Source organism: Neolamprologus brichardi, chromosome 1 (genome assembly GCF_056152115.1).
Source record: "Neolamprologus brichardi isolate AB-2024 chromosome 1, ASM5615211v1, whole genome shotgun sequence".
Lineage (NCBI taxonomy): Eukaryota > Metazoa > Chordata > Actinopteri > Cichliformes > Cichlidae > Neolamprologus > Neolamprologus brichardi.
In genome coordinates this window covers 45,253,138-45,380,937 of record NC_142104.1, presented here as the reverse complement: position 1 = coordinate 45,380,937, position 127,800 = coordinate 45,253,138, and the positions used below count along the sequence as shown (strand labels likewise).

Here is a 127,800-nt window from a genome sequence, read left to right as displayed (position 1 = left end):
TTATTCAAACTGATTTTGTGGCTTCTCTTAGTTTAGCATCAGGTTTATAATCTTGCTAACTAGTTAGTGTTAGCCTAGCGTTGCTGCTGTGGCTGGGCTCATGTTACTTAAAAATTAACACCACAGCCATATAAAAATATATCTGTGAAATTTTCTGTTGATTGTTTGAAGTAAAAAAGTGAGATAAGAGCCCAGACAAAATTCTTCGGGAGGTGCAGCCGTTAGGGGTGGGGTGTGGGGGGTATTTTCAATCCATAGCCATAACTAACTAACTAACTAACTAACTAACTAACTAACTAATTATATATATCATGTTTAACCTGAGTAGCAAAAGACCGCAGGGGGTTGAAAACAATAAGCCAGGAGTTAGCTGTGCTCGCGGACTCTATTGAGCCTTGACCTCCCGGTCAGCTATTGCGCTGGTGGATAACAGAGCTCTCCGAAAACCTGGAAGCACTTCTGCAAATATGTGATATTTTGATAAATTAAGTCGATATTTGAGCATTACACAGCTACATTCTCGCCTGAAAATATCTGAAAAGGTTATTTTGTGACCCAGAAAGGGTAGTCTGGGGAAAAGGAGGATGGTGGTCATTGGAGCCTGTGCATACTTGTAAACGCAGCAATGGTGGAGGAGCGCGGCTAAAAAACTTATTACTTTTTCTGGGTCACAAAATAAACTTTTAAGATATTTTCAGGCGAGAATGTAGCTGTGTAAAGTTCAAATATCTGTTCGATTTATCAAGACATTACATATTTGCAAAAATGCTCCGACGTTTTTGGAGACATTTTTTTCATGCTTTGTGGCAGCTTTTGAACATCTGTGGCATCTATTAATGTCAAATCTAGCCTTTATTTAACAACATAAGCAAACTCTATGTTACAATGATTGTACAGCCATTAAGGATCAAATCAGTTTCTGAAAAATGTTCTGCTTTTTCTCCCTCTGCTTGCTTCTTACTGTCTTTGAGGCTCAGGACCAGCACTCCTGTTGTTGGACAGATTTACATCAGTTAGTATTTTGGTTTTCCAATATATTAGCAACTGTCAGTGACATTTATATTAATCAGGCCGAACTTTAATCATACTTTAGATCAGCCTGTTTTACTTATTGTTTTCTTTGTGCTTTGGTTTGGGGAAGTTGTTTCTGTACTGATCTTTTCCTGTCTTCTGTTATTAGACTTGAGATATGACTGCACTATGCTGTTGCTGGTGACTCCAGTTAGTTCTACAAGACATGCTGTGTAAGTAAACAAACAACAACAGTTTGGTCTGCATTTCTTGAAAGATCACATCCCCCAAACTTAATTTAGAGGGTCTACACTGTATATAGTGAAGTCTGCAAGTTTTCTAACAGCAAAATTTGTTTTGTTCCCAAATCATTTTGCACATCATTAGAATGAAAGTTATTGGCCATGTTTGCATAGCCCTTTTTAAAATGATGCTTTCATGACATTATTGTGTGTTGGGTGGTGGTCAGGGCTATCCAGACTGGCAATTGGGACATTGAATGTCACCTCTCCGGTGGGGAGGGAGCCTGAGATTGTCTAAATTGGAGTCTGTTTTATACCAAATGCAGAAAAAATGTTTTAAGAAAGCAATTAAGTTCATGTTCCAAAAAATATGATTGTTTGCTTGCAGGAAACCAGGAGAGATGAGTCCTACATCACAGATGGTGTGGTCAGTGAAGATGGCCGCCTGCAGGTTCAACCCACATCCACTGCCACTGTACTTAAGGGAAGTTAAAGACTTTCTTCTGCACCTACATTTGGATCACCTCCAAATGTGTTGTTTAAATCAGAGACTGCACTTGTGACAGAACAACAAATATTTTATTTTGATTATATAAGTAAGTACAAAACAAACTTGAGGTAGGCCTAAACTTATTTTCAGAATAATTAAATCTGAGACTTTGTTTCATTGTGAGATTATAACAGTGATGGCAATATAATTGTTTGTTGTTCAGCAGAACAGTGTCCAATATGTTGGCTGTTATACTTTTTTGCATTTGAAAATAAAAGTTGGGCTTATTTTAACATCATTACAAAAAGTGTTGTTAATTATTTTTTTAACATTTTCAGTTTACCACAAATTGTTTTTTCATTTAGTTTAACTTGAAATGTTTGTCAGTAAGTAAACAATTAGTATTGTACAGTCAGAAATATCAAGTTATATTAACACTGCAGACTTGAAATGTATAAGTTGTCCTAACAGTCATCTTAAGTAAGCTTTACTTAGTTTTTTTGAGGCAACGAGTTTTTTTTGAGTTCTGGGAACTAACAAAACTGTACAGTGTACTCAAAATTAGTAAGTTGCCCTAACTCGGTCATCTTACGTAAACTTGATCCAATTTTCTTGAGTTCTGGGAACAAATGAGCTTGTACAGAGTACCCAAAACAAATAAGTTGTCCTAATTTAGTCATTTTTACCTAAGCTTTACTCAATTTTTTGGAGGCAACGAGTTTCCTCAATTTTTTTGAGTTCTGGGAACTAATTAGATTTTACAGTGTACTAATGCTATGTCACCATCTGCTACTGAGTGTGTTGGCTTTTCAAATACCCTCTCTCTGGATGTATATAGTTACAAACTGTATCTATCTCTACACATGTTGGGTCTAAACTCGGACCTGTCCAAGTTTAGACTAAGTTTAGACAACAGCAATCGATCGTTTCACTTGCAAGGGAGGCCTCGTTGATGTCTACCACGAAATGACCCCAAATCCGGCCTCCTCTCGCTGCCTTTTATTGAGAAACAGTTCACACAAAACACATCACAGCAAAGAAACACCCACGTGGTTCTAAGACAAGGCATTGTATGTATATGTGTGAACTTCTGTATCTAAGTAATAATAATAAAAATGGATTGGATTTATATAGCGCTTTTAAAAGCACCTAAAGTGCTTTACAATGCCACTATTCATTCACTCTCACATTCAAACACTGGTGGAGGCAGCTACAGTTGTAGCCACAGCTGCCCTGGGGTCGCCCATCAAGTAAGAATGTGTGTGTGTGTAGGGGGACTTCCTGCTGACCAAAGGGTCGTAAATACAGGAAGCTTACATGAAAAAGCACAAGGATGTGTCTGTAATAAAAGACTACAGCCCCCACCCAGAACCTCGAGAATCTGGAGAGGAGGACAGTGGAATTCCTTTCATCCCACAGTTAAACAATGTAGAGATGGATGGTAAGCATAAAAATGACAACATTTAACAATTCACTCTAAGAACATGTTTCTTTGTTTGTGTGTTTTATTTTTTCCTTTTCTTTCTCTCCTTTTTCATACCTGTGTGAAGGAAAAGTACTTGAAGTGATGGCGGTCATCCAGACTACTGTACATATATGAGTCTTAGAACAAAGGAAGCCATCAATTACTGTATTTACATTTACATTTTACATTTTATTTTATGCATAACTTCAGTAAACACTTAAATTAAAAAAAAATGATATGGCAACATGAGATTTGGTTGGTTAGGAAGAGGAGGAAGTTTTAGGAGTGACAGAGAGAGAGAAAGAAAGGCAGCAGAAAAAGACAGCGAGTTTTGAGATTTGACGTTTAGCGTGTTTGGAGTGTGTAGTTAATGTGTCGTCTTGTGTAGTTAGTGTGTAGTGTTGTGGATAGTTTTGTGTTGTGTGCCAGGTGTTAGGTGACTGCTGTCTCCAGGTAAAAAACAGGATGAGTGATACACCTGCTGCTGTCAGACCTGCAGGCTGTGCAGGTATCAGGCTGTGATGTTCTCCTTTACAGTGGACAGAAATTTTTGTAGTGGCACAAATAATTTGTGTGGCATCTTATTGAATGCAGAACAGCTGATTGTTATGTAAATAGTTTGTTATTTAAAAAAAAGGGTAAAAGGTAAATGGATGCAAATAACTTTGTTGTTTCAATTCAATTCAATTCAATTCAATTCAATTTTATTTATATAGCGCCAAATCACAACAAAAGTCGCCTCAAGGCGCTTCATAGATACAGAGAAAAACCCAACAATCATATGACCCCCTATGAGCAAGCAGTTTGGCGACAGTGGGAAGGAAAAACTCCCTTTTAACAGGAAGAAACCTCCGGCAGAACCAGGCTCAGGGAGGGGCGGCCATCTGCTGCGACCAGTTGGGGTGAGAGAAGGAAGACAGGATAAAAGACATGCTGTGGAAGAGAGACAGAGGTTAATAACAGATATGATTCAACACAGAGAGGTCTGTTAATACATAGAGAGCGAGAAAAGTGACTGGAAAGGAAAAATTCAATGCATCATGGGAATCCCCGGCAGCCTACATCTATTGCAGCATAACTAAGGGAGGATTCAGGGTCACCTGGTCCAGCCCAAACTATATGCTTTAGCAAAAAGGAAAGTTTTAAGCCTAATCTTAAAAGTAGAGATAGTGTCTGTCTCCCGAATCCAAACTGGAAGCTGGTTCCACAGAAGAGGGGCCTGAAAACTGAAGGCTCTCCCTCCCATTCTACTTTTAAATACTCTAGGAACAACAAGTAGGCCTGCAGAGCGGGAGCGAAGTGCTCTAATAGGGTGATATGGTACTACAAGGTCATTAAGATAAGATGGGGCCTGATTATTTAAGACCTTGTATGTGAGCAGCAGGATTTTGAATTCAATTCTGGATTTAACAGGAAGCCAATGAAGGGAGGCCAAAACAGGAGAAATATGCTCTCTCTTTCTAGTCCCTGTCAGTACTCTTGCTGCAGCATTTTGGATTAGCTGAAGGCTTTTCAGTGAGTTTTTTGGACATCCTGATAATAATGAATTGCAGTAGTCCAGCCTGGAAGTAATAAATGCATGAACTAGTTTTTCAGCGTCACTCTGAGACAGGATATTTCTAATTTTAGAGATGTTGCGCAAATGGAAGAACGCAGTCTTACATATTTGTTTAATATGTGCGTTGAAGGACATGTCCTGGTCAAAAATGACTCCAAGGTTCCTCACAGTGTTACTGGAGGCCAAGGTAATGCCATCCAGAGTAAGAATCTGGTTAGATACCATATTTCTAAGCTTTTCAGCGCCGAGTACAATGACCTCAGTTTTATCTGAATTAAGAAGCAGAAAGTTAGTGGCCATCCAGGTCTTTATGTCTTTAAGACATTCCTGCAGTTTAACTAATTGGTGTGTGTTATCTGGCTTCATGGACAGATAGAGCTGGGTGTCATCTGCATAGCAGTGAAAATGTATGCTATGTCTTCTAATGATGCTGCCTAGGGGAAGCATGTATAATGTAAACAGAATTGGTCCTAGCACTGAACCCTGTGGAACTCCATAATTAACCTCAGTGTGTGAAGAGGACTCTCCATTTACATGCACAAATTGGAGTCTATTAGATAGATATGATACAAACCACTGCAGTGCAGTACCTGTAATACCTACAGCATGTTCTAATTGCTCTAATAGGATATTATGGTCAACAGTATCGAATGCTGCACTAAGGTCTAGAAGGACAAGCACAGAGATGAGTCCACTGTCAGAGGCCATAAGAAGATCATTTGTAACCTTCACTAAAGCTGTTTCTGTGCTGTGATGAACTCTGAAACCTGACTGAAACTCTTCAAATAAACCATTCCTCTGCAGATGATCTGTTAGCTGTTTGACAACTACTCTTTCAAGGATTTTTGATATGAAAGGAAGGTTGGAGATTGGCCTATAATTAGCTAAGACTGCTGGGTCTAGAGATGGCTTTTTGAGTAAAGGTTTAACTGCAGCCACCTTGAAGGCCTGTGGTACATAGCCGATTATTAGAGATAGGTTGATCATATTTAAGATCGAAGAATTAATTAATGGCAGGACTTCTTTGAGCAGTTTTGTAGGAATGGGGTCTAAAAGACACGTTGATGGTTTGGAGGAAGTAATTATTGAAGTTAACTCAGAAAGATCAATTGGAGAAAAAGAGTCTAACTTAACATCAATGGTACTAAGAGTAGCTGTAGATAATATTACATCTATGGGATGATTATTGGTATTTTTTTCTCTAATGATAAAAATTTTATTTGTGAAGAAGTTCATGAAGTCATTACTAGTTAACGTTAAAGGGATGGTTGGCTCAAAAGAGCTCTGACTTTTTGTCAGCCTGGCTACAGTGCTGAAGAGAAACCTGGGGTTGTTCTTATTTTCTTCAATCAGTGATGAGTAGTAAGCTGTTCTGGCTTTGCGGAGGGCTTTCTTATAAAGCAACAAACTATTTCTCCAGGCTAAATGATGATCCTCTAAATTTGTGACACGCCATTTCCTCTCCAGATTACGAGTCATCTGCTTTAGGGTACGTGTTTGAGAACTATACCACGGAGTCAGGTACTTCTGATTAGAGACCTTAGTTTTCACTGGAGCTACAGTATCCAGAGTCGTACGTAGTGAGGAGGTGAAATTATTAACAAGATAATCGACCTCTGTTGGGGTAGCGTTCAGATAGCTGCTCTGCTCTGTGTTGGTACAGGGCATTGACGATGATAACAGTGGCTGGATTATATTCTTAAACTTAGTTACAGCGCTTTCAGAAAGACATCTACTTTGATAAAGTCCACTCTCCACTGCTGTGTAATCAATTATTGTAAATGTAAATGTTATCAGGAAATGATCAGACAGGAGAGGGTTTTCAGGAGACACTGTTAAATGTTCAGTTTCTATGCCATATGTTAAAACAAGATCTAGAGTGTGATTAAAGTGGTGGGTGGGTTCTTTTACATTTTGAGAGAAACCAATTGAGTCTAATAACAGATTAAATGCCATGTTGAGGCTGTCATTTTTAGCATCTACATGGATGTTAAAATCACCCACAATAATTATTTTATCTGAGCTCAGAACTAAATTAGATATAAAGTCTGAGAAATCAGACAGAAACTCTGTGTAAGGCCCAGGTGGACGATAGATGATAACAAGTAAGACTGGTTTCTGAGTTTCACAGCTGGGGTGGACAATGTTAAGCATCAGGCTTTCAAATGAATTAAAAGTCTGTCTTGGTCTTTCATTAATTAATAGACTGGTGTGAAAAAATTGCTGCCACACCTCCCCCTCGGCCTGTGCTTCGAGGTTTCTGGTAGTTAGAAAGACTCGGGGGTGTTGATTTTTTAAACTAACATAATCATCCTGCTGCAACCAGGTTTCTGTAAGGCAGAGTAAATCGATTTGTTGATCAATTATTAAGTCATGTACTAATAGAGACTTGGAGGAGAGAGACCTAATATTTAATAATCCACATTTCACTGTTTTACTCTTTGGTTCAGATGTGGATACTGTATTGTTCTTTCTTTGTGATTGTTTATGTTTAAGTTGTTTGTTGCTGGTTTTTAGTTTGTTTTTTGTCTTTTTGGAAGCTGACACAGTCTCTTTGGAGATGGGTTTTTGGGGGGGGGGGGGGGGTAGCAGGAGGAGAGAAGCTGCAGAGAGGCGTGTAAGACTGCAACTCTGCTTCCTGGTCCCAACTCTGGATAGTCATATTTTGGGGGGTTTAATAAATTTGTCCATATTTCTAGAAATGAGAGCTGCTCCATCCAAAGTGGGATGGATGCCGTCTCTCCTAACAAGACCAGGTTTCCTCCAGAAGGTTTGCCAATTATCTATGAAGCCCACATCGTTTCTGGGACACCACTCAGACAGCCAGCAATTTAAGGAGAACATGCAGCTTAACATGTCACTCCTGGTCTGATTGGGGAGGGGACCAGAGAAAACTACAGAGTCCGACATTGTTTTGGCAAAGTTGCACACCGATTCAATATTGATTTTAGTGACCTCCGATTGGCGTAACCGGGTGTCATTACTGCCGACGTGAATTATGATTTTACTGAATTTACGTTTACCCTTAGCCAGCAGTTTTAAATTTCCTTCAATGTCGCCTGCTCTGGCCCCTGGAAGACAATTGACTATGGTTGCCGGTGTCTCTAGCTTCACATGTCTGAGAACAGAATCACCAATTACCAGAGTTTGACCCCCACCGGGTGTGTCACCGAGTGGGGAAAAACGGTTAGACAAATGAACGCGTTGGTGGTGTACCTGGGGCTTCTTTTTAGGACTATGCTTCCTCCTCACCGTTACCCAGCCGCCCTCTTTCCGCAGCTGCTTGGGATCTGCCGGGGAACAGCTAGCGGGGCCTACGCTATCTTCGGCTGCACCAGCTACAGGGGCCTGGCTGGCTAAGGGTGAGTTAAGGGTGCGAAGCCGAGTCTCCAGTTCAGTAATCCTGGCCTCCAGAGCTGCAAATATGCTACATTTGTTACAGATATCATTACTGCTAAAGGAGGCCGAGGAGTAACTAAACATCTGACACAATGAGCAAGAAAATGCAGGAGGGACAGGTGAAGTAGCCATGGTGCTAACGAGTCGGCTACGAGCTAAGCTAGCGAAACAGTACAGAGACAGTGAGTGAATACTTTGGCTATAAATTAGGTAGTGAGTACACAGAAAGTGTGTTTCGGATGAAGCACGTGAAGATTATACTATGAAAAAAGAATGTATTTAAAAGTTGTTAATTAAACTGCTAAGCAAATAAGCTACTCAGAAACACCACTGTGTTTGAGCAGGAACAGGAAGTGATACTATACCACAGAGCGAGCGAACACCAAGTGACAGCGCCACCGACAGGAACAACAATGGCCGAGAACACAGATCCACAGATTGCAAAACTTGTGCGTATGATTTTACAATTGACAATTTATATTTGCATTTAAAGTTATGAAATATGATTCAATAAACATGTTTGTGGTTGTTATAGTAAAAAACTTTTTTCTACTCAAATTTTGTTTTTTGTCTGATTTTAGATCAATTGTGTTAATACAGTATCTCAAAATGAAAACATAACTGTAAATTCAGACACGTGAGGTTGTGCTAAAAACAATGATACCAAACAAGGCAAAGTAAATAGTTTTTAAAGGTGAAATGTAGAGGAAACATCAAAGGTAGTTAAAAATGAACAATTATAACATGGACCCCAGAGGGTTAAACATTTTTTTAAAGTAATGCAATAGTTACATAGTTAGTGCAATAGAATCTTGTAACTCATTTGCTTACTCAGTTACCTTTAAGAAGAAGTAACTACAATTAATTACTTTTTCAATTTTCAAGTTTTATTGTCATATACAGATAAACAATGTAGCCACATTTATCCATAATGAAATTTTTTTGGCTCGTGCTCCTCAGCTTTATATGAGCATATACAGTGAGATGCAAAAGTTTGGGCAACCTTGATAATAGTCATTATTTTACTGTATAAATTGTTGGTTGTTACAATAAAAATGTCAGTTAAATATATCATATAGGAGACACACACAGTGATATTTGAGAAGTGAAATGAAGTTTACTGGATTTACAGAAAGTGTGCAATAATTGTTTAAACAAAATCAGGCAGGTGCATAAATTTGGGCTCCACAAAAAAATAAATGAAATCAATATTTAGTAGATCCGCCTTTTGCAGAAATTACAGCCTCTAAACGCTTCCTGTAGGTTCCACTGAGAGTCTGGATTGTGTTTGAAGGTATTTTGGACCATTCCTCTTTACAAAACATCTCTAGTTCATTCAGGTTTGATGGCGTCCAAGCATGGACAGCTCTCTTTAACTCACACCACAGATGTTCAATAATATTCAGGTCTGGACTGAGATGGCCGTTCCAGAACGTTGTACTTGTTCCTCTGCATGAATGTCTTAGTGGATTTTGAGCAGTGTTTCGGGTCATTGTCTTGTTGAAAGATCCAGCCCCGGCGCAGCTTCAGCTTTGTCACTGATTCCTGGACATTGGCCTCCAGAATCTGTTGATACTGAGTGGAATCCATGTGTCCATCAACTTTGACAAGATTCCCAGTCCCTGCACTGGCCACACAGCCCCACAGCATGATGGAACCACCACCATATGTTACTGTAGGTAGCAGGTGTTTTTCTTGGAATGCTGTGTTCTTTTTCCTCCATGCATAACGCCCCTTGTTATGCCCAAATAATTCAATTTTAGTTTCATCAGTCCACAGCAACTTATTCCAGAATGAAGCTGGCTTGTCCAAATGTGCTTTAGCAAACCTCAAACGGCTCTGTTTGTGCTGTGGGCGGAGCAAAGACTTCCTCTGCATCACTCTCGCATACAGCATCTTCTTGTGTAAAGTGCGCCAAATGGTTGAACAATGCACAGTGACTCCATCTGCTGCAAGATGATGTTGTAGGTCTTTGGTGCTGGTCTGTGAGTTGACTCTGACTGTTCTCACCATTCGTTGCTTCTGTCTATCCGAGATTTTTCTTGGTCTGTCACTTCAAGCCTTAAGTTGTAATCAATAAAATGACAAAAGTGCCCAAATTTATGCACCTGCCTGATTTTGTTTAAACAATTATTGCACACTTTCTGTAAATCCAATAAACTTCATTTCACTTCTCAAATATCACTGTGTGTGTCTCCTATATGATATATTTAACTGACATTTTTTATTGTAACAACCAACAATTTATACAGGAAAATAATGACTATTAACAAGGTTGCTCAAACTTTTGCATCCCACTGTAGAGAGTGTGCAGTTATATTGAGAAGAGAATAACAGAAATTAGCAGTGGTAGTAATAATAATAATAACAATAAAAGGAGAGGGGGGAAAAGTATTAAATATTAGAGAATTTGGTTGGTATTTACATTTAAGACAAGTTAGTATTTACAAGTTTGTGCAAGAGTATTTGTAGGGTTGTACAAAGTTGTGCAATGAGCATTTAAGTAGCATTTGTTGAAGTGACAGTGTGCAGTCCTGTAATTGTAGTGCGTGTGTAGTGGTGTGTATGCAATGTCAGCAGTTCAAAAGTCTGATGGCTTGTGGGTAAAAACTGTCCCTGTGTCTGGTGGTGCAGGTCTGAATGCTCCTGAACTGCAGACGGCAGGAGTGTGAAAAGTCTGTGGCTGGGGTGGCTGGGATTGGAGAGGATCCGCTGTGTCTTCCTCATGCAGCACTGTCAGTAGAGATCCGGCATGGCTGGCAGTTCAGTCCTGGTGCCGTGCTGATCTCACCACCCTCTGCAGAGCTTTGCGGTCCAGAGCATTACAACTGCTGTACCAAGTGGTGATGCAGCCAGTCAGAATACTTTCAATGGGGCATCGATAGAAGTTTGTTTCTGGGGTTCATGCCGAATCTTCTCAGGCGCCACAGGAAGAAGAGCCGCTGTCTTGCTGCTTTTGTGATCACACCAACATGGTGTGACCAGCTGACTCTCTCCACCTCTGCTCCTTCGATGTGGATAGGGGTGTAGCCTCCTCTCTGCAGTCTCCTGTAATCCACGATGAGCTCCTGGGTTTTGCTGACGTTAAGAAGCAGGTTGTTGTCACGGCTCCATGATGTCAGGGCTCTCACCTCTGCCCTGTATGCCGTCTCATCTCCATCAGAAATGCAGCCAATGATGGTGGTGTCGTCTGCAAATTTGATGATGGTGTTTGAGCTGTGTGTTGCTGTACAGTCGTGGGTGAACAGGGTGTACAGCAGGGCGATGTGTGCTCAAAGTAACTTGCCCAACACTGGTCATTACTAGTTAACGTTAAAGGGATGGTTGGCTCAAAAGAGCTCTGACTGTTTGTCAGCCTGGCTACAGTGCTGAAGAGAAACCTGGGGTTGTTCTTATTTTCTTCAATCAGTGATTAATAGTAAGATGTTCTGGCTTTGCGGAGGGCTTTCTTATAAAGCAACAAACTATTTCTCCAGGCTAAATGATGATCCTCTAAATTTGTGACACGCCATTTCCTCTCCAGCTTACGAGTCATCTGCTTTAGGCTACGTGTTTGAGAATTATACCACGGAGTCAGGTACTTCTGATTTGAGACCTTAGTTTTCACAGGAGCTACAGTATCCAGAGTCGTACGTAGTGAGGAGGTAAAATTATTAACAAGATGATCGACCTCTGTTGGGGTAGCGTTCAGATAGCTGCTCTGCTCTGTGTTGGTACAGGGCATTGACAATGATAACAGTGGGTGGATTATATTCTTAAACTTAGTTACAGCGCTTTCAGAAAGACGTCTACTGTGATAACGTCTACTCTCCACTGCTGTGTAATCAATTATTGTAAATGTAAATGTTATCAGGAAATGATCAGACAGGAGAGGGTTTTCAGGAAACACTGTTAAATGTTCAGTTTCTATGCCATATGTTAAAACAAGATCTAGAGTGTGATTAAAGTGGTGGGTGGGTTCTTTTACATTTTGAGAGAAACCCATTGAGTCTAATAACAGATTAAATGCCATGTTGAGGCTGTCATTTTTAGCATCTACATGGATGTTAAAATCACCCACAATAATTATTTTATCTGAGCTCAGAACTAAATCAGATAAAAAGTCTGACAAATCAGACAGAAACTCTGTGTAAGGCCCAGGTGGACGATAGATGATAACAAGTAAGACTGGTTTCTGAGTTTTACAGCTGCCGTGGACAAGGCTAAGCATCAGGCTTTCAAATGAATTAAAAGTCTGTCTTTGTTTTTCGTTGATTAGTACACCACGTTCCAAATTATTACGCAAGTTCTGTTTAAGTGTCATAAAGATTAAATAAGTTGTTTTTCCAATTAAACCCATGGATGGAATTGTGTCTCAGGGCTCTTTGGATGACTGAAATCAATCTCAGACACCTTTGATCATTTGTTTGTCAGGTGAGCCCAATTAAAGGAAAAACTACTGAAGAAGGATGTTCCACATTATTAAGCAATATAGGAAGGAAAAATCATCTCTCTACTGCTGAAAAGTGTGAAATAGTTGAATGCCTTGGACATGTAATGAAAACCTTAGATATTTCACGAAAATGTTATGACCATACTGTTAAGAGATTTGTGGCTGAGTCAGAGCACACATGGGTTCATGCAGATAAAGGCACAATGATGAAGGTTTCTGCCAGACAAATACATCAGATTAAGAGAGCAGCTGCTAAAAGGCCATTACAAAGCAGCAAACACATATTTGAAGCTGCTGGTGCCTCTGGAGCACTGCAAACATCAAGCTGTAGGATCCTCCAGAGACTTGCTGTTATGCATAAACCTTCTATTTGGCCACCCCTAACCAACGCTCACAAGCAGAAACGGCTGCAGTGGGCCCAGAACTACATGAAGACTAATTTTCACACAGTCTTGGTCACTGATGAGCAGTGTTGGGACTAGCGCGTTATTAAGTAACACGTTACAGTAACGTTATTATTGTGGTAACGAGCACGGTAACTAGTTATTATGCCAAAATCAGGAACACGTTAATTGTTACTGGGATTTAGATAGGCTCGTTATTCGTTACTTCGTGTGGTGGCATCGCGGAGCTTCCACAGATTCAGTAACATTAGCATGTGGTGGAGGCAGCAGGTGGATGAGGGAAAGGGGACGCAGAAGGAAAAGAGACCCGAGGCGGCCGCCGATCCGAGCGTCAGGTGAACTGAACTTCAGGTAAGAAGTTATCACCTGCAGTCTATCTGGGTCAGATATGAACTAAGTTTAGGTGGAGTTTATTTTCGTTGTGCTGACTTTTTCGTACTGTGTGCTAGCTAGCATGACGGGGTTTCTATACAGCTGGGTGGGTGCTATGATGTTACTGATGTTGAACTTTATTTTGTTCATAAGGTTAATTATTAGAGTTGCCAACCGTCCCGTAAAAAACAGAATCGTCTCGTATTCAGAGAAAATATTACGCGTTTCGTATTGAGGTGAAAAGGAAGAGTTTGTCCCGTACTTCAGCTACAATGAAAAAGACACAAAGCTGGAGTTATTCTGTCTTTATGCTTTCAGCTGTTTCTTCTTCTCTCATTCTCTCCCCTCTCTCTCCCATTTCTACTTCAATCATGAAACTGATCAATGATCAGCTGATCGGCTTTTCTCTCTTGTTTGTTTATCGCCCACTTTGTGCCAGAAAGAGGAAACCAGCGGATGTCGCGTTAAACAACAGCAGCACGTTTAAGCTTGATCAGCTGTTGTCAGCTGTTGTTCTAGTATCAGCTGATGTTTGCTGGAGTCACAGCTGTAAAGCTGCTGGTCATGATGTCGGTTCGGTTATCTGGTGAGAGGGAAACATGAAGATGAAACCAGGAGATGTCCTTACTGAATCATCAGAGCTGAACAGGTGATGGAGAAACAGGTTTACCTTTTAGGTGACATGAATGAGTTGAAGTTATGAACTGTTTCTGAGAGACAAATAACACCAGGATCCTTTTCTATGTAGCTGACAGCTGGTAACTGTGCAGGTGCGGGTCTAGCAAAGTTTTGCCAGGGGGGCAGGTAGGGCATTAACAGGGAAAAGGGGGCAAAAAGAAATACTTTTCTTTCTTATTCTCATTTAAAATGTCTCGCTTTTATTAAATAATTATCTGAGTCTTACAACAAACGATTGATAGATTGATACATATATACCATCAGAACAGTGTACATCACTGTCACAACAGCATTTGTTTTCATTCAAAGGCTTTATGATTTTTCCTATAATGGCGGGCCGGTCTCTAGTCAAAATGCCCGGGCCAATTTTCTGTCCCAGTCCAGCCCTGTATGCAGCTCATCTGCAGTCTGGTGTTACCTACATCTTCCTACTCAAAAGGCAGAATTTCCGAGTTCTGAGTACAATCAAAGCACCACAACTGCAGTTTTTGTGTTGGATGTAAAAAGCGCACATGGCGCTGTGACGTAGGCTAGAATCATGGCAGTGGTCAACGACGGTCCAGGCGTGGGATTTCTCTTGCGGAAATGTGCACATTATTTGTTCCCTTCTATTGGTAGGTGGCACAGTGCACTTGTGGCAAGTAAGCAAGCTAGAAGACTGGCAGTGCTGGGTATCCAGTTACGGAAGCAAGACATTAACAAGAGAATTCTGAGTAAAACCAAAGTTACTTTCCCTAGTAACTAGTTACTTTGAAAGTAACGAGTAACTTGAAGTAACTGAGTTACTTTTGATAGAACTAACTAGTAATGTAACTAAGTTACTAATTTAAAGTAACTTACCCAACACTGCTGATGAGTGCAGTGCAACCATGGATGGTCCAGATGGATGCAGTGGTGGAAGGTTGGTGGACAGCCATCATGTCCCATCAATGCTTTGTCGTCAGCATGGAGGCGGTGGAGTCATGTTTTGAGCTGGAATCATGGGGAGCGAGCTGGTCGGCCCCTTTAGGGTCCCTGAAGGTGTGAAAATGACCTCTGCAAAGTATGTGGAGTTTCTGACTGGCCACTTTCTTCCATGGTAGAAAGAGAAGAGCTGTGCCTTCTGCAACACAATCATCTTCATGCAAGACAATGCACCATTTCATGCTACAAGGAATACCTCTGCATCATTGGCTGCTATCGGCATAAAAGGAGAGGAACTCATGGTGTGGTCCCCATTCTTCCCTGACTTCAATCCTATTGAGAACCTTTGGAGCATGCTCAAGCAAAAGAATATGAGGGTGGGAGGCAGTTCACATCCAAACAGCAGCTCTGGGAGGTTATTCTGACATCCTCCAAAGACATTCAAGTAGAAACTTTCCAAAAACTTACAAGTTCCATGGATGAAAAAATTGTAAAGCTGCTATCAAATATGGGGTCCTATGTTAATATGTCTCTTGACCTGTTAAGATGTTTTTGATTGAAATAGTTTTTGATGCCAGTGAAATTGATCTACTAATGCTGCAAATTCAACAAATGACCATTTTCAATTTTTCACACCCGCCTACCAGTGTAGGCGGGTGTGAAAAATTGCTGCCACACCTCCCCCTCGGCCTGTGCTTCGAGGTTTCTGGTAGTTAGAAAGACTCGGGGGTGTTGCTTTTTTAAACTAACATAATCATCCTGCTGCAACCAGGTTTCTGTAAGGCAGAGTAAATCGATTTGTTGATCAATTATTAAGTCATGTACTAATAGAGACTTGGAGGAGAGAGACCTAATATTTAATAATCCACATTTCACTGTTTTACTCTTTGGTTCAGATGTGGATACTGTATTGTTCTTTCTTTGTGATTGTTTATGTTTAAGTTGTTTGTTGCTGGTTTTTAGTTTGTTTTTTGTCTTTTTGGAAGCTGACACAGTCTCTATGGAGATGGGTTTTTGGGGGGGTAGCAGGATGAGAGAAGCTGCAGAGAGGCGTGTAAGACTGCAACTCTGCTTCCTGGTCCCAACTCTGGATAGTCATGTTTTGAGGGGTTTAATAAATTTGTCCATATTTCTAGAAATGAGAGCTGCTCCATCCAAAGTGGGATGGATGCCGTCTCTCCTAACAAGACCAGGTTTCCTCCAGAAGGTTTGCCAATTATCTATGAAGCCCACATCGTTTCTCGGACACCACTCAGACAGCCAGCAATTTAAGGAGAACATGCAGCTTAACATGTCACTCCTGGTCTGATTGGGGAGGGGACCAGAGAAAACTACAGAGTCCGACATTGTTTTGGCAAAGTTACACACCGATTCAATATTGATTTTAGTGACCTCCGATTGGCATAACCGGGTGTCATTACTGCCAACGTGAATTATGATTTTACTGAATTTACGTTTACCCTTAGCCAGCAGTTTTAAATTTCCTTCAATGTCGCCTGCTCTGGCCCCTGAAAGACAATTGACTATGGTTGCCAGTGTCTCTAGCTTCACATGTCTGAGAACAGAATCACCAATTACCAGAGTTTGACCCCCGGCAGGTGTGTCGCCGAGTGGGAAAAAACGGTTAGACACATGAACAGGTTGGTGGCGGCTTCTTTTTAAGACTATGCTTCCTCTTTAGAGCTGCAAATATGCTACATTTGTTACAAGTATCGCTACCGCTAAAGGAGGCTGAGGAGTAACTAAACATTTGACACAATGAGCAGGAAAGTGCAGGAGGGACAGGTGAAGAGGCCATGGTGCCAGCGCGTCGGCTACAAGCTAAGCAAATCTATTGAAGATTATACTACGAAAAAATAAGGTATCTAAAAGTTTTTAATTAAATTGCTATGCTGATAAGCTACTCAAAAACACCACTGTGTTTGAGCAGGAACAGGAAGTGATACTCTACCGCAGAGAGAGCGAACACCAAGTGACAGCGCCACCAAGAGTCAGGGAAGTCAATTAGAGGCCTTATAAGAAACAACTGCGTTTCACTACCACACGGAAGCATTTGGTATTCTTTTCCTGACCAAGGTGGCCGAGAGCGTTAGGTGGCTAAGCAGCAGAGCGGTTTGATTTCTGCAGGAAAGCTGCTCATTTTAGTATTGCCCTGTGGTAAGTGGGACGCGTTTGCTATAACGTGGCATATAGTAGGGTGGACCTTGATGACTGCTTCCCTCTGTTTTGTTATAGGATCATGCCACACTGCTGCTGTCTTGTTGTAGCCTTGTTGTTATTTTACAATCATTTATGTACTGGCCTTGACTGGCTCCTTGTTTTATGGTCTTTTTACTCTGAATTGTTTGTTGTATTTTAATCATGCTTTCATAAGGAATTGTATCTTAGCTACCTGGGGGGCTCTTCAACTGGTGGGGGAGGTTGTTACATTTTGCAGGAGGTCTCCTCTCTCCAGGAACTCACTCTGCAGGTGGGGGAGATATAGGAGAGGTGGAGGATAGTGGTGGGCGGATCGATCCAAATATCGATAGTATCAATCCCAAGTCGGGATCGGTATCGGGTCGATACTAGCCTGGTTAGATCGATTCTTTACTTTGAGTTCTGCTTGTTTGCTATGCTGTGCCTTTGGCAAAAACGAAACAGCCAGGTCGCTGGACTCGCCACTGCTGTGTCAGCGGAGAGCAGGCACACTCCCCCCCCCAATCTTTCGGTGACGACACTTTTGGGGTTATTGAGTTGTTTACATATTAATTATATTTTTACCAATTGTTTTTGTTGTTGAGAATTTTAATTGTCATTTTTGTATTATAATTTATCAACAGTATTTGTTTTAATTTGTTTACTGGTTTGCATGCACTTAAGATTAAAAAAAAAAAAAAAAAAAAAAGATCGCCACCACAGCAGACCCGATGGCATTTTCATGCTTCGCAGCATCATTTATTCTTACAATAATCACACGGTTGCTGTAACAGTACATTCAACAGCTGCAGCTCTCGCGCTGGCAGCCGTACACATCACCACCACGCAGAGTGTGTTCTGCGACACCGATCGCCCGCTTCACCCCACCCCGCGAGCAGGCGAGGGAATCGGCCCGGACCATCGGAGCCCCATGCCCCGGCCCACTCTGGCGGTCGCCCGCGCCTCCAGCGGCCTGATGGCCACCCATATGGCAAGCAGCGGCGGTGCAGCAGGAGTGGAAGTGAGCCAGGGCTCAGAGGCAGCTGAGCAGACGGCTGCATGCCGAAGCGGACAGCATGCCGCCCTCAGGCAGGACCCCCGCGCACCTCCATCTCCAGCTCGGCAGGTCCCGCTGGCGCGCCAGCCTCCGGCTCAACCCGAACCACGCGCTGTCCACCCTTACAGTGATCACCCGGTTGCTGTAACAGTAGCCTACATTCAACAGCTGCAGCCCTCCTGCTGCCAGCTGTACACATCAACACCAAAAAGAACAACAGCACAAGCAGCGCACAGGTTTTAAGCCGGTGAGGCATCATTGTAGATGCAGTGCCTCCTCTCGCTGCCTTTTATTGAGAAACAGTTCACACAAAACACATCACAGCAAAGCAACGCCCACGTGGTTCTAAGACAAGGCATTGTATGTATATGTGTGAACTTCTGTAAGAATGTGTGTGTGTGTGTGTCATGGGGGTGCGTTTGTGTGACCTCCTGCTGACCAAAAGGGTCATAAAAGCAGTAAGCTTACAACACAACAAACAGATCTTTCAGATAGGATGTATCTACAATAAAACCTCCCCCAGCACAGAGTGGTTGGAAAGGTGGTCAGGATCAAAGGAATGGCTTTGATCCTACTGCTTGAACTAAGACTGTACAAATTTAAGAAACACAATGGCAACATTCAACAATTAGACTTAACAGTTGGCAACATGAACACCGCCTCCTCCTAGGAGAAGGTACGATGGAAGTAGGTCCTGCTAAAGCTGAGGCTGGCATGGCATTGAAAGAGGGAACTGGTCGAGGTAGAGGAAATAAAGCGCTTGTCTGCTGCTGCAGCGACATTAGCGTGGAGACAGATGAGAGACTGTATGTAGCCAGCAGGGCTGGGGTGATTCAACCCGCATGCTGGGCAGCTGCTGCTGTGGCGATGATTGCAAAGTAGAGGAGATCGTGGTTGTAACAAAGTTCTTTGACTCTTTGGTAAACAGTCCAAGAACCTTGGGTTGGCCGTGGCTATCTGGGCCAGCTGAGCCCAAATAGACTCCTGCTTCCCTGCACAGGAAATCATTCAGAGTCCGCGAAGTTGCATAACACAAACAGAAAACTCAAAAAAGTTACTAAAATAAATATCCGCTGGGTCCAACATGGTCAGGTCGTTCTCTCACAGACAGGCAGAAGCTGACTGTGTGGAGTGGAGAATATAGGACCCAAATGCAGACAAAAGAAAGTCATTTATTAAAGGTTGGATTTAAACATACAAAACAAGGGACAAAGGCAAAAAAATATTTATAAAACACCCGCAAAAAAACAACCACGGGTCCACCAGTGGTGATGGAGCAGGTCCGGAGGCCAACCATAGACCAAGGTTAAACATTAAAAAACATGAAACATCTTGACATGAAAAACCAGAAACAACAGACAACCTGACAAAGACTGAATGAAAACACAAAGACTAAATACAGGAGGTGATCAGAGGAAGGGGAAACAGCTGATTAAAATGAACATACGACGTCACAGAGAAAAGTAAAACTAAACACAATAAATATGGGACACCAGACCACTTCAAAATAAAACAGGAAACATATTGAGATACAGAAACAACATGAGCTTGACAACATAGCACACGCAGACATAAAACACATGAAGGGCGAGGGAGACTTAAACACAGGGGAACTATAACAGGGCAACATAGGCAAAATAGAAATTAACTTAGATAATAAACTTAAACATAAACGTCAAAATATATTAAAACTTAAAATGCTGGGTTAAATGACCCAGGATTGTGACACAACTACAGCCTTCCCTGGACATAATACATTTCCCTCTCTCCAGGCAGTCTATCCCTCAAGCTCAGGTCCTCTACCATAGGTCTGGGAGCTTGAGGGTCCCGTGTAGTATCCTGCACTCTTCTGGACATAGATCTTCGATTTTGTTCCTCGAATCTGCTGGAGCCACTCGCCGAGCTTGGGAATCACCTTACCTAGTGCTCCGATTACCAGTGGGACTACTGTTACCTTCACCCTCCACATCTTCTCCAGCTCTTCTCTGAGCCCTTGGTATTTCTCAATTTTCCAGTGTTCCTTCTTTCTGATGTTGCTGTCATTCGGGACCGCTACATCTATCACTACGGCCGTCTTCTTCTGTTTGTCTACCACCACTATGTCCGGTTGGTTAGCCACCACCATTTTGTCTGTCTGTATCTGGAAGTCCCACAGGATCTTTCATTCTCCACCACCCTTGGTGGTTCCATGATGGTTCCTCCTCTGAGCTACTAGTTGTTTCGCTGTCAATGTAGATGTTGGGTATTAAAGATTCCATAGGTCCCTCACCCTATTCATGTAACAGTTAGTCATGTATCAGTCATCGCTGATACACCATCAATTATTGTCTTTGTTACTATCAGCTATAAAAATGGCAAATCCAGTCAGAAGAGTGGTAGAATTAGTGTCAAATCAAAACTCTGCCATCACCACTGAGTAAACCATTTTTCCCCATTCTTATTTATACACTGTACAGACTGAAGGTGTCCTGTAGCATCAGACACCAAGACGTTGGTAGCAGATTTAAGCACTTTTAAGTATTGGAATTTGGACGATTGGATTTGCATAGAAAGACCTGTTTTTTCCAACATCCCACAGATGCTCTATGAAATTAATGTCTTTCCAACCACTTTGTCTATAAAGCTTCATGGGATACAAAAGGCCTACCTTTATCAATGTCCCTACATGGTCAATATTTCCGCTTCCAACACCTCACTTGCTGGATAAAAAAAAGAAAGGAAAGAAAAATAGATGGTGATGAAGAAGAAATACTCTATTAATCCCAGTACGATCTGATATCCTTGTCTCAGTGTTGTTCCCACATCATCATAATAAATGTTGTTCCAGGTTCAACATTGCAAGTGACCAATCACATTGTTGTGACGTCATACTTTTGCAAGCCAAGCGATTCATTCATTCATGAAATTCCAATGTTGCAAGAACAATATGTATAATGCTTACCGTTTATTAAAGAACAGTATCCTGAAATGCAAAGAGTTCAAATTGATGGATCGGCAGACAAAGGCGGTTTCTTGCAAGTTAAGTAGATTTTATTTTTTTAAGGCACTTTTTTCCGAAGTCGCAAAAGTATGACGTCACAACAATGTGATTGGTCACTTGCAATGCTGAACCTGGAACAACATTTATTATGATGATGTGGGAACAACACCGACACATTGTACTACTTTAACGAAAAAACTAATTGGTTTTTAATGTTGTGGCCGACTGGTGTATTGTGAGAAATGCAATGCTGAATGTAATACTTGAGAACACCTGGAACTAGGGCAGGGCAATATGGCCAAAAATATTTATCACAATATAATTTAAAAATTTGCGATAACGATATAACTGACGATATTATTAATGCAAGACAAAATACTTTACTCCACAAATTTATTAGTCCAAAAAAACCCATCAATTTATTTTCATTTAAACAAGCAGCTGTTTTTTATGTGCATTAAAGCTATATAAAAATTTAAGAGTGCAAATGCTAATTCCTTGCTGACAGTTTAACCAAAAGACATTTCCAGTGGAAATGGGCTGACATATCCTGAGCCTAACCATGTATAATATCCACAAAAGTTAAAAAGAGGTGCTTTGCAACATGAAACTGGCACGCAGGATTATAAGGCGCATTAAGCGAAATTTTAAACTCAAGGCTATCAGTCACGCAGTAGAACATGGGAATTGAGCAGCTGCGAGAGAATTTAAAACAGTCAGATAAGTCTAACTTTATTCAACTCATTCTTCTTGCTTCCTCCACTTCTGTACCATTGATTCATTAATACTGAATTCTCTCGCAGCTGCTCTATTCCCATGTTCTACTGCGTGACTGATAGCCTTGAGTTTAAAATCCGCTTCATAAGCATGTCTCTTAACAGGTGCCATTTTGGAGTCCTTACACACACACAATACTGTAATATTATGCTGAAGCACAGTATGTATTACTGTGAGGCTCCTGACTACAGCAGCTGTAATGCTCTGACAAGCGGTGGGGCTTTGTAGCTTACCAAAGTCATACAAAAACATTCTTTGATAGATTTTTGAGCACCGTGTGCCACATAAAACTGAAGTTGCATTTCTACAAACCAATTCTGGTTCATCTGTTTCATTCAATGATCCGCTTTTGCGTGTTTTACTCATAATCTATAGCAATATTTCATTTTCTTATCATTGCCTAACATTGTACCGGTATTATCATGAAACGTATAATATGGCCCAGCCCTACCTGGAGCAATACTGATCTATTAGTCAAGGAAACGAACTGCAGCCCATATAAATGTGGGTCTGCAGGGTCTACCGACTGCATTTGGTAAAAACACCTCAAATCAAAAGTCCTAAAAAGGAGGAATACTGATTGCGCAAAACATTTGGCACAAGTTTATTTTTTTTAACTTAGCAAACTTAACATATTCATTTTTTCTTGATTTTATTTTTCAAAAATTTCAGTGTAGTTAATAAAACTAAAACATGCCTGACAAAATATTCTCCTCTATATCCGATTATCTGCAGAAACAAGAGTAAAACAGCATCATGTGCTTTGAGACAATAAGTCAAAAGAAAAAAAACATTTTTACAATTATGAATGTTTCCTCCTCATATCACTCAAAAGGGAACTCCAGAGGAGAAGGAATTACACAAGTACAACAACATGTCATCACCAATTTCTTTGACTTTTTTCTTTTCTTTTTTTTTTTTTTTTAAATAAGGCACACACTAGCACTCACATACAACATCATCTAAAGAGATTAGCTGCTTTTCCACAAAAAACATAACAAAACCAAATAAGAGAGGCACTGGAAAAATTGCTCCATCGTACAGTCAATAAAAACAAACTAGAGACTCTTATTAAACTGAATTGTTTTTTAATTGAGTGGTTATTTTACTTATTCTAGAAAAATAGATTTTCTTTTGCTTGTAATAAATTTTAACATTCAAAAATGCTCAGAGGCAACCTTTCTAGTGCCTATTTTGGCAGCACATAGGACATAGGAAACAACAAAACCTTTTGGGCAATCAACGTCAACTACAAGGTCAAATGTGAAATTGGAAGCACCAGTGAAGCGCAGTAGACAAGGACTGGACGATGAGCTGTGACGCCACACCAACATGCTAGGGCAAACAGGAAGAGATCTAGAAAAACAAAGAAAATAATACACAACAGGGAGACAAACCTTGGTTACACAGTAATGGAACACAGACAGGAGATAGAAAAGAAACTGACAATAATCACATTTATCATGGTGCTTTACTAAAGTCTAAAAACTCAGTAGCCATTTTCAGGGACAGAGTGAGGATGATGAGCATGCTACTAGAAACTGAGGTGGATGACAACAGCAGATTCACACATATAGAACAGCTATAAATGTGGTGCCAGCACAAAATCAGTGACAACATGCAAACAAACACAGCTAATCATGTAAGGAGACCAGAGGGTGTTACGGCGGTAGTACCTTTTTAAGCCTCATCTTTAACATTTTAGTACCTGATGTAACATGCTGCACACATCTTCTCTTAAAATCAACTGGAAAGTGGAACTGATGATTTTCAACATTTATTTAAGTGCATCTGAAAATCTGCATCACTTTAAAAACTTAGAACAAATGTTTGTTGAGACAGTTAGTAGTGGTGGGCGAATCGATCCAAATATCGATTGTATCGATGCCAAGTTGGCATCCGTATCGGATTGATACTGGCCTGGTGAGATCGATTCTTTACTTTAAGTTCTGCTTGTTTGCAATGCTGTGGTTTCGGCAAAGACAAAACAGCCAGGATGCTGGACTCGCCGCTGCTGTGTCAGCTCCACCTCACCCCTCTTGTGTTTAGTTGGTGCGCCGCCACGTGACATGGCTTAGACGCTTTGGGGGTTGTTAAGTTGTTTACATATTATTTATATTTTCACCAGTTGTTGTTTTTGTTGTTGGGAATTTTAATTGTAATTTTTGTATTATTATTTCTCAACAGTACTTGTTTGTTTTAATTTGTTTACTGGTTTGCGTTCACTTTTTAATTAACCTGTAAAGCAGGAGTGGGGCAGGCGGAGGTTTACCCTGGTGCAGGTGTGCCGCAGCAGTCAGTGGAAGAATCCGCGAGTTTCTCTGTGAGTTTCCCATTACGTCGTAGCTACTCGGAGCTTGCTTGGAAGTTTAGGGGTTTGTTTCGCTGTAAAGAGAAGTTTTCTTCCCACGCACAACGGACACTAATGTTTTTGTCACTTTTTATGAATCAAACTCAAAGTAAGGTCAGTACTTCCACGCTTTAAACGCTGCACGCTCATACTCTCTCTGCACTCGATATATGATCCATTGTTGATCTGCACACAGCTGTTGTCACGAACGTCGCACTCGCTTACGTCACTGTCATGAGACATTCTTGCAAAAAAAATCACGGTTTTAGTAACGCAGTAACGCAGCGTTCCTACGGGAAAGTAACGGTAATCTAATTACTGTTTTTGCAATAGTAATCCCTTACTTTACTCGTTACTTGAAAAAAGTAATCGGATTACAGCAACGCGTTACAAGTAACGCGTTACTGCCCATCTCTGGTGCTCACAGGTCATGTGTGCACATAAAGCTAGTAAATGAGGCCCAGTGCTCCCAAACATTTTACTGCTGAGGCAGTAAAAGCATACCTGTATAGAAAAACACAAGAAACTCAGCTGTGGACTGGCATCTTCAGAGCATACTTCTCTACTTCTCTTTTAGGCAGCTTTCGATAATGTTCGAAAGAGAAGTAGTATTATAACAAATATCTCAGGGAACATGACAAACAGGCTAAAACCTGTAGAGGTCCTGTATCCTCAAATGCACCAGAGCTGTTTTAGCAGCACAAGGGCAACCTAGACAATGTTTGGCAGGTGATTTAAATTTTTTAAATAAAAAAAAAATTTTTCAAATAATGACTGAGAGCCCAGAGTATTATCACATTGTGTGAGGTCTGATCTCTCATACGTTAAGGGCCATCTCCTCAAAGGACACATTCAGATAGATGCTTTTAAGACGAAAGAGCTAAACAAATGGGGACGAGAAATGGAGTGAAATGAGGCACGTCCAGTGAAACGGTAAATACTACTACACTAACTCATGTTCTTTTATAAGGTTACATTCTCAATACATAGTTAACTGCCACCATGTAAATGCATACAATACATCAATGTACTTTTATTATAGATTTGTATTTTGACAATAACACATACTCATGTCCCTCAGGCTCTCTGCCTTATTATTTACAAATAATAGGCATGACTTTAAAATGCCAAGTCTTAGCCTTTCATTTGAGAACTCAGTAATATAATATATACCTAGTCCAATTAGTACATGACAGCCCTAAAGGACAGAGCCCAGGGAACACAAAGATGTGGAAGTGCCCAAATAGTTACTCTCTAGGGCAGGGGTAGGGAACCTAGACCTGCAGGACACCGGCTCTCGAGGCCTGGAGTTCCCCACCCCTGCTCTAGGGCGTAACTTGTAGCAGAAAAGCTGATCAAGCTATGCTAAACAAATGTTTTTCCTTTAATATGGAACTTCCTTGTCTTGAAAGACTTTAAACACTGATGAAATACGTGGGTACCCTGGATGTATTAATACTCCCCATGGTAGCCCCTCTGCAAATAATTCAGTTTTGAACGTATCCTTGGTATTATTTTTAAATTATTATTAATATTCTAGCAAAAGTATCGGATGGATCCTTCGTATACAGCTCGTGCCGCAATGTCATGTAATACACATCAGCAAAAGGAAACAACGTTCAACAGGCAAGTCTAGGACACACATCAAGAGATGAAGTGAGGTGGCAGATTCACATTTTCTTCATAATTTCCAATCAGATAAATATTTAGACAATAATAGTTCCCCAAGACTTACAGAAAGTATAAAATCTCTATGAAAATAGAAAAAGCATTACGATTAAAATATATATCTCAACATTTATCTTCCTTCCCAGCTCTATGTAAGACGAAACATGCAAAAAAACAAAAACAACATAATTTCCTGGCAGTTCAGAGAGCTGCCAGGTCAATCTTGCACAATATATAGAAAGTCTCTAGCCCTTGAGGTCAGCTAGCTGATAGCTATCATGAAAAGGGAGGGCTGGTGAAACACTAAACTAAAACAATAAAATGTAGTAATGAAAACCATCATGTTCACATTGCACAGAGCAACTGAAAGAAGTCATTCAACTTTGGATTTATTGTGAAAGTTGGGGTTATTGCTTGTTAAAGTTGACAGTTACGCTTCATAGATCACATCAGCTCAGTCCCTGATGTTTCACCCAGGTTGATCTACATCTCAACTGCATGTTTTATTAAATGTACTGATTATACATGAAGTATAATGAAGTATAATTCCATATCAAGTATAATTGGTCATGGTTTCTACACTACACTACACTCACCCCCTGAGGCCTCTTAATTAGTGTTCACCATAAAACTGTTGCTATTGACAAACAACAGATGTAATATAATCAAACATGAAAGTGACTCGATTAAAAGAAATGCTAAAACGGAATACAGTCTTGCCAGCGCACAAAAATCACAGGTACTCTTTCAAAATGCCAGAGAAAAGGGTAGAACAACAACAGGCTTGTTAACTTTTGCAGAAATCAGTGATTTAACGTGCACACACGCATACACATGCGAAAACACTTAAGTCCAAATGCCAGTTGCACGTACTGGTGGTGCTCCTTGACAATCTGATCTTCTGTACCTACCCTGACAAATAAGTCTGATAAACAATACAGGTGTCTATCACTATTTGGTCTCCATTTCAAGTGATAGCAGGGAAAACCACATCAAATAGAGATTTGTCTTTCCCATTTGCTGCCTGGTTTTTAATGTGCCAAAGAGGAAGAAGGTGAACAGGAAGTGGCAACAGAGAGATTTGGCATCTGATAGTCAGCATGCAACATTTCTTGACAAATGACTCATATGTGTTACTTTCTACCACAGCAAACTAACACAACTGCTTCTCTTTTTTGTTAAAAAGAAGAAGTGCATACACCACAAAAGAACATAGGGAGAATCCAGGCTAGTGTCAAAACTTGTCATGTAGCTTCACGTCTGTCTTTGTCCTGACATGTTTTCTAATGACCACGAGGAGCAGTGAAGCAGCCCTGTAGCACACAGACAAGTTTCTGAGTGCATCAGTCTCAGCTGGTTATTCACACTACACTTACCATAACACCACCCTGCCTAACTAAGCCTGTAGTGTCTCAGCTCCTTCAGTAGGGCTTGCTGTCATTCTTTGAGCGCTTCAGCTGCACCTTCAGCCTTTTCATACCAATCTGGAAACCATTCATTGCCTGGATGGCTGCCTGTGATGACACTGGGTTGTCGTAGCTCACAAAGCCTAGAGAAGAAAGAAACGCTAAGAGCAGCTCAAGGCAGCTTGCAGTAGGTATTTTCAATGTGCCGAAGAAAACCATGCATGCATACATGTGTGTGTGTGTGTGTGTATATATATGTATATATACACACACACACACATACATGTATACATGTGTGTGTGTGTGTGTGTATATATATGTATATATACACACACACACACATACATGTATACATGTGTGTGTGTGTGTGTGTATATATATATATATATATATATATATATATATATATATATATAAAACTTACATGAACTCACCAAAACATTTGCTGAGGTTAGTTTGTTTGTCAATGAAGACTTTTGCAGAGATTACATTTCCAAAGGGCATAAACATCTGGAGCAGATCCTGATCTCCAAACTCCTGGGGCAGGTGGTAAATGAACAGATTCGCGCCTTCTGGACCTGCCAAACAAAGAAATTATACAAGTATAAAACACAGTAATATTCTAACAGGATTATCATTATGAATTCACGTAGCTTTTAAAAATAGAGTCACATTTTTTTGTATTCATGCAAAGAAAAAAAAATCTGATTGACAGACTGTAACAGACTGTTTAATCCAGTCATGCAGAGCCTGGTTAACAGATTCTTAAAAGTGTTTAATAATATGGTTTAGAGCTGCTTTTTAACAGATTCTTGTGTTTTACAAAACATATATGCACTGCTTCTAAAAACACAAACACTGGCTGCACATCTCCAGAGACAAGCTCATAGCCAACCTGATTGTGTTTACTTTGTTTTATTTGACAGTTTCCATAACACAAAAATGTGATATCAAAACTTCTCTGCAGCCCAGCAGCTTCCTAATAAAATTGAATCAAAATTTTAAATCTTCGGTTCATCACGCAGAATCTTTGTGCGCCGTCGAGTAGGCGAAAGGATGTGTGTGGCATCAACTGTCAAACATGGAGGAGGAAGTGTGATGGTCTGGGGCTGTTTTGCTGGATCCAGGGTCGGTGACTTGTACAGAGTGAGAGGCTCCCTGAACCAAAATAGCTACCACAGCATTCATGCAATACCCTCTGGTATGCGCCCTGTTGGTCAGGGGTTCATTCTACAGCAAGATAATGACCCAAACCATTAGTCCAATTGTTCAACTGTTATATCTGCCAAAGGCGGCTACTTTGTTGGGTCAAAGGTTTAGAATAAATTTGGTCTATAAATTGATTCCATGATTACTTTTTTTTTTTTTTTTAACTCCAACTCCTTTCATTTCAGAGTGCAATGAGACTTTAAACTGCATAATTTTCGATTGGAATTGGAAAAATTGAGGTGTTATAAAAACCTTCACCGGTAGTGTACTTGAGTAATGTGTAAGACACATTGAAATCTTGAAATTTCAACACAAATTTGAAATTGTGCGCATACTTTGCCACTCCAGAGTTTCACACTTATAGTTCTTTTTTACTATAAATTGAGCTGTTGACATGATGAGCCAAGGTCATTTTAGAGAGATGGTTACATCTTACTAGTGCAGCACCCAGTCATGGCTGATGCAGCATAACAAAATAAGACAAAACCCTTATCAGAAAGTGACATTAAAACACACTACACACATCTCTTAACAACTTAACAGTTAATTGTAGCTAAACGGCAATTTTTATTTAAAGGCATACTCAGTGTTTTACACACCATATTCAGAAAATGTGAGAGATAAAATGCACTGCTAAAATCTAAAACTGTAAGGGGGGGGTTGTCACAGAAAACATGTAATGACAATAATATCTGAGAAGCAGTGTCAGATAATTGTTTTTCCAAGTAATTTCTATTGTAACTCCATGTTGATAACTGTTGATGTCCTTCTGCTCTTGCTCTTGACTTGTCACACTTTTCTCCTCTCCTCCTCCTCCTCCCCTCCCTTAGCTTCCCTGCTTAGCCTCTTATGTCCTTGTCTAGTCTCGTGTTTTTTGTATTACTTACACTCTCTCTCAGTCTGTTCTCTAAAACCTAAAAGAGGAATTATGGATTTGATCAACTGGTCCCTAAATGTAATTGACACCCCTTTCTCAACGAGAAGTTTGGGCTTGGGTGAGCCTGAGTGCTGAAGATATCTACCTATTCAGAACCATGATAACAGAGTTCTTGCTGATCGGAGCTGGCTTGGCTCTGGCTTATCGAAGAATTAAGAAAGTGGAACCGGCTGTTCAAACCCCCACAAGGCTGCCCGCCGGGATTGAAATGACGGGAGAGGCGTGAGTTTCTCAAAATGGGCTCATTGAGTCAGCACGGATAAGATCTTGGAGAACACACAGCTGCTGTGAATACTCAGAATAACACCTCTGACTGCAGACTGGATAAATCTCGAAGGGCTTGCTCGGAATAAGATCTCTGGGCGCAAATTGGATGACATCTCAGGGAGGCACACGTGCCGGCTCCTTGAGCACAAGAATGACAACATCACAGAACGCAAGTATGGCGAAGCTCGCGGCTCTCCAACGGGAGATTGAGAGACCAGTGTTGGACTGTAGAACTGCTTTGAAATTCATATGAGCTGTTCGCACTAAAGTAAAAGCACCATCACTTCATGCGGAGACCCCTTTGGCCCAGCTGCGGTCTCAAGGCTGGAGCTGAACAACAACACCCTGATAACGACTGTGTTTAGTCTGTTCCTTCCCATTATAAGGCCACCTGGGTTGGCTGGAAGACTGTTTACTTAGCCTGGCAGGGCGAAGGACACTGTCTCAGCTGAACTCTGGACACGCACACACATACATATACACTGATATACACTCATCCCCCCTCCCTTTCCAAACGCCTTCGGCGCTTATTCCCCTCCGATGCTGACAGTGGATCAAGGAGACCAGCGCACGCAGGCCCGGATGTACTGTCTAATTCGGCTGTCTCTCACCCTTTACCCACCCCTGTTGCTTGTCATGTGTTTCTTTGGTGTATTAAGAGTTTTTCATGTGCAGAGGTGTTTTTTCTGTTCTCAAACTGATCTCCCTGTTGGAGCTCAGTCTGGGGGGAGGTTTTTTTTTCTCCTTATCTTTCCTCATGTGGTGCATTTTCCATTGTTATACCTCTCTGACCTGTCTTCCCCATGTGATGTTTGTGTAATGTATGTATGGTCGGAGGGTAAGATGGCGCCGCCATTGCGTGCAATAGGTCGGCAGCCTTATGAAATTTCCCCTTGTGGGACTAATAAAGGTATATCAAATCAAAATCAAATAATGTTGCTAACTGTTAGTAGGTAAGCAGAGGCACAATGGTGATGCATGGTAACATCTCTGCAGCTAGTTTACTTGTTTACAGTTACATGTTACATTTACCATGTTTAATTACTTCAAAATGATGAAGGAATTAGAGCTGTCAACAAGTATTTTAAATTGCATAACAGTATTAAAAAACAAACGAGAAAAAGTGTAAAATTAAAACAAAAATCATCCATGAATCATCTTTACGGGTATTCAAAGGGAGATCATGATGGCAGCTGACAGAGTATTCCAGACATCCTTCACAAAGGAGCAGGAGCACTACTCTGATGAGCACCTCTGATGAGCACTCAGTTTGGATATCAGAGTTACTCTCCCTACCGCAAATGCTGAGCACAGCCACCATACAAAATAAACTCATTTTACCCACTTCTGTTCATGACCCTACATAGTCTCTTTTGATCATTTCCCACATCTGACCAAGGGTGAGGGTTGGAAAGTAGAAGAGTTTCTTGTAAAAAAAAAAAGTTGCATAACCAAATGGCACAACATGTGTGTGCATCTTTGTCATTAATACAATCCTTTAGAGAGGCTTGAAGTTACATATGGTTTATTCTTGTTGCCTGAGTTATGTTAAATTGTGAGAAAACTGACAGTAGGTTTATGTATTTCATCTAAGGCATATAGGTACGACCTAATTGAAAAAACAGCCTACAACTCATGAGGTTTATTACTGATCAAGCAAAAGCTGGATAAAACTGAATTAAAGAGAAAATACATTAAAACATGCTAATACAGTAGTGCTGCATTCTGTTTTTTAATAGTTACACACTGAACCTCTGTATAAACGCCACTGTGTCCACTTCACTCTTTAGTCATTGCATTAGATCTACTCCCAGCTAACAAGACTCACCTTCCTTTTGGCTGCCTGCAGCTGACACATTCTGCTGGGATAGCATGGTCTGGTTGTAGAGGCTAGGGAGGGCGGCGGCGGCGTACTGCTGAATGCCAGAGTAGGCCTGGCTCAGTGCCTCCATTGTATTTCCTGAGCCATTAGAAAGACTTCCAGAGCCAAGACTGCCATTAAGTGCTGCCATGCCTGCATCAGTTACAAGAAGAAAAAAGCTGTATGTTCACAGTGGTACAAACTTCAGTAGACTAAGAATCAGAAAAGAGGCCAAAAGGCTGTCACTGTTCAAGATTCAAGAAAACTTTATTTGTCACATGCAAGTTGCCCCCCCCCACCCCGACCTTACATACACAACACAGACATCACATGGGGAGACAGGTCGGGGACCGGTAGAATTACGGAAAAACACTGAAATATACACTACAGTGGGAAAGTCCAAGAGTGGAAAAAAGATACCTCTACTTATGCTGAGCTCCTGGGAGGACAGCATGAGAACAGGAAACAAAAAAACTCCTCTACATAAATGTCCACAGTACAACATTATGGAGCACGTGACCAGCAACAGGGGTGGGTAGGGGGTGAGGAGTAATCCAAAGCAAACACAGCAGCCATCCTGCCCTGCAGCTATTATTCCAGCGCTGACCCAGACCCGCCGTGTTCTCCAGGAGGGGACAAGCATCGAAGGCGTTTGGAAAGGGAGGAGGGATGAGTGCGTATCAGTGTATGTGTGTGTGTGTGTGTGTGTGCATGTGTGTGTCCAGAGTTCAGCTGAGACAGTGTCCTTCGCCCTGCCAGGCTAATAGTCTTCCAGCCAACCCAGGTGGGCTTGCAGAATGGGAAGAAACAGTCTAAGCACAGTCTGTTATCAGGGTGTTATTGTTCAGCTCCAGCCTTGAGACCGCAGCTGGCGCCGAAGTGGTATCCGCATGAAGTGATGATGGTTTTTACTTTAGTGCGAACAGCTCATATGAATTTCAAAGCTGTTCTAACAGTCCGACACTGGTCTCTCAATCTCCCATTGGAGAGCCGCAAGCTTCTCCATGATGTTATCAACCTTACGCTCCGTGATGTTGTCATTCTTGTGCTCAAAGAGCAGATTCTGAGAACTCACGACCGCAGTGAGCTTCTCCAAGATGTGATCCAATTTGCGCTCAGAGGTCTTGTTCTGAGAATTCACGGCAGCTGCAAGCTTCTCCAAGATCTTCTCCATGCTGCACTCAATGAGCCCATTTTGAGAAACTCGCGCCTCGTCCCATCGTTTCAATCCCAGCGGGCAGCCTTGTGGGGGTTTGAACAGCCGGTTCCGCTTTCTTAATTCTTCGATAAGCCAGGGCCAAGCCAGCTCCAATCAGCAAGAACCCTGTTATCATGGTTCTGAATAGGTAGATATCTTCAGCGTCCTCGATCGACAGTCCTGCCAGGCACACGACCCTCCAGTTATGCCACCCGTCCATCGTGTATCCGGCAGGGAAAGTACCTCCAGGGCACTCGGGCTCTCCTGAGCTCAGACTTCTCGTTGAGAAAAGGGTGTCAATAGCATTCAGAGACCAGTTGATCAAATCCATAATTCTCTTTTAGGTTTTAGAGAACAGACTGTGAGAGAGTGTTCCAGGGAAAGTAATACAAAAGTTTTTCCCCCTTTTGGTTTTACAATTGTAATTAATGAGTCAGCCTGAAAAGTAAAAAAACAAAACAAAACAAAAACAACAACAAACCCCCCCCCCCCCCCCAATCTGTTGCATAAAATTATTTATGCAACAGATTGCATGGATTAAGTTGCTCAAGTTAGCAGGAACCACCGAAGGAACCACTGAGCCAACGCACTTGGAACTTATTTACAGTTAGTACAAGTACAATCCAATTCAACAGGCAGTGATTATTATAAAACAGTTACAAGTCAGATTACAGGCAGAATTATCCTATGAAAACAAAAAGCAAAGACAAGCAAATCCTGAAAATGAAGATTTATATCAGGCGTACTGCCTCAAATTAATCTATATTTCAGCCTATGCAGATAAGAGTTTTTACCTGCCAAGGAACCTATGTTGAGGCCAGCTCCAGCACTAGCAGCCAGAGACTGCAGGGCCCCTAAAGAAGCCATGGGGTTCGCCGAGGAGTTGCCACTGGAGGTGGGGGAGGAGCCTGCTTGGGAAACATTTACTTTTAATGATATAATAATAAGGGAAATGAACAATTTACCTTGCATCATTAAAAGTACTATAAGAATGGAAAATATCAAAATTAAAAGTAATTTCACAAGTCTAATCACAAGGAAGATTTGACAAAGCCAGGATTTATGTTTTAAGGTTTTTATTAGTTTAGTTTTTATTAGTCTTACAAGTAATTTAAATGATTTCATTACTACAGTCTGCTATATATTTACCTATGAATCACATCTAGCCAGCTCTGGTTCATGTTATGGTAGATTTAACATCATCATGTGTGTAAACAATACATGTTTCCAGGCAGCCAGGCACTTTACAATAATTTCCATTGGGTCAAAATTACACCCTTGAAGGAAATAAATTGTCACAATGCGTTTTTCTTTTTATTCCCTACACCCAAAAAGTGTATCATGACCCAATTCTATTTTTGGGAAAGTCATGAAATTAGGTAGAGTTTTATTTTGACAGCTACATTTTAAAATGCAAAGGGGTCCAAATAAGCCCTTTGCCAATTCTAGTGTTAAACAAAAGCACTTGCTATAAAAAGGTTTGTTTTGGGGGGGGGGGTTTCAGTCTTGCTTTTTTGGTTTTGGTTTTTGTTACATGACAAAGTGTTTCATATACAGTATACTTGTTGGCTGCGAATGCTACCCCAACAGAGGTCGATCATCTTGTTAATAATTTCACCTCCTCACTACGTACGACTCTGGATACTGTAGCTCCAGTGAAAACTAATCAGAAGTACCTGACTGCATGGTATAATTCTCAAACACGTAGCCTAAAGCAGATGACTCGTAATCTGGAGAGGAAATGGCGTGTCACAAATTTAGAGGATCATCATTTAGCCTGGAGAAATAGTTTGTTGCTTTATAAGAAAGCCCTCCGCAAAGCCAGAACAGCTTACTACTCATCACTGATTGAAGAAAATAAGAACAACCCCAGGTTTCTCTTCAGCACTGTAGCCAGGCTGACAAACAGTCAGAGCTCTTTTGAGCCAACCATCCCTTTAACGTTAAGTAGTAATGACTTCATGAACTTCTTCACAAATAAAATTTTTATCATTAGAGAAAAAATTACCCATATTAATACCACAGATGTAATATTATCTACAGCTACTCTTAGTACCATTGATGTTAAGTTAGACTCTTTTTCTCCAATCGATCTTTCTGAGTTAACTTCAATAATTACTTCCTCCAAACCATCAACGTGTCTTTTAGACCCCATTCCTACAAAACTGCTCAAAGAAGTCCTGCCATTAATTAATTCTTCGATCTTAAATATGATCAACCTATCTCTAATAATCAGCTATGTACCACAGGCCTTCAAGGTGGCTGTAGTTAAACCTTTACTCAAAAAGCCATCTCTAGACCCAGCAGTCTTAGCTAATTATAGGCCAATCTCCAACCTTCCTTCATATCAAACATCCTTGAAAGAGTAGTTGTCAAACAGCTAACTGATCATCTGCAGAGGAATGGTTTATTTGAAGAGTTTCAGTCAGGTTTCAGAGTTCATCACAGCACAGAAACAGCTTTAGTGAAGGTTACAAATGATCTTCTTATGGCCTCTGACAGTGGACTCATCTCTGTGCTTGTCCTGCTAGACCTCAGTGCAGCATTCGATACTGTTGACCATAATATCCTATTAGAGCGATTAGAACATGCTGTAGGTATTACAGGTATTGCACTGCAGTGGTTTGTATCATATCTATCTAATAGACTCCAGTTTGTGCATGTAAATGGAGAGTCCTCTTCACACACTGAGGTTAATTATGGAGTTCCACAGGGTTCAGTGCTAGGACCAATTCTGTTTACATTATACATGCTTCCCTTAGGCAGCATCATTAGAAGACATAGCATACATTTTCACTGCTATGCAGATGACACCCAGCTCTATCTGTCCATGAAGCCAGATAACACACACCAATGAGTTAAACTGCAGGAATGTCTTAAAGACATAAAGACCTGGATGGCCGCTAACTTTCTGCTTCTTAATTCAGATAAAACTGAGGTCATTGTACTCGGCGCTGAAAAGCTTAGAAATATGGTATCTAACCAAATTCTTACTCTGGATGGCATTACCTTGGCCTCCAGTAACACTGTGAGGAACCTTGGAGTCATTTTTGACCAGGATATGTCCTTCAACGCACATATTAAACAAATATGTAAGACTGCTTTCTTCCATTTGCGCAACATCTCTAAAGTTAGAAATATCCTGTCTCAGAGTGACGCTGAAAAACTAGTTCATGCATTTATTACTTCCAGGCTGGACGACTGTAATTCATTATTATCAGGATGTCCAAAAAACTCGCTGAAAAGCCTTCAGTTAATCCAAAATGCTGCAGCAAGAGTCCTGACAGGGACTAGAAAGAGAGAGCATATTTCTCCTGTTTTAGCTTCCCTTCATTGGCTTCCTGTTAAATCCAGAATTGAATTCAAAATCCTGCTCCTCACATACAAGGTCTTAAATAATCAGGCCCCTTCTTATCTTAATGACCTTGTAGTACCATATTACCCTATTAGAGCACTTCGCTCTCACTCTGCAGGCCTACTTGTTGTTCCTAGAGTATTTAAAAGTAGAATGGGAGGGAGAGCCTTCAGTTTTCAGGCCCCTCTTCTGTGGAACCAGCTTCCAGTTTGGATTCGGGAGACAGACACTATCTCTACTTTCAAGATTAGGCTTCAAACTTTCCTTTTTTCTAAAGCATATAGTTAGGGCTGGACCAGGTGACCCTGAATCCTCCCTTAGTTATGCTGCAATAGATGTAGGCTGCCGGGGAATTCCCATGATGCATTGAGTTTTTCCTTTCCAGTCACCTTTCTCACTCACTATGTATTAACAGACCTCTCTGCATTGAGTCATATCTGTTATTAACCTCTGTCTCTCTTCCACAGCATGTCTTTATCCTGTCTTCCTTCTCTCACCCCAACCAATCACAGCAGATGGCCCCGCCCCTCCCTGAGCCTGGTTCTGCTGGAGGTTTCTTCCTGTTAAAAGGGAGTTTTTCCTTCCCACTGTTGCCAAAGTGCTGCTCATAGGGGGTCATATGATTGTTGGGTTTTTCTCTGTATCTATGAAGCGCCTTGAGGCGACTTTTGTTGTGATTTGGCGCTATATAAATAAAATTGAATTGAATTGAATTGAATTGAATTGAATTGAATTGAATTGCTTTTCAAGCATATGAAAAAAAATGGCATTGACCCAAATCATCACGATTGTAATAAAATATTTTTATTCAGGTTTTGTTTTTTTTTAACTTAAGTTTGCACACGGCTTTCTTGAATTTTATTGCTCAAAAGCCCAAACATAATCTTATCAAATCTAAGGAGCTTGGAAAGAAAAAAGCATCTTTCCAAGCTCCTTAGACTATGATGACCTGGATGACTGAGAACCTTCACAGATATAATCTTATCAAATTTTACTGGGTTTAGGTGAAGGTCGTTGGCTCCAGTTCTCTAATACTATGCAATACTATACTATACAATGCACCAATACTATACTTCTTGAGGATGAAGTTGTATTTGGACTAATGGACTATTGTTTCTCCTTACCTAATTGAGCAGTTCTTGCATTAGGCCAGTAGTGGAACAGAAATGAATTTGCTGTAAAGCAAATGGGTTTAATATACAGTTTAAATCCTGGTGTTCAGTATTTTACATTATATTAGAGATTACCTGACATTTAATTTCAGGTCCAAGAGCATATAAAGTTTTAAATTCTGTGAAAGTATGTATTTATAGCCATTCTGTGATGGATCCATAGTATTGTTTTATCCGGTTAGCCAATATTCTTTCACCTGTGTCTAAGTTTTACAGGGCACAACCTACATACTCAACCTCTGCTGCTCAACCATAAAATACACTTTTCTTACAAAGGTGGCACCATAAATAGGCTTTCCAGTGATATACGATTCATTTGCAACATTCATTGTCACAACAAAGAAATCAACCAAACATAAATTTCCTTCCTGTGTTTTGGTTTTTACCTGCGCTTGTTAACGCACTTAGTGGGCTAGTAGATGTCGTCATGGCGCTAGAACCTGTAGGTGTGGCCTGTGTAGCAGTTGCTGCTGCTGCTAAAGCAGCGAGGTTCTGCATAGCATTAAGACCTGACAGACACATGAATAGGCAAGTTCAAGTTCCCCAACAGAGATCATCAGTTATACAGATATAAGGCTGGACTTAACTTTCTCAATAAACAAAGGGATGAATCTAAACTCAAAATAATTAATGAGATTTACATTTTTTGGATGTGTGTATATGTACCTGAAACAGGGTGCAGGTTGTTGAGTGCATTCCCTGTGGAGGCAGACTGCTGCAGCAGCTGTAAGTAGAGCTAAAGCAAGAAGAAAAATGGAAGATAACATTTAAATTTGTCAATTTGTTTTCTAATGGTTGTTACATTTTGGATAAATATACACTTACTGCTAAGTACTGTGGGCCTAAACTGTTGAGTCCAGTGAGATTACCCCACATGGAAGCAGCACTAAGTTGCTGCATCTGTTGCTGCAGCTGTTGAGCCATGCGCTTCTGCTCCTTGTCCTTCTGAGTGTCTGCAAATTTCACTACAATTGGCGATGAACAACCCTGAACACAAACACAGGAAAACATTGTGCTCATGACAGGTTACTGGTCAAAACTATTAAACTGCAACTTTCAAATTCCAAGTAACGTAACCAAATAGTTAAAAAAAAATCTAGAATAGATAGATAGAATAGATAGATCAAGGACAATGGTTAATCTCTTGCTGTGAATAATCATATACTGGGAAACCTTGAAACTATTTATCCAGTGGAAACAACAGAATGCAGATCTTCTAAAATCAAAATCACAGACAAAATGCAAATTTGTTTTTTTTAGTTTAAACTTCACCTCCATGGTCTGGGACTGATGCATGGATTTGATAGCAGACTGGGCCATTTGTCTGGCTGTGAATGTCACAAACGCACAACCTGCAAGAAAGAAACTAAATGTATCAATTTTGTTAACCTTTCAGTAAGACCACACTTATTTTTAACAAAATTCTTGATACACTTTTCCAGTTTATTGGTGTAAGAGGGAGAACTTTAAGATTCATTATTCATATTTAACCTCCTAAGACCCGAACTCTTCCACAGCAGCATTTTTAATTTCCCTTTGATATTTGGGCATATTGGGGCCCGATGAATGTAAAAACAAAGAATTACCAGATTTTTTTTTTTTTACCTAATTTTTGTTTTTAAGAAAAATGAGAGCCACGTATTAGGATATTCATTTAAAATTTTGAAAGAACAGTAGCAGCATAATGAAGCAAAATTGAGTATTTTGGTCTAAATAACCCAAAATGTGATGTCCACATATGTGGACGCAGGTCCTAGGAGGTTAAGAGGGGAAAAGTAATTTATCTTTAAAAAAAAATTCAATTCAATCAGTAGGTCATCAGTTCCTGGCATTGGATAAAATAGTGATGATATCATCTGGTGGACACATCTGCTTTTCCAGACGATTGTACCGCTTAGTCTGTACACCCGACCTGACAGGGGAAGAAAAAAATCAAACAGAATTAAGGGTTGTCGGTCTGGTGAACCACCGGTGTAAGAGTTAATGTTAGAATATCTAGATAAGCCCCTAACCCTAAGGCTACAGTTAGATTTTCCTGTTTCAGTGCAGCTAACCAAATAATGAAAGAACTGCACTGAAACAGACAGTGAAAGCGGACAGTGTATCTTTTATTTGTTTGTTTTTTTTAAGTACAAAAGTGATACCTTAGGCTGCTTTTTAGTTGTAGTGTCCTTGTGTTCCACTGAGTTCTGTCACTAGTTACCTTACCTAAGTAATGTAAGTCTATTAGCAGGGACCAACTAACCTAGTCACATCACTTTTTGACTCTAAACATGGTTTAAGAACAGATCTCTATGATGTAAATTATCCTATTTATAGTATTTTCACCTTCTAACATTTTTGTGGTATTCGAAACAACATTTTTCTTCACTTCTATCATGGTCCTTTAAAGCTGTTAAAGAGCAGGGCATTTTACTGAGTTGATAATCAATGTTGTCTCTTTAGAATCAAACTTGCAGAGCGAAGAAAAAGTATGAGCTTTCAGCTCTTGAGGGCATCTTCTGGTGGATAAGATCAGTCTTTAATCTTAGTCACTTTTTACGTCATCCCAGTTTGGTTGTCTATAAACCTTTGGACATATAGAACTGCTTGGTTTGCCATTGCACAGAGCTTCCACATTTTGGTTTGTGACCAATTGGTTTCAGCCCATACTAGGCATTTACAATACTGTGCCATCCCTATTCTTTTTATTTGCATATGTTTCAGTACATTTATTAAAACATTTTAACATGTTTTTAAGTTAGTAAGACTATGACCACCTTTATTTCTCAAGTGAGTCTAAATTGTCTTATTCAGCTCTCTTATACTTTCTTACAGTTCTTTCTTCAGGAATAGTTCTCCAGGCTTCTTGAAGGATATTCAAGGCTGTTCTTCTATTACTGCGTCAATAATGTTGAAGTCTGGGCTCTGGGGCGGCCAATCCATGAAAGATAGTGTTCCTCTGTGTGTTTTTGTATATGGGTATAATCTTAATCCATTGGTGTTGTGTTTGGGATCACTGTCATGCTGAAAAGGGAAGCTGTTCCCATAGGTTTTCCAGGTGGTATTGCATGTTCGATCAAAATTTCCTCTTCTTTTTTTTTTAATGTGATCATAATTCCCTACTGTTGACAAGATCCTCAACACCACTGGCTGACCTGTAGCCCTACACCATGACAGAGCCTCCCCTTAAAGAAGTCCTTAAAAAGTCGCTTTCTTTCCGAGCTCTTTATACTGACCTGGATGACTTTACCTCTCCTGACCTCTTACATACCATATTGACAATTGAACTGAAAGTTTTGGATTTGGATTGAGTCAGATGGAGTTACACTCCATGTGACCCAGTTCTTGTGTAATCTGGCACACAAGAGCCTTTTTCCATATTTGATGAAGGAGCCCAGGCCAACTGTTATAAGGTGACAGCAATAAGTCAGTAAAAAAAAAGTTGGACCTAGCTTTGGGGTAAAATAAATTAAGTCAATTTGGAAGTGCCAAATTATATCTGAGGGTCACCAGATTGTGACTACAAAAATACTTCCGGTCCTACAGAAGTCTTTGGGAAAAAGGTTTTCTATCTTGACCTTTGTAAACACTTTGGTCGTGAGTAAATGGGCTTAGTCATTTGTTCTGGGTGATACTGAATAAAACAAATTGAGTCTATTGTGTAAATTTTGCTTAGACCATGTTTCAAAATGGCAGATTATCTGTAGAACTGAACAGTTTGGCCTAATGCATTGTCAGTCACAAGTCATTAGCTAATGAGCACATGGTTTCATAGTCAGAGCTGCCCTTCCTTGTTTTCTTTTTTTGCAGCAGTGGAAACGCTTATCTCAAGGCTACAAATCAGGACTTGAGAAACCAATTAGCTTTACTTGGCCTCTAATGTACAGTATTTTCCGCACTATAAGGCGCACTTAAAATCCTTTAATTTTCTCAAAAATTGACAGTGCGCCTTATAATCCGGTGTACCTTATGTATGAATTCTGGTTGTGCTTTTACTGACCTCGAAACAATTTTATGTGGTACACGGTGCTCAAAAATCTGTCAAAAATATTTATTTATTTTTTAAATACTTTTTTTTTTTTTTGTACTTTTTCCAAGTTTATAGAACATACAAACAAAAATAAAAGAAAAAAAGGGAAGGAACACAAAAGGAACAGAATGAACAGAATCTCTGGGCCAAAGTTTTTTTTTAAAAAAAAAGCAGATATAAGCGTTATGTTGCTAGATTACACATTATATTCAGATATCTCACAGAATTCCCTTATCTTATTCTCAGAGATGCAAAACAACGCATATATAAACATAACTGTCGCTGCCAGATCTGGGGCAACCCAGCATCTGTTCAAATACTCTCCCAACAAACAAAATTACACCCCCAAGAATTCCCAAAAGTCAGTAGGACTCCCCCAAACTCCCAAGCCCATTACAAGAACCTGTAACCAATTTCAGTCAAAACACTCAATTCTCAGGGAGGAACTGCTGCCAGCCAGGGATGCCCAAAGTAACGTCCAATCGACCCAATCCCCACCATCCACCCCGCCCCTCACATCCACAGAAAGACAGCCAGATGGAACCCGCTGCGTAGTACTCTCCCAGACAGGTCCAGTTCCACCTACAATCAAAGCAAATTTGACCGCAGAGGCGAAAAACACAAAGCCCCAGTCTCTCCCACCCATCCCCCTGCACCTCAAATGGTCAAAAACAGAAGCAGTTTGAATTCGAGAAACCATTCCAGCGAAGAAGAGTCCGTGCCTTATTCGGTTGAGTGGTCCTTGTAGGATATCCATTTTGTCCAATGTTTTTGGAATTTGTCAGTTTTCAATTTCAAAGAGTAGGTCATTTTCTCCATTATATATATTTCCTCTATTACATCGGCCCATTCTTTCAATTTTAAGGGCTCACTTTTTGGACAATTTCTTGTTATTACCTTTTTCCTTGTCAGCAACATAATTTTAAACAAGTAACAGTCCTCCTTTCTTACATTTTCCAATAGTCCAAAATACAGTACTCGGCCTCGCACGGCACATCATACCCAAATACTTTCTTCATTGTTACCGCAATACTTTCCCAATAAGATTTGACATTTTTGCACTTCCAAAACACATGAGAATGGTGGCGTTCCAGTCCCCACATAGTCTCCAGCATTGCTGGGGTGTTTTCAGCTGCTTGCTTTTGATATAAGGAGTAATAAAAAACCTAATTACATTTTTCCAACCATATTCTCTCCATTGTCTAGAGCTAGTGGAATTATGCTGTGAAAGACATGTGAATCGCCAGTCATCCTCTGACAATTTAAGATGTAATTCAGATCCCCACTTTTGTTTAATATATAATGTTTCATTCCTATTCAAATTTCGCAGACCATTATATAATATTGATAGAATTTTTGATGGAAGATTTTTATATGCACCTGATATTATTTCTGTTATCTGGCTACCTTCCCTCAGGGCCTTCCTCCTGATTCCTGTATTATAAAAGTGTCTTAATTGGAAACTGATTTATCCAGTCCAAACTGTCTGTGTAGTTTGTCGAAATATTTGAATATTTTCACATCTATTAATGTGCACATTGCCGTAATTCCTAAAAATGTACTATTCCATTAGCCACTTCAGAATTTTTGAGAATATGCAGGCCAAATCAACAGTTTGCAGTCTTCTTCAATTCTACACTTCGTCACTATAATCCATTTTAATAGTGAATTCAGTAATAGGATTTGCATGTGTAGACTGTATAGTTTCTCACTTGGTCACTTGGTGTTCGCTCGCTCTGTGGTATAGTATCACTTCCTGTTCCTGCTCAAACACAGTGGTGTTTCTGAGTAGCTTATTTGCTTAGCAGTTTAATTAACAACTTTTAAATACATTCTTTTTTCATAGTATAATCTTCACGTGCTTCATCCGAAGCACACTTTCTGTGTACTCACTACCTAATTTATAGCCAAAGTATTCACTCACTGTCTCTGTACTGTTTCGCTAGCTTAGCTCGTAGCCGACTCGTTAGCACCATGGCTACTTCACCTGTCCCTCCTGCACTTTCTTGCTCATTGTGTCAGATGTTTAGTTACTCCTCGGCCTCCTTTAGCAGTAATGATATCTGTAACAAATGTAGCATATTTGCAGCTCTGGAGGCCAGGATTACTGAACTGGAGACTCGGCTTCGCACCCTTCACTCACCCTTAGCTAGCCAGGCCCCTGTAGCTGGTGCAGCCGAAGATAGCGTAGGCCCCGCTAGCTGTTCCCCGGCAGATCCCAAGCAGCTGCGGAAAGAGGGCGGCTGGGTAACAGTGAGGAGGAAGCGTAGTCCTAAACAGAAGCCCCAGGTACACCACCAACCCGTTCATTTGTCTAACCGTTTTTCCCCACTCGGTGACACACCCGCTGGGGGTCAAACTCTGGTAATTGGTGATTCTGTTCTCAGACATGTGAAGCTAGAGACACCGGCAACCATAGTCAATTGTCTTCCAGGGGCCAGAGCAGGCGACATTGAAGGAAATTTAAAACTGCTGGCTAAGGGTAAACGTAAATTCAATAAAATCATAATTCACGTCGGCAGTAATGACACCCGGTTACGCCAATCGGAGGTCACTAAAATCAATATTCAATCGGTGTGTAGCTTTGCCAAAACAATGTGGGACTCTGTAGTTTTCTCTGGTCCCCTCCCCAATCAGACCAGGAGTGACATGTTTAGCCGCATGTTCTCCTTAAATTGCTGGCTGTCTGAGTGGTGTCCCAGAAACGATGTGGGCTTCATAGATAATTGGCAAACCTTCTGGAGGAAACCTGGTCTTGTTAGGAGAGATGGCATCCATCCCACTTTGGATGGAGCAGCTCTCATTTCTAGAAATATGGACAAATTTATTAAACCCCTCAAAATATGACTATCCAGAGTTGGGACCAGGAAGCAGAGTTGCAGTCTTACACGCCTCTCTGCAGCTTCTCTCCTCCTGCTACCCCCCCAAAAACCCATCTCCATAGAGACTGTGTCAGCTTCCAAAAAGACAAAAAACAAACTAAAAACCAGCAACAAACAACTTAAACATTTACAAAGAAAGAACAATACAGTATCCACATCTGAACCAAAGAGTAAAACAGTGAAATGTGGATTATTAAATATTAGGTCTCTCTCCTCCAAGTCTCTGTTAGTACATGACTTAATAATTGATCAACAAATTGATTTACTCTGCCTTACAGAAACCTGGTTGCAGCAGGATGATTATGTTAGTTTAAATGAATCAACACCCCCGAGTCTTTCTAACTACCAGAAATCTCGAAGCACAGGTCGAGGGGGCGGTGTGGCAGCAATTTTTCACACCAGTCTATTAATTAATGAAAGACCAAGACAGACTTTTAATTCATTTGAAAGCCTGATGCTTAACATTGTCCACCCCAGCTGTGAAACTCAGAAACCAGTCTTACTTGTTATCATCTATCGTCCACCTGGGCCTTACACAGAGTTTCTGTCTGATTTCTCAGACTTTATATCTAATTTAGTTCTGAGCTCAGATAAAATAATTATTGTGGGTGATTTTAACATCCATGTTGATGCTAAAAATGACAGCCTCAACATGGCATTTAATCTGTTGTTAGACTCAATTGGTTTCTCTCAAAATGTAAAAGAACCAACCCACCACTTTAATCACACTCTAGATCTTGTTTTAACATATGGCATAGAAACTGAACATTTAACAGTGTTTCCTGAAAACCCTCTCCTGTCTGATCATTTCTTGATAACATTTACATTTACAATAATTGATTACGCAGCAGTGGAGAGTAGACTTTATCAAAGTAGATGTCTTTCTGAAAGCACTGTAACTAAGTTTAAGAATATAATCCAGCCACTGTTATCATCGTCAATGCCCTGTACCAACACAGAGCAGAGCAGCTATCTGAACGCTACCCCAACAGAGGTCGATTATCTTGTTAATAATTTCACCTCCTCACTACGTACGACTCTGGATACTGTAGCTCCAGTGAAAACTAAGGTCTCTAATCAGAAGTACCTGACCCCGTGGTATAATTCTCAAACACGTAGCCTAAAGCAGATGACTCGTAATCTGGAGAGGAAATGGCGTGTCACAAATTTAGAGGATCATCATTTAGCCTGGAGAAATAGTTTGTTGCTTTATAAGAAAGCCCTCCGCAAAGCCAGAACAGCTTACTACTCATCACTGATTGAAGAAAATAAGAACAACCCCAGGTTTCTCTTCAGCACTGTAGCCAGGCTGACAAACAGTCAGAGCTCTTTTGAGCCAACCATCCCTTTAACATTAACTAGTGATGACTTCATGAACTTCTTCACAAATAAAATTTTTATCATTAGAGAAAAAATTACCAATAATCATCCCACAGATGTAATATTATCTACAGCTACTCTTAGTACCATTGATGTTAAGTTAGACTCTTTTTCTCCAATTGATCTTTCTGAGTTAACTTCAATAATTACTTCCTCCAAACCATCAACGTGTCTTTTAGACCCCATTCCTACAAAACTGCTCAAAGAAGTCCTGCCATTGATTAATTCTTCGATCTTAAATATGATCAACCTATCTCTAATAATCAGCTATGTACCACAGGCCTTCAAGGTGGCTGCAGTTAAACCTTTACTCAAAAAGCCATCTCTAGACCCAGCAGTCTTAGCTAATTATAGGCCAATCTCCAACCTTCCTTTCATATCAAAAATCCTTGAAAGAGTAGTTGTCAAACAGCTAACAGATCATCTGCAGAGGAATGGTTTATTTGAAGAGTTTCAGTCAGGTTTCAGAGCTCATCACAGCACAGAAACAGCTTTAGTGAAGGTTACAAATGATCTTCTTATGGCCTCTGACAGTGGACTCATCTCTGTGCTTGTCCTGCTAGACCTTAGTGCAGCGTTCGATACTGTCGACCATAATATCCTATTAGAGCGATTAGAACATGCTGTAGGTATTACAGGTATTGCACTGCAGTGGTTTGTATCATATCTATCTAATAGACTCCAATTTGTGCATGTAAATGGAGAGTCCTCTTCACACACTGAGGTTAATTATGGAGTTCCACAGGGTTCAGTGCTAGGACCAATTCTGTTTACATTATACATGCTTCCCCTAGGCAGCATCATTAGAAGACATAGCATACATTTTCACTGCTATGCAGATGACACCCAGCTCTATCTGTCCATGAAGCCAGATAAGACACACCAATTAGTTAAACTGCAGGAATGTCTTAAAGACATAAAGACTTGGATGGCCGCTAACTTTGTGCTTCTTAACTCAGATAAAACTGAGGTCATTGTACTCGGCGCTGAAAAGCTTAGAAATATGGTATCTAACTAGATTCTTACTCTGGATGGCATTACCTTGGCCTCCAGTAACACTGTGAGGAACCTTGGAGTCATTTTTGACCAGGACATGTCCTTCAACGCACATATTAAACAAATATGTAAGACTGCGTTCTTCCATTTGCGCAACATCTCTAAAGTTAGAAATATCCTGTCTCAGAGTGACGCTGAAAAACTAGTTCATGCATTTATTACTTCCAGGCTGGACTACTGCAATTCATTATTATCAGGATGTCCAAAAAACTCACTGAAAAGCCTTCAGCTAATCCAAAATGCTGCAGCAAGAGTACTGACAGGGACTAGAAAGAGAGAGCATATTTCTCCTGTTTTGGCTTCCCTTCATTGGCTTCCTGTTAAATCCAGAATTGAATTCAAAATCCTGCTCCTCACATACAAGGTCTTAAATAATCAGGCCCCATCTTATCTTAATGACCTTGTAGTACCATATCACCCTATTAGAGCACTTCGCTCCCGCTCTGCAGGCCTACTTGTTGTTCCTAGAGTATTTAAAAGTAGAATGGGAGGCAGAGCCTTCAGTTTTCAGGCCCCTCTTCTGTGGAACCAGCTTCCAGTTTGGATTCAGGAGACAGACACTATCTCTACTTTTAAGATTAGGCTTCAAACTTTCCTTTTTGCTAAAGCATATAGTTAGGGCTGGACCAGGTGACCCTGAATCCTCCCTTAGTTATGTTGCAATAGATGTAGGCTGCCGGGGGATTCCCATGATGCATTGAGTTTTTCCTTTCCAGTCACCTTTCTCGCTCACTATGTATTAACAGACCTCTCTGTGTTGAATCATATCTGTTATTAACCTCTGTCTCTCTTCCACAGCATGTCTTTATCCTGTCTTCCTTCTCTCACCCCAACCGGTCGCAGCAGATGGCCCCGCCCCTCCCTGAGCCTGGTTCTGCCGGAGGTTTCTTCCTGTTAAAAGGGAGTTTTTCCTTCCCACTGTCGACAAAGTGCTTGCTCATAGGGGGTCATATGATTGTTGGGTTTTTCTCTGTATCTATGAAGCGCCTTGAGGCGACTTTTGTTGTGATTTGGCGCTATATAAATAAAATTGAATTTAATTGAATTGAATCCTCCCAATCTTGCTTGTGGTTGACATGATGAACAATAATTTATCTCAATATGTTTCCATTTTGAGGTTTAGTCCGGTGAGCACCAGTATACAATATATCTCAGCTTGGCTGCATATAAGTATTCCTTGAAATTCGGGAGGGCGAGTCCAACTAGGAAAAGAAAGAGGAGGAGGGTTTTAAATCTTACTCTTGGCTTTGTCCCTATCCAAATAAATCTGCTCACTAGTTTATCCCTTTTGCCAAATTATACGTCTGGTATATAGACTGGAGATCCATGACAAGTGGTGCCCATTTAGTCAAATCTTTTTGAATCGCGTCGCTAATCTTGCCATAATTTGCCTAATTCACATATTAGATAGACACCTAAATATTTGATCTTATTCGAGTCCCATTTTAGTTTATATTTCTTTTGGATTGAATCTCTGCGGGAATAGTTCATACAAAGTACGTGAGTCTTTAAGATGTTTAGTTTATACCCTCATTTTTTACCAAAATGTTTAAATACTTTAATCAATTGAGGAAAGGTCGTGTCAGGATCCTGTAAGTATATTATTATATCATCAGCAAAGAGACCTATTTATTGTTCAACTTTAGAAACTGTAACCCCTTTTAAATGTGTACTTTGCCGTATGTAATGAGCCAAAGTCTCAATATACAGAGCAAAAAGGGCTGGACTGAGGCAACAATCCTGCCTAGTTCCTCTGAAGAGCTCAAAACTGTCTGTCAGATCCCCATTTATTTTGACTCTAGCTAATGGCCTGTGATACAAGGATTGTATACACTCCATAAAGATACTGTTAAAGCCCATTCTTTTCGAGACAGCAAAGAGAAATATCCAAGAGACTCTGTCAAAAGCCTTTTCAGCATCTAGGCTTACTGAGACTGTTGGAGTTTACTGTTTATTAACTTCATTATATGCAGTGTGCGTCTGTCGCCCCTTCATGAATCCTGTCTGATCTACATCCATCAGATCTGAGGGGAACAGCTCTAAGCGTCTTGTAATTATGGAGGTAAATAATTTATAGTCCCCATTTTAGATAGAGATTGGGCGATAAGAGTCACAATTTTCCTTGTTTTTACCTTATTTTGGTAGGACTGATATGATGGCCTCTTTCCAAGAGGGTGGAGTTTTAGCATGTTTTAATGTCCAGTTGAAAGGTTGAAAGAATCTATCAAGAGAGGAGCCAGGACCTCTTTAAAAATCTTGTACCACTGATTGGGGTACCCATCACTCCCTGGACTTTTATTAGGTTTCAATTTCCTTATTGCCGTATCCAGTTCTTCTTTAGCGATTGGTTTAGTTAAAGACTCATTTTGAATTGTTCCAATAGAAGGAAGGCTTAACTGAGCCAAATAATCTTCAATTTCTTCTCCGTCTATCTGATCAGGTTGAATATGTAAGGTTTTGTAGTATTTTTGAAAAATGTTTTTTATCTGTGCTGGTTCATATATTTTTGGGTTTTGGGTTAGTTTTTGGGTCTCTGATCTTATTAATTGCATTACATATTTGTATTGATTTTAAGCATTTGGCCAGTATTTTGGTTGCTTTGAAACCGGACTCATAAAATGTTTGTTTTGTGAATCTTAATTTCTTTTCCATTTCCTCCATAGACAGATCACTTAGTTGTTTTCTTACATCTTTGATACTTTCAGCCAAGTTGGCACTCACATCTGTATGCTGTTTTTTTTTAATCTCTTAATCATTGTTCTAATTTGAATTGTGTGAGCTTTTCAGGGTTTTTTTGATATGGGTAGTCCTTGATATCAGATATCCTAGAATTACTGCTTTAACAGTATCCCAAATAATTTTTGGTTCCATCTGTTCATCTCTATTATCAGCAATACTGACTTAATAATTAAGTAATTCTATTATAATCTCTTGTACCACAGATTCATTGTTAATACTAGTATTTAGGTTCCACAATGATTTCTTATTCTGATTGTGTAAGTGAACAGTCAAGTGTATGGCATTGTGATCTGACAGATCAGCTATACCGATGTTACAATCTATGACTCTGTGTCTATCGCTTCTGTTTATCAAAAAGAAATCAATCCTTGAGTGTACCTTATGAGCTACTGAGAAATGAGTATAGTCCTTCTCCAGAGGGTGTAGCTCTCTCCACACATCACAAAGATCCGCTTCCTTTATAAGCAAATTAAGAGCCTATTTTTGCGTCTTCTTAAACTTGTAGTATCTTTAGTATGATTTGATACACAGTTCCAGTCACCCACACATATCAAAGTCCCTTCACTAAAACTAGTGATTTTTTCAGATAGTTTTTGATAGAATTTTGGGTCGCCCTCTGTGGGGGGCATACACATCTATCAGGGATACCATATTATTATCAATCCTCCCTTTAACAGCAACATATCTACCTTATCACAGTCTTCCTCCAACATTTCAAAATTTACCGTATTAGAGATTAAAGTTATAACTCCTCTTCGTCTACTATTATTAAATGAGCTGTAGAAGGACTTTACATAACCGAACTTTTTAAATTTTTCATGCTCTTCTTTTGACATATGGGTTTCTTGGATGAATATAACAACCTACTCCTTTTAACTGGATTCCCCAGACCATTGATATTGATTGAGATAATGTTTACTTTACCTACACAACTCATGTCTTGTAAAATGTGTAAAAACAGTCCCCACAGATTCAAACAGACAAAGAACAACATTGCTGAACATAAAACAAAGAATAAACAAATGCCTGGGACTCCCACTAAGTGGGAAAAGACGATCTCCCACCCCGTTGGCAGGTCTAGTGTAGTAACCTCCACAAAGGGAGGGCCCTATATAAAGTTCGGAGACTGAAAATATTGTTTCTATCTTATAGTCCAGTGGTTCCCAAACGTTTTTTGTTGCTAGGCCCCCCTTTGTTTTACAAGAAAAATCATCGCACCCGTGTCGCTGTTGGGATCCGCATGACATATCCCCGCCTCTGCAGCTCCAGAGCCGCGTCGCATGTGCTGCTGTAGTATCTAACTCTGTCCAGCCAGTGGATCTGCATACACGTATATGGAGTTTGGAAGTGCACGCCCGTGTCCTATAATGTCCATTTGACTTCTCTGCATTGTTTCCTCTTTTGGACAGTATCTGATGCATAATCATTATCAAAATAGATCATATTGCCAATCACCTGGACTTGCTTCTTCGTCCAAGCTTTTTGGAGTATAAGTTCTTTCGTTGTGAATTCCTGGAAATTAACAAGGACTGGTCACGGGGGGTCTCCAGGGTGCGATTTCTGTGCGGGAGCACGGTGGGCCCGCTGGATCTTGAGCTCCAGCCCATCTGGCATAGGTAATTTGTGCTGAAGCAACTCTTGGACAGATTTCCCCTCAGCGCTATCTTCCACTCCAAACGTGTGTATATTGTTTCTGTGGGATTTTGATTCTAGATCTGCCAGCTTGTTTCGGATCAATTTCTGTGCTTTTAGGGTTTGGAAGAGCACTTCGGTTAGCTCCAGTGTCATGTCTTCTATGTCTTCTCAGACCTTCATTATCTTGTTTGATTTCTGATTTCAATGATTCGATACCCTTTAGTAGCTCACCAGCTGAATTGCTAGCTATGCTAACGGGGCTCATGCTAGCTTGTCCTGTCACGATGCTAGCATTAGGAAGTGGCTTTATCCTGTCCCTTTGGCATTTTGAGTTCCCTTTGCCTTATTCCGTCAACAGCTGCATTTCTCTTGCCCAGTTAAATTGTCTGTTAATGAGTTTCGGTGTTTTTCTATCAAGATTGTGGGGAGCAGCCACCGAATAGGTCCACTCACTATGTCATGACACCAGAAACCGCCCCAAATTTTTTAATATGACTTTGGTAAGCTACGAAGCCACACCACTTAGATTGTCGTAGGATTACGGCTACCGTAGTCAAGAGCCTCACGGAGTAATCTGGGTCCAAAACTCCTTTCGCTTTAGATCCCAAAGTCAAACAATAGTATGGGATCACTGAGAGTTAAAAACTGTCTAAATCAGGGGTTGGCAACTCTGGGCACGCGTGCCATCAGGGTTAACTGATGGCATGACCATAGCTGGACTGGCCATCGGGCATATAGAGATTGTGATTTTTCATTTTTTACGGGCCGATGGTTTTGTTGTTGTATTTGTAACGGTATAAACAATGAAAGGTGGTGGATTAGCCAGATGCTAGCCGATGTGTAAAAATAACTCAGTTGTTTGGTGGTGGCTATGCCGGAGCTTCCACAGAGGCCAGCAGGTGGATGAGGGAAAGGGGAGGCAGAAGGAGGAGAGACCCGAGGCAGTCGCCGGTCCGAACGTCAGGTGAACTGAACTTCAGGTAAGAAGTTATGACCTGCAGTCTATCTGGGTCAGATATAAACCAAGTTTAGGTGGAGTTTATTTTCGTTGTGCTGACTTTTTACAGTCAGTTACAATAACTCGTACTGTGTACTAGCTAGCATGAGTTTCTGTACAGCTGGGTGGATGCTATGATGTTACTGATAGTGAACTTTATTTTATTCATAAGGTTAGTTAGTAGAGTTGCCAAAAGTCCCGTAAAAAAACTGTCCCGTATTCAGAGAAAATATTACACATTTCATATTGAGCTGAAAAGGAACACAGTTTGTCCCGTACTTCAGCTAGAATGGAAAAATACACAAAGCTGGAGTTATTCTGAGTCTTTACGCTGCACAGCTGCTCTTCTTCTCTCATTTTCTCTCTCTCCCCCCCCCTCTCCTGTTGCTACTTCAATCAATGATCAGCTGATCGGCTTTTCTGCCGCAAGTCCCGTCTCTCTTGTTTATCGCTCACTTTGCGCCAGAAAGAAGAAACCAGCGGATGTCGTGTTAAACAACAGCAGCACGTTTAAGCTTGATCAGCTGTTGTTAGAATTTATTTAATATTACTTTCTAGTATCGGCTGATGTTTGCTGGAGCCACAGCTGTAAAGCTGCTGGTCATGATGGTTTGGATATGTGGTGAGAGGGAAACATGAAGATGAAACCAGGAGATGTCCTTACTGAATCCTCAGAGCTGAACAGGTGATGGAGAAACAGGTTTACCTTTTAGGTGACATGGATGAGTTGAAGTTATGAACTGTTTCTGAGAGACAAATAACACCAGGATCCTTTTCTAAGTAGCTGACAGCTGGTAACTGTGCAGGGGCGGGTCTAGCAAAGTGTTGCCAGGGGGGCAGGTAGGGCATTAACAGGGAAAGGGGGGCACAAAGAAATACTTTTCTTTCTTATTCTCATTTAAAATGTCTAGATTTTAATAAATAATTATCTGAATTGTACAACCAAAGTTTTCATCTGATGTAAAATGTATAGAAATCATACATATACCAACAAGACTGAACATCACTGTCACAACAGCGTTTGTTTTCATTCAAAGGCTTTATGGCTTTTCCAATAATACCTCATGGGCAGAGGGCAGGGATATCTCAGTAGGTAGAGTGGTTGCCCCATGATCAGAAGGTCGGGGGTTCGACTCCACTGAACAGCTACCCTGAGGTACCCCTGAGCAAGATACCGTCCCTACACACTGCTCCCCGGGCGCTGCATTGGTGGCTGCCCACTGGGTGAATGGGTTAAATGCAGAGGAGTAATTTCCCTACGGGGACGAACACATACACACATTATTTTGGGCCGGTCTCTAGTCAAAATGCCCGGGCCGATTTTTTTGTCCCAGTCCAGCCCTGGGCACGACACACAGTGAGTTAATCTGGGAAGGTGCATTAAAAAAAAAATGGCCGGGCCAGCGGTGCACATCACAAATTAGCTCGCATAGACACATTGGTTGTGCCGCTTCTTAATGACAGTATCTTAGCCAACAACCCCAACTACCAGATTCAACTTGTAATTGGCTAAAAATAACTTCGCCTACCTGTGAGAGGGACGTTGCTAGCTGGCACTTTTTTCAAGCAATATTGAAATTTCCACATTCCGACACTTCAAATGCTTCAGGAGCTGTCCGCTCAGCACAGCGTCAGCACCGCGGAAATACACGGATACAGCCGAAGAGTCAAGACAGAATTCACAATGTGTTTTCGGGACTTTCAGGTCTATGGACCAATGTTTTCTTTTCTGATCAAACCAGAAATCTTTAATGAGCAGCTGTATTTGTCTTGCATTAACTGGCTAGACACAAAGGACATCGAAATGCAGCTGACTGAACTGAAAAGCTCGACTCTGTGGGGGTCAAAGTTTGCAGAACTACGAACGCAGCTAGTATCCATAGCTGTGCGTGTTCATGGAGCTGCATTTTCACCTGCTGGACATCACTACCTGACAAGTTTAACTGTCTTCAGAACATTGCAGAGGCCTTATTGACAGTGTTTGGCTCCACATGTCTGTGTGAGCAGATTTTCTCTCATACGAAGAGTGTCCTCAGGTCTGAATGCTGGACACTGGGAGACCTGTGTCTCTGAGTGGCAGACCAGAGATCACATTAACATGTGTATCGCTATGTCAACAAACATGCCATATTGGCCCAGTCTATTTTTGTTATCATTGTTGTGAGGAACCCATAAATAGCATTTGTATTTTCTGTTGTTCATTTGGTGTTATGGATAAAAAGTGTCTCTTTTTTGTTTCAAACAGAGATTTCTGAAAAATTAAAATGTACAGCTCTGCTCTCACATCCAACATAAATGAAGACAGAAAACTAAACAGCAGTGATGTTTGTAGGGTTACTGAAGTTGGGCTAGCTGGTATATAATGTTGTGCTACGTGATTGCTAGCGACACAGCTATGTTAGCATAACATAAACACAGTGAAGCTGGAGGATGAATGCTAACTTTTTTTCCACTCTATAGAAGTTAATGTGAGGGTTCCCAATGGTTAGGGACAACTGTAAACGCATGGCAGGATGCTGTAAACAGACCAAACTTCAGTCAGGAGAACAACTGAGAATTCATCCACAATACGAGGTTAGTCATTATTATACTGAAACAACATAGGAACAGAGCAGCTGCGAGAGAATTCAACATTAATGAATCGATGTTATGGAAGCAGAGGAAGCAAGAAGAATGAGTTGAGTAAAGTTTGACTTATCTGACTGCTTTGTTTCACTTAATGTACCTTATAATCCCGTGCACCTTATGTATGAAAACAGACCCATTCATCGGCAGTGCGCCCTATGGTCCGAAAAATACGGTATACGTCTTGCTTAGGCCCACACAAAGTCCTGAAAGATCAGGTCCTATAGCTATTAGTACCAGACTATTCTGTAGAAAGCATTACGTAGTCCAGGCTTATTTGTGCTTCCTAGATATGCCTAAAACAGAATAGAGATTCTGCTCTGTGGAATCACCTCGCAATTTAAATTCAGCAAAGGCCTGGGCGATATCAGGAAAATCTAATATTGTAATATTTTACCATTTTTTATTGCGATTCAAGATATATATCATGAAGTGTTTAAATAACTTCCAAAAACATGTTATTTTCAACTGTATAGTGAATAAAATTGCACTGGTATACTCATTCAAATCGACCGTTCAATATTTTTTTCTACTTTGAATACAATAAATCTGAATGAATTGACATGTTTTATTTCAATCATTTTTTAACCATCAGTTGTACACAGACGTTTTTTCCAAATGACAATACTGTGACAGTAACTTTCTGTGGTCAACATTAGAGCTTTAACAAACTGAAGATCATAACAACAAGAAAGTACATCAAGCAAGAATTCGCAAGACAAAATAAAACGAGTGAAATTAAAAAGGCTCTTTTTTGTGCTTATAACATATAAAAACAGTAAAATTAAAAATGCAATGACCTCATATTACAGAAACAAAAGTCTAGATAGTGACTAAAAGCGACTGACCAAGAGCAGTCACAGGTATCACAGCTGGTTTACTCAATATTTTCTTTGGTGTGCAGGGAGATGTTGACATGCAAAGTTTAAAACATTCATCATTTTGCAGTTGAAGGATAAATGGACTAGACTGATTCTTATATAGCGCGTTTCTACTCTCCCAGAGTAATAGAAGCGCTCTATACAACATGCCACATTCACCCAATCACACCCATTGGCACAAGCACTTCTAAACAGAGTGCTTACGAACTACATTCATACTCCGATGGACGCATCGGAGAGCAACTTGGGGTTAGTATCTTGCCCAAGGATACTTTACACGCAGACTGGAGGAGCCAGGAATCGAACCACTAACCTTCCGATCAGTAGGTGACCTACCTACCTCCTGAACTACAGCCACCCCCAGTGGATGACTTTTCAGCTGGTGGAATAAATTTATGGCACTGCTACCCTTTGTGGCAATAGTTTTATGGCATGTTTTACGGCAAATTACTGCATTTTGTTTGGCATCCTCCTTGTTAAATCACAAAACAAAACAGTGAATTACTGCACATAGCTTAATATTGCCATGGGAATTTATAGTTTATGGTTGCAAAAGAACCATTTTAACCAAACCAAAACTCGCAATACATAAAGTATATCTAATACATCGCCTACCCCTAGTTCTGCATGCACTTTCCTTTTTAATAAAGCATACAGTAGAGCATTAGACCTTGAACAGTTTTCTTGGTTATGCTCCTGGTTCATAATCTGTGCTATGTCCTGTTTAATTTTTGTTATCAGGACACTCTTCTGTCTTTCCTTCTCTAATCTGGCCAAAGAAAACAGCTTTCCCTCCCTGAGCCTGGTCAGGCCAGACGTTTTTACACGTTAAAAGGGAGTTTTTATTCTGCTCCATACTGCAAGTGCTTGCTCATAGGGGATCGCTGAGTTTTAATTTACAATTCTTTAGTTTACTTACCATAAACTATTACAAAAGATGACTACTGTCATTTTCAGCCATATAACAAAGCTGCAGACAGACAACACACAATACCACACTTCAACCTGTAATTGTGTACAAGCCTGGCAACAGAATAGCAAACGCTGGAAAGCTAAACCTTATCACAAATAAGTCTTACCACGGCTAAGTCCATCAGGGCCTCTGAGTATCCGGCACTCCTCTATCTGTCCATATGGCGAAAACATCAGTCGGATATCATTCTCGTTACACTTCTTGGAGATCATTCCAATAAACAGTTTTCTGTCCTCCACTGCTGTATTAAACATAAGACAACATTAAACTTCTGTGCATTATATCAAGAATTATGGTGCCCTGCAACATTCAACATGCATACAAGTATGTTTATTAGCAGGTACTTATGCTACAAAATCCTTACCATTGTTTTTCTCACTATCAGCGGGCTTCATTTGGATTGGATGGTGCATCTGAGCAAGACAGTAAATACATATATTATTTCATAAAATACAAAACATGTAGAGATACAGAAACAAATATGTTGGTTTCACGTGCCAACTTATGTAAAATTACTATTGTGTGCTTGTTAGAGATGTTTGGATCCCATTTGACTACAGATACCTGAAAAGCTCCACAAACAGAAAAAATGTTCTTTCACATAGATACATATACACACATAGATAATATCGACAAATGGTATATTTTCCTTTAAGACACATGAAAACTCTTCAGTGCAGTTATTTACTAAGATATGACATGGCAACGTCCTATTGTAGTGTCCCAACAAGTCCTGAATTACATGTTTGCCTACAGATCAGCTCCTTTTGCATCAGCTGGTTGCTGCGAACACTGAAGTTGCAGAGTGCCATCTGGTGGGCAAACTATGCAACATCAACAACATGATTAGATTGTGTTTCTCACACAGTCTCTTTCCTTTTAACTCTAATTTATCAGTCATTATAAATGCTGCCACCAAAATCGATATCAAAGAGAAAATATTATTGCTTAATTTATTTATTTATGTTTTCTTCCATATATTGTGAGTATTTGTTTCTAAATACTTACTTACTAAATAAAGCATATTTGTGCTTTTGCAGTGTTTTTGTCTTTTCCCCCAGTTCAGCAGAGAACAATTTTAGTCTTTTAATATAAGAGCCAGAAGCATCAGAAATGTCATCTGGTCCTTAGAAAAATAAAATAAATAAAAATAACCTGCGATGGCAGAGCTATTTGGAGAGCTCTTTACAATGGAGGAGAAGAACCATTAAGCCTTTGTCCAGGACTACAAGCACTACACTTCACTTCTCTGGATGCAGATCCACTTACATGGTGGAAATGTAATTAGCATAAATATTCTCGCTTTGCTAAGCCAGCACCACATTATCTTGCCCTTGGTACATCTGTGCCACTTGGTACCGATCTGTACCAAGTTTTCTCTACAGTAGGGGGCGCTGTCACTACACTACTTCTTACAGAAGAACAGAAAATAAAATAAATAGACAAGGATTGTTTTAAAATAAGGAAGTGCGTGTTTATGCTGCATTTTTATGTTAAAAGACCTGCTTTTTTTTAAACATTTTTTTCATTAATTTAAAAACAAAACTGAGTGACACTTTCACTCTTGATCAAGCATTGACATTTTTCTTAGATTGTTTTTGAAATACTGCATTTTAAGTGGAAAGTCTTTCTGCAACATCACATGGAGGGGGGATTGTACTCCCCAGAAGGTAAATGGCGGGGTGCAGTTGGTCCATTAGTGGAACCTCGGATAGAGGAGGGACAATGCGGTTTTCGTCTTGGTCGCGGAACACTGGACTAGCTCTTTATCCTCTAAGATATTTGAGGGTGAGGGTGGGAGTTTGCCCAACCACTCACGATCGTAGCCGTTCGAGCCCCGGCTTGGACAGTCTCGGTCGTTGTGTCCTTGGGCGAGACACTTCACCCGTTGCCTACTGGTGGTGGTCAGAGGGCCCGGTGGTGCCAGTGTCCGGCAGCCTCGCCTCTGTCAGTGCGCCCCAGGGTGGCTGTGGCTACAATGTAGCTGCCATCACCAGTGTGTGAATGTGTGTGTGAATGGGTGGATGACTGGATGTAGTGTAAAGCGCTTTGGGGTCCTTAGGGACTAAGTAAAGCGCTATACAAATACAGGCCATTTACTATCTACATATGCTTTGTGGACTTTGAGGAGGCATTTAACTGCATCCCTCAGAGTCTCACGTGACGGGTGCTTTGGGAATATGGAGCGTCTCTTATGGTTCCTGTGGAACTGTTGCAAGGGCTTGATCCACATCGCCTTATTTCTGGACTCCACCAGGGCTGTCCTTTTTCACTGACTGTTGTTCATCATTTTTATGGACTGAATTTATAGGTGTAACCAGGTGGAGATCTGATCTCTGCTTTATGCAGATTATGTGGTTGTATTAGGTTCATCAGGTGGAGGCCCTCCAACAAGCACTAGAGTGGTTCCCAGTGTGAATTTGTGGGAATAAGAATCCGCACCTCAAAATCAAAGGCCATGGTCCTCAGCAGCAAAAGAGTGAAGTGCTCAGTCCGGGTCAGGGATGAGTTGCTGCCCGAAGTGGAGGAGTTTATCTCTGGGTGGTGTTTACAAGTGAGAGGAGAGTGAGAGACAGAGATGGACCTGTGGAAGCGTCTGCATTTATACAGACACTGTCTGTCGTGCCAAAGAGGGAGCCGAGTGTAAAAGGGAAGCTCTCAATTTACCAGTCTATGTAACCTACCCTCACCTTCCTACTGTCACGAGCTTTGGGTAAAGCCCAAAAGAGGGAGATTGTGCAAATACAACAGCAGAAATTAGTTTCCTTCAAAGAATGGCTGGGCTCTCCTTTAGAGATAGGGTGAGGAGTCATTCGAGAGGGGCTCAGAGTAAAACCACTACTCCTCAGGATCGAAAAAAGCCAGTTAAGGTGGTTGGGGCATCTGATTAGCATACCCCCTGAGCATCTCCTGGGTGAGGTGTTCGGGGCATATCCCACTCGGAGGAGGCCCCGTAGCTGACCGACCCAAGCACTAACCCTATCTTAATATCAAGAAAACTAGTTAAGATTTCACAGTGGATAGCTATTTATGTACTCAGCAATTTTAAACCCTCCTTTTATTCTTTCTTAGCCATTTGTTAGTGAATTTGTAGGTTTAATAGTTTCATAGTTCATTGAACAAAAGTATGATTATAAGGATCGGGATTTAAAACTGAACCAATCTTGACAAACACGGGGAGACAGGTTTTTTTCTTAAACTGATATTTTTTTATCTTCCTTAGTCAATTTGCTATTTAATTCCTCTAATCTGCAGTTTTACTTTTCTATTTTTCCAGTATTATTGGGAACATCACACCAACCAAAGAATCTGGAGGGTAAATGCTTAGTGCACCTCTGTGGAAAACTGCTGAAAATAGAGACGTCACAGAAATCAAAGCCTTTGATGTCTCAAAATGAGTGATTTAATTTCCTTTCAGACAGACAAAATATGCTTAATCTCTGTCCACTTTTCTGATGGACAACCAAAAATTGATACAAAAATTAAGTTCAAGGTTTCAATGTGAGCCGCACATGTGTTGAAAGGGCACATCAAAGACTATCACCTACCCCTGGCAGAATCTTCATGTTGTGCAGAGCATTCTGCGCTTCTAAGGCGGATTTGCGGCTATAGTACGTTACAAAACAGCAACCTGCCAGAGATTGGAAAAGAAAAATCTTACTCAGCTGATTCACATCATACAAAGATCATGTTTTTCCTTTTTTGCTAATTAAAAACAAAGGACGTTAACACAGCAAACCAAAAATAAAATCAATATATACAATTTCAGAAGATTAGTAGTATAACTGGTTCAATTCATTCAGTCTTTTTTAAAACATAAAAATAAACTAATATTACTCTAGGTTTAGCAAATGTCAGAATAATAATAAAGTGTTTTGAGGGGTTATTTTGCCACCTCGAGCAAATTCACAGAATGTCACACAACAGAAGAAGCAAAGGATAAAATAATGCCTTGTATTACAATATGTATTAAAAATAACAAATGACAGTGATGTAACTTTTTAAAACTTCTGTACCTCACAAAGTACGAGGGAAATAACTACTGTTAACACTTGATAAACATTCATAGGCAAGGTGTTGATAAAATTCAGCTCAATAAAGATAACCCTATTATGCACGCATGCATTTTAATAACAATTCTTAACTCATTAATGTGGTCAGTGAAGAATACATCTAACATAATTTAACGTGTTCATAGAGCACTTTATTCTATACATGTTAAGCACTTAATCTAATCAGAGATGGAAGCCAGAGCACCACCCAGGCATGGACAGAACATTCAAACTCCACAAAGAAAGGCCCCTGTTGGGTTTCCAACCAGGAATCTGAATGCTGCACCACTGTGCTGCCCATGAGCCGTTTAGGGCCACCCATGATTTTAATTCATCAACAATTTACGATTATTATTATTCATTCAAATCAGAACCACAATAACACGTATATGCTGTTGATGAAAGGATATTTAATCTATTCAGTTTACAAAATTTTAATGTTTCAAGAAAACAGTGAATTCTTTTTAAGAATTGTTGAGGACTGATTTATAGACAAACATGTGGATAATACCACAGCAGTAGTTGTACTTTCCATCTTTTTGTCTAACACACAGTGACCAAACACATTAAATGTTTCATAAAGTACAGAAACTTCTTCATGTTAGTAGTTCTCCAAAAGCCACTCGGACTTGTTCCAGTTAAGGACAGATTACAAATGTGTGTTGTAGTCCCCGTCACTATGATGGCATACAAAGTCTGGTTATTGAACCTTCACGGGAGCTTCATAGAAGCAGTATAGTAATAGAAGAAATTGGAAAACATCTCAAGAAGCAAACAGTAGACCAGGGTGTCCAAACCTTTTGCAAAGAGGGCCCGATGTGGGGAGGAGAGGTGGGGGCTGACCATTCAGCCTGACATTCTTCAAACCATTAACATTAAATGCAAATGAATTATTTAATGACATTTTTATTGCAAATGACATACTTTTCATTTCTTCACACAGAACGCAAATAAATCTTAACTGTTTTACCAAAATCACTATTGAAAACTTTTGAGAAGGTTAAACATATCCTCCAATAAAAATCCATTCACTGAGATTGTAGAATTCATTCCCCTCAAAAGACTTAACAAATAACTTGCCTGCACTAATGTGAAGGGTGACACAGATCTCGATTGCATTAAAAAGGCCAGGAGCGTCACTGGGGTTCAGGGCCGTGCAGAGAGGTTTAAAGGGGCGGGTGCTCAAAGTTAAAAAGGGGCACATTGAGCCAGGCTGAATAACAACAACACACATTCATCAAGAATCTAATATGGGAAGGGCAGGGCTGTGCTGATCTGAGGCTGTAGACAGTAAAAAGTCCATAGGAGAGATGGTAGCTGATTAAACAAGTATCATGAGATAATAACAAAATGCAAAGATTGGTGACAGCACTTGGAACCATAAGGACACAAAAACTGTGAGAAATAATTTAGGCTCTGCCTGTGAATCACTCTTTGCTTCTCTTCTTCCTTCCATCCCATCATTTCATATATCACTCTCCACTTGCTGTCTATCTGAGAACAAGGCACAACTTGCTATTGCAATAAACTATAATCTAATTATCCACACCTAACAACTCTTGCACTTAATCTATAATAAAATGATGACAGAAAAATGTTATAGCACTGCCTTTAGTAGCCTCACACAGCTCCTACTGTTCCCTCCTCATGTCCTTACCAGCCATGTCTGGACAATGTTATATCATGAGTAATAATTTAAAAAAATCCATATACATAAAACACACACATGCACGCACACACAGTGACATTTTAGACCTTCTTCAGAATACTGTATATACTATGGGCATCACGGTGCTGATCCAGAATCCTTACATTATTATTTATTACTAGAGCTACAATAATAAAGCAATGAGGAGGGGGAAGTAATAAATATGAAATAATGTATTTATGATGATTCCATTTGTTTCACTATCCACTCTGTGCAGGGGCAAAGCTTATTACATGTTTAACCTGTAGAGATACAATAATTTTACTGCAGTAAAATCCAAATTTTGTCTTATTTAAAATATAAATCTAATATAATCTGCTTCTTAATGTATGTTCTTTAAAATACAGTGTGTGTTTTTTAATATATTATAATTATAATACTGCATAATTATGTGGACATGCATATTAGACCGTTTTTTAGTGAAATATAATCCCTCCAGAAAGGCAGGAAAAGCCCGGAAACTTTAAAACTAAATATGTTCCCTAAAACGGTGACAGAACTACAGACCCATGACAGCCTTACACAGGTAGCCAGCAGCTATGACCAGCACTACATGTGCAGTTAATAAAAGGACAGGTAATGTTTGTCACGCTGTTGCACACACAGCACGCTCGTTTGTTTCAGTTCGTCAGTTGCAACAAGACAACTTACCAACGTGTCCGTAATAAGCTAACACTCCTGTGTGCTACACACTACAGTGTACGCTGTACACCTACTTACTGGTTTTGTCGCATCAGTCTGTGTCTCTGAGTTAACTTGTGTTTCTCCTACAGCTCCGGACCACTAAAAATGCGCGTGCTCTTTGTGAGCTCGTTCCCGGCTCATAACCAGCGCGTTCTGCCGTCAAGAGCGATCATTGGCTAAATGTGATCATGTGACTGATGCAAGCCAGATCCTTTTATTTAGCAAAACTGTGATTAATAGTTAAATATTATTGTTGAGGGGCACAGACAGGACTCTGCACGCACACACACATTAAAAATTTTTTTTTTTTTTAAAAGTTGCCTCAACAAAAGGGCACTTTGGGCACCCATCAGGAAAGGGGCGGGTGCTCAAGCCCCTCTAGCCCCCCCCTCTGCACGTGCCTGCCGGGGTTCACGGAGAAAGGAGAGGAAAAATCAGCAAAATCCAGGACACGCTGTTGAAACTCCTCAGCGAGAAATGAGATGTCTGCACGATTCTCCTCATATGCACGCTGATATTCGTCTGTGGAAAACTGGTGATTTTTATTTCCTGTAGCAATGGGAAATTTGGAGCATTGGGCTGCATTTGTGACTGCAGTCAAGTTAGCTATCATTTGTGAGCCGCAGTGAGGCCAGCCGCCTCCTGTCCGCCATATAAATGTTCTTGCACTTTTACAACTGCACCGATTCTCCTTCATTGCTGATCGCAAATGTAAGCTTGCGCAGACATAAAAACAAACATTGCACTGAAAGAGCCTGACTGCATCATATTCAAAAATTCATTAAAAGTCACCTTTGATAGTTGATGTGAAACTTTCAGATTTTTTCTCTCCTCTGGGCCAAGTTTCATCTCAAACTGCTTTCATACTCCCAAGAAATTAAAGGATGTGAGCTCAAATTTAAAAACTTCAAAGGAATGTGATAACGTCCTGTTAGAAATGTTAGAAAATTATAACGTCACATACAAATTTTATTAAAATTCATCTGTAAACTAGAGATGGACCGATCAGATATTACGTATCGATCGGATATCGGAGAGAAATTAAAAAATGTAATCCGATCCATTAAACATCACAAAAGCACCTCACAAAACTTGTCACGACATGTCGTAACTTCGTTCATAACCTTACCACGTCGGAGCAGTGTGCGTCACGTGATAGAGCGGCTGTGGGAGACCTCTCGGCGGCCTGGTTGAAGCCTCACTACCAAACCAGCATTTCATCTCCGAGGAAGTTTTCCCAGAGAGAAGTAAAGCAAGTGTGTAAGTTCATCTCTGAATGTTTGTAAAGCATTCCCACGTTAAGCTTAACAACCGATATATGGAGCGACTGCCTCTCTCTCTCTCTCTCCTGCTGCTACTTCAATCATAAACTGATCAATGATCAGCTGATCGTCTCTCTTCTTTGTTTTTGTCTCACTTCTCACCAGAAAGAGGAAACCAGCGGCTGAACAACAGCAGCACGTTTAAGCTTGATCAGCTGTTGTTAGAATTTATTTAATATTATTTCTACACCAGGATCTTTTTCTACAGCTGACGTAACTGTGCAGGGGCGGAGCTAGCAAAGTTTAGCCAGGGGGGCCGATAGGGCATGAACAGGGAAAAGGGGGCACAAAGACATACTTTTCTTTCTTATTCTCATTTAAAATGTCGAGCTTTTAATAAATAATTATCTGAATCTTACACCCAAAGTTTTAATCTGATGTAAAATGTATAGAAGTCCATTACTGTATATAGTAACTGTTAAGTCTAATATACCCTAGTAAGCTATCGTACTTTTTCCTTTGGGAACCATCTGTGCAGTCTGCAGGTCTGTTGAAGAAAGATGTTGAATCCATTTAATTATTCTTGAAAAATAATTGATTTCTGTGCATTTTAAAAAAAAAATTAATTTAATTTTATTTATTTTTATTTATTTATTTTTTTACACACGTACATTGAATTAAAGTTTATTACGTCATCACGAGGCGGAGGGTGGGGGCTGGTTCTCTTTTTTTTTGCTGGGAGTTTGCAACCCTATTAGTTTGGTTGTTTAATATTTCTGCTAAGTACTCTTTAAAATACCAGAATAGGGAGGATGGAGCAGGTTTAAGTTTATTAGATTGATCAGTGTTGCTGAACTATGAAATATTTTGGGTGTAGTGTATTTTTTACATACAGGTATAACAGAATAGCTTTAGTGTTGTTGTTTTTTAAAACTTGAGTGTAAACTTATACAAAATGCAGCAAGATATTAAAAACAGTTTTATTGATTAAAAATACACTATATCAGTTTCATATCAGTATCGGCAGATATCCAAATTTATGATATCGGTAACGTGCCATCTCTACTGTAAACATGAAATTGTCAGTTGACTACTCCTCTGGGTTACCTTCTCTACACGTGTGCCAACTTTCATCACAAAATGCTTCCAGAGAAATGAAATTCAACAAGGTTATTTTAATAAATAAAACTTTACAAAGACAAAAATTCTATCTTTTTTTTTTTTATCTCTGACCCCACTCATACCTGTGGCCGTGGAATGGGGCAATTAAGCAAGGTGCTCAACCTCAACACCTGGTTTTCCTTCATCTCTATTGGCTTGATTTTGTTCTTAACAGAAATGTGGATGAAATCTGGAGAGTACGGTCTATTTGGTGAATTATGCCCTCCCACTTATGATTGTTTAATTCCTTCCAGAGAAAGTGGGCGGGGTGGAGTTTTGCCTGTAATGTTTAACAGTTTAAATAACCACCTCACCTATTAAGGTTGATAAAGTCTGTAGCTTTCAGGTGCTGCTTTTTAAAGCATAAAACACCTCCAAAATTTTGTTTTCTAAATCGTCAATAGTATTTTTATGTAATCATATTATTTTTGCTGGGGATTTTATCATTTATGTTAATGATCTTACTTATTTCCCTTATCTTAATCCATTATCCCCAGAATAATGAAGTCTTCTGGTTTTAAACAGCATGTTGTTGGACCTACACATAACCATGGACATACTTTAGATGTTTGGGGAGGGATTTGTTGTTGTTGTTGTTTTAAAAACACCTGACTTCAGTATTAACCCTATATTTTGAAACTGATTTGTTTATTTCTGGCCATTTATGTATTTAATTAGATCATGTTTCTTCTTTCTGTTTTCCAGGTGAACAGACAAATGAGGCCACGGTAGTACACTAACAGCATTTTAGTGAAGAGAAAAAACCCCAATGAAATGTCTGTGAAGGTTCTCAGTCATCCAGGTCATGGTAGTCTAAGGAGCTTGGAAAGAAAAGCATCTGGACTTCTTTAAGTTTCTTGAAGACATTTCACCTCTCATCTGAGAAAGAAGGCATCTATGTCCACTATGAACGACCATTTTAGAACAGAGGGGGTGGCTTACGACACCAACTGTCTGGTATCTATAATCCAGGGTTGAGATCCTTCCCAAACGCTGTTGCTCTGGGATGAGAAGTGAAAATGTCTTCAACAAACTCCAGAAAAGTCCAGACACTTTTGTCCCTTAAAATCTATGGTGAAGAGAAACCCCTTCACAACACCAACCAAATGACCAACACTCTCCAGGAGGAAGGTGTATCGCTACCCAAATCTACCATAAAGAGACTGCATGAAAGTAAATACAGAGGGTTCACTGCAAGGTGCAAGCCACTCATAAGCCTCAGAAATTGAAAGGCTAGACTGGACTGCTAAAAATCAACTAAAAAGCCAGCACATCTCTGAAAAACATTCCTTGGACAGATGAAACCAAGATCAACTTCTATGAGAATGATGACAAGAAAAAAAGTATGAAGAAGATGCAGTTCATGATCCAAAGTATACCACATCATCTGTAAAACACGGCAGAGACAGTGTGATGGCTTGGGCGTGCATGGCTGCAGTGGCACTTGGACACTAGTTTTTATTGATGATGTGACTAGGGCAGAAGCAGCTGAATTAATTCTGAGGTGCTCAGAGACATACTGTCTGTTCGAATCCAGCTAAATGCAAACTAAAGTTTGCTAAAGTCAAACTGATTGGCCAGAAGTTTATTAAGGTAAAGAAGTGAAATAGTCCAAGTCAGTCACCTGATCTTAATCCAAATAATTATGCATTTCACTAGTTAAACACTAAACTTCAGACAGAGAGTCTCACAAACAAACAGCAAATGAAAGCTGCTGCAATAAAGGCCTGGCAGAGCATTAAAGAGGAGGAAACCCAGCATCTGGTGATGTCCATGAGTTCAAAACTTCAGGCTGTCATTCCCAGCAAAGGGCTTTCAACCAAGTATTAGAAATTAACATTTTATTTTCAGTTATTTAATTCATTCAGTTACTTTTAAGCCCCTGAAATGAAAAGATTGTGTTAAAATGTGCTTTATTTTCTCACATTTTTATACAATCTTTTTGTTCAACCCACTAAATTAAGGCTGAAATCTGAACTTCAACTGCATCTGAGCAGAACAACAAAAAAAGTTGCCTCTGTCCAAATATTTATGGACCAACTATTTCTCAACATTAATTACTGCTAATAAGCACAGCCAGAGAGTTCTTTAACACAGTGGACCGTCTCAGATTCAAAGTGAGAAGTTAACTTTAACTTTATAAATTTTAAACCTGTTTTAAGGATAAAATTAAACCCATAAAATACAAAACAGTAGCCCCTGATTCTTTTATTGGTGTCACCTACCCTACCCCTACAATAACATTTTATCTTCATTTTTACCAACCTCTTTAGCGTTTAAATACTGTGACTGACATTGACACAACAATCAACCATCACATTTTGATAGAGAGGCATGGGTTAGTATATCTGGGACAGCTCTGCAATGGTTAAGATCATTTCAGAAAAATTGCAAATTTTCTGTTTCCACTAGTGACCAAGGGTCACTGAATTATGGAGTCCCCCATAATTCCAACCCCCCAAAACTCATACTTGCAGCCTGTTGATGTAGCAATTTTCTCCTTATGAATGTAAAGCCAGCACCTGTTTGGCAGGCGTCATCTGACCTGAAGACTGCAGCCTAGGGCTGGGCGATATGGCCTAAAATTCATATCGCGATATAATTTGAAGCACGTGCGGTAACGATATATATCACGATATATTATTTTCTTCTGTATAAGGTATTTTCCACACTATAAGGACTTAAAATCCTTTAATTTTCTCAAAAATCGAGAGTGTGCCTTGTGTATGAATTCTGGTTGTGCTTACTGACCTCGAACCGATTTTGGCTGCAGAAATCTGTTAAAAAATGTTTTAGTACAACTTTGGTAAGCTGCACTGCTTGATGGATTGTCAGAGCATTACGGCTGCTGTAGTGAGGAGCTTCACGGAGTAATCTGGGTCCTAAACTCCGTCTGCTTCAGGTCCCAAAGTCAAACGAACACTGAGAGTTAAAAACGGTCTAAATTCTTTCATCTTTAATAAAATCATCAGCGTTGCTGCTTTAGCAGGTGTAACAATTAAGTTTAACATCCATGAAAACAGAATTTATTAAATTTAACGGAGTTAGAAGTTAACAGGAAGTTAGCTCGCTAGTTTACACCTAAACATTTCATACCATGTTCTGACTGAGAGATTTTTGAAGCTAATTCAAACGTACAGCTCTGCTGCCACTTCCAACATAAATGAAGACAGAAACTAAACAGCAGTGACGTTTGCAGGGTTACTGAAGTTGGACTACCTGGTTTAAAATGTTGTGCTACGTGATTGCTAGCGACACAGCTATGTTAGCATAACATTAGCACAGTGAAGCTGGAGGATGAACAACAACTTTTTTTCCACTCGATAAAAGTTAACGTGAGGGATTCTGGTGGTCAGGGACAAATGCAATCGCATAGCAGGATGCTGTACACGGGCCAAACTTCAGTCAGGAGAACAACTGAGATCATTCATCCACAATACGAGGTTAGTTATTAATATACTGCAACAACATGGGAACAGAGCAGCTGCAGAGAATTCAGCATTAATGAATCAATGTTACGGAAGTGGAGGAAGCGCAGTTTTTGGCTTTCCCCATATTTCAACAGTGCTTCATCTCTTTGCTGTGACTGTCACCGTAATCTGCAGATGATAATGGTTGTAGCCGCTGCGATGCTTTCGACCAAAACAGGCGAAGCTTGATGACATCATCAACATGCGCTGTCGCGATATAGTCAAAATCTCTATCGTTGGCCAAATTGATAGTTTTTATCGTATATCGTTTATATCGCCCACCCCTACTGCAGCCCATTTAGTTTGAACAAATTGTGTTTGTAATTGTGACAAAGAAGTTACATTTAAGGGTGACATATTAGACTACTACAGGTTCAGAATGAATACAGCTGTTGCATTGTGCCTCTCTCATCTGGATATTTGCTGTTTCTTAATGACCTTATGTGAGTGTAACTACATGCCGCCGACCTTTGCTCTGCGGTGGATTCTGGCTGCGGTCTCGGAGAACATTAATCTCGTAGACTGCTCCATAAGGTTCAAACAGTTCACGAAGCTGCTCTTCCGACCAAGACCGGGGAATCTGTCCAACAAACATTTTAATGGCATCAATATCTGGTTGGTCAGGGTGGTCCAGGGACCCATTCATCTTCTTCCCACTAGAAAGACAGACAACCGTCCATTAAATTGGAGCTAGAAACAAACTTAAAAGTATGCATTAAACAATAGTGTACATGTACAACATTTATCGATTAGGGTCTGACAGAAAGTGGCTATGGTCACATTTTCACACATTTCTCTAATATCACCTCTGATTAGGAGCATAAATGACTGATTGTGGATTTTACTGATTAATTCTGTGAATACTCACGAAAGGGACACAAAATATGCTAATTGAATTAATTTCACTTTAATTTTACTCATCTAGCACCAAATCACAACAGCAGTCACCTCAAGGCGCTTAGGGTATCCGCCTCTTTGTTAGATACACTTGTTCAACGACACATTAATGCAAATAACTAGTGAGCCAATCACATGGTAGCAACTCCATGCATTCCAGCATGTAGACGGAGTCGAGATGATGCACTGACGTTCAAACCAGGCAACAGAATGGTGAGGAAAAGTTATTTAAGTGACTTAATGTGGACAGTTTTTGATGCTGCTGTTCTAAGTATTTCAGATACTGCTAATGTGCTCGATCACCTCTAAGAGTTATAGAGAATGGTCTAAAAATTTAAAATATCCAGTGAGCAGCAGTTGTGTGGGTGAAAATTTCTTGTTTATGCCTGAGATCGGAGCAGAATAGCCAGACTGCTTCAATCTGATACAAAGCCAACATTAATTTAATAACAAGCCCACTAAGGTGAACAACCGTGATATTAAGAAGTCCATCTGTGAACACGTCTAATCTTGGAAGAAATGGGTTACAGCAGCGGAAAACCATGCCAGGTGCCACTCCTACCAGATAAGAACAAAACAAGAACAAAGAAACTGAAGCACTTCTAATGGTCTGTTGAGTCAATGTCTGCTGTGAACGGTAGAGTCAGTGGTGTAAACAACATGAAAACATTAATCCTGTTTTGTATCATCCACTCAGGCTGGTGGCAGGGCAGCGGTGTGGAGGATATATTCCTCGTCTCAACCGAGTATTGTTTGAAAGAAAGTGCTTTTTTCAGTCTGAAGACCAGAAGCTGCTGCTGGCCTTCTACCACTCCTCAGTGGAGGGCATGCTCTCTTACTGCCTGGGTGTTTGGTACACAGGGGCCAATACTGAGAGCAGGAAGGCTGCACAGGGGGTTATTAACAATGCCCCAAAAGGCAGCCCTCTGCCAGCCCTGGAGGCCATTGCCAGATCCTCCTGTCTCAGGAAAAACAGGGTCATCACAGGGGACCTTGCACGCTGCCCACCCGTTTTACCCGCTGCCCTGTGGGGTTTTTCCTGTCCTGAATATTTATTATTACTTATTAATTAATGCAAAAGTACTTCTTATGTGATTACCAAATGGAATAAGAACACTCAATTACTAAAATAATCAAAGCACTACAGATTATTACCTGTACTATCCTCACAATGCACTAAGGAATTTTTAATGTCTAATTGAGCTGCGCTGGCTTTCGCGATCTCACACCATCTTTATCAGGTTATGGACAGAAAAGTTCAGGCTGCACTATGCCAGTAACATACACATAGTGGACTACTGCTTAAATACAAATTCCAATATTGACAATAATCTGGACTTTTTTTCCAGGGAAGACTTTTTGCTGAAATTTTAAGGTAGTGAAAGACCTACAAGCTCTTTTTTTGTTAAACAGAATGCATATTTGATGGAGTGCATCATTTGTTTAAGTATTTATTTTTAACTCTTTCACTATAAAAGGAAATACAGCTTTAAATAAAAGCATATACATAGACTGCCGACACGAACACTGAATGTCTTGTATATATAATGTTTGGAAAGAGCAAAAAAAATAATAATAAAAAAGATCTTGCAGTACACATATTGTTGCTAAACGTACACTCCACTACAATTCTTTCCAGCTGACTTCAAGAGGCACCTGGAATAATGAACCTGGCTAGGAAGGGTTACTTACACAGGACTAGCATTTAAAGAGCAATGGTCCACCATCATCTCTGGGAGAAAATCCAGCTTAAAAGAAGCCATGCTGATAAAACCTGTATCTTTCTTCTTCTTCAATGGAAGTAAACTCACAAGGCGATCAGAAGGTAGAGGCAAACTCCAGATTGCACACTTGCTGTTAAGTCCCTGAGGACTGGTGTCATAGGGCAGCAGTGTGCAAAAAACCAGAGGGGAAAAAATAAACCAATCCACATGAAAACCCGTGTATTTGAACACAAAAACAAACCAAAAAAAATCAAGTAAAGGGACACCTATGTTTGAGAGGAAAGAACAAAAACGTCAGAGACAAACTGGCAGGCCTTCAGGTTAGCTTACCAGGCTCTGGGACAGAGACTAAAAACTGCATGTAGTTCATGGAAACAGAGGGATGCTGGGATAACTGGGACTAGAGAGCGTAATAGCCATATGAATGACCACAATCAAAGTGCTGATGATCCAGGGCCTTTGTGAACATTTCTCCTAGGCCAGCAAATCTGGCTGCAGCGTCAGATAAACAAGGTGTCAGATTGATGGTGATAAGGCCCAGTGGTCAGAGGGAATGAAAAGGGGAGTGAATAGTACTCCCCAGCCAGCAGCTAATCCCTGGACTAGCTACACCAAGAGTAACAATTAGGTTCCGGCCTGAGGGGCCCTGTTTTCGCTGTTGTCTTACATGCTGCACAGGTCTGTGTGTGATTTTTGTGTGTAAAGATACACATGAACCAATATCAAATAACGCCTTTGTGTGTGCAGCCTAGACTCACAACTACACACAAACAATTAAGTTCACCAAGGGTTACGCTGGAAAATAATTATATCAAGGGACAGTTTACTGACATGTTATAATTTAATATAAAAACATGCTGTGACCCACATAAGTCCTCAACAAAGAAACAAAAAGACACTGTTAGTTGAGCACAACTATATTAATACAATGACAAACAAACCAGGCAATAATTTACCACGAATTTAAAAAAAATAAAGAGACCGAATCTGCAAAAGGCAGCGTTTGACCTCTGTGCCTTCATTTCCACACAATGTAAGACAGTACACATTTTCCTCCACTGTCTAAAAGACAAATTGGATCAGATTAAAACACACCCGTCTGTTATTCCTTACATATGCTGCACTGTGCATGTGCGTCTTCACTTTTCCCCTCCAGGTTAATATTTCTATAGTTATTATCTAAATATTCAGCATTAACTGAAAAGTCCATCCAGGCTTATTCAGGGTCGATCCCAGTTCCATCCCAGCTGTCTTAGGCAAGAGGCAGGGTATACCCTGGAAAGGTCACCGATCTGTTGCAGAGCTAACACAGACAGAGACAACCATTCAACCATTCCCACTCATTCACAACAGTTAACCTAACCCCACTAACTGCATGTCTTTGGACTGTGGAAGGAAGCCAGACTACTTGGAGAGTAGGGCTGGGCCATATCATACCGTTCACGGTAATACTGGTGTAATTTTGGGCAACGATAAGAAAATGAAATATTGCGATAGAATATGGGTAAAACACGCATGCGCAGTGCCTTTGTTTACATACGCACGTGGCGGCGATGCAGAATGAGAAGAGCGAAAGTGGATCTTTCTTTGGATTTTATATAACTTTAATGCACATAAAAAACAGCTGCTTGTTTAAGTGAAAATACATTGATGTTTCTTTTTTGCACTAATAAAGTTGTGGAGTTGTAAAGTATTTTGTTATAAACTGCAAATTTTCAAATGTATATCATGATAAATATTTTTGGTCATATCGCCCTGCTCTACTGGAGAGAACCCACGAAAAGACAGGAGAAACTCCACACAGAAAGATGATGGTGGAATTAGGACTGGGTGATATATCGAGTTTTTAAATATATCGATATATTTTTATACGAGACATGAGATGTGACAATATCGTTTATATCGATATAGTCTATGTTACGTTATAATTATACTTGTGGAACCGCAGGTTTGCCTCTCTCTCGCCCACTTTTGTCTCTAAGTTACTCCGCCTCGCCTCTCCTTCCCTGAACACAACTCCCCTTCCCTCATCGCTTCACCTGCAGGCAGCGACAAGATGGACAGGGCAGCTATCAAAGAGGAGCTGGTTGGTAAAAAGAAAACTTTTGGAGATTATTATTTTAGTGCTGCTGCGTTACTCTCGTTAAAATGACATTAACGCCATAACTGTATTAACGCGGCAAATCTCCATTAACGAGTTACCGCGGATCGCCCCGTGCGTGGGGCTGCACGCCGTCAACGAGTTAGCATTGCGGTTAGCGTCAGCGGTTACCTCGTTAACGTGTTGACGCCGTGCAGCTAGCACTACTAGTATTTTCACCTCTCCAAAAGTTGATTCTGTTCATCTGGTCTCTGGTTCATCGTATACTCGTATAAACTCGTATAAACTCGTATACCGTATTTTTCGGACTATAACCTCACACTAAAATCCTTTCATTTTCTCAAAAATCGACAGTGTGCCTTATGTATGAGTTCTGGTTGTGCTTACTGACCGCAAACCAATTTTATGTGGTACAGGTTAGGGTTAGGGTTACTAGGCTATTACTCAGTAATCTGTCAAAAATGCTACGACTTTGGTAAGCTACTAAGCCGCACCGCTTAATGGATTGTCGGAGCATTACGGCCAGTGTAGTCAGGGGCCTCGCGGAGTGATACGTACTGTGCTTCAGCGTAATATTACCGTACTGTGTGTGTATAAGGACCATAAATGGCACCTGTAAGAGACACGGTTACTAAGCAGATTTCAAACTCAAGGCTGTCAGTCACGCGGTAAAACTTAGGAACAAAGCAGCTGTGAAATCTGTCTTTGTTATTATGCTCAGCGTCTGTTAGTTTACATTTTGACTGCACAATTGTGAGCTTTTTGTTATGCACAAAAACAACATAGTTTTCTTTTATTTATGGAGAATTATTATTTAATAAATGCTGATAATTTATTTCTGAATAATTTTTTCATGTACATCAGCGCTGTATGATAATAAAAGTGCCTGTGTGACATCTGGGACACAGCTTTGACTAAGAACTCTCTTTTTGTTCTGACTTTATGGCTTTAAAAAAAATATTGAGATATATATATCGTATATTGCCATCCAGATAAAGAATATCAAGATATGAATTTTAGGCCATATCGCCCAGCCCGGGAATTGAACACAGGACTTTATTGCTGTGAGGCAACAGTGACAACCACTGTGTTGGACAAATTTCCAGAACCACTAATTTAGTAGAAGGAGCAATATAAAAACATCCCATATTAAACAAAACTGTATTACTGGCAAATCTTACTGGAGTTATTAAAAGTATAAAGGGATTAAAATGATCCATGATAAAGGGAGCGAATTAGGCAAACAGACGGTTAAACCTTTAACAAATGACTTCTTAGAGATTTTAATCAGGGCTGAGTATCGTCACTAATTTCTAGAATCGATTCAATTCCGATTCATAAGGTCACGAATCGATTCGAATCGGGGAAATTTTGCCTTTATCAAAGGTGTGAGCATCACAGCAGATTCCTTTGTGTCAAAATAACTGAGAATAAAATACAGAAAAACATGAAGGCGGTTTTCATGGTCAGCTTTGATGTGCATAATTAATATGAGATAATAAATGTGTGAGTATATCTGAAGTGCTTCTATTAATGGGTGTGAATCAGTGAATGAGGCATAATAAAGCACTTTGAGTGAAAATATGACAATAGATAATGACGCCCTTTTTTATTTTATCTGTGACTTAAACGCTGTGATATTTCACATTAGTTATTACGACAGGCTAGCTGAACATGAGGATTCCTATCAGGCCATGATGATTTGATCTTATTTGCAGCAAATATTGGTTTGCTGCTTTATAGATTATTTGTGCAGTTCTGAGGTGGATCAAATCTTTAAAGTATTTAATTTGACAAAAAGTGGATTTGATGGTTCTATGCAAAAATAATAAATACACCAATACACCTTAATAATTTAACGCTGGTATCAGATTTTATATTATTCAGATTAGATTAGATGAAACTTTATTAATTCCTTGGGTGGGTTCCTCCGGGAAACTTTGTATTTGCGTTATATTCATGCAGTTGTGCATATTCACGCAACTTACTTAAGATTAAGAGTCTTTACCGCACTTTGTTGTCATTTACATTAGTGCTGCTTTATCGCTTTTCTGTGTTCTTAGTTTACTTTGTGTGTGTACACACATGCATGCAAACACACAAGAGAAGAAGAAAAGACAGATGAGTTGAAGGTGACACTATCAAGACGGTAACTTGTTATCTTAAGTGCAAAAAATGCAAAGTTAATGTAATGACAGACATTGAGAGAGAGAGAGAGAGAGAGAGAGAGAGAGGCGCTCCTGATGAAACTTTTCAAACAGTGGTTTGGACATCGACCACAAACTATTGCAAACAAGGAAACGGCAACAGCAACTGAAATGTGTCCAACTGGTGCATCCTTTGCTCTTAGCTTCCTCTAACTATGTTAGCTAGTCTTCATTAGCAACCAGTGCATTTTTGCTAATGTGGACTTTTAGATGCAGAGTAGTTATGGTGCTCCATATCCACACACACACACACACACGCACGCACACACACACAGGCACACACACACACACACACACACGCACAGGCACACACACACACAGGCAGGCGCACACACACACACACACACACACACACACACACACACACTTACCCCCTCAGGTCCAGGTTGGGCCCTTCCACGGTAGCAAGGACATGTGAGGGCAGACCAGTGTGCTCTGGAGACACATACAGTGTTTCAGGGTCAAGGCTATCCATCCAAGGCCTAGTAGTGCTGGTAACAGAAAACAAACCCACACATACACACAAGAGACACATCAGGACAAGACACAAGAAACCCCAATTACAAACACAGGGCTCTAGGAGTTCGAGGGCCGCTTAGAGCAGCTTAGAGGGCCGCTGAAGCACCGACTCCGTGCTGCTGCTCCATATCGTGGTCTAAACCAATGAGAGAGTCAATAGCGGAACCTCTCAGATGCCGATGCCCAAGGTAAGACGTTCAGATACTGAGATCTTCAGTTCGAAGTCTTTGAGGCACTTTTAATTTGGACTTTTATGTTAGATTTTATATATCTTGAGACATTTTAAGTTTAAATTTCAGCTCAGTGAAGCACTTTAAGCACAAGAACTTTTTCATTACCGTATTCTTCGGACTATAAGGCGCACTTAAAATCCTTTCGTTTCCGTTTTTTTATGTGCATTAAAGCTATATAAACATTTTACAGTGCAAATGCAAATTCCTTGCTGACAGTTTAACCAAAAGGCATTTCCAGTGGAAACTGGCCGACATATCCTCAGCATAACCATGTATAATATCCACAAAACTTAAAGGGGTCATACACACACACACACAATGCACCAGGCTCCCGACTACAGCAGCCGTAATGCTCCGCCAATCCATCAAGCGGTGCAGCTTCGTAGCTTAGCAAAGTTGTACTAAAACATTTTTGACAGATTTTTTAGCGCCGTGTACATAAAATCAGTTCGGTAATAACGGTAATAACGACGGCCCGCTAGCATGCGCTACCAAAAATAGTGCTTTGTTGTGTATCTGACGGACGAAAGCCAAACCAGTCCCACACCACTGAAGTTGCAGCATTTTTACAAACCAGTTCAGGTTCACCTGTTTCATTCAACGATCCACTTTCGCCCTCCTCATTCTCCGTCGCCGCCGTGTGCGTATGAAAACAAAGGCACTGCGCATGCACGTTTTACCCATATTATATCGCGATATTTCTTTTTATTATCATTGCCTCACATTATACCGGTATTACCGTTGAACAATATGATATGGCCCAGCCCTACTGGAGCCTCACAGAGTAATATGCGCTTCAACATAATATTACCGTATTGTGTGTATAGGGACCTCAAAATGGCACCTGAGACATGCTGCTGTGACAGAATTTAACATTAATGAATCAATGGTACAGAAGTGGAGGAATAAGCTGAGTAAAGTTTGACTTATCTGACTGTTTAGTTTCGCTTAATGTGCCTTATTATCTTATCTTATTATCTGGTGCGCTTTATGGTCCAAAAAATATGGTAACTTATCTTTCTTGTAGAAATGTGCTCCAAATAAAGAACAAGATTGTTAGTTAATCCTTTACAAATCAATGTTGTCTGTATGGACAGAAATTGTTTTTAAAAAGTGAACATGTAAAGCTGCGGTGTTAAGCGATGTGGTTAAAAGATTTGGGTCACATAACTTTTGTGCTGGTGCACCTAAGAAAGAAGTTGGTGCTCCAGTGCAACCATGGTAAAGGTTAGTCTAGAGCCCTGAAACAAATATGTTTAAAAAAAAGAAAACAATATTTTACAAAGACATCCAACACATAAATAAATATGCTAGAGCCACTAGACACTCAGGCTAAGTTGGCTTCAGTGATTAGGCATATCTAATCACTTTATCTATCGATGGCAACCCACAGGAAGCATCTAATCTAACTTGGCATACAACTGAACATTAACAAACAAATTATTCATAACCCAGCAATTCACAAAAATATTAAAATGACTGTGGTCTACATGAAATAATGATTACAATACCACATTAATCTTAATTACTGTGTCAAGTCTTTACCAGTTTGCACACTAGTCAATGCTACCACCTCCATCAGTGGTGGGTGTAACATATCCACAAGCTGTTTGCTTGCCACAACTGAAATAAAGCAAAGAGAGCATGCTACTGACTTCCAGACAATTAAATGTTACTGTAGAAACAGGAAAACCTATAAAGTTAAAGGCAACAGCAACTACAGATAGTGTGTCAATAATCTGCCACAATAGTCGAGTATTTCCCAGGGAAATGTTCTTGTTTAAAAATGCCTAGGCCATTGAGTTACAGCGAAATACCAGCTGCAAATGCTGCTGACGCGCTGGCATTGTCAGGCCCTGAATCACTACTAGTGCTCCACATCTGTCTTGTCATTATTTCTATTGTCCCTTATCACTGTTTTCACTTGCTGAACCTGTAAAGCACTTTGGTCAACAATAGTTGTTTTAAATGTACTATACAAATGAAGTTGAAGTTGGTTAGGCCACCGACAACCACATCTTTTTTTCTTAGCACCTTCATAATGTTCCTTAGGAATGTGAAACATTTGAATAATTTGAGATACAAAGTCAAGCCGATGTGAGGGCGATGTGACCAAAAATATTTATCACGATATACATTTGAAAATTTGTGATAACGATATAATTGACACGAGACAAAATACTTTACAACTCCACAACTTTATTAGTGCAAAAAACCCCATCAATGTATTTTCACTTGAACAAGCAGCTGTTTTTTGCATTAAAGTTATATAAAGATGTAACAGTGCAAATGCAAATTCCTCGCTGACAGTTTAACCTAAAGGCATTTCCAGTGGAAACTGGCCGACATATCCTCAGCATAACAGTATATAATAGGGCTGTGCGATATGACCAAAATCTCATATCCCGATATAAGACATCTATTGTCCGATAACGATATAAATCACAAAAATGTAACATTTTCTGTAAATTCTGTGAACCTCGGGCAGCTCGACTTGTGTGAAGTGTTTCCAGCTGCGCGTCGTGTAGCTGAGTCGAGTGTTTTAACCGATGCATGAAACGATACATTTTTAGACATAAGTTGTAACGGCGCCGTTTTCTTTGTGAGTATTTATTACACGGCGTGCTGCGGGGAAAAGCCTGTTCTAACGTTTGAGTCTAAGGTTTATTTTTTAGCACCTGACGTCTTTTTTACTTCTCATCCGTAAATAATCTGCTCTTTCACGTGATTCCGTTTATTTTGAAAAGTCTCAACAGGATCTTGAGCTTTATTGTGAAAGGCTTATGTGGAACATAAACAAGCGGACACGCAATGCTGTTACCGTCGTTGTTGCTAACGACAACGCATAAAAACAGGCGCTTGTCCGTCCGTAGTGTGGTTATATTAAATATAAGAGAAAGAGAGAACTTTAATAAATTAATAATAACTACAGTGACATCAGAACATGAAAAAATATTGCTGTAAACAGTTTATTTTGCGACACCACAAAACAAACGATAGCGTAAAATGAAACGATAGACGCTTTTATATCGTCATCCGATATATATCATTATATCGAACAGCCCTAGTATATAATGTCCACAAAACTTAAAGAGGTTATACACACGCAATACGGTAATATTATGTTGAAGCACAGTACGTATCACTCCGCGAGGCTCCTCCCTACGATAGACGTAATGCTCCGACAATCCATCAAGTGGTGCAATGTCCACTGGAAATGCCTTTAGGTTAAACTGAAACGATTTTATGTGCACGGCGCTCGAACATCTGTCAAATGTTTCAGTACGACTTTGCTAAGCTACGAAGCCGCACCGCTTGATAGATTGTCGGAGCATTACGGCATCGTAGGCGGAGCCTCGCGGAGTGATACGTACTGTGCTTCAACATAATGTTACCGTATTGTGTGTGTATAACCTGTTTTTAAGTTTTGTGGATATTATACATGGTTATGCTGAGGATATGTCGGCCAGTTTCCACTGGAAATGCCTTTTGGTTAAACTGTCAGCAAAGAATTGCACTGTTAAATTTTTATATAACTTTAATGCAGATAAAAACAGCTGCTTGTTTAAGTGAAAATACATTGATGGGGTTTTTTGCACTAATAAAATTGTGGAGTTGTAAAGTATTTTGTCTAGTGTCAATTATATCGTCAGTTATATCGTTATAGTAAATTTTCAAATGTATATCGTGATAAATATTTTTGGTCATATCGCCCTGCTCTGCTCAGCAGTCTACACTTTCAGGCCAGTGGCCACTCTTTAAAGGATTAGCATGTACACATCCTGGACAGGGAGGAACACTGGTTTGATTGGGGAGTCAAAGAGGCCATTTACGTGAAAAGAGAAAGACCATCTCTAGATTGAGGAGTTGGCCTAGGGGTAGCTCATTGCAAACTCTGAATCTTACTCATGGCCACTGATCAGTGGTCAGGTTGGGGAAATCTACAGTCAGAGACTGAAGAAGTGACAAAACGTTTCTCCTGCTGAAAACGCTACCTCCAAATGAACAGTATCAACTTTTTGTGATTTCCTTACTTGGATGATTGATTATCAAGATAGTAAACTGTTATTTTGGTTATATTAAGAGTACATTCATCACTTGCTGTCACACAGCATTTTTTATTTTACTGGAGATGTTAATTCCAGACTTCTCTGACAAAAACAAACTTTACCTCAGCAACAATCAGTTACCTGAGGTTGCTGTGTGAATGCTTCATGCATTAGTATAATTCAGAATTATACAGTTTTCTCTCTATTACTATATTAACTTTAATTGCTAGTGAGTCTTGTGGCTTTGACCAGGAGAGTAGTTTAATTTTCGTATCCAATGAGCTGACCCACAGAAGACTGAACCCTGAAAAACAGCCAGAAGATAAACTGCTGACTTCAGCTGTCCACAATGTGTTTTGGTGCTGGCTGTTCACTGCAGTACGAGTAGCATCCATGTTAGCAGCATGCTATGATCCTCTGCTTTACACTAATACAGGAAGTGATGCACTCCAGAGGATCGAAGATTTAGCTCAGCCCTCTTGGCTATATATCTTCTAAACTCGAGCTTGCTATTAAAGCAGGGAGGCGGTCCTGTTGCCTGGTGCAGAGAAGTTTAACAGTTTAACAGATCAGACTTTAAAAAAAGTCCACTATCTGCGAGAGAGGTGGCAGGGGTGACTTCCGCTTTCGGTGACGTCACATGCGTGTGTATTTTGTACAATACATTTATATTGGACATATTTATGTGCACGTATTCACAAACCTCTCAAGTGAGTTAATGATTCGTATCGCTGTTACCAGATGATACTGTAAGCACAGCTCACTTACGCGAACAACCCAAACTCGTCATGACGTGTTTAAACATTTTTGCCTGGCCATCAAACTCTGCTCCAAGCCCAGCAGCTGCCTCTTCGTGAGTTGTCTGTGTCATTAACGCTAGCGACAACAGTTAACTTAAAATGCTCAACTACTTACCCGGTTCTTTACTTCACTGTTAGTTGGATTTGTGCTTAACAGACGAGATCGTGTTTTGGATATTTGCTTATTATGTAACAGTGTGACGTTTAAAAATATTGCACCGCTCGGAAAACAAACTGCCCACAACACGTGTGGATAACTTGTGGTCTGTCACTTCATAGATTTAACTAGAAGTCACCGTGTAAAATGGCAGTGTCCTTATGCTGAACCATTTCCATTCGGCAGCTGTAAAGGGGGTGGAGAGCTTTAAAGGAACCGGTCAGAACCAACATCAGTATGATATTTGCTTCCTTTTATGTTTGAATGGCTTAACGTAGAATCGTTCCTTGAAACGAAAAGAAGCGATCTTACTTCGTCCTTTCTCTCCGTAACGATGGTGAAAGTGCACGTGACAATTCCCTTGTTCAAAGTGTAACGTGGTACGGTCCATAGAAAGTCGCTATGAGGGACTATCGTTTCCTACTTTCCAGCAAGCCTTTAATGTGGTTCAGTTTTGTTTGTTGTTGTTGTTTTCCCCATTGAAAATAGAAAAAATAATAAAGTTAACAGATATTCATGTTTAACTTTTTAAAAAGGTGTGAAATCTAAATATATTAAAATCAAAAAGCTTTATATAAGTTATCCTTAAAAAGTCAATTGTTCGTTGTTAGTGGCTATATTTCTAATTAGAAACACCTGTTAACTGTAGTTGTGGAAAAACATCATAAAGATGTGAAGATGACAATAACAAATACTTTATTTATCCCATATATGGCAAATTATTTAGTTACAGCAATAACAATAATAATATTACTAGATAAATTCTTTTTAATTTTGAGTGTGCCATACCTGTCGCCATTTGAGCTGTCAACAGCCACAGCGTTTAACAGCTTATGTGAAGGGATGCCAGAAGCTAAAAATAACTTCATGAAAGTTGCAAAAAAAATAGTCAAGTTCAAAATGTAGGTAGCTCACAAAAAAGCTAGTCAGAGACGTGTGTTTATTGTATTTTTTAATCAAAGGATTTTCATTTAGAATGGCCAAGCATCCTGTTTAGCCAGTGAGGCAGCACCGAGATACTGAATTATCCCTGTGGTGCTTTTTCAAATTTTCCTCATTTGTCAAGGATAGTGAAGCTGGTGGACGCAAACACAGGATTCTCAGAATAAACGTTTATTTACAAAGAATAATAATGCAACAATATCTTGAGCTGAAAATCTTTGGAAAAAGAAAAAGGATCTCTCTGCTGCTGAAAAAGTGAAATAGTTGAATGCCTTGGACAAGTAATGAAACCCCTAGATATATCACAAATACTTAAGCGTGATCATTGTACTGTCAAGAGATTTGTGGCTGAGTCACAGCCCACACAGGTTCATGCTCACAAGCAGAAACGGCTGCAGTGGGCCTTGAACTACATGAAGACTAATTTTCATCAGTCTTGTTCACTGATGAGTGCCGTGCAACCCTATATTGTCCATGTGGATGGAGTGGTGGATGGCCACCATGTGCCAACAAGGATGTGAGGTCAGCAAAGAGGTAGTGGAGTCACGTTTTGGGCGGGAATCACATGGAGAGAGCTGGTCGGCCCCTTCAGGGTCCCTGAAGGTGTGAAAGTGACCTCTGCAAAGTATGTGGACATCCTGACTGACCACTTTCTTCCATGGTACAAAATAAAAGAACCATGCTTTCCGCAACAAAATCATCTTCATGCCTGACAATGCACCATCTCATACTGCAAGGAATACCTCTGCATCATTGGCTGCTATCGGCATAAAATTAGAGAAACTCATGGTGTGGCCCCCGACCTCCCCTGACCTCTATCCGGTCTTTAAGTCTGACATCATTAACCGTGTCTGGGCCCAAACTCCGCTGCAGGTCCATAAGCCAAACGATCACTGCGGCATCACTGAGAGTTAAAAACTATTTAAATTCTTTCATCTGTAATAAAATGATCAGCGTGGCTGCTTTACCAGGTGTAACAATTAAGTTAAACATCCAGGCATCCATGAAAATGGAATTTATTAAACTTAACGTAGTTAGAAGTTAGCAAAGAGTTAGCTCGCTAGTTTCCATCTAAATATAATATAGCATGTCCTGACTGAGAGATTTCTGAAACAAATCAAGACGTACAGCTCTGCTATCACTTCTGACATAAATGAAGACAGGAAAGTAAACAGCAGTGACGTTTGTAGGGTTACTTTAGTTTGGCTAGCTGATATATAACGATGTGCTACGTGATCGCTAGCAACACAGCTACGTTAGCATAATATTAACAGTGAAGGGTGGAGGATGAACGCTAACTTCTTTCCACTCGATAAAAGTTGCCGTGAGTATTCTGGATGGTCAGGGACAAATGCAATCGCATGGCAGGATGCTGTAAATGGACCAAACTTCAGGAGAACAACTGAGATAATCCATCCACAATACGAGGTTAGTCATCAATATACTGCTGCATGGGCTGGGCTGTAGTTACATCGTAAGGTTTTAAAAACTGAGCTTTAAAATGATTAGCGGTAATAAAAACCGAGAGGGCGACAGTGATCAGTGACTGTTTTTAGGGGCTTTTTGAGAATAAATAGAATAAGATACAAAGCATTAAAACATGTTAAAAAAAAAAAAAGCCTTATTAAACGCAGGGTAGTTTGGGCCCGGAAGCAGGATTCATCACGTCATCACTAAAAGACCGGATTGAGAACCTTTGAGCATTCTCAAGCAAAAGACCAAGGAGGGTGGAGGTAGTTCACATCCAAAAACCAGCTCTGGGAGGCTATTCTGACATCCTGCAGACATTCAAGCAATAACTCTCCAAAAAGTTACATGGATGCAAGAATTGTGAAACTGCTATCAAATAAGAGGTCCTATGTTAATACGTAACAGGACCTGTTAAGATCTTTTTGATTGAAATAGCTTTTGATTTCAGTAAATATGATCTCCTAATGCTGCAAATTCAACAAATAACCATTTTCAGTTCTTTACAAACTATGAAATATTTTGGAACTCTGTCGTGCCTAATAATTTGAAACAGTGCATTTTAAGTTTTATTTTTAAAAACAGTATGTTTTCATTGGGAGAGTTGTTCAGTAACATTCAAATTATACTAATAAAACTAATAGCTGATGACTCAAAAATTGTTCTGTTACTTGCATCGACTGTTTAGGAAAATTCGAGAGAAATATCATTTGCATAATAATTTGGAATGTGTGTATATAGTACCAAATTACAACAAGGTGCTTTATATTGTAAGGTAACAACTGTACAAAAATATAGAGAAAACCCCAACAATCAAACAACCCCTTTGAGTCAGCACTTGGCAACAATGGGACGGAAAAAAATCCCTGTTCATAGGAAAGAACCTGCAGAACCAGGCTCAGGGACATGTTTGTTTATCCACCTTGAGCATTCACCAGTAAAACACTTCTTCCTTGGATTATTAATTATTAAAGCACTGAATGACTAAAAATGATTGGTCAGTTATCTCATAGCGTTTGGGATCAATAGCTATGAATCTTTCACATCACTGTGGAGCAATTTTGGCCTAGTTTTCTTTGCAGAATTGCTTCAGCCACATTGAATGACTTTCGACCATGATCAGTCTGTTTCAGGTCATGTTAAAGCATCTTGATTTAACTTCAGACTTTTAAGGGACCAGATCATCAGATCATTTTCTTGTTCCATAACCCAAGAGCTCTTCAGCTTCAGGACACATCTGATGGCCAGACATTCTCCTTCCGGCTTTTCAGATAGTCAAACTGAATTTATAAACTCCATCAAATCTGGAAAATCCATCATACCACCACCACGTTTGAATTTGATTTTATGAAACGTGGTGTTAGTTTTATGCCAGATGTAACAGGACATACACTTTCCAAAAAGTTAAACTTTTGTCTCTGGAGACGACAGCAGTGTTGGGGTCATTACTAAATAAAATACTCGTTAGCAGCTCATCACATACATGAATAATCAAACCCCACATTATCCTAAAGACCTCATAGTACTGTGTTACCCCAACAGAGAACTTAACTCTCAGACTGTGGGCTTGCTTGTGGTTCCAAGAGTATTTAAAAGTAGTAGGGGAAGAAGAGCTTTCAGCTTTTAGGCTCCTTTTCTGTGAACCAGCTCCTAGTTTGACTCTATACTTCTAAGATTAGGCTTAAAACTTGCCTTTTTGATAAAGCATATAATTAGGATTAGATCAGGTGACCTCGAATCCTCTCTTAGTTTTGCAACAACTTTAAAGGATCGATAGGAAAAAAAATGTGAACAGTTATTAATGTTGCTGCACCATGAATACCTTTTTTCTCTAATAGCTAAAATTGTATTTAAGAAATTTATGTAGTTTGAGTCTGAACTAATATTTTCACAAAATGGGACATTTTCTCAACATTTGATAGGTTTTCTATGCGAATAAAACAGAACATCGGAAACATTTTCACAATGTTCAACATTTGCAAACTATTGCATTTTGCTTTTATTTAAACAGCACCCCAACGTTTCTAGAACAAGGTCATATAAGCTCTCTGAAGGAAAGCAGAAAACAACTGATGCAGCTGTAAATACTGGTCAATCTGCTGTATTTGGACATGTTTATGTATGGTGTGCATGTTAACATCAGTGTTTGGTGCTGCTGAGAGATTCCCGTATGGAGCAAAGAGGAGGGCAATTCCAGACTGACAGACCAACCAAACACCATCACATCTACAGCCCAACCAAACACCATCACATCTACAGCCCAACCATTAACACTGGTAGAAATGGGGAAAAGTCCTTAAGGTAAATATTCAAAGGGGAAAAAAATCAGTTCATTATTGTTCCTGGAAACTGCTGATCAACATTGCAATCATTTATTGCAATAGAATAAATACAGCAAAAAATAACTGTGGCATGAATGCAAATGATTTAAAAGTATGACACATTAAAAACAGTACATTTCATTAGATGGTGTTGTGTTTACTTTAAGTGAGAATATTATTGTTGCGTCACAACTTTGAGTTTTTTCTCATTTGATGCACTTCAATTCCTCCTTTTTTACTGAAAAACTGTCCTTCGGCCGTCTCACGCGGCGTATCCTTCTGCTGTGTCTGATGCAGGTAGCCGTTATAGAAATCAGCTGCAGTGAGTCTCTTCTTCAGGAGCACTGATCTGAATCCCACCCAGCCATCCTGGAACACACATTAATATAAAACTTCAACAATCAAAAGGACAAAGTGAAACAAAGAAAGCAGTACTACTGCTGCAACATTTCAGGAAGTTTAACCATTTGCTTGTCTGAAACAGACTTTTCAATAAAGGTCTTTTTTCACCATTCTTTGATTATTTTTTGGTCTGTTTCTCAGCACTGCACCAATCAGAATTGTTGTCTGAGGGCCAAGAAAAATGCCCAACAGATTTATTTTCCCAGGTGGACCAGTACAGCTGTGCCATACTGGACCGAGGGAAAAGACACGAATAGGTCTGCTACATTACCTGATGGGAAAAACAAGCAAAAAGAACAACACAGTAGGGAGACCACAGCAACATCCCAGATAAGCAGAACTGTAAATCACACATTTTGAATGATACCGAGCACAATATGCTTAAAGGGAGCAGCCAAGGAAGAAGAACACCCGTGTGCGTGAGCGTGCCTGCATTCAAAAGGTTTCTCCATGAATGCTACTATCCATATCTGATAGTAGCTGTGGGGAGCCATAGCCCTGCCCCTCCAGGAAATGAAGCAGGCATGGAGGATATCCAGGCCCAGACATCTAAAGGCCCCCAGAACACTAGAGTCCAAGGAGGTCCACCGAAAGGGCGGATGCACCACCCTCCTAGAAAAGAGCTGAGCATCACCCTCACGACCGAGCCACCCGCACCAGGACACGCCAAGCAGCCACTAGGAGTGAGACAGTACACACCCGAGCACCCAGACACCAAGAACTACAATGCACCCACAGGTGAGGTCATCAGCCACTGGCAGGGAGTGTGGTGGGGGGAGATAGGTGGGGGCCCGAGATGTTCCCAGAGAGGAAGAGTCTAAGACCCAACCAGACACATAAACGTAGACAAACAGGCACACACAAATATAAATACATACTCTATACCCCAGGTCCAGGTGCCATCCTCCCCAGAGTGGGAATCCGCCCCCAGACACAGGAGATGTTTCCCTTTGCTCTGGGGTGGCACACAGACTGCCCTCTGTCCAGCAGGCAGGCCCAAAAGCCCAGACCCCGACCAGGCAGCCAAAGAAGGGGGTGTGAAGACCCCATACCTGACTCTGCCCGCTCATATGTGGTTTTGCTGCATTGTTACATTCTTTAGCTCCTGTAATTATCTGATGCTGTTTATAGCTCAAACAACATCCTGGTGTAGAGACTGTATGCACTGACAGCTTCTTTGTGGATGAAACGATGGTGCTATAACCCTAAAGCTATTTAAATTTGTGGTGCTTCTACTGATATTTTACAAAAAGTCTTCCTTTTGGTCAGGTGACAAGAAAAAATGCAACACTGCCAAAGTCTGAATGCTGGTATCAAACTGCTCTCACTGTGTGTGAGTTTATGTTGACAGAGTGTGTTTCTCCTCAACAAAGAGTCTGCTATAAAGTCCTCTCCACCTCTGGAGACCATGCTGCTAAGAGTTTTCTCCTCAGATGTGACGGTGAATAAGAGTAAAGGTCCTAATAACATCCGCACACATCCCCAAAATGTGCCAACAGCTAGCTGATGCTACTAGTGCAGATGAAGCCACCTTGGTGGGCCTTATAACTGAATGGGACAAGATGGCCGTCAGGGACGAGGTGCAGCATCTGCCAGAGTGGAGTGCAAAGAACAACTTGTTCCTCATCACGAAGAAAACCAAGGTGGTCATTGCAGATGTCAGGATGAAGCAGAAGCACCCCCACACCACAGAAACAACCACGTCCTGCTGCTAACACAACTTCAGCTCTTTGCAAGCACCTGCACAGACTGCATGCTAACACTAAGAACAAATTACTTTCTTCTAGGAGTAATTAATCAATTACTTCAAAGAAAAGTGTTTTTTGTGTAATACATTATTCTTTAGTAATGAATCCAATACTGATCACAACAACGTGGAGAAATATCTCCAACACGGACGAACATTTAACCACAACATTCAATTAATTTGCACAAATACAATGTCTTTGATATGTTGCTTAACAATGGTGGCAACTGTGTGAAAGTCACCTGTCACCTCACTAAGAAAATAAGGAAAAGTGCAGACGCTATGGTAAGCATGCAGGTAAGAAGGTCAGGGGTGCTCGAGGGAATAGCTGGACCAACCTTGCAGCAGACTGCGAGAGTATTCGACTCCTTCTGAAAGCTCACTGAACCGGGGATGGGGCTCCTTCTTTGATCTGCAAACAGCATGTGAATGATAATGGCAGCACAGTGTTATTGTTATACAATATTGGAATAACATACAGTAGGCACGTTTATGTCAAATTACAACTTCCACAGCTCACTTAGAGGTTCCCACCTCTGATTCTACAAACATTTCTATTTAAAGGTTTACTTATTAACAAAGGTCTACAACACAGATGCAGTGACCTTATCTAGACAGTTTACATGATCATGTATGTTCATTTTTGTGGCTGAGATGATCTTTTTTTTGAAAAACTCTTTTAGTATGTCTGGATTGTTCACTAATTGGAAAGTTTGTGGTTTGAGCCTAGATACTTCTGGTCTGCATGTAAAGTGTCCTTGATACCGAAAGCCCAATTTCCCAGACGCAGAGACCAGAAACTAGTCATCACACTGGCTGCAATGAATGCCTTGAAATCATCCGACTTTCCCCATTTACTATTTCTTGCTTGCAGTAGTCTCACGTTCCTTCTAGCTGATGCAGACCTCACAACTAATCACTAAATAATGTCATTTTTAGTTATCCAGTTTGGATTTCATTCTATTTATAGCACCAAGTTGCAAAAGTTGCCTCATCGCACATTGTCAAGTAAATACTCTGAAATATTTGAAAGAATCTCCAGCAGCAGTCGACCCCCTGTGAGCAAGCCCCGTTGACAACAGTGGGAAGAAAAAACCTTTTAACACACAGAAACCTCTGGAAGAACCAGGCTCAGGGAGGGGCGGCCATCTGCTGTGACTGGTTGGGGGTGTGAGGAGAAAGATAGGACAAAATCCCAATGTGCAGGAGAGCTAGACATTAATGACTAATGATTAAATGCAGAGTGGTGTATAAACACATAGTGAGTGAAGAAGAAACACTCAGTGCATCATGGGAAGTTCCCAGGAAGCTAAACCTAGTGCTTCCTAACAAAGGCTACGTTCACACTGCAGGCAAAAGCGCATCAAACCCGATTTTTCTGACCCTCTGCGACCCATCTATCCATCATGGTGTGAAAGTGTGAACGGCACAAATCCGATATTTACAAATCCGATCTGGGTCACTTTCGTATGTGGTGCTGAATCCGATACATATCTGATGTTTCAGAAAGCTGCTGTTTGATGGTCATGTCGCATTAAATCTGTCTTTTACGTCACCGACACAAGACAGACGCCAATTATCAGCGCCCGATAAGACATCGTGAACGCTTCCTGGCCATCCAGTGTAGATGTCAGTGAAACTGTTGGGAAGACAGCGTTGGAGAAACGTGAACATTTTATTTGTACTGTATAATCTGCAGATTCTGACAGAAATCTGCAACTATCCTTTGAAGCAGCGCTCCTCTAAAACAGCAATAAGGATCATTATTAGGTTATTTACATTATTATGTCAATAACAAAATAACTTAAAGCAAAAATTGGGAAACGTGAAGTCTGAAGTCTTTATATTAAGGTCCATCAGTCAAACATACTGTTGCTCTGGGTCTAAACAGAGCGCGTTGTGTGTGACGTCTTCTTTTGTGCATGCGGCTGCTTTGAGCGTTCACACTAGAGCGCGTTTGCTGTCACATTTTATTTGTAGTGTGAACGAGCAGACAAGAAAATCTGATTTGATCAAAAAATCTGAATTGAGCATCAAGACCTGCAGAGTGAACGTAGCCTAAGGGAGGATTCATGGTAACTATATGCTGTACCAAAAGGGAAAATCCTAAGCCTAATCTTAAAAGCAGCAAGGTGACTGTTTCCCGAATCCAACCTGGGAGCTGGTTCCACAGGAGAGGGGCCTAAAAGCTGAAGGCTCTGCCTCCCATACTGTTTTTAAATACTCTAGGAGCCACAGGTAAACCAGCAGTATCAGAGGAGCTATTGTGGTGATATGGCACTATGAGGTCTTCACAAAAGATCAGGCCTTGTTACTTAAGACCTTGACTGTGAGGAGGATTTTGAATGTGATTCTGAATTTTAGCCAAGGAAAAGAAGCTGATATGGGAAAAATATCCTCTCAAGTCCAGGTTAGTGCTCCTATTACTGGATCAACTCAAGGCTTTTCTAAAAATAGAGGCTGTCAAGGCAGCTGTGATTTAATGAGAGGATCCAATCCTCATATTTTCCCTGGTTTGCATCTTTTAGAAGCTGTTGAACTACCCTTAACTTTGAGTCACATGACCTGTGCCTCTGTTGGCCAGCTTCTTGTTCACACCAAAAGATCCCAACTCAAGGAGAAATATTTGGGCACTTTATGCATAGAATCTGGCCAAGACATTCATTTAAAACTCCACCAACGTCACAAACACTCATACGGTCTGTTTACCTGATAATGACACATGACATTTTCCAGCAAAATCCAGAAGTTTTATTGTTCTGTTCATCCACATAGTCCTCAAAGGGATCTGATGTAAGAGAGGGGTCATTGTTGAGATCTCCAAGAGAGTTTGGCATGACTCAGTTATGCAGTGAGCCTTACCCGGGACCCGACTGCACGATACAGACGGTCAATTTGGTCACAAGTCTGTTCCTCCCACACAATCCAGCTCATGGACATCTTGATTTTTGGGGCTGTTGGAGGAAATCATGTTGAACGTTAGAAGACCAGTTTTTCATTCAGACAACTATATGTATCCAGCTCAGGGTTACGCACCAAATGTTGCACCAGTTTGTCCTTGTTCCCTTTGATTTTCCATCCTCTCAGACAGTGACATCAATGTGTTAATCAGCTGCAAAAGCACGCACAAGCAATCATGTTACAGTCCTGCTGGTAAAAGAATAACCATGTTCTTCAACAGTTCTGACATTGTGGGAATGTTAGTAAAAAAATGTAATTCATTTGCAAATCTCAAAACAGCGACACATGGAAACGTTTCAGGACCTCGAGGAGGTCGAGACCCCTGATCTTATCAGTTTAACTGACAACAGATAATTACAATGAATGGGTTTAAAAGGAGTATCTGAAGGAGGTCGTGTTTCTCTGGAGTAAAGCTGGGGCAGAGGTTCAATAATCTTTACCAAGGTGTGGCTTGTTATCAGTTCAAAACCCTGCATCTCTGATGTTATGGGGGTGCATTAGTGCCTATGGAGCTGGCAGCTTGCACATCTGGAAATGCTCTAACACTGCTGAAAGGTGCATATATTTGAAACAGAAGACTCCTGTTGCTGAACTGGCCGGCCTGCAGTCCAGACCTTCACCAGCTGAGAACGTTTGGTATTGAGATGTTGCTGCCATAAAATTCAAAATGAGCTCATATTGTCCTTAAAATGGGAATTTTTCTCAATGTAAACATTTAATAGATTTTCACGTTCTATTGTAAATAGACTGGGTTTGTGAGACTTTCGGATCACTACTTTTATTTACATTTTACATAACATCCCAACTTTTATGGAATTGGAGTTGTTGTTGTTGTATCAACTCACGAGATGTGCTCCCATTGTGGCTAGAGTGCCTCCCAGCTCATCAGCAGTGCAATTCTCAGGGACCTGATAGAGTTGCTGGTTGAGAATAGGCCCCACATCAAACCTGCAGGGTGATATTGAGCTCTGTTATGGTTGTTATCAGGAAAAAGAAAAGACATTTATCTGCTGTTTACCTGTGAGGTCGGATCTGGATGATGGAGACTCCTGTCACACTGTCACCATGCAAGATGGTGTGGAAGATAGGAGCTGGACCTCGCCATCTCGGCAGCAGGCTAGGGTGAACATTCAAAATCCCACTGAAAGAGAATGCAATGTCTGTTTGTGTGGACAATTTATATACAGGTTCTGATTTCATGCCTGGTGTAGAACAGCTTCAGTCAAGCCCATAATTATTCATACCCCTGCACACTTTGACTTAAAGTTACTCTTATTTAACCAGCGAGTTGGCTTTTTTTGACCGGACATGACATGGGTGTCTCCCAAAAGATAAGACGTTGCACAAGAGGTATCGTTGTGGGGGGAAAAATCTCAGCTTTTATTTAGAAAGCTTCCTATAATTCAGGGGTGGGCAACTCCAGGCCTCGAGGGCCGGTGTCCTGCAGGTTTTAGATCTCACCCTGGGTCAACACACCTGAATCAAATGATAAGTTCATTACCAGGCCTCTGGAGAACTTCAAGAAATGTTGAGGAGGTAATTTAGCCATTTAAATCAGCTGTGTTGGATCAAGGACATCTAAAACCTGCAGGACACCGGCCCTCGAGGCCCGGAGTCCGACACCTGTGCTATAATTGCAGAACAGCTTTTTTGCACGTCTCCACAGGTATTTTCACCCATTCATCTTTAGCAATGGGCTCCAACTCTTTCAGGTTGGAGGGTCTAAGACCCTTTAGCTCCCGCCACAGATTCTTAATTCAAGTCAGGACTCTGGCTGATGAGCATTTGCAATCCTGGCGTCCTCCTCAGTCTGCATCCGTGGAACCCAACAGTGTGCAGTATCCGTTGGACTGTCTGCCACCAACAGAGCCCAGATTCCCCAGGATGGCCTTAGTGGTGGACCTTGGATTCTTTTTCACTATCTTATCTGGCCTGCACAGGTGTGGCCAGCACAGGTGTGTATTTTTTAATAACACTTTATGCTGTAGCCACTAGAACTTGAGAATATTTAGATAGGGCCTTGTATCCCTTTCCTTGTGAGCAGCCACAAAGCACAGCCGGAGGTCCTCACTGAGCTTCTTTGTCTTAGCCATGACTTTCCACAAGCAACTGCACCGAGCTGCTGTTTTTCACCCGATTTCGTCTGATCTCGGAAGCTAGACAGGGTTGAGCTTGGTTAGTACTTGGATGGGAGACCGCCTGGGAATACCAGGTGCTGTAAGCTTTCACCCCAACCGGTCGCAGCAGATAGCCGCCCCTCCCTGAGCCTGGTTCTGCTGGAGGTTTCTTCCTGTTAAAAGGGAGTTTTTCCTTCCCACTGTCGCCAAAGTGCTGCTCATAGGGGGTCATATGATTGTTGAGGTTTTTTTTCTCTGTATGTATTATTGTAGGGTCTACCTTACAATATAAAGCACCTTGAGGTGACTGTTGTTGTGATTTGGCGCTGTGTAAATAAAATTGAATTGAATTTCGCCTGTTGTTTTGGTTAAAAAAAGCTGTTCCCAATTAATCAGGGTCATTAGGATGCTTTAGAACAGCTTGGACTATTTGAAATGGTGATATAAATTTTTGGATTTTCCCAGAGACTGACAGTTTGTGAAGGGTATGAATCATTTTGGACATGACAATTTTGATCAAATCTAAATAAAAGCGGAGAAATATTTTTTTCCCCCCACAATGATACCTCTTCTACATCGTCTTGTTATCTTTTGGGAGACGCCTGTGTCATTTCCAGTCCAAATACAAACAAAAAAAAAACCCTCGCTTGTTAAATAAAAGTAACTGTAAGTCAAAATGTGCCAGGGGTATGAATAATTATGGGCTTGACTATGTCTTAGAGCAGTGGTTCCCAAACTTATTTTGCTGGGCCCCCCTTTGTTTTACAAGAAAAATGTTCCCCCCACCCCCCAATTGCAGTTTATTTCACACCTCAAACATTTAGTAAACAATTAAACTCTAATGACACCATTCATCTAGATCAGCTATTCCTCCCCCCCCCTCCCAAAAAAAACCAAACAAAAAGAAAAAAAAAAAGAAAATCCCAGGGGGCCTATCCAATCTTAAATCTTCACTCTAATCAAAATACAAGAGGAAGTCATATATGTCCTTGATTTGGGGGGGAATCACTAATCTAGATATTCGTTCATTCTGTCTCTGTGGATGTCAGCAGAAAGTGCTAACAGAGATTTTATGATTCGGGTGTGAAAGCGAAACATTTCCACAGCTTACCTGTAGACTAACTGGACCTGTCAGTGACAGGGCCAAGGGTTCAGCCTTTTCTTTTAATTTGTCACCCATCATATGTACACTGTATTTATGTGTCTCTCCACAGTATCATCTATTTTGTTTTACTTTCTCTTCCCAGTGCATTTGCACGAGTTTACTGAGACGTTAAACTGATTCTTAAAACAGAAAAGAAAACTCTGATTACAACAATCAACCCCCCCTTGAAAAACCCAGGGGTGAGAGCTATAAGAGGCCGCCCTGGGTACTGACGACACTGTCACAACATTTCAGAGACAGTGAGATCACAGCACAGCACGGCACCAGTCCCCAGGTTTTAACGATTGATCAACGATAAATGCTCACTATGGAAACTTGCTGATTAGTCTCTCAGGAAGTAGGCAGCCAAAAGACACGACCACACCAACATCAAACCGTCCATTCACATCATCAGGGGGCCAACTGTGTAGTGGAAGGTGGTTCTCTTCAGCAAACCTCTTCACTGGAACATCACCAGCCAAGGTAACAACTTCAAGGGTCTCCACTATCCCTTCACTGGTGCTCCTGCAACACAAAAGGAAGGGTTGAGTATAAAAAACAAACTGAAACTGCAGCACCTCAGCAGTGTGTTCAACTCTGTAGGACAAAAATATGTTTTAAAGTCAAAACCAGATACTAAAGGCTCAATTTTGCCAGGAAATCAAAGAGGAAAATAGAGCATTAAAGTGATTTTATTCATTCCCTCACTTTTACCGGCTTTGTGTTTGTGTATGCAGTGAGATTCCTGATCACGGAGTCGGGAATTAAACTACAACACACTTCTGTGTCAATGACGCCCTCATCTGTTTCCTGCAAGCTAACGATTCTTTTAGTAAGCTATTCCATCAATTAGTACTTGTGTCTTATTATTTATCATTCATAATTGAATGATAAATAACATGACAAATCATAATTATTCAAAAGAGAAAAAATAAAGATCTTTTCCATTTTAGAAAGTTTTTGTTCTATTTGTCAAAAAATAACCAAGCCCACTGACTGTATGTAAAGACAAACATTTCTTAAATGCAAAATTATATAAATACACTAAAGTACAGTCTAAGATCAAAGTCAAACAACATCAAATATAAAGGCATAAACCTTCATTCTGTCTTTCAGGGTTTAGTAAGAGTTTTACTCGCCCATGTAGATTTTATTCACACACTTCTCCTGAATAAGTTTCTATTGCAGGTAGTTTTTAGTCGAGAAAGTGTGCAATGTCTTGTTTTCATGGTGACAATGGCGCAGCACAGAGCCGTGCATTAAGCGAAGAAAAGAATATGTTTTTTATAATTGAATTATTGTAAATACTCAATGAATAGTTGCAGCCCTGCCCTATCTAAATGTTTAAATGTACATAGGACACTGGAGTTGCACATACAGATAAAGCCTGGTCCTCCCTGTGGGATGTGTCAACTGTTACGAAGCCACTATCATTCAGTTACAGAGTATTACCAAGAGGTGGCGCTTTCCTCAAAGACTTTGACTTGTTTGAAAGTGATAATAGTGTTTTAGTATTTTATGCAAAGACTGTTTCTCACAGAAGTTCACACCTGTGTGTTTATGTACACTCACTGATCAATGAATATGATACACATACTGAACTTCACCACTATGTAATCAACCACTGACATTAGTGCAATTCAGTGAATGTGAACTTGTAGTTCAAGACAACGTGCTGAAATTAAAACTGAGCAAAGGGCAATGCATTGGCAGAGAAAGTGACTTTGATTGTTGGTGCCACAGGAGCAAATCTGAGGATTTAAAAAAACTGATTAGCTACTGAGATTTGAAGACGACTGTCTGAAACAGGAAACACGTCCTCTCCCGTTAATGCGGCAGGTAAATAATCAACAACAGTGCAGATTATGTTAGCGCGATCTGCCTTATTACAAACCTACTCTTACTGTGCATTTAGGTGACCATGATGAGACAGAGTCTGGCTCAGATGCTGGCAGTTCTCGCTGCAGTCTACCGTAGCGTCTCCTTTCAGGCAGGATAGACGAATGTCAGCGAGCAGTGACTCAGTTTGTGGTCAAAGGTTTGCAGCCGTTTGCCAGCAGATGATTTTCAATAAGTGAATGTGTTTAATTGTAGGCAGGGACATTACTGGATATTCTTGTGTAATTGCTACAGAATAATTTATGTTATACTTTGTTATTGCTACAGAAGAATATTTATTTTATTATTTTACATTTACAGTTTTTTCCTGTGACGCCCCATTGAAGAGCCGTAGGCTGTGGATCTCTTAAGATCTCACTGTTGGGTTTGTAAGGCCATGTTACTCCTAAATTTCTGTCTTGTTCAAAGAGAAGATAAAAAACAAAGTTCTGAGCTAATCGACCTCAGTGTTCTCCTTTTTTAAAAAGAATCGATAAAGAATCGAATCGTTAAACAGAATCGAAAATAGAATTGGAATCGTGAAAATCTTATCAATTCCCATCCCTACCTGACCTCCCTGTCAGGTAGGGACTTAAAATCAATCCTTTGATTCTTCTGAAAGTCGACAGAGCCCCTTATAATCCCGTGTGCCTTATGTATGAACTCTGGTTGTGTTTACTGACCTGGAAACGATTTTATGTGCACGGCGCTCGAAAATCTGTCAGATGTTTCAGTACGACTTTGCTAAGCTACGAAGCCGCACTGCTTGATGGATTGTTGGAGCATTACGGCTATCGTAGGCGGAGCCTCGCGGAGTGATACGTACTGTGCTTCAACATAATATTACCGTATTGTGTGTGTATAACCTCTTTTTAAGATTTGTGGATATTATACATGGTTATGCTGAGGATATGTCGGCCAATTTCCACTGGAAATGCCTTTTGGTTAAACTGTCAGCGAGGAATTTACATTTGCACTGTTAAACTTTTATATAACTTTAATGCAGATAAAAAACAGCTGCTTGATTAAGTGAAAATACATTGATGGGTTTTTGCACCAATAAAGTTGTGGAGTTGTGAAGTATTTTGTCTCGTGTCAGTTATATCGTCAGTTATATCGTTATCGCAAATTTTCAAATGCATATCGTGATAAATATTTTCGGTCATATCGCCCTGCTCTAGTGTCAGCTTTTACAGGAGACCTACAAAAAAAAGAAACATTAGCTTGCAACTTCATCTTGTTGAACTGCAGCTTTGCACTAGTGCTGCAGTCTTAAACATGCTGCAGTTAGAAACTTTTGCTGTGTTACATGCAGAATTTGGTGGTTTTAAACTAGTGTGACGAGCTGATACAGAGGAGCAGCCACACTCCTCAGTAAAAACAAACCTTTATCATGCACTGCATAACACAGAAACTGTAGTCCAGTACGGTGTAAAACATGTTAGATCTGACTCATGTTCACTCTGAAAGTCTGCTACTGATCTCAGTAAATGTTAAAGAGCCGTTTCCTTGGTTGTGCCAAAGGTGATTTCAGATGTGTGTTTTCTGTTTAATATCTTTGCTTATATTGTTAAAAAGTCAGCAGTCAATAGGATTTACAAAGAGGTTACATTTAAAATAAATAAATGACCTGAGGTATTGCATACCCTGTTTTCTGCGTTATAATCTATCTGGTCATTTTTTAATGTCAATAAGAGTTTTACAGTCATAAATAAATGATACATAAACGTTGTTTTGCAAAAAGCTGACGATCACTTTGTGGCACAGCACAGTTCCTGTCTGTAAATTTACAGATGTGGATAAAAAAAGCTGAAAAAACTCTTCTTCAGAAACTACTGCATTTATTATTTAATAAAACTGACGGCACTCTGTGCTAATACATTTGGAGCTTATTTCGTATTACATTAAGTTAAATAGCACGTTAGGCAAGAGGACGATTTCTGGCAGGTTAAACTGCTGTGTCTGAAGAGGAAACAATTTCAACAAATTCATTAAGATTAATTTCAATAAAAAAAAACATTACAATGTTATTGCAAACTATTGCTCCTCTGTGTGTGATATGTGACATATGTAACACGTTGCAGTGTGAAACCCTGTGTGCACGCCTGTAAGCGGCTTGTGTGTGACTCGCACCTGCAGGATGTGAGAAGTTTGAGAGATTCCACAGCGAAGTGATCAGTGCCAAAAAACAGGAGCCTCCATTTGGGTTTTGATGCCGATGACAGGACTCGACATAGCGGTCTCTGCCCGCGGTCAGCGTCGCCCCTCCACACTGTCCCCACACAGCAACGCTGACAGCGCTTCAACGTTTCCACATAAGCTCTTATTGTCTTGGCGCTCGTCCACATACTGGAAGCAGCGTCGGCCCAAAGTGTCAGTTCAGACGATGAAAAACTTCCTCAGTTTGTCGTCGTTTTGACCCACAGGAAGCCGCCATGTTTCTTCTTCTTCTACTACTTCCTCCTCTTCTTCTTTATGTTTATTGGCGGTTGCAAACAGCAAAATGGTGCACTACCGCCACCACCTGGTGTGGAGTGTGGACCGAAACTTCCACAAAAGAATAAAAAAACAAACATTCAAATCCTCCCAAACAAATTAGTCCTATAATGCCCTCTGTGTCATATTTGATACATGAGTTTCTGAGACCTCCATCTCATCAACATGATCAATACTTGCCATAATTTGTCCATAAAATGTTATGGACAAAACTCTTTGTCTAAAATTAACATTGTTGTTAACAAAAAGTTGCCAAAACGCCCAATGTATCAAATGCAATACAAAAAATATATAATAAAAACATATTATACACAACATGATATACCAAAGAAAATGTGGATTTTGTTATTAGGATTATTAAACATCTCAGTTAAAAAAGAAAAAGAAAAATAATTTTCTGGCTATTTTTGATGGGTTGGGTCTTACAGGGTTAAAAAACAAAATATGGCCTGATAACTTTCACTTCTCAAGTTCTTATGAAATAAATCAACCAAGTCCAGTTTCACTTTCATATCACCCAGCTTTTTGATCAGTTGTCTTCTTTCAGCATCATATTTCTGACAGTGCATTAAAACACGTTCTATTGTTTCTTCTTCTTTATTGCAGTCACGCTGTCCTGTGTGGTGTTTTTCTATTAAAAACAACATACTATTCAATCCAGTGTGCCCAAATCTAAGTTGAGATATAACTGTCTCATTTCTCCTGTTCCTTCCTATGCTTCTCATTTCTCCTGTTTTCCTTTGGATTTTGTAAAACTATTATTGGCAACTATCAAACCTTTGAGTAGCCGAGCAGCTGAATAGGGGAATAATATTGTTGAATAATGTGGACGTCTTGTTATTTATATATTCCTCACTGCGGACCCAGAAACCAGCTGGTTGCTACTATGTGAGGAAGATCTGATTTTATTGAGTCAATATTCATTCAATTCAGTCAATAAAATACTGAGTTTAGGAGCGGTAGTCTTAGCTCCCTCCTCCACATTCTATCCATGCGAACTGCTGCTGCTGCTGTCAGTTCCCTATAGGGGATTGTGACTGGTTTTAAAGGTGCCAGCCTGGATTTCCCATTATCAAGGAACTGTGTATCTGTGAGCGACTGTTGTGCAGCAGCAGGCAGGTAACAGTGTCATACCCCTTCTCACTCGCATCTGCAAGGTGGTGCAACTGACCAGTGGTCATCTCTCCAAAATCAGGAGGTTTTAATCCAATCACTTGTAGCCTTGATATTTAGGCATTTAGCGAGCGCTTCTGAGGAGTGAGTATAAAGGGAGTAAAGTTTTTTAACTGTCAGGTAATTTCAAATGCAACATCTCTATTAGGGAACAGACATCAGCTAACATACATCTGTGTGTGCAGTTTATCACACAATGTGTTGCCAGCTAAATGTCCAGCTACTGTATTTAGGGAGAGAAAAAATGTGGAATAGCTTTTCTCAGAGGAGGAGAAAGACGGGACAGGAGAGGTAGAGGTGCGATTAGATTTAAAGGTAGTTCATTTTTAATCACATACTGGATCTGTGTCTGATGTGTTTTGATAAATTATGTATTTTCATATCGGGAAACATCCTGCAAAACAAAGTTGTGTTATTCAAATGTTGCATGAAAATATTCAGTAGTTTAGTACATGATAAACTGGTTAGCTGGTAGTACTGTGGTGATTTCACAGTAGGCACTGTGTTGGACTGGTGTTCAGTGGCTGTGATGCTCATGGTCAGTGTTGGGTCACATCGAGTGTCGTAGATGAATTCGTCATTAATCTGACGATGCTTAGATTCATTCATTGAATTCCACCGTCATGCTAACTGCAAAGGTCTAGTATAAAGAAAATATCCACTATACTGAAAATGTAGGAAACGGAAATCAGCCAAGTTATCTTGTGAAACATCTGGTGACTTTAACACCTGACTTTCTGTTTAGGTGTGGAGGCAAAGTCCCCCTCTACCAGGTGGGCAACAGAAAATAATTTTTACATGTCTTTGTCACTACATGTGTCCTACAAAACAAGCTGAGCAGATTCGTTACAATTAGAATTTCAAATGGAATAACATTTTTATTCTCGTGTATTAATATTATTAAAATATTAAAATAGCACAAGATTCATTTACCTCTGCATAAAAATAGATGGTAGACTCGTCCTTCAAGGAGCAACTTTTTACTTTTGTGTACATTTCAAAGCCTGTATTTGTTGACCTTTACTTGAGAAAAGAAGCTGAATCAGTACTTCAGCTTTTAGTCATTTTTGACACAAGTATCTGTACTTCTACTTAAATACAGAATGTCTGTACTTTTGTCACCTGTGCTGTAAATGTTCATTGTTCACCTTAAATGAAAGGGCTTTGGTCACGTTTACGTATCTGTACGTACGTAACTGTTACATGTTACGTAAGTACGCACTGAGTTCCGCCAGATCCAGGGGTGAGCAGTCGAGCGACACAAGGTCGTTACTGCAGCGGTTAAACATGATGTCTATAGCTGCCCGCTCAGGGGTGTTTTCCCCTTACATGCAGGCCACCGCTTTCGCAGTTGCGGGGCCGCTGAAAGCTCTTGTTCCCGGGGTTGTTGTAAAGGGAGAGAATATTCTGTTGAACCCGAAGAAACAGTTTTTGTGTCGCGAGTCGCTACACGGTCAAAGCCCAAAGACAGGCCCTGCTGTGACAGTTAGCATCAATGGTAAGTCTTGTCATTGAATTTTAGCATTATCTGAACTGTAAATGTTAGCCTTTTGTTTAGAAAAAGCACATTTAACGTTAACGCCTATATCCTGATATATTTGTCAGTAGGATTTTTCCCTCTCAAGTTTATACAGTCGGCTGCTGTTAGCTTTCTTATACAGGCAGTTAGCCTTTGGGGCTAAAAGGAGGCTACAGCTGACGTGAGCGTTACGTTAGTGTTAGATAATCAGGACTGACAACATCACCTCAGGGCTCTAAATGTCTGATACAAAACCTCTTTTAGAGGCTCTGTTAAGTACCGCAGTGTGCGTGGCGTGGCGTTGTTGGGGTCCGTGTCACCCAGCATGCGTGACGTCTCCTGCTCTGTGTGCGTTTCTCCTCTTAGGTCGCAGACAAAACTCGACACACATGAACTTATCGTTGCACTAAATCAAGTAATCGTATTTTTTGCTCCATGCCTAACTATCAGCCCTGGGACTGATTTGAAGAGTGTAGTTCTGATTCATTGTACAGCATGTTTTTAGGCTCACCTGTCTGTTCCCGATTCTTCACTGTGCTCCACATAGAAAAGTTGAGCGGTTGGTTTTCCCCCTCTGGTAACAGTCAGTTGAAATGATAAGAAGGTAGCATTGTCTAAACTTGCTCTTCACTCTGAGCTTACCTGACCAAGGACTCAAAGGTCCATCTGCCCAATTTGAAGTCAAAGCTAAACAGACAAGAGCCGCAGAGGCTTATAACATCATCTCATTTTATAGCCATCTAAAGTAACATGAGTAGAAGTAAGTAGTAATAATATGCTAATAATAATCAGGCGACGAGTCACCACCAAAAGTTATAGCACACCGTTCCCAATTGAGCTGCTCGAAATGATATAACTTGTGGGGGTTGTCTCAAAGCTGCGAGGCGAGTGTCACGGCAACATGTGAGGCTGAAGATGGAGAATAAGAATAAATATGGCAAATAATAAGTGTGCTCTCGCATTGGCACTCATAAATGTCATGTGCTTCTGTAGTGTAGGTGATCAGATGTGTTTTTGATGTTTTTTTAACCTTGTAGTCTTGTAACTTCTGCATTATATTGAATGTTACTGCCTTATCCTTGTTAGTAAGAATATCAACATCGTGTTTGTGTTTCTTAAATAAACGTTTTTATATTTGCAGAAGTGCATTTTGCATTTTAAAGGAAACAAACAAACCAATAAATGCAGTATACTACTTAATTTAGACAAAGGATCCACTAATTTAAAGCTGGAAACTTTAAAGCCCAGTTGCATTTTTTCAAGCTGTTGAGGCTGAGAAAAACCTGTTTAACTCTTTGTTTGCAGTAGAGGTGGTCTGCTATCATATTATCTGTTTAATCAATTATGTCCAGCCAGTCACTGGAGAACAAATGTTTTCAGATGTGTTTGATGCAGCACATGTATGCCAAGGAAAAACACGATATTAAAGACACTACTTGTCTCACCCTTATGTGTAAGCTGAAGCTTCCTGGCCACCGTCAGGGAGTCAGTCTTCCTCTTTAACTGCTGGGCAGAAGCTGGTAAGGACACTGTTGTGGTGGTCCTTGAACCAGCAGCTCACTGGAGAGGCAGATCTGTTTAGAAGATCATTTAGTAGTCTCTAGTTTAATTTGCTTTGAATGAATAGTTTGGGCACCATTCATTGGTGATGAGTCTTTACTCTGTTTAATCCCAGCAGTCTAACTTCAGCTCTTGTTTTTGCAGGATCTGCAGGAGTCAGATTTGCTCATACAGACATCAGAGTACCAGACTTTTCTGACTACAGGCGTCCAGAGGTGCTCGACCCCAGCAAGTCGTCTCAGGACAGCAGTGAATCCAGGAGAACCTTCTCTTACCTGGTTACCGGGGCGACAGCGGTGGTGAGCGTCTACGCTGCCAAGACGGTGGTCACTCAGTTCGTTTCTTCCATGAGTGCCTCAGCTGATGTCTTAGCCATGTCCAAGATAGAAATCAAACTGAGTGACATCCCTGAAGGCAAGAACATGACCTTCAAGTGGCGAGGCAAACCGCTGTTTGTTCGTCACCGCACAGAGAAGGAGATCGCTACCGAGGCTGCCGTCAGCCTCGCAGAGCTGCGAGACCCTCAGCACGATAAGGACAGAGTCATCGACCCCAGCTGGGTCATCGTGCTGGGAGTGTGCACACATCTGGGATGTGTACCCATCGCCAATGCCGGCGAATACGGCGGCTACTATTGCCCCTGCCACGGCTCGCACTATGATGCCTCTGGCCGCATCAGGAAAGGCCCCGCCCCCCTCAACCTGGAGGTACCTTACTACGAGTTTCCAGATGACGACACAGTGATTGTGGGATAAATGGCACTCACAGGACTGAGATGGCTTTGTACTTCAGTGTCAGTCCGTCACAAATGTGTTCAGCTGTGTTAGTGAGAAGATGTTGACGTGTTCGAAGGGTTTAGTTCCTTTCAGCTGCTCACTCGAACATGAGAGCACCTCTGCTGTGTTTTATATAATGCCATAAAGGCACATTACACGTTAAAAACAAGGAGGAGCTTTTGAGTTTTGCATTCAGACAGTTGACTACACTTGGAAAACTTCATAGTCTTCTTTCCTTTCCTGAGTGCGACTTGAACATGATAAACATCTTGAGTGATATAATCTATCTCTGGAGAACAAATGTATTCAGATTTGGATAATAAAGATTTAATTTTATTTGACAGCTGTGTGTCTGTGTTAAGCCTTTGTTTACCTTCAAATACATTCTGTTGATGTTCAGGTCACATCCAAACACTTGGACAGAAGATAAGTTGAGCAGGTGTACCTTTTGGGATTTACTTACCTGAATAACTGAACATGCATCAGGACAAAGCGCAGATGTGTTTGCGATAAAGTTACAAGCCTCAGAAGAACTGAACTGACAACCTCACTAAAGCAGTGAGGAGATTAAACTGTCCATGAAAAACTGAAACAAAGTTGTGGACAGAATTATAACAAGTAACAGGTAAAGAAATGTTAAAGGTGTAATTATTGGGCATAATGGGATAGCATATATGATTAGGATGGACCAAACAAGAATCCAGTCAAACTAGACTACAAACAAGATGCAGTTTGAGTATCAGCTAAGGAGCACATTCCACCTCAATGAGATTTGGACATGTGTTTAAAGTGCCATGTACTATAGCAAATGTAGAGACGGGATTCCACCTACAGTACATCCTGCAGCTGGGGAGTGTTGCATTTGTTTAAAATAAATAATACAAAATAGATTAACATATGTGGACGCAACCAAAATGGCAGGGATAGTTCTTCTTTTGGAAGCTCCCTGAAGGGGTCGCCACAACGGCTCATCTGCTCCATCTCACACTATTCCAGCATCTTCTGTCACACCAACTATCTGCATGCACTCCTTCACTGCACCCATAAACCTCTGCTGAGGTCTTCCTTTTGTCCTCCTGCCTGGTAGCTCCCTCTTCATCATCCTTTGTTCACCCTCCTTCCTCTGACTCTGAGCTGTCTCTCTGATGGACTCATTTCTAATCCTGTCCATCATTGAGCATCCTCAGCTCAGTGCCACTGTCTCCAATCTATATATCAACCAAACAAATATTTTATTGTGAAGCACTTTGTGATTTAATTTTCTGTGAAAAGTGCAATATAAATTAAAATGGACTTCCTTATAACTTAGATATTTAAACTCATCTGTCTTCACTGTCACTGTTAGGAAGGAAGGAAGGCTCAGGGTTTAAGTAATCAGCATCATGGGCTCATCCGATTAGAATGAGAATAAGCAGTCATCTAATCATTCACAGGGTTTTTATTCTCAAATCAATAAAGGAAAGAAGGAAAGACACACATGGACTGTGTCCCAATTCAGGGTCTGCACGCTTGAAGTACGCATTTCAAGTGCGATCACGTCACCGCCACGCGACGACGGCTGTCCCAATTCGAAGTGTACTTCAAATGCATACTCCAAATGTGCCGTCGATTTCCCCAAATATCAAGCGTGGTCCGGTGCACGCTTTGTGGTCCCATATATCCCACAATTCATAGCGCGGCGGAGGGTGTGGATAATTTTGCCACAAAATACGACAGAAGGGAGCGGCCGAACTGTCAAAAGTAAGTACTGAACATGACGTCACTTAATTATGTGCGAATGTTTAATAACGAAGAACATTAAAATATTGCCGACATGTGGCCAACAGCAAAATTATGTGACATTAGTGATGTTTGTGCTTTCAGCGTTAACGTGGTTTTACAGCCTCTATACATATATATATATACCTATACACACACATATACATATATATATATATATATATATATATATATATATATATATATATATATATATATATATATGTGTGTGTATAGGTATATATATATATATATATATATATATATGTGTGTGTGTGTATATGTGTGTGTATATGTATATATATATATATATATATATATATATATATATGTATAGAGGCTGTAATATATACAATATATATATATATACAATATATATATATATATATATATATATACAAAATATATATATATATATACATGGTACAAAGTACCATGAAGTCTCAAGCATCAATGCACCAACTAAACTGCAGCTGAACTGACTGCTTCATTCCCTTCTATCCATGTTGTACTCCCCTGTCATTTAATGATGTGTGCCACAATGTCAAATGCCCTGCTCTTTTTGGAGTAGCACTAGGTATTTTAGATGTTTCGACTTTTGGATTTTTTTTTGTAATTTTTATATTCTAAGGTCTAAGATTCATGCCACACTACAGTTATTGGCAAAATCAAGGGCCTGTCCTTCCATGATGGTATGTACCGGTGGTACATACCATCATGGAAGGACAGGCCCCTGCACGGTATGTACCACCGGCAGATAGAGGAGGTGGCTGATATCCAGAAATCCTACCAGTGGCTGGACAAAGCTGGACTGAAAGATAGCACAGAGGCACTAATCATGGCAGCACAAGAACAAGCTCTGAGTACAAGATCCATAGAGGCTGGGGTCTATCACACCAGGCAAGACCCCAGGTGCAGGCTGTGTAAAGATGCCCCAGAGACAATCCAGCACATAAGAGCAGGGTGCAAGATGCTAGCAGGCAAGGCATACATGGAACGCCATAACCAAGTGGCCGGCATAGTGTACAGGAACATCTGTGCCGAGTATAACCTGGAAGTCCCGAGGTCTAAATGGGAGATGCCCCCAAGGGTGGTGGAGAATGACCGAGCTAAGATCCTGTGGGACTTCCAGATACAGACGGACAAAATGGTGGTGGCTGACCAACCGGACATAGTGGTGGTAGACAAACAGAAGAAGACGACCGTAGTGATCGATGTAGCGGTTCCCAATGACAGCAATATCAGGAAGAAGGAACACGAGAAGCTGGAGAAATACCAAGGGCTCAGAGAGGAGCTCGAGAGGATGTGGAGGGTGAAGGTATCGGTGGTCCCCGTGGTAATCGGAGCACTAGGTGCGGTGGCTCCCAAGCTAGGCGAGTGGCTCCAACAGATCCCGGGAATAACATCGGAGATCTCTGTCCAGAAGAGCGCAGTCCTGGGAACAGCTAAGATACTGCAGGACCCTCAAGCTCCCAGGCCTCTGGTAGAGGACCCGAGCTTGAAGGATAAACCGCCCGCAGGGGCGTGCTGGGTGTTTATACATATATATATATATATACATATATATATGTATATACATATATATATGTATATGTATATATATATATATATATATACATATATATATGTATATACATATATATATGTATATGTATATATATATATATATATATACATATATATATGTATATACATATATATATGTATATGTATATATATACATATATATATACATATATATATATATGTATGTAAACACCCAGCACGCCCCTGCGGGCGGTTTATCCTTCAAGCTCGGGTCCTCTACCAGAGGCCTGGGAGCTTGAGGGTCCTGCAGTATCTTAGCTGTTCCCAGGACTGCGCTCTTCTGGACAGAGATCTCCGATGTTATTCCCGGGATCTGTTGGAGCCACTCGCCTAGCTTGGGAGCCACCGCACCTAGTGCTCCGATTACCACGGGGACCACCGATACCTTCACCCTCCACATCCTCTCGAGCTCTTCTCTGAGCCCTTGGTATTTCTCCAGCTTCTCGTGTTCCTTCTTCCTGATATTGCTGTCATTCGGAACCGCTACATCGATCACTACGGCCGTCTTCTTCTGTTTGTCTACTACCACTATGTCCGGTTGGTTAGCCACCACCATTTTGTCCGTCTGTATCTGGAAGTCCCACAGGATCTTAGCTCGGTCATTCTCCACCACCCTTGGGGGCATCTCCCATTTAGACCTCGGGACTTCCAGGTTATACTCGGCACAGATGTTCCTGTACACTATGCCGGCCACTTGGTTATGGCGTTCCATGTATGCCTTGCCTGCTAGCATCTTGCACCCTGCTGTTATGTGCTGGATTGTCTCTGGGGCATCTTTACACAGCCTGCACCTGGGGTCTTGCCTGGTGTGATAGACCCCAGCCTCTATGGATCTTGTACTCAGAGCTTGTTCTTGTGCTGCCATGATTAGTGCCTCTGTGCTATCTTTCAGTCCAGCTTTGTCCAGCCACTGGTAGGATTTCTGGATATCAGCCACCTCCTCTATCTGCCGGTGGTACATACCGTGCAGGGGCCTGTCCTTCCATGATGGTTCCTCGTCTCCCTCCTCTTTCTTGGGTTTCTGCTGCCTGAGGTATTCACTGAGCACTCGGTCAGTTGGGGCCATCTTCCTGATGTATTCTTGGATGTTCGTTGTCTCATCCTGGACTGTGGTGCTGACACTCACCAGTCCCCGGCCCCCTTCCTTCCGCTTAGCGTACAGCCTCAGGGTGCTGGACTTGGGGTGAAACCCTCCATGCATGGTAAGGAGCTTTCTTGTCTTTATGTCAGTGGCTTCTATCTCCTCCTTTGGCCAGCCTATTACCCCAGCAGGGTACCTGATCACGGGCAGGGCGTAGGTGTTGATGGCCCGGATCTTGTTCTTACCATTCAACTGACTCCTCAGGACTTGCCTGACCCTCTGCAGGTACTTGGTGGTTGCAGCTTTCCTAGCGGCCTCTTCATGGTTCCCATTCGCCTGCGGGATCCCCAGGTACTTGTAACTGTCCTCTATGTCTGCAATGTTGCCTTCTGGTAGTTCAATCCCTTCAGTTCTGACTACCTTCCCTCTCTTTGTTACCATCCGACTACACTTCTCCAGCCCGAACGACATTCCAATGTCATTGCTGTATAGCCTGGTAGTGTGGATCAGTGAATCGATGTCTCGTTCACTCTTGGCATACAGCTTGATGTCATCCATGTACAGGAGGTGGCTGACAACTGCTCCGCTCCGTAGTCGGTATCCGTAGCCAGTCTTGTTAATGATCTCACTGAGGGGGTTCAGGCCTATGCAGAACAGCAGTGGGGACAGAGCATCTCCCTGGTAGATCCCGCACTTGATGGTGACTTGTGCATATATGTATATGTATATATAAAAAAAAAAACACCCAGCACGCCCCTGCGGGCGGTTTATCCTTCAAGCTCGGGTCCTCTACCAGAGGCCTGGGAGCTTGAGGGTCCTGCGCAGTATCTTAGCTGTTCCCAGGACTGCGCTCTTCTGGACAGAGATCTCCGATGTTATTCCCGGGATCTGCTGGAGCCACTCGCCTAACTTGGGAGTCACCGCACCTAGTGCTCCGATTACCACGGGGACCACCGATACCTTCACCCTCCACATCCTCTCGAGCTCTTCTCTGAGCCCTTGGTATTTCTCCAGCTTCTCGTGTTCCTTCTTCCTGATATTGCTGTCATTCGGAACCGCTACATCGATCACTACGGCCGTCTTCTTCTGTTTGTCTACTACCACTATGTCCGGTTGGTTAGCCACCACCATTTTGTCCGTCTGTATCTGGAAGTCCCACAGGATCTTAGCTCGGTCATTCTCCACCACCCTTGGGGGCATCTCCCATTTAGACCTCGGGACTTCCAGGTTATACTCGGCACAGATGTTCCTGTACACTATGCCGGCCACTTGGTTATGGCGTTCCATGTATGCCTTGCCTGCTAGCATCTTGCACCCTGCTGTTATGTGCTGGATTGTCTCTGGGGCATCTTTACACAGCCTGCACCTGGGGTCTTGCCTGGTGTGATAGACCCCAGCCTCTATGGATCTTGTACTCAGAGCTTGTTCTTGTGCTGCCATGATTAGTGCCTCTGTGCTATCTTTCAGTCCAGCTTTGTCCAGCCACTGGTAGGATTTCTGGATATCAGCCACCTCCTCTATCTGCCGGTGGTACATACCGTGCAGGGGCCTGTCCTTCCATGATGGTTCCTCGTCTCCCTCCTCTTTCTTGGGTTTCTGCTGCCTGAGGTATTCACTGAGCACTCGGTCAGTTGGGGCCATCTTCCTGATGTATTCTTGGATGTTCGTTGTCTCATCCTGGACTGTGGTGCTGACACTCACCAGTCCCCGGCCCCCTTCCTTCCGCTTAGCGTACAGCCTCAGGGTGCTGGACTTGGGGTGAAACCCTCCATGCATGGTAAGGAGCTTTCTTGTCTTTATGTCAGTGGCTTCTATCTCCTCCTTTGGCCAGCCTATTACCCCAGCAGGGTACCTGATCACGGGCAGGGCGTAGGTGTTGATGGCCCGGATCTTGTTCTTACCATTCAACTGACTCCTCAGGACTTGCCTGACCCTCTGCAGGTACTTGGTGGTTGCAGCTTTCCTAGCGGCCTCTTCATGGTTCCCATTCGCCTGCGGGATCCCCAGGTACTTGTAACTGTCCTCTATGTCTGCAATGTTGCCTTCTGGTAGTTCAATCCCTTCAGTTCTGACTACCTTCCCTCTCTTTGTTACCATCCGACTACACTTCTCCAGCCCGAACGACATTCCAATGTCATTGCTGTATAGCCTGGTAGTGTGGATCAGTGAATCGATGTCTCGTTCACTCTTGGCATACAGCTTGATGTCATCCATGTACAGGAGGTGGCTGACAACTGCTCCGCTCCGTAGTCGGTATCCGTAGCCAGTCTTGTTAATGATCTCACTGAGGGGGTTCAGGCCTATGCAGAACAGCAGTGGGGACAGAGCATCTCCCTGGTAGATCCCGCACTTGATGGTGACTTGTGCATATATGTATATGTATATATAAAAAAAAAAACACCCAGCACGCCCCTGCGGGCGGTTTATCCTTCAAGCTCGGGTCCTCTACCAGAGGCCTGGGAGCTTGAGGGTCCTGCGCAGTATCTTAGCTGTTCCCAGGACTGCGCTCTTCTGGACAGAGATCTCCGATGTTATTCCCGGGATCTGCTGGAGCCACTCGCCTAACTTGGGAGTCACCGCACCTAGTGCTCCGATTACCACGGGGACCACCGATACCTTCACCCTCCACATCCTCTCGAGCTCTTCTCTGAGCCCTTGGTATTTCTCCAGCTTCTCGTGTTCCTTCTTCCTGATATTGCTGTCATTCGGAACCGCTACATCGATCACTACGGCCGTCTTCTTCTGTTTGTCTACTACCACTATGTCCGGTTGGTTAGCCACCACCATTTTGTCCGTCTGTATCTGGAAGTCCCACAGGATCTTAGCTCGGTCATTCTCCACCACCCTTGGGGGCATCTCCCATTTAGACCTCGGGACTTCCAGGTTATACTCGGCACAGATGTTCCTGTACACTATGCCGGCCACTTGGTTATGGCGTTCCATGTATGCCTTGCCTGCTAGCATCTTGCACCCTGCTGTTATGTGCTGGATTGTCTCTGGGGCATCTTTACACAGCCTGCACCTGGGGTCTTGCCTGGTGTGATAGACCCCAGCCTCTATGGATCTTGTACTCAGAGCTTGTTCTTGTGCTGCCATGATTAGTGCCTCTGTGCTATCTTTCAGTCCAGCTTTGTCCAGCCACTGGTAGGATTTCTGGATATCAGCCACCTCCTCTATCTGCCGGTGGTACATACCGTGCAGGGGCCGCACATATATATATATATATATATATATATATATATATATATATATATATATATATATATATATATATATATACATATATATGTATATATATATATATATATATATATATATATATATATATATATGTATGTGTATATATATATATATATATATATATACATATATATATATATATACATATATATACATATATACATATATATATACATATATATACATATATACATATATATATACACATATATATATATGTACATATATATATATACACATATATATATATATGTATATATATATATATATACATATATATATACACACATATATGTATACAACATTAGCTAATTGTTATTTACTAACTAATCTTAAATGACTGTTCAGTACCGAAATGAAGCCCAACAATCATGTTTTACAGTCCTGTGGTCTCAGCCTCAGATACTCAACTAATCACAGTGATGTCATAAAAAATGAATGAGCAAAAAAACATTTTTCTCCTTCATTTCTGTCAAACAAAGCTGTATGAGACGTTTCTCGCGGTTAGTATCATGGTTGCTAGGCAACCTGAACAGCGCGACGAAGGCTAGACCGTCCCATTTCACAAGCCTCTCACTTCCACACTTCTCGTATGCACAGTACTCGTACTGTGCGTACTGTACTGAACAGTTATTTAAGATTAGCTAGTAAATAACAAGTACAGTGCGTACTTCAAGCGTGCAGACCCTGAGTTGGGACACAGCCATGGACTGCCAATGCTCCGCTGCCCCGTGTGGGAGTGAAGGAAGAGTGAGCCAAGAGTAAATGCAGTCCTTATATAACGTGTGACAGGTGAGTGCAAATAAAGACCAGCACCACACCCAATCAAAGGTGAGAGAAGTAAACAAGGTGCATCTGGTGAAGTGAGTGGGTGTGCTGGGATGTGCTAAAGGTGGGTCTTTACAACAGCCGCCCCCATATTTCTAGTGAGAAACATGTTGATATGATCAGGATCAGTCTTCTTCAGGAAGCGGGGGATCAGACAGCAGACAGGTGGGTATAGGTTTTATCCTGTGCTAAGACCTCCACAGTTCTGATGCGGTCATCTGGGCTTTTCAGCAGGCGTGTCACTCTTCCTACAGGCCACAGAGCACGTGGAAGGTGTGAATCCACGTGACAACAGTCACCTTTCATGTTACATATTCAGGTGGAAAACCTGTATCTCTCTAATTCACATACATGTATTCTGTTTTGCTTATACTGACATTATAGTTTCCCTCACTTCCTCCTTACCAATCCTCTGCTCTTCCTGATTCAGGAGCTGTGCTCCATCTGTCCTCCTCTCTTTCAGTTCATCAAAGCACTCTCATATCTGAACACATGCTCTTCACTTCTAAGCACATTTTGATCTCTATCCTTAATCTGCTGCACCCTTTCCAGCTCGTTCTCTCAAACAGTGCAAGTCATTTCTCCTTAGCACCAGGCCTCACAATTCAGTTTTATTTATATAGCACCAAATCACAACAACAATCTCCTCAAACCACTTGTAACCCTACAAATTATACAAAGGAAATGGAGAAAACCCCAAGAATCAATATAATTCCATTTCCCTATGAGGAAGCACATCGTCAGTGGGAAGCAAAAATTCCTTTTCAACAAGAAGAACCAGGCTTAGGAAAGAGGCAGCCATCTGCTGAGGGGAGGAAGACAAGACAAAGACCTGCTGTGGAGGAGAGCCAGGGATTAATAATTAATGATTAAATGCAGAGTGTAAACACGAGTGAAAAGGGGGAGAAACACCCATTAATAGACCTTCCAGAATCTTTTTATATGCACAACAAGATGTCCTTTTCTTTCTTGACACAGAGGATATTCACCTCTCCACAAGTGTGCTATAAAAATGAATCTTTTTACAGCCAGCAGTTAGCCCGCAGGCGTTTGACCAATGAGTCACGTACCTCTACAAACAGAAAAACCAAGGTTGCAACGAGGTCATATAAATAGTAACTATGCAACAGGGTCAAAGACCTGAAAAGCAACCGTCTGGACTTTGGTTTAAAGACTTTGCCGCACTTTTGTGAGAATGAGTTTCATATTGATATCAAAGATTAACAGGACAGCATGACTGAGTTATAGCAGAACAGCAACCGGCTTCAGCTTCACATAATAGTTCTGTTTAATGATTCAACAAAACATCACAGTGTTTGTGTTTATGGGCTTTAACGCAATCAGCGTTCAGAAGAAGAAGGCGGAGTAATGAAACATTGGGCAGTCTCCTCCCCATGCACTGTGGAAAGTCTCATTTTTAGCCTTCTGCCTGCATAGCACAGATACTCTCCTTTCTTCTGCCAGAGCTGGAGCATCAAAAAAGTAAGTACACGATCAGTAAATATAGACTGTTTCTTGTGATTTACATAAGTGTAACCAGCAGGTTTCTATGGAGGGGAAAGTTGTTTCACAGTTTGTTACATGCTGTTTACAAAAAAAACCCAAAAAACAAAACATTTCTTTTTGTGCCACAGACTAGTGCCCTGATTCTTAATTTGAGGTGAGGGACAGACGACTGCAGGTCCATAGTGCGTCAAACAATGATTTTATTAAAACACACATATATATTGGAAGCACGATCCCTCACACAGCATCGATCTTCTTCGAACAATAAATGAGCAGTCACATATATAACATAGTTGATGACGAGCAACATGCGTCAACACAGATAAATGACCTGCATCAGTTCCAGTAATTCTTGGACCTAGGATATATTCTAAAAAAGAGCATTTCCTTCCTATGTTCCTCCACTATCGCCAGATGCTTCCTGTTATTTCACTTCACTTATCTGTGGAATTAAACTGTCACGTATGCAGGTACAACTTGCAGTTTTGAGCAAAATTACAGATTACAGCGGCCCCTGCAATGAAAGATTATTATGTAATTCAGCTAACACCTGAAATACAAACTTTAATGTAACACCAACAGTTTCAATAAATGCATTTCAATAAATTCTCTAATGAAATGATAATGATAAATCATAAGTGATGCAACAGTAATAATAATGGTTATGAATAGTAACAGTAAAATAATTTTCTCACACTAGTTCTGAAGAGAGGGACATGTTTTATCAGAAACAAAGTAAGTATTACATCTGTGATCCAAAGGTGTGCTGAAAATAAGACTTTGCAGTCAAACAGCACTAAGAAACAAAACGGGGTAGTCTGATAGAAGTAATTAAAAAGGGAAGAGGGATAAAGACATTAAAAATTTGTTATGGATAAAATGAATGATTAGTACTAATAATAATTTTAAGCCATTAAATTAGGATGATGGTGAGAGGTTAGCTGCTGAACCTTTTGAAAATCAGCAGTGATAATGAGTCAGACTGAAGCTTAATGCCACATCCCATATAAATGTCTTTGAACACATTCCCAGAAAGTCGATTTCATTTTGAGATGGAGAAATGTTTTGTCACAACCAGGTGACTTTTTCATCCTCAGCTGACCGCAGGTTTCTCCAGCCTTCATAATCATTAATTATACCAGCTGAAAATTTGTATGTAACAATCATAAAACTGACCTAATATTCAAATGTATGGTTAGAATGTGACTTGTACTCTAAAAGTGCTTTGAGTGGTCAGTAATATTAGAAACACATTATGGAGATTTATATTCAATTTTATTTTATTTATACAGCGCCAAATCACAACAAAAGTCACCTCAAGGCGCATTATATTGTAAGGCATACGCTACAATAATACATACAGAGACAATCCAATCATATGACCCCCTATGAGCGAGCACTTTGGCGACAGTAAAGCAATATCCAGAGTGTGATTAGTGAGTGGTGGGTGGGTCTAATAAGAGATTAAATGCCGTGATTTTAGCATCTACATGGATGTTAACATCACTCAATAATGATTTTATCTGAGCTGAGCACTAAATCAGATAAAAATGCTGAGAAATCAGACTAAAACTCTCTGTAAGGCCCAGGTGGATGATAGATGATTGCAAATAAGACATTTTTGAGTTTTCCAGCTGGGGTGGACGATGTTAAGCATCAGGCTTTCAAATGAATTAAAAGTCTGTCTTGGTCTTTCATTAATTAATAGACTGGTGTGAAAAATTGCTGCCACACCTCCCCCTCGGCCTGTGCTTTGAGATTTCTGGTAGTCAGAATGACTCGGGGGTGTTGACATATTTAAACTAACATAATCATCCTGCTGCAACCAGGTTTCTGTAAGGCAGAGTAAATCGATTTGTTCATCAATTATTAACTCATGTACTAACAGAGACTTGGAGGAGAGAGACCTAATGTTTAATAATCCACATTTCACTGTTTCAATGCTTAAGTTGTTTTTTGCTCACCATATTATACTTAAATGCAAGGTATATATCTGGAGTTGACTGGCTCATCACATACTTGTTCAAATAGATCTTTACAATAAGATTTGTTCACTGAGAGACAGACAGAGACGTGATTTCTGACACAGCTGACACTCTTCAAAGTTGCATGGATGAAAGCATGTCCGGCAAAGCTTTTAGACTGAACAGTTGTGTTGCTTCATCGGTACGTTTGGTCCAGTGGGTAATCGTGGCACGTGGTCTAAACTTTGTCTCTCTGACCCATACATTATATGGTTGCCTTTTAAAAGAATAAATATTATTTGAAATGTTTTATTTATATATTTTTATGATGATTCTGGTGACACCTACAAGCTGAAATATGTCAGTCAAGCACTAAAGGTGTTTTGAAACAACGTGAACACTATACAAATATTATTTTTTACTGGCTGTGGAAATAACACACACACTATTCTCTATGTACTGCTGGTTCTTTGGGTGTGTGCTCACTTTCCTCTTGGTTGACCAGAATAAATCTGTCACATAAATCTGCTCTCTCTTATCTGCATGTAAACATGTATAAAAAACATAGTTAGTTTAGTCTTTGCTCTCAGACTGTTTTCCTGGAGAAATATATGGAAGTTCCTGAAATTGTTAAATCAGAATAGAATAGAATAGAATAGAATAGAATAGAATAGAATAGCTGTCATTGCACAACAAAATGTAACCCTCCTGTCAGTGGTACAAAAGATTAAAAGTGCAAGATAAGGAATAAAAGAGATGAAATAATGTGCATATAAAAGAAATGTACTGATAATAAATAAATGTATAGTCATGTATGTTTGATATCAACAGGATGATATTGCTGCACTTTATTATATTGTACAGCTTCTATTGAGTGTTCTGAAAGAATCCCCTTACTGTTTTTCAGATATGTTTGATGCCAGGATCTTACTGTTGCTGTTCCTGTCTGGTAAATAACCTTGTTATTCAAACACATTTTGAAATGATTTTATTAATACTTAATATAATATATACAGTCCCGATCAAAAGTTGAAGACCACTTGAAAAATGGCAACAACAAAAAACAAACAAAAAAACAATATTTTGCATGGTTGGATCTTAACAAGGTGCCAAGTACAGATTCAACATGCAACAAGAAGAAATGGGAGTGAGACAAAAAATTGTTTGAGCAGGCAATTTATTGAAAACAACGCTTAAACTGAAACAGGTGTGGTCATTAAACTTGTCAAAAGTTTAATGACCACACCTGTAACCCCCCTCCAAAACAGAAGTCAAGGTTCCAAACATGAACTCAGTAATGAGTAGCGTTATTGTTGATCACTTCAAAAGTTTGATGCGGCATGCTTGATGCAAGCATGAGGTGAGGTGAGTGGTGAAATGGCCTGCATTTGTATAGCGCTTTACTAGTCCCTAAGGACCCCAAAGCGCTTTACACGTCCAGTCATTCCCATTCACACACACATTGGTGATGGCAGCTACATTGTAGCCACAGCACTGACAGACAGGACACTGGCGCTAACCGGGCCCTCTAGGTGGGCCCTCTGACCACCACCAGTAGGCAACGGGTGAAGTGTCTTGTCCAAGGATATTTGGCATGCAGCCAGGAGGCAGTCTGGGATCAAACCACCGACCTTCTGATTAGTGGCTGACCTGCTCTGCCACCTGAGCTACAGCCACCCATGGCTGAAGACAGCTGCATGAAGGGCATCTACTGTCTGGAACTGTTGTCCATTTTTGTAAATTTCCCTTTCCATCCTTCCCCATGGTGCAAATGGATGGTCCAAAATTCTCCTGGAAGAAGTCCCTTGTCCTGCGGTCTACTGCAACGTTGTCCTGTTGAAAAACCCAGTCATTACCACATGGATGAGAGCCCTCAGTCATGAGGGATGCCGTTTGCAACATATGGACATGGCCAGCGGCCGTTTGACGCCCCTGCACCACCTGAATCTCCATTGTTCCACTGAAGGACAAAGCACCCCAGGTGCCCCCTCCACTGTAGCGTGTAGAAAACATCTCAGGTGGGATCTGCTTGTCATGCCAGTAACGTTGGAAACCATCAGCACCATCGAGGTTTAATTTTTTTCTCATCAGAGTAAAACTTTCTTCCACCTTTCGATGTCCCATGTTTGGTGGTCTCTTGCAAAGTGCAAAACAGAGACGAGGCCATTGAAGACGTTTTTTGTTTTTAAAGCCCTTCAGTCTCAGATGTCGTCTGATGGTTATTGGGCTGCAGTCGGCACCAGTAAAAGCCTTAATTTGGGTCAAGGATTGTCCAGTGTCTTGACGGACAGCCAATTGGATCCTCTGGTTCAGTGCTTGTGACATTTTTTTGGGTCTACCACTTGATTTTTTTGTTCCATAACCCTCAGGATCATCTAAGAAATTCCAAATGACTTTCTTACTGTGTCCCACCTCAGCAGCGATGGCGTGCTGTGAGAGACACTACTTATGCAGTTCAACAACCCAACCACATTCAAAAAGGGTTTTTTTTGCCTTTGCCGTCAGAACATCATGACAGTTTGACTACCTGACAGAAAATGACAATGAATTGACATTTTTACACAGATTTGGCCTTTTAAAGGCATGTGGTCCTAAACTCTTGATCAGCTGTAAAACAGCCTGTTTCAGTTTAAGCGTTATTTTAAATAAATTGCATGCTCAAAAAAATGTTTAGTCTCGCTCGCATTTTGTCTTGTTCCATGTTGAAGCTCTACTTGGAACCTTGTTAAGCTCCAACCATGCAAAATATCATTTTTTAAGTGGTCTATATCTAACGTTGTTATACTGTCAACACCTGCAGGGGCAAGAGCATTCATGATCCACAACACCCAGCACAACCTGTGTCTGGAAGATTCAGCAGATACAGGTGAAGTCCAATTGAAGACATGCAACCTAGACTCTGAATATCAGCAGTGGATCTGGATCAGTCGGGACATGCTGATGTGTGTCGCATCATCTAGGTGTCTGTCAGCCCAGCACGAAGGGCCAGTGCACACCCAGGACTGCCACGGACCCGAGGTGGATGCTGCTTGGTTAATATGGGACTGTGACCGGGACCAACTGATCAGTAGAAAGCTATCAATGTTTCTGTCACACAATGGCCAGCATGCGATCCTCGTACAAAACAGCAAACACCCAAAGTGGAGATCTCTGGATCTGGATCAGGGGGACATCTGCCAGGAAAGATTCAGTAAGACTCAGTAGTTATTGAGCAGAAAGCAGCTTTTCTGTTCTTTGCACACTTTTCACACTGAAGCAGGATTTATGGTCCACCAAAGACGGCGTGTTCACTGCCCACTTTAGTCCAGGGCCTGCCTGTAGGCCTGCAGTCTGTTGTCAGATGGAGGCAGTGTACAAAGTGTGTGTAACAGCTGGTCTGCAGGCCACTGTTGCTCTTTTAGATTTTGGTCTATCAGCCGGCAGCAGAGAAGTTCTAACGCACAAAGAATTAAAAACAATGAAAATGTCCACCGCAGCTTTTTTATGTTGAATTTTTGTAGTTTAGTGAACTCTGCTATCACTCTTTCCTCTTTCTGACTCACTTATTAACCAGTCTACATTTATGTACGCTTCCAACAACATGCAGTCAGGATATTGGATGACTGCACGGGAATGTATCTAGGGTGGGTGGGACCCCCACCATTCGACTGAAAACATGTACGCGGACACACCGTAAATCCTGCTTTAGCAATACGCAACACGTTCACATATAAGTAGAAAAGGAACTCAGACAAATTTAAAGTGAAAGTGCAATAATGTGATTTCATGAAAATATATTGAAGTAGTCAAAAAGTAGTTAATATTAAGTATTCTATTAAAGTGTTAACTTATCACTTTAATTCTTCAGCTGAAAAAGGTGGAGCTCATTTAAACTTCAGTGAACTTCTTTCACTAATCTTGTCTAAATCAAACTTGTCCATACATTGCTATTGTGCTTATTAGTGACCTGTGTTTTTTGATTGCAGTAAAGGTAGAAAAGCAAAGAAAACTCATTGCAGCACATTCTTGTCATGAGAGACTGTGAGTCAGCCAGCAGTGGTACGTTATGTTGGATCCACATAACGTACTTTGTATGTGTCAAAGTATCCTTGGGCACGACACAGAATCCCAAGTTGTCCTGATATATCCACTGGAGTGTGAGTGTTAGATCAAAGTGTATAGATAAGAGCTGTATGAATGTGTGTGATCGTGTGGATGAGACTTGAAAGTGCTTTGAGGAGGTCAGGTCACAGTGACCTGAATCTTTGGCCAACAAAATCTTTACAGTTTATTCATTCTGTATGTTTAATGAGCAGCACATGTAAATGGTAAATGGACTAATTCTTGTATAGCGCTTTTCTACTCTCCCAGAGCACACAAAGCGCCCAACATGCCAAAGTCACCCAATCACGCAGCACTTTTCTTCTAAGCTTGTTAGTGCTTCCTAACATGCGTACACATTTATAATGCGATGGATGCATCGCAGAGCAACTTGGGGTCAGTATCTTGCCCAGTGATACTTGGCAGTAGATGACCGGCTCTCCTGCCACTTTATTATTACTGGTACAGAGACAAATTTAAGAGCTGATACTGAAATTCTCAGTTTGATCATTTGTGTTTGACAATCAAAGCTTGTGTGGGGTCTGTCTGTGTGTCCTCTTAAGGACATAGGAGAGCTTCTGACGATTCGACGTACGAGGATGAAGCGCAAACAGGAGAGCTGACCGCTATGACAAAGGAACAAAGAGAGTATCTACGTTGGTTCTACCGCACAGAGGACCGTAAGTGCTGCTCCTGCTAGAATACCTGATCCAAATGGATGTGTAACATGAAATACTTGGTCATTTGGATAGTCTTTTTCCTGAGACATCGTATGCTGTGTGAAGTAGCATAACATAAGCAGCATGGAAGGTGATAGGAAGACAGCATCTGCAGACTGTTCAAGTTTCCTTTAAGTGTTCTTTATTTTCTGGCGTCGCCTTTCAACAATTGTTTCACAAAAACATAAGAACCTCTCAGTCAAAATCTCACCTGCTTTATATAGAATTCCACTCACACCTGGACCTCATTAACCTCCACCATTGGGAAAACAGGGTAGACTAAATAACACAGTCTAGACAAAGAAACAGGAACAAAATCATTTTCCACTTAAACTCATTCACCCAACTAAACAGTTTGAAAAGTCAAACTCTTCACTTACTCTGACTCATGAGGTTATTTTAAATGAAATAAACAATTTTACACAAAAGACACACCCCTTCATTTGGTTACACCCAATTGACATAATCAGTGACATCATATCCTATAAAATCAGGAAGTACTGAGGGCCCTTCCCGCATCCCCTGTTTTACACATAGGACCTGCTCAAAGTAACACACAATGGTAAATATAGCCAAGCTACATAAACAAATGAAAGATTCAAATCAATTAATGATGAAGTGACATTTAGCTTTAAGATGAAATGAATATAACCAATGCTACCACAAACAGATCCGGGATAGTATGCAGAGCCGAGGTTGCATGTGCTGTGTTTACATTAAAGTAGTGATGGGTAGATGAGGCCTCGTGAAGCGTTTCAGCACATTCCCCAAACTGTATCAATACTGAGTCGACACAGTGTTGCTGTTTTGCTCCATACTGACACCTGCTGGACCTTAAATATCATTGCAGGCAACTTACTTGAGACTCAACAGACACTGATTCATGACCTAGTCATACTTGTGCACACTGTAAGCTATTGTACTTTCCATGGAATCATTTTATATGTTTTACATTGCAACTATTGCAGAAAATTAAAATGAAAGTATTGTGAATGTAATATTACCCATTTAAATGTAATTGACTCAGAGTTTATTATAATTTTTATTCAGAAAAATTCGGCACCTTTTAAACACAGCTTGGCGCGTTGGCAATGATACAGCAGCTGTATCGATCACGTGACTTTTTCTTAAAGCGACGCACGCACCGATACAGGTTTCACTCTGTGAGCTTGAGACATGCGCCGGTGCGTCAGTGTTGCTGGACCCATCACTACATTAAAGCATTATGATAGACTATAATATAACAGAACACAAAATAACAATATATGCAAGTGACAAATAGCAAATGAATTCTGTCCTAGCCACTTTGTCACATGCTGAAAGCTTTTCCATATAGAAAATGGAAACTTTTTGGGGGGGGGAAGCTAAATGATGAAGCTCAGAGCAAGAATTCTGCTCAGCAGTTTCTCAGCTTCATGCTGGTGAACCAGACCACAAGGGTCTTGACACTGGTTCATTTTCATTACTCATTAGGCTGTCAGGGGGAATAGCTGTGAACAGCTCGGACAAAATGCTGTTAATTTACACATTTGGCAAAAATGTTGATACCACATATTTCAGTAAGAAAGCGAGCATTCAAAAATCCAGAAAAATTCACTGACTAAAAGGTTAGTGTTGTTATGTTGTAATGCTGTCAGGTAGAAAATACTTTTATGTCAAATTTTTTACGTTTTCTAATCAGGGAAACATCTCACATCTGTAGATACGCATTTGTTTTGAGGCTAACATTCTACAGATGATCAAAAATAAAAAGTTGGGAAATACTGACAAGCCCTTATTTAACTCGTGTGTGTATTACTGATTCTGCAGTGTGCATATGCTTTTCTCATATGAAAGAGGGCAGGGAGGTTTTCAGGTTTTAATTATCCTCGTGTTGCAGAAACCACATGGACATTTGTACTGCTGGGACTGGCCTTTGTCTGCCTTCTTGTTGGTTTTCTTCTGCTGGGAATGGGAGCCATGGCAAATAAGTATGACCCGAAGTTGTTTGACTGCTATTTTTTTGAGAGCGAACATACTGTATATTATATTAAAGGTTTCTGTACCAACTCAAACAGGAGCAGGAGGAAGATAGCAGAGTACAAGGCTGCAACATCTCTGCTTCAGAAAAATGAAGATCAGGAGCTGCTCAAAGAAAACAGCACACACCCAGCATCAGACATGCCACTGCAGGGAAACAAGCCTCACATGTCCAACAGTGACACGAGCGAGCAGAGCATTGCAGGAAATATCGTGGTCACATGGAAAGATGGCAACACCTCCTGCCCGTACCCAGATCCTGCAGTGGAAGAGAAACAGGAGGAAGAGAGGAAAGAGGAAATAACAGCTGCTGAGCTCCACTCTCCAGATGAAGTGAAGATTATGAGCTGAAGAGGTCACAGTGAATACCAGCGGCCAGTGGGCGTGGCAGTGTTTGCTTTAATAATTGATCATAATTTTCTGATGATTCTTATTTTCATGACTTCAGAGAGAAATTTTATGAAACCCTCAAATGATCAGAAAACATTTGGAGCAGTTGTTCCTAATAAAGCTCTTAACAGTTTACATTACAGTTTCAGTGGGTGGTTGCGCTCATAAAATGTGTCCATGTGGGAACAAAAGTTGTATAAAAATGGTTCCCTGTAAAGCTGTTCTATAAAAACAGTTTCTGGATGCAAGTTCAGATCTGCTTATGTGTGTTTCCCCCAATGGGCTTCGCCATTGTTTGTTTTGGGGTGGCTAAAGGAGGGAGCGCTGCCCCTGCTGATGGTTCAGTTTCTAGGGCTCCTCTTGTGTTGATGATTTCTGGTTTGATGGGCAGTAAAGTTGCTTTGAATAAGGTTCTGTCCACAGGGAGTCTGACAAACAGACACCAAATGTTCTAGTCTTCCTGTGAACTGAAATGGGAAAAACTTAATGAGATTTGAGTACTTGTGTGTGTTGTGCTGATGCCTCAGATATTATTGCATCACAATAAATCACTTGCTTTGATTTTGAAGGCCTTTCGGACTTGTCCTTGTTCGTATAAATGTCTGTAATATGGGAAAACATTGCTTAGCGTAGAGAAAGAACTTCCTTCATGCTGCTCACCACATTGGAAGAGCAAGCTTAAAAGGTATGCATGTCTTTTTCTCAGTGACATAATGGTTTGGTTTATCCATCATTTCAGTGGATGTATGACAACATTAAGGAGGTCATAAGATAAACTACGCTGAAAAAAAGGGATTGGCCATCTCTTGGATTTATGTAAGCATCTTGCGTGTATTTAACACAACTGCCTCATGCTTTAAAGTTAAGTGTAACTGTGTCGTGTAGAAACTACATGATATGCAGAGAGGGTAGATTAACTTGTTCATATCATGTTCAAGTGAAGTAAGTCAATAATATAGCGATGTTAAATCTTGCTACACCTTTGGATCGTGGTTTGAGGAAGGCATCCATCTCAAGCCGAGCCTCCTGCCTCTACTTTTTTCGGTATACAAAATAAAGTAAATTGGGTGGTTGTTACATTAAAAAAACACAACACAAAAATTTCATGTTTCTATCTTGAACGTTAGGAAATCATGTAGGATCTGTATGAAATTCAACAACTTAATTTCTCCTTGTTGAGATGACCTGATACAATCAATCAATCAATCAGAACTTTATTTGTCACATGCAAGTTGCCCTGCAGTGAAATGGGACCCCCCCCCCCGACCTTACATACACAACACAGACATCACATGGGGAGACAGGTCGGAGATCGGTAGAATTACGGAAAAACACTGAAATATACACTACAATGGGAAAGTACAAGAGGAAAAAAAGAGACCTCTGCTCATGCTGGGCTACAGGAGGACAGCATGAGAGCAGGAAACAAAAAACTCCTCTGCACAGAAAGCACATAAATGTCCACAGCACAACATTATGGAGCACGTGACCAGCAACAGGGGTGGGTAGGGGGTGAGGAGTAATCCGAAGCAAACACAGCAGCCATCCTGCCCTGCAGCTATTATTCCAGCGCGGGCTCAGACCCGCCGTGTTCTCCAGGAGGGAACAAGCATCGAAGGTGTTTGGAAAGGGAGGAGGGATGAGTGCGTATCAGTGTGTGTGTCCAGAGTTCAGCTGAGACAGTGTCCTTCCCAATCTAGTAAGAGCGGTTAGTTGCTGGACTCACAAAATTCACAAGATCACACGAGATCAAACTGCAGGAAAATCACTGGACTATAAGAGGCAGATATCTACAGACACACCACGTGTATGCTCTCGCTATTTACTGTGGTTCAACCTGTCAAGGACAAAAATGTACAGAAAATTCTGCATCAAGCCATGAAATCATTGCTTTCCTACTTTTGTTATACCTGGATTGGTGGCGTGGAGGTTAGTGCTGTTGCCTCATAGCAAGAAGTTCCTGAGTTCAAATCCACAGCTTGGCTAGTTTACACTGGTTTCTCTCTGGTTCTAGTTTCTTCCCACAGTTAAAAGTCATGCAGTCATTAGAGTTAGGTTAGGTTAATTGGCGATTCTAAATTACATGTGAGTGCAAGTGGTTGTTTGTCTCTATTTGATAGACTGGTGAGCTGTCCAGGGTGTACACTGCCTCTTACCCTATCACTTCAGGGTTATGCCCCCGCCGCCCTGCAACCAGGATGAAGACAGGAGGATGGTAGTTGTTGTAGATCCATTCAATTTTTATGTTAACCAGACTTTGTTGAACATTATGTAATATGAAGACAACATGTAGTGACCAAGTAGTACTGGGGTAAAAGTTATTGAATAGAGTTGAAATAAAATGACAAAATTGTGAAGGATTAAAATATTCCAAGAGCTCAATTTACTTCATCTAAACATGTTTCACTTGTGTTTGATCAACACAAAATGCACAGGTTTATTGAACATGAATACGTTGTGTTGATTTATCTCAGTTGTTTAAATTTCTGCCAAGGCAAAGCAGTTGTGTGCAACCAATGTAAATCCAACATGGCCGTTTTTCAGTGTAAAACCTCAACATAAAATCAGCATATTAAGAAAAGCCTTCCGTTAAGATTGCTCAGGCGTTTTCCTTGAACCTGCCAAATGTCTGTAGGGTGGAGCTGCTCTTGCTGCTTCAGAATCCTGTCTACATAAGGACCTGCAAGTCTCTTACAGCATCACAGGACATGCAGTAGAATGTGTCAAAATATCTTAAACCCTTTGAGTAAGGTGAGAGTGGAAGCTCTCCGTTTGCTCTGAGCTCTGGATGTCTTCACTGTGATCAGCTTCGCGTTGGCAGGCACCGGCAGCTCCTTGTAACACGGTGTAGTAAAGGATGGGACACCCAGAAGTGCTTTGTCCTCGCTGGCATAGATGGCGGGGACCAAGCAGCCACAGGCACCACCTTTCCTCGCCCTCCTCACTGCCTCGTGGAAGACGTGCTGTACAGAGTGGAAGTCTTGACAGGCCGACACCTCGAAGAATACACATCCAAAATGAGACGCCAAGGCCTCACCATCCGACTGACGCACCTGTCTGATAGGAAAAACACCTTTACAACAAGTATCACTGTCATGATCTGCAATCAACAGATGTCTCCATGAATTAAGTGGGTGGCTGTAGCTCAGGTGGTAGAGCAGGCCATCTACTGATCGGAAGGTTGGTGGTTCGATTCCTGGCTTCCCCTAGTCTGCATGCCAAATATCCTTGGGCAAGATACTAACCCCAAATTGCTCTCCGATGCATCCATCGGAGTATGAATGTGTGTGAATGTTATCTAGAAAGCACTTAGAAAGATGTGCTTGTGCGAATGGGTCTGCACAATGGGTGAATGCACAAGTTGTGTAAAGCGCTTTGAGTGCTCAGATAAGTAGAAAAGCGCTATATAAGAACCAGTCCATTTACCATTTACCATTATAACAAGGTGCAAACCACTTGTTACACTTAAGAGCAAGAAGGCCAGATGTTTTGGTGAGGGTGTGGATGTCAGTGGAGCTGGGTCACTGGTGTTTATTGATGACTGCAGGTAAAAGTGGCAAAATGAAATGTGACGCATGCAGGCCTATAATACGGATCAGACAGCACACAGTACAATTGGATAATGACCCAAAGGATACTCCAACACCAACCCAAGAGTTTGTGCAGACAAAGACATATTCTTTCAATGTTCAGCTCAGTCACTCGTTCTCAGCACAACAGAGCTTTTCAGTTGCTAAAGCCGAAACTAAAGGCAGAGAGAGAGAAAACAGTGACTGCTGTAAATGAACTCAGCACCTGGTGATGATCGTGGTGTCAAGACTTTAGTCATTGACTGCAAAGCATTTTAATCCAAACATTTTATATTAAATTATACTAGTTTTTGAGTATCTAACGGTCAACACAATGGTTTGTTGAGTCCACTGCTTTAAAGATGGAAGTTAAACATGTGTTAATTGTTAATTGTACCTAATTAAGTGTCTAATGAGTGGATATCAAAAAGGTGTTCTAAAGTCAAATCTACAAATTAGGACTTTGGTGTCTTTTTCATTTCTCCAGGGACGTCTGAGACAAAGATTTCTTCATGTGGCCAATTTCAGTGAAAAGGTCTAATTTACAGAAACACACACACACACACAGACAGACACACACACACACAGACACACACACACACACACAGACACACACACAGAAACACACACACACACCTGTTTTTCCTACATCGTGGGGTCCACTGAGTGACAGGTGCCTAATGGGATCCACCCTTTCCAAAGGGTGTAAAGACATGATTTTCACTCCTAAATTCATAATAAATTCATCTAAACGTAAAAATGACTTGAAAAGTCAAACACTCTCAAATAAATTTTAAACCTGAATTTTTGTTTTAATGGGGACCAGTCATAACCTGTCTACTGATACTGGGGACCAGTCATGTTTCTATGAGCATACAGTCAACAACACTGATCCATGAAACCTTACTATCATATTACATAATGACTGAGACCCTGAATTGGTTAAGTGGAAGAAAATGGATGGATTGCTTTATCAATCTCAT

At 40.7% G+C, this 127,800-nt stretch overlaps 5 protein-coding genes across 9 annotated transcripts; 2 read left to right on the top strand and 3 right to left on the bottom strand.

Moving 5' to 3' along the window:
• Window positions 1–22,597: 22,597 nt before the first annotated feature.
• On the bottom strand, window positions 22,598–81,853 carry celf1 (cugbp, Elav-like family member 1). 5 transcript variants are annotated; one of them, XM_087843138.1, is made up of 15 exons: window positions 81,532–81,853; window positions 76,187–76,306; window positions 69,355–69,542; window positions 60,098–60,180; window positions 56,914–56,962; window positions 56,656–56,790; window positions 38,642–38,721; window positions 38,195–38,356; window positions 38,036–38,105; window positions 37,756–37,878; window positions 33,637–33,753; window positions 31,612–31,797; window positions 27,805–27,948; window positions 27,341–27,513; window positions 22,598–23,302 (listed from the first exon to the last, which is right to left on the bottom strand). In XM_087843138.1, the coding sequence occupies exons 2-14, from the start codon at window positions 76,288–76,290 to the stop codon at window positions 27,386–27,388; spliced, it is 1,569 nt and encodes a 522-aa protein (XP_087699264.1). In that variant the 5' UTR covers window positions 76,291–76,306; window positions 81,532–81,853; the 3' UTR covers window positions 22,598–23,302; window positions 27,341–27,385. The 5 variants fall into 5 exon arrangements, with proteins under 5 accessions (XP_087699264.1, XP_087699266.1, XP_087699273.1 ...); XM_087843140.1 differs by having other exon boundaries at window positions 33,637–33,750; XM_087843147.1 differs by lacking the exon at window positions 31,612–31,797.
• Window positions 81,854–86,329: 4,476 nt separating this feature from the next.
• mtfmt (mitochondrial methionyl-tRNA formyltransferase) lies at window positions 86,330–98,990 on the bottom strand. The gene is made up of 9 exons (XM_006804157.3): window positions 98,686–98,990; window positions 95,002–95,199; window positions 92,432–92,554; window positions 92,259–92,361; window positions 91,489–91,564; window positions 91,315–91,406; window positions 91,162–91,240; window positions 88,791–88,864; window positions 86,330–86,672 (listed from the first exon to the last, which is right to left on the bottom strand). The coding sequence occupies exons 1-9, from the start codon at window positions 98,898–98,900 to the stop codon at window positions 86,490–86,492; spliced, it is 1,143 nt and encodes a 380-aa protein (XP_006804220.2). The 5' UTR covers window positions 98,901–98,990; the 3' UTR covers window positions 86,330–86,489.
• A 2,463-nt stretch (window positions 98,991–101,453) lies between these two features.
• uqcrfs1 (ubiquinol-cytochrome c reductase, Rieske iron-sulfur polypeptide 1) lies at window positions 101,454–104,425 on the top strand. Its single transcript, XM_006804158.3, has 2 exons — window positions 101,454–101,719; window positions 103,445–104,425. The coding sequence occupies exons 1-2, from the start codon at window positions 101,509–101,511 to the stop codon at window positions 104,053–104,055; spliced, it is 822 nt and encodes a 273-aa protein (XP_006804221.2). The 5' UTR covers window positions 101,454–101,508; the 3' UTR covers window positions 104,056–104,425.
• A 9,366-nt stretch (window positions 104,426–113,791) lies between these two features.
• On the top strand, window positions 113,792–123,342 carry si:cabz01068815.1 (Solute carrier family 51 subunit beta). Its single transcript, XM_006804159.3, has 6 exons — window positions 113,792–114,052; window positions 116,948–116,989; window positions 118,841–119,230; window positions 120,684–120,800; window positions 122,719–122,809; window positions 122,897–123,342. The coding sequence occupies exons 2-6, from the start codon at window positions 116,950–116,952 to the stop codon at window positions 123,207–123,209; spliced, it is 951 nt and encodes a 316-aa protein (XP_006804222.2). The 5' UTR covers window positions 113,792–114,052; window positions 116,948–116,949; the 3' UTR covers window positions 123,210–123,342.
• A 2,629-nt stretch (window positions 123,343–125,971) lies between these two features.
• Window positions 125,972–127,678, bottom strand: rasl12 (RAS-like, family 12). The gene is made up of 2 exons (XM_087843662.1): window positions 127,659–127,678; window positions 125,972–126,305 (listed from the first exon to the last, which is right to left on the bottom strand). Exons 1-2 carry the CDS (start codon window positions 127,676–127,678, stop codon window positions 125,972–125,974), a joined length of 354 nt encoding a protein of 117 aa, XP_087699788.1.
• Between the last annotated feature and the right edge of the window lie 122 nt (window positions 127,679–127,800).

Excerpts from the sequence above, each read along its gene's own strand:
- si:cabz01068815.1 (XM_006804159.3), top strand. The coding sequence starts at position 116,950 with ATGTTTGATGCCAGGATCTTACTGTTGCTGTTCCTGTCTG. Across the intron at positions 119,231-120,683 it reads CATCTGCCAGGAAAGATTCA|GACATAGGAGAGCTTCTGAC; the intron begins GTAAGACTCAGT and ends TGTCCTCTTAAG. Across the intron at positions 120,801-122,718 it reads GTTCTACCGCACAGAGGACC|AAACCACATGGACATTTGTA; the intron begins GTAAGTGCTGCT and ends CTCGTGTTGCAG.
- celf1 (XM_087843138.1), bottom strand. The coding sequence starts at position 76,290 with ATGGATAGCCTTGACCCTGAAACACTGTATGTGTCTCCAGAGCACACT. Across the intron at positions 38,106-38,194 it reads TAGGCCCACAGTACTTAGCA|CTCTACTTACAGCTGCTGCA; the intron begins GTAAGTGTATAT and ends TTCTTGCTTTAG. Across the intron at positions 27,514-27,804 it reads TAACCTCAGCAAATGTTTTG|GCTTTGTGAGCTACGACAAC; the intron begins GTGAGTTCATGT and ends TTTCTTCTCTAG.
- mtfmt (XM_006804157.3), bottom strand. The coding sequence starts at position 98,900 with ATGTGGACGAGCGCCAAGACAATAAGAGCTTATGTGGAAACGTTGAAG. Across the intron at positions 91,565-92,258 it reads CCACAATGGGAGCACATCTC|CTGATTAACACATTGATGTC; the intron begins GTGAGTTGATAC and ends GTGCTTTTGCAG. Across the intron at positions 88,865-91,161 it reads ATGTCATGTGTCATTATCAG|ATCAAAGAAGGAGCCCCATC; the intron begins GTAAACAGACCG and ends TGCTGTTTGCAG.
- uqcrfs1 (XM_006804158.3), top strand. The coding sequence starts at position 101,509 with ATGATGTCTATAGCTGCCCGCTCAGGGGTGTTTTCCCCTTACATGCAG. Across the intron at positions 101,720-103,444 it reads TGTGACAGTTAGCATCAATG|GATCTGCAGGAGTCAGATTT; the intron begins GTAAGTCTTGTC and ends TTGTTTTTGCAG.
- rasl12 (XM_087843662.1), bottom strand. The coding sequence starts at position 127,678 with ATGACTGGTCCCCAGTATCA. Across the intron at positions 126,306-127,658 it reads ATGACTGGTCCCCAGTATCA|ACAGGTGCGTCAGTCGGATG; the intron begins GTAGACAGGTTA and ends TTTTCCTATCAG.